This window comes from Sphaeramia orbicularis, chromosome 5 (assembly GCF_902148855.1).
Source record: "Sphaeramia orbicularis chromosome 5, fSphaOr1.1, whole genome shotgun sequence".
NCBI classification, from domain to species: Eukaryota; Metazoa; Chordata; class Actinopteri; order Kurtiformes; family Apogonidae; genus Sphaeramia; species Sphaeramia orbicularis.
In genome coordinates this window covers 53,532,761-53,675,171 of record NC_043961.1, presented here as the reverse complement: position 1 = coordinate 53,675,171, position 142,411 = coordinate 53,532,761, and the positions used below count along the sequence as shown (strand labels likewise).

General features: G+C 35.0%; 1 protein-coding gene and 2 long non-coding RNA genes across 3 annotated transcripts; all 3 read right to left on the bottom strand.

Moving 5' to 3' along the window:
* Nucleotides 1-78,634: 78,634 nt before the first annotated feature.
* LOC115419081 (uncharacterized) lies at nt 78,635-79,304 on the bottom strand. Its single transcript, XR_003935397.1, has 2 exons — nt 79,212-79,304; nt 78,635-79,170 (listed from the first exon to the last, which is right to left on the bottom strand). It is a non-coding gene; the product is annotated as an uncharacterized LOC115419081 (long non-coding RNA).
* A 1,573-nt stretch (nt 79,305-80,877) lies between these two features.
* Nucleotides 80,878-114,446, bottom strand: slc2a1b (solute carrier family 2 member 1b). The gene is made up of 10 exons (XM_030133689.1): nt 114,061-114,446; nt 102,724-102,819; nt 92,353-92,513; nt 90,718-90,958; nt 89,111-89,273; nt 87,357-87,544; nt 85,743-85,847; nt 84,353-84,454; nt 84,042-84,245; nt 80,878-82,397 (listed from the first exon to the last, which is right to left on the bottom strand). Exons 1-10 carry the CDS (start codon nt 114,073-114,075, stop codon nt 82,203-82,205), a joined length of 1,470 nt encoding a protein of 489 aa, XP_029989549.1. The 5' UTR covers nt 114,076-114,446; the 3' UTR covers nt 80,878-82,202.
* Nucleotides 114,447-118,544: 4,098 nt separating this feature from the next.
* On the bottom strand, nt 118,545-142,160 carry LOC115419084 (uncharacterized). Its single transcript, XR_003935399.1, has 4 exons — nt 142,149-142,160; nt 137,156-137,164; nt 127,722-127,723; nt 118,545-118,615 (listed from the first exon to the last, which is right to left on the bottom strand). It is a non-coding gene; the product is annotated as an uncharacterized LOC115419084 (long non-coding RNA).
* Nucleotides 142,161-142,411: the final 251 nt, after the last annotated feature.

Below are 142,411 nucleotides of genomic sequence, written 5' to 3'. Positions count from 1 at the left end.
GCAGAATAGACAAATAATAATATATATCTCAAAAATAAATAAATGCATCAGAGAGTTCAGTCTATTTTAAAGAATTCTCTATAAATTGTCAAGGTGCTAGTGCTTTTTTCATTAAATATAAATTCTAAAGATTTAATATATTTTTCAAATTCCATCAGGAAGATTTTAAAATTTGGGTGTGTTTTGGCATATTTATTTTTGTGTATATGAGATTTTCCAAATAAAATGATCAAATTTACAACAAATTCTATATTACGAATGCTATGTTCAAAATATGTAATAACATTTTGAGATGTTATAGTGATTTTTTCATTACTTTTAGATATGATATATTTTTCAATTTTAGACCAGAAGTTAGAAGAGTATTACCATTCCTGTGTAAATATATTTACTTCCTGGTCACAGCGTGGTGGTTAAAGGTAAAAAAAAAGTGTGTTTTTGGTCTCTAAAACTTCATGTGAGGTGACATGAAGTAGAGCTCTCATATGAAGGTTAAAGAATCATCTCAGGACACAATTCTTGGCACGTAGAATTTTGTTATCTTTCTTGTCCTTGTGTGATTGGATGATTTTGGCTGGGCTGCCAAGTCACCTTGAATTAAATCCAGGTACATTCAGGACTCCAGAATGAACACGAGGCAGATCATTGACCTGTTGATGTTACAGGTAATGAAATGTACCTGCTTCAGTCTGGTCGCAGATACGCCCTACCACACAGAAGGACATAAGAACTCTTTTATTCCTGTTGCTATCAGGTTTCTGAATAGTGTGTGATTGGTGTTTTTGTATCATATCTGATATTTGTTTTTGATGTGTGTACTGCTGGCTGTACAATAATTTGCCCCAAGGGGATAATAAAGTACCTTGAGCCTCGAATTTGCCCTGTTCAGCCTGTTCCAGTGTGATGACTGTGTAGATACAGAGGGAATATGGGACCTAAACATATAAGGAGACTGATGGTCGAATGGACAGATGTTAGATTTAGTACTTTGATTACATGTTGTTCATGTTAATAAATAAATAAATAATAAAATAAATAAAGTTGCACAAAACTGAAATTTGCCATGTTACTTTACTGTCGATCTACAGACTCTACACAAGGGGTGTCAAACATGTGGCCCGGGGGCCAAATCCGGCCCGCCAATGGGTCCAGTCTGGCCCGCGGGATGAATTTGTGAAATGCAAAAATTACACTGAAGATATTAACAGTCAAGGATGTCAAAATAATTTTAGGTCAATTCCATCTAAAGTGGGTCAGACTAGGGATGTCCAATATTATCGGCCCGATATTGGCATAAAAATGTAATATCGGTGAATATCGTTATCGGTTTTTTTGCCTATCATTAAAACCGATAAAATAATGCCTTGATTTCGCCGGCATTTACCGACACGTAAACGAAGCATCGTTTGTAGCTGAAAGAAATGTGCAGTTTTCAAAATTGTACAGTAGAGTTGCCACACTGTAATAGACTCATGGAGTGAGGGAGAGAAAATAAATAAATATGGCATTTTTTTCACAACTTAAGTTGAAGTATGTATTCTTTGCACAGACAGTGTTTACATTTTGAAAGCGTTTGAGAATGCATCCAATGAGGCATCATAATAAAATTAGGCATGATGTGTTAATTCCATGACAGGAGATATGTGATGTTACCTAAAATTAGTTTAATATCCCACATATATTGGCAGTGGTATCGGTAGAATCGGAAATCAAGAATTGGACAATATCGACATATCGGTTTTTGGCAAAAAAGCCAATATCAGACATCCCTAGGTCAGACCGATAAAATACTACCATAATAACCTATAAATAATGAAAACCACAAATTTTTCTCTTTATTTTAGTATAAAAAAAGTAAAATTGCACAAAAATGTTAACATTTACAAACTAGCCTTTTACAAAAAATGTGAAAAACCTGAACAAATATGAACAACTTGAAATGTCTTAAGAGAATTAAGAGTAATTGTACCAATAGTCTGTCTGTTATTAAATGTTTATGTATTTGTAGATCCACTGTGATCTGTAAGTTGTAATGAACATGTGAAAATGAAAAGCTGAGGCAAACTCCACACAGAAAGGTCCCACCCCAATCAATTGGTGTTGGAATTGAACCCAGGACCTTCTTTCTATGAGGCACCAGTGCTATCCACTGCACCACCATACCTGTGCTATATACAAAAAGAACAACACTTCTTATCAACTCAGAACACTGTAAAACACATAAAAACTGTACTTTGTCCCAATGCATGCTGGGAAACTCCCCCCCAGCTGCTCCTCTCGTCACAATATTATGGGGTAGATTTTATTATATTATTTTCAGTAGCAGTTGTTACTGTTAACAAATAGGTCAGCTTTAACCAGTCAGAACACATTTCACTAACTATTACTGTTGATTAAAACGGAACTGATTTCCATAGTTTGGATTTACCAACCCCCAAAACCCTTTTTCACAGCGTGCTTATAACTATGTCTGACATTCAGGCTGCAGTGAGCTGATAACATCACATGGGTTCAGGATTACCCTGCACACCTTTTTCACACACTCCAAACCTGCCAATTCACACATTACTGCATCAAAACGAAGCCTCGGGTTAATTATGTCCACAAGTGTCCTCAACTTCCCCTGGGCTCGAAAAGCCCGTAGGATCGACCATTATTTGCACCGAGCTCAGACCAATCAGTGTTTCAGGTCTGTGCTATGTGTGCAGGACCAGGGCCAAGTCCAGAAACCAGGGTCTGGTCCATTATTGTGTCGGTTTCCTTTCCTGCAGTTCCAAATACACAATGTGTCTCTATCTGGAAATGCAACTGGAAAGACCAAATGAACCCTTAAACATCTCATCATTTGTTGTGTTCAGTCCATGAATGTCTTAAATGTTGCAGGCTTGAATTTAAGGAATGGATGTGTATTTAAAAATTAAACAAATCTGACCAGATAAAACAACAAAAACTGCTCCAAAAATTCTGTGCAGTTCCTTTGGGGCCTCAGTTGTTAATAGTGTATGTAGCTTTCTTGACTTGTGTTTATCTTGATCTTGCACTTCTTTTGCTCTTCTGTGCTCTTGTACTTGCTGCTGTAAACCTGGAATTTCCCCTTGTGAGACGAATAAAGGCATATCTTATCTTATCTTATCTTATCTTATCTTATCTTATCTTATCTTATCTTATCTTATCTTATCTTATCGTATCGTATCGTATCGTATCTTATCTTATAAACCTTGTATATGTCTGTATCTGTATATTTACTGTATGTATAGGTCTGTACGTGCGTGTGTGTGTATGTATATATATAGTATATGTAGGTGTATATCGGCTAAAATTTGCTTAGAGGTCTTATTTATGTCTTTGTGCATAATAAATCAATAGAAGTGAATCCCCAAAGGAACTTTGTGTTGGTAAATGCAAGTTACACAAACTTACAGGATTTCAGTTCTGTTGCAACATGTTGGTGGTCGTATGAACTATGTTTTCAGGTCAAAAATGTCCAATTTCATCACAATTAATGCTATATTTTCATATCACAAATGGCCAAGTTATATTTTAACTGAATTTACCTGAAAAACAAATATTCTATTCTTTTAGATTCCCCAATTTTTCTTACAAGATTATATCCTACATATCACATGTTTTATTTGTACAGGTTGCAATATGGAGTATGGTGCTGATCCATCCTGCTTATGTTACGCCAATATATACATTAAGAATGTCACACGTCACTTTTTAAATCAACAGTTTTCTAATAATAAGCATTTTCATAAAGAAATAACAATTCTATGTTGTTATTTACTCTTTAGTATGATGATAAACTATACAATAAATAATTCTGATCCTAGTTTTTGCATAGGAATCATTAGTGTAAACGGTGACATGGCTGCCGAGCATCAGTATGATGGGATCCGGAACAACCATGTCACATCCGTCCACTGCCACATTTTGTGTTTTTGTGTCAGCTGTTATTGTTTTAGATCCACAATACTAACATTTATGAATAAGAGGAGAATTAGCAATAGTAAGTATATAAGTTTATTACTCATAAAGTACTGGTACTGACCAGATCATCATGGGTAATGTCACGTCCGTCCACCAGCAAAAGTTTTCACATACACGTGCTATTCAAAATCCAATATTTCTGAAAATAGAGCTTCCACTGTCAAATAATATCAGTAGTCTGTGCACAAATGGATTAGCATTATTTCAACACAGTTCTATGGATTTCTTGCAACTTTTTTTTTTGACAAAAATGGCCACTCATTTGACCTCCTAAGTAAATTTAGCCGATATGTATATGTATATGTATATGTGTGGGTGTATAGATCTGTGTATGAATATGTATTTACATATATGTGTTGCTGTATTATGTGTTTATGTAAATCATATTATATTTGTTCATAATAATATAAAGCCAGAAACCAAATTATTTAATATTATGTATCAGTCATATTATAGTGTATAGTATAGATATGCTTACACTAGGAAGGTTATTATTGTTATTAATTATATAAGGAGAAGGGATGGGAGTTGTATTTCTTCTCACTCCTTTTTGAATATGTATTATATGTCTTATGTTTAAGTGTTTTGTTTATTTATTTTCTTCAGTTCTGACATTCATATTTGAAATAAATACATCAATCAGTCAATCAATCAATCAATCAAAACCTTGATATCACTGCTTTATTTAACCCTTTCATGCATGAATTATGAGAACCTTAATCACGATTTTTTTACTGAGTGTTTTTATTCTTCTTAAATTTGACATTAATTGTACAGATTTTTTGTGTTTTCAATCTATTCTTGTATGTTATTCTTTTATTTAGGTTTCATCTATCTATCTATCTATCTATCTATCTATCTATCTATCTATCTATCTATCTATCTATCTATCTATCTATCTATCTATCTATCTATCTATCTATCTATTTTATTTTATTATTATTTTATTTTTTTACAGTTGTTCTATGTCTTTTAATCTATTCTTGTATTTTACTCTGTTATTTTGGGTTTTTTTTTTTTTTTCTTTATTGTACTTTAATCCACTGTGCTTTACAAATAAAGTTGGATTAGATTGGATTAAAAAAAAAACAATGCATTTGAAATTTTTTTTATGACTATTTTTCATGGAGTTGCAAAAAAGTCCACTCAGCTGGACACCATGCGTTTAATTTTTGAAGCAAAGAAACATGTATTTACTAATACGCTGTGTGAAAACTATGAAATAAAAACATTTTCCATGCTGATAATCTGATGGTTTGCCACATTTTAACATACCCTAATACTAATCACTACTCACTTCATGGAGATGACGTGAAAAAAAAAAAAAAAACTTTTTGTTGTTAATTACAGTCTAATAAAAATAATAAGCAATTACTTTACGCTCAAACATGTTACTGCAGATCAATTTTATCAAGAACACCAAAGTTACAGTAATGGTATCAATTGCAGTGAATGAGATGATGCTTGAGTGTCCACTGTGTTGGCTGATATGGAACTAAAACAACAAAATCCATGAATATACAAGAGAACAGCTGTAGAATAACTGTCCACTGTAGTGAGCAGTATGCATGAAAGGGTTAATTTGCATCATTTTCTATACAATTTCACCAAAGCATGTTATATTTTGGCGTTTTATACCAACCTGAAATGTTATTTTTGTATTTTTTGATGCCAAAAATACTGCCTTCTGAAGCATGCTGTTGCTTCCTTCTACATAAACAGGAAAAATCAGGTAAATCAGAGCAGCGAGTGGGCGTCGTGATCCTGCGTAGTTGAGTGGAGGATCTCATTTTAACCAGAGAACATCATGTCCCACTCGACACTGGTAGCTTCAGAATACATGGCCTCTCTGCATGAGTCAGGATGTACTAGCATTTCACAATGAAAGACAGCGTGGCCCCGGAGGATGGAGAATGTCAAAGCGTTGGTTTCTATTGCTGCGTTTTTCAATAACCATGTAGAACAGCATGACTGCTTCTCTGCATGTGTGCTCAACGGTTTGTGTCAAGCCATTTTATGGCAACATAGTTGATGATGAATGTTTCATTTCCTGGTAAAATACAAATGAGCCTACACTTTCAGAAACATCTTTTTCATTTTATGAATCAAAGGCAATTACTCATTCTTCCTATTATTCATGCCAGCTCTTTCAGTGCCATTGACTCTCTTAGAATAATGGGCACATGCCGAAGTCATGTCTAAATGCAAAAATTTGATGTACTCTGGCTTTTCAACCAGTCTTTGCTCATCTATCCACTGTTGGAGGCATGTTATCTATGCATTTAACCCTTTCATGCATAGTGGTCACTACAGTGGACAGTTATTCTACAGCTGTTCTCTTGTATATTCATGGATTTTGTTGTTTTAGTTCCATATCAGCCAACACAGTGGACACTTAAGCATCATCCCGAACACTGCAATTCATACCATTACTGCAGCTTTATGGTCTTGATAAACCTGATCTGCAGTAACATGTTTTAGTGTAAATCAGTTGCTAATTGTTAGTACTACTTATTATACTGTAATTAACAGTTTTCTGAAACAAAAAGTGATTTTTTTTTTGCATATCCTCCTGAGACATAGCAATGCATTTTGACCTCTATAGGGGACAAAAGTTAGACAGTTTAACTTAAATGCTGTCCATTGCAAAGGACATTCTATTAAAAAAAAAAAAAAAAAAAAAAAAAAAAAAAAATCAATAAATACATAAAAATGATTTTAAAAATGTATCTGCAAAAACAATTGCATTATGCTGTTTCCAATCAAAACAGTTTTTTAGTGTAAAAAAGCTAAAATCATCAATTTCCTGGGTCTCAGGACGATATTATCTTCATGAAATGAGGAATAACTAGTATTTGTGATGCCGTTAGTACAAACACTGAATCCAAATGCAGGAACTCGGACACAAAAATAAGGTTCAAAAGGTTTATTAGTTACACAAAAGTGTAAGAGTAATAATAGTGACAGAATCTTGAGGATAATGGTAGGAGAAATCCTCCTCTGATTCGTCCTCCGGTTTGAGGGCAGCAGCCCGTCTCCCCGAGCGGCGTTTGGGGTATTTTTCCCGACTGGGGAAAAGCAAAGGGAGGTCAGGGACGGAAACAGGTCATGCACAGGCAGGCTATCACTCAGACAACAGGACATAAGGGCAAGACAAATACTCACGTACCAAAAAGTCAGGGCGAGAAGATCGAAACCAGGAAACCAGATGAGGCAGACAAAACCGACAGGGAGCAGGCAGTAGGCAAAAAACCGAGGAATCCAAAAAGGGTCACAACAGGCAGACAAAACGAACAAATGAGGTCAAAACGCTGGTAAGAACTACAAGAGTTACAAACTGGCGTCTGACTGGGGGAAGAGACAGGGTTTAAATACACAAAAGGGAGGGAAGACAACTAGACACAGGTGGAGCAAATCAGGGCGGAGACAGGTAATCAGGACAGAGGTCAGGGAGGACAGGGAACAGGAAGTAAAGACGACAGACAAGACACATGAGGGGAAACTTAACAAAATAAGACAGGAAATGACAAACAAAACATAAAAGACAGACAAAACCAGACTAACGTCTGGCTGCGGGTATGACAGTGTTAGAGCAGGGGTGTCAAAGTCATTTTAGTTCAGGGGCCACATTCGGCTAAATTTGATCTGCAGTGAGCCAAACCAGTAAAATTATATCATAATATATAAATAATGTCAAGTTGAAACTTTTCTCTATGTTATAGAGTGAAAAAAGTAAAATTACATTATGAAAATGTTTGCATCTACAAACTATCCTTTCAAACAATGTGAATAACATGAACAAACTGAAAAAAAAAAAGTGTAATTTTAACAATATTCTGCCTCAGTTTACATGATCACTTACAGATCACAGTGGATCTACAAATACACAAAACATTTAGTGACAGGTGGAATATTGTTAAAATTGCATGTACTTCTCTTAGATACTTTTGCAAGATTATACTTTGTTTTAGTGTAAATACATGAAAACATTTACATTTACAAAGAGAAAAATTTGGAATTGTGAGTATATATGGGTTATTATGACCCACTTGAGATTGAAGTGGTCTAAATGTGGAACCTGAACTAAAAGGATTGTTAATATCTTTGTGTAATTTTTGCATTTCACAAATTCATCCCAAGGGCCGGACTGGACTCTTCAGTGGGCCAGATTTGGCCCCCGGGCCGCATGTTTGACACCTGTGTATTAGAGTATGATAAAATGTGTTTAAACGTCAGATTAGTGGCACTAAAAATGTTTTTATTTCATAATTTTCACACAGTTTATCACTTTCTGATGAGTTTTAAATACATGTTTCTTTGCTTCAAAAATTAAACGTATGGTGCCTAGCTGAGTGGACATATTTGTAGGTTCATAAAAAATTGCAATTGCATTGTTTTTTTCATGCCTAAACAAGAATAAAAACACTCAAGAAAAAATATTGACTAAGTTTCTCATAATTCATGCATGAAAGGGTTAAATACACAATAACTGCAGGCAGAGTTCATGTACCTCGTGCAGGTGGAAACCTATGTGGTTGGATGAGAATGTGCAGGTACGAAAACATCAGTTAAGGTAAGTGTGTAATAAACTCTACAGACTAAAACCCAGGAGACCAGTGTTCATATCCTGTTTCGAATCCAAGGCAAATACCGTGTGCGTTGGAGGTTTTAGTAGCACCAAACGTATCATATTTGATACTTGAGTTTTAAAGCCTTGAGTTTTACTTGAGTTCTGAATTTTTTACAGATCTGATTGGAATATGACCAAAACATGGGCTATTTCTGTAATATAATAAATACACATAACTGGGTGATAATAAATGGCATCTGGATACATTTCCCAAAGCTTTTAATTTGGCCGGTAAGCTACAGGGCCATTGGTCCTATTTTTTTATATAAGTACCAAATTTCTTATTTTACTCTATATATTTGATTTTTTTTACTCGTTTTTAGTTTTTTCTGCCTGCCTTTTTTTTTTTTTTAACTCTTTTTATTGAAATTAGAACAATGACAATATAAAAAAAAGTCATATACAGTATCCAATATATGTGATGTCAGAACAAGAACACTACATCTGCACTCATGTACATGTACACACACACATACACATAATTTTTTTTTTTTTAAATAAATTTTTAAAAAGAGGTGGGGGGGGGCTACTTACTTAATATTAAAGCAATCTATAAAGGGCTGCCAAATTAAACAAAATAACTTTACATTATCTTTTAGTGACAATTTTATTTTCGCCAAATGTAAGTGTTACATGATGTCTTTGAACAGAGCCTGACGAGTTGGAGGATTTTTGTTCTTCCAGTTGAACAGAATAAGGCGTCTGCCCAGTAGTGTCACAAACCTCAAAACAACACTCTGTTTAGCACTAAGGTCCACTCCTGTTGGTTCCACACCGAACATTATTATTATTGTTATCAGGTCTGGAGGGCTCCGTCTCTTTTTTTTTTTATACTTTATTTTTAACAGATTTTTACATTTTTTCACAAACAGACAGTAAAACAAAAAAGTAAAGACATACGAAACAGGAGACATCAACAAGCCCAGACAGGGCAGTACCAAAAATTAAAGTACAACGATAAATATGTGGGTTAATGAGTCACAATGTTATCCTGTCATAATAAGAGGGTTGAGTTAGTTTGGGTGTTATCCTGTTTCAGTCCATGTCAGATGATTCAGATATATTCTCACATTGCATCCGATCATGTCCCGTAAACCTGCTGACATTATTACATCCATCATTTTCATAAACATTTGTGCACATTTTCCTGGAATGCATATTTACACACGCTGATAGTAAAATACACAGATGTTGACATATATTTGTATTTCTCATGAGAAAAACAAAGTGCTGTCCTATCGGGGCGTCACATCTTCTGGGGTAGATGTCCATTTTAACCAATAATTAGTAAACTTGTCCAAATTGTGGTTCAAGGAGAAAGTTAGTTTTTCCATAATGTATATTTCTTTAATAATTCCAATTCATTCCTTCTTTGTTGGAAGGGATCTGTCTCTTAAAAGTCTAAGATAAAGTCTACAAAGTTTCAGTCCAATAGTCTGCCTGCCTTTTTATCTGCACTGTCAAGGCCGCCTTAATGCACGGGCTAACCAGGGCTGAAGCCCAGGGGCCTACTGACTTAAGGGGCCTATCATTTTTACGTACTCCATAAGCATAAAAACTACCATCGATTTGTAATTTGTCAGTTTTCCTGTCTATCTTTTTATACATACTGCACGCACGTCTGAAGCTGCATATTGATCCCAATTGGTAAGCCCAGCCCCGCCCCCATGTGTCAAGAGGTCAGTTCAGTTACAAAATGTCGGGGAAGAAGAAATTTGAGAGCGGTGCCCATGAAAGAAAACTGGCACGAGAAAAGCATGATCGAGAGTCAGAATTATTAAAGACCATGCCGAAGCTGACAGGGTTCTTTAAATCAACCTCACATGACAGTGGAGAAGGCCCCAAATGAAACCAGTGGAGGAAGCAGCTGAGCCAGGGCCCATGCAGGTGGAGTTAACAGCCACAGAGGGGGAGAAGGAGGGGGAGACAGAAGCATCAGGGCGGGGGAGGAGAGCCAGATGAGCCCTTCAGCAGTGACCCGGGTCGTTGGGGAAACAACTTTGACCAGCAACAGGTACACGCATACTGGGTGAAAATGGGACCAGAGACGAGCGAAAATCCAGACACTGTGTGCATCAGAGCGTGTATACAAGCATCAGAGACGGGATTGTTCTAGAACTCATTTCAGCCGCAAACTAAATAACGGAAAGTGTGTTAGTAGAGAATGGCTGTTATTCACCATCAGCAGGCAGTGTGTTTTGTTTTGCATGCAAGATATTTGGTGAGAAAAATGAAAAGTCGGTATTTGTTAATGGGGGATATTCAGATTGGAAACATGCAGGTGATCGCACAGCAGAACACGAAACTGGTGACACCCACAGAAAGGCCATGATCGCTTATATCAATCAAGCAGCTGGCCGTGGGACAGTGGACTCAGAACTAAAAAAACAGTTGGATGAGGAGTGTGAGTATTGGACACAGGTTCTACAGAGGGTTGTCGCTGTTGTGAAGTATTTAGCTGAGCGTGGGCTAGCTTTCAAGAGTGATAGCCACAGGTTTGGAGACACCAACTATGGAAATGATTTGGGCAGTATGGAACTGATCAGACAGTTTGATCCTTTTTTAAAGGCTCATTTTGAAAAATATGGAAACACTGACAGAGGAACTCCATCCAACCTTTCTCTAAATGTGTGTGAGGAATTCATACAGCTGATGGCACAGAAGGTGCTGGATGAAAATATCAGTCGAGTGAAAGTTGCAAAGTATTTTGCTTTCAGTGTGGACCCCACACCAGATATTCCACAGGACCAGCTGACTTTCATTCTGTGCTATGTATCGCCAGAGGGCTGTATAGAAGAGCACTTTGTAAAGTTCCTCCCCATTGAAAGCCATACAGGAGAAACACTTTATCTCCATGTCACTGTCCATGGTGCTGTGTGTGTTTGTGTGAGCTGGGGGGGGTTGAGTTTACGCCTATGTGCAGGTGCATGGGTTCTCAGGCTTTATAGTTTGATCTGTTGCTGCTGTTAAATAATTGTTTTTCCTGACAGTTGATGGTTGGTGACAATAATTTTTATCATGAAGTCAAACTTCCATCCATCTTGGTTACAATCTACTCGCTGTTGTAGATTACCAAGATATTATATTTTATAATGAGGCTTGGTAATTTTGAAGGATGGGACAGGGGGGCCTACAACACCTCCCTCAGCCCCGGGGCCTACCATTAGGTTAAGGTGGCCCTGTGCACTGTATGTTGTTGATGTTACCTGTGAAATTTCCCCACGGTCGGATCAGTAAAGTCGTATCTTATCTTGTCTTATCTTATCTTATCTTATCTTATCTTGCCTTGCCTTGCCTTGTCTTGTTTTTTCTTATCTTAACTTACCTTATGTTATCTTATCTTAACTTATGTTATGTTTTCGTATGTTATGTTATGTTATCTTTTCTTATCTTATGTTATCTTACGTTATCTTACGTTATCTTATCTAATGTTGCCTTATCTTATCTTATCTTATCTTATCTTATCTTATCTTATCTTATCTTATCTTGCCTTATCTTAACTTACCTTATGTTATCTTATCTTATCTTAACTTATGTTATGTTTTTTTATGTTATGTTATGTTATCTTTTCTTATCTTATGTTATCTTACATTATCTTATCTAATGTTGCCTTATCTTATCTTATCTTATCTTATTTTATCTTATCTTATCTTATCTTATCTTATCTTATCTTGTTATCTTATCTTATCTTATCTTATCTTATCTTATCTTATGTCATCTCATGTTATCTTATGTTATCTTATCTTAACTTATGTTATATTATGTTATGTTATCTTATCTTTTCTTATGTTATCTTATCAATGAAAACACATCACCTTGAAGAGTTGAAAACATTACTTGTCAACTGAATAAAATCAGAAACTAAATCTTAACACAGGCCCCTCCTGGATGCATCATCCACAGAGGGCGTGGCCTGGTGGTACCAGACTAATGAGGCATTTATGGATTGATTACACCCATACTGGTACAAAGCTCTCTGGGATGCACCGTACTCAATCATGTGCATGATGACATTCCTCACATGTTACATGTGGCATAGTTACTCCGCCACCCAAAGGGGAGGCAAGGGCTATTGTTTTTGGTTCATTTGTGTTTGTTTCTTTATTTGCTAACACTCTAGCAGCAAAACTACTCATGCCAAATTGGGTCTATACATTGCCAGTGACCCAGAATAGATCTGATCACATTTTGGGCACAGTACGTCAAACTTCAAATTTTTTATGAATTTTTAAGTATCTTTTTTTGCCCATTTCCTTATAATGGGCGAAATTTCAAATGTCTGTAGCAGCAAAACTATTAGTTGAATTCATACGAAATTGAGTTTATAGATTTATGGTGACCTATAATAGATGTCATTACATTTTGGGAAAAATAGGTTAAAGTTCAAATTTTTTATGAATTTTTAAAATCTTTTTTTGCCCATTTACTTATAATGGGTGAAATTTGAAATGTCTGAAGCAGCAACACTATTGGTTGAATTCATACCAAATTGGGTTTATAGATTTCCAGTGACCCAGAATAGATCTGAATATATTTTGGGAAAAGTAGGTCACAGTTAAATTTCTTAATGAATTTTTTTCATCTTTTTTTTCCCCCCATTACTTATGATGGGCGAAATTTCAGATGTCTGTAGCAGCAAAACTATTGGTTGAATTCATACCAAATTGAGATTATAGATTTACAGTGACCAGATGAGATGAGATGAGATGAGATGAGATAAGATAAGAAGAAATTAGATGAGATGACATAAGATAAGATAAGATAAGATAAGATAAGATAAGATAAGATAAGAAAAGAAGAAATTAGATGAGATGACATAAGATAAGAAAAAATAAAATAAGATAACATAACATAAGAAAAGAAAAGAAAAGATAAGATAACATTAGATAAGATAACATAAGATAAGATAACATAAGATTAGATAACATAAGATAAGATAAAATATGATAAGATAAGAAAAGATAAGATAAGGTAACATTAGATAAGATAACATAACAAGAAAACATAAGATAAGATAAGATAAGATAAAATATGATAAGATAAGATAAGATAAGATAAGGTAACATTAGATAAGATAACATAACAAGATAAGATAACAAGATAAGATAAGATAAAATAAGATAAGAAAAGATAAGATAAGGTAACATTTGATAAGATAACATAACAAAAAAACATAACATAAGTTAAGTTAAGATAAGATAAGATAAGATAAGGTAACATTAGATAAGATAACAACAAGAAAACATAAGATAAGATAAGATAAGATAAGATGAGATAAGATAAGATAAGATAAAATAAGATAAGAAAAGATAAGATAAGGTAACATTAGATAAGATAACATAACAAGAAAACATAAGATAAGATAAGATAAGATAAGATAAGATAAGATAAGATAAAATATGATAAGATAAGATAAGGTAACATTAGATAAGATAACATAACAAGATAAGATAACATAACAAGATAAGATAAGATAAAATAAGATAAGAAAAGATAAGATAAGATAAGGTAACATTTGATAAGATAACATAACAAGAAAACATAACATAAGTTAAGTTAAGATAAGATAAGATAAAATAAGATAAGAAAAGATAAGATAAGGTAACATTAGATAAGATAACAACAAGAAAACATAAGATAAGATAAGATAAAATAAGATAAGATAAGGTAATATTAGATAAGATAATATAACAAGAAAACATAACATAAGTTAAGATAAGATAAGATAAGATAAAATAAGATAAGATAAGATAAGATAAGATAAGATAAGATGAGATAAGACTTTACTGATCCCACCATGGGGAAATTTAACAGTATACAGCAGCAATATGCAACCCACCAGTGCAAAAGAAAAGGCAGGTCGTTGTTTATCTTTTTATTGTAGGTTATTATTTGACGGGTCCAGCCCACATTAGATGCCATTGGGCTGTATGTGGCTCCTGAACTAAATTGAGTCTGACACCCTAGATCTATAACCTTTGATCTGCAGTGTAAGCATGTGTTCACCATCATCATATTAAATGTTAACCTGGGATGAAAACACGTTCAAGGTGAGTCCAGTTCACAAACATCTGCACATCTGTCTCCTGTTTGATGCTTTTCCTCTCTTCACATGTGCAGTGGCAGAGAAACATCCAGCGCCCTTTTCCTTTTCTCCTGGGGTAACATGGCTGGATGATCTGTGTGTGTCGGTCTACACTGCAAGCTCCATTGAGCCTGGGATCGATATAACCCGGTTTAATCTCAGCGCCGGTGTAATAAACCAGAGCATTATTGTCAGATGCCTAGGAGAAAAGATCTGAACCCAACCCCCGCTTCATGATTGAAAACCACATCTGTAGAGAAAACGAACAGGTGAGAGTGCAGAAGGCAGAGAGGCGGTGTGTTCTGGTGTGTGTGTGTGCAGTGTGTAGGTGGGAGGTGTGTGTTTGCATTGTTTGTGGGGATAATAATAATTCAAGTGCGTCGTCCCTGCTTTGTGTTGTCTCCTAAAACAGATGAAGACACCCCAAAAAGAACTACGTACGACGCAATAACTCAACTTAATCTGGCAATAAATTAACATCATTTGCACCAAGAAGTTTCTCGTTTTATTCCTGACTTTAATGTACAACTTGGTAGACTCTATAAAGAAACTGGAGGCTGTTTTCCAAACTTTTTATTTTTTTTTTAAGAAACAACTAAATCTACTCTCTCACAGCTCCCTTTGTAGATCCTCTCCCAACAGAGGGAGATGTCTGTTTTGTCTTTATTTCTGTCAGTATATTTTTGAACATCCTGTGTGAAATGTTTCACATGAGCAGCAGATTTATATTTAATTCACATCCAGGTTTTCATCAGCAACAGACAAAAACACAACATGCAGAAGCTTTATAAATTGTTATATGAAATATTGTGTAACATCAGTATTTGTATTTAACATGTTCATTATACGTATTTGCATATCGTTAACTGTTATTTATATTGGTAATTTACAGAGCTATAAAAAAAACTTGTATTTTTTTTTTTTTGCAGTGACAATAAAGCTGATTCTGTTCTATTCTATTCTATTTTATTCTATTCTATTCTATTCTGATGAGACAAAACATTTCCCATCTTTATACACCCTTCTAATTGTATTCCTGTTAATAATAGCATTGAATTATTATCTAAACCCTATATAGTTAAGTGGCATTTAGTGGTGCCAGTCTTTACAGATGAGACTGATTATAATCATATTGGATTTTGCCCCAAAATAGCACGTACACTATCAAGTTGCTAGAAAATTTATTTCAGCAGTAGAAAACAGACATAGGAAACCAGTAGTAGTAAGACAAAAAACAAAAGACAAGGTCAAGATCAAGGTCAATGATATCTATCTATCTATCTATCTATCTATCTATCTATCTATCTATCTATCTATCTATCTATCTATCTATCTATCTATCTATCTATCTATCTATCTATCTATCTATATCTATATATATCACATTTAAAACTAGAAAAGCACTCAGAAAGTGAAGACCTCCGCCAAGGCAGATCAGTTCACCCCCCGACACCCCCCCAATCACCACCAAAATTTAATCATTTGTTCTTTGTGCCAGTATCAACATTTCCTGAAAATATCATCAAAATCCTTCCATAACTTCTTGAGTTATCTTGCTAACAGACAGACAAACAAACCCAGATGTAAACAAAACCTCCGCTGGTCCTTGACAGAGGTAACAACCCAAAGTGCCCAAAGTGCTGTACAAATCTGCAGATACAAATGCAACATATGGTAAAACTAGTAAAATAACAACAAGTGGTGCCAGGCACAACAAACCCCACCTCTCGCACGTATTGTAGCTTAATTTGGCCTGGATCCAGCTGATGTCATCATGTCTATATGTGTGCTGATGTCAGCACAGACATAGACAGCATAGACACATTTAGGTCATTATAAGTAAATAGGAAAAAAAAAAAAGATTTAAAAAATGTGTAAAAAATGTTAAGTTTGGCCTACTTTTCCCAAAATGTCAGGACATCTATTCTGGGTCACTGGCAATCTATAAACCCAGTCTGGTACAAATTTGACCAATAATTTTGCTGCTAAAGTGCTAACAAAGAAACAAACCAAACCAAAAACACTACCCCCTGCCTCCCCTTCAGGGATAATAAATACATAATATACTAAAACTGACTTAAAAACAAAACAAAACCATTTAGATGGAATTACTATTCACCCAGAGAGTGACTAAATGCCCCCCAACCCCACCCCTGTCCTCAAGTTTGTCTTAATTACATATTTTAATTTCATTTATTTTATTGTAAAACCAGCAGTGGTCATGTGTTGTTTTTTTTTGTTTCTTTGTTTGTTTGGGTTTTCATATATATATATACATATATATATATATATATATATATATATATATATATATATATATATATATATATATATATATATATATATATATATATATATACACACTTGAGTTTTGTTTTATTTACTTTTTTCTCTTAATAGTGGGTAGGAAGGGATAATCCAATCCAATCCAGCTATATTTGTAAAGCACTTTAAAACAACTGCAGTGCACCAAAGTGCTGTACAGAAGAGTAATTAAAACCAAAATAGAGGAATAAAATACAGAATAGATTTAAAGACATAGAAACTGTACAAAAAAGAAAAAAGTGCTATAGAGAAGAATAAATAAAACCTAAATAAAAGAATAAAATACAAGACTAGATTAAAAAGCCATACAATTAAAAACAACAAAATAAATAAATAAATAAATAAATAAATAAAATAGATAAATAAGAATAATAACCACTACCAAATAAAATAAAAAATAAATAATAATGGATAATGGCTAATTATGGTTCATTCATAGAAGCTGTTCTGCCTTAGATTAAAACTGTTGTTCTCAATATACATTATATAAGACAACTTCCTATTACCTTTCAACTAGAACAGCTGGAAACCTTGTACATGTCAGATATTGCTATGTGTGTATGAAAAATCCAATAAAAAGATTTATTAAAAAAAAAAAACTGAAACCAAAACAAAACACAGATACACAGTCATAAGAGAAATAGCATCTAAAACACAACCAGAAGATAAAACAAACCAGAGTCACACACTTATATTAAAAGCCAGCACAAAACAAAACAAATCAGTGCAAGTCCCAGACAAACCCTGACCTTTAAAACGTCCGGTCTACAGCTGACTGACAGTGAATCCCCTCAGGTTTAAAATACTCAGTCAAATCTTTGGCAAAAGCTCAAAAAACCTAATAAATCACACATCATAACTGAAGTTCTAATAGCGGAGTAATCCATCTTTTTACTTCAGGCATGTAAGTAGCTGGCTAATAGGCTAAACTAAGCAGGAACAGTTCAATGCACCCTGAATAAAGAAGGGTTTGTGACGGACTGAAGAGATCTGTCACAGTTCTGTCAGAACGTCTGAAGGCCCACAGCTAATGGAATATGCCTGTATTATTACTGGAAATGATTCCATCTGCAGATACGCACCATTCTAATAGAGGAAAATTACTAAGCAGTTATTTCACAGACACTCTGGGGTGTCTGCTCTTAATTTGATATATAAATGTGAAAGCGGTGTAACATAAAGACAATCTGACAGTTGGGGGGGGCGGGACTTAACCCTTTTATGCATGAAATATGAGAACCATAGTTGAGATTTTTTTTCCTGAGTGTTTTTATTCTTCTATAGGCATGAAAAAAAAAAACAATGCGATTGAAATTTTTTTATGAACTTATTTTTCATGGAGTTACAAAAATGTCCACTCAGCTGGACACCAAGCATTTAATTTTTGAAGAAAAAAAAACAACATGGATTTCAAACCCACCATCAGAAAATGAGGTACTGTGTGAAAACTGGGGATGTCCGATATTGGCTTTTTTGCCAAAAACCGATAAGTCGATATTGTCCAACGCTTAATTTCCGATTCTGATATCTACTGATACTGCTGCTGATATATACTGAACAACAAAAGAAACGCAAGTTTTGGTCGTTAATTTAGGCAAGAGTTCAGCTGTCCTGTTGAGTTGTCAACTGAGATACACATTACAATAAGTGAGTTGTAACCGTTGGAGCGTGTGTTTGCAGGCAAACACGACCACAAGCGGTGTTGAGCACGTGTACAAAGTATCAGAGGTGCGGTACGTTTTGAGTGATATGGTAGTGGGAGCAACAAATGGGAGTGGCAATTCCCTTTGTTTATCCGGGGGCTATAAAAAGAAATGGTAAGATTCAAAAGTTACTGCATTACCACAATGCCTCGCCTTAACGATAATCTGAGAGAACGCGCCATTGGTATGCTTGATGCTGGTTTAACGGCTCGCAACGTTGCCAGACGTCTGCAAGTGCACGAGTCCACCATCAGTAGGCTGAGGACACGATTCCGTGACACAGGGACCACTCGGGACAGACCAAGATCCGGAAGACCACGTGTGACCACCCGTAATCAGGATCGCCATATTCGCTTGACCCATCTCCGTGACCGTCAACTCAGTGCTACAAGGACAGCAAGAGAGACCCACTGTAAATTTCACAGCTGGATATAAATATCTCATATGAAACCAATATTCATAATAACACTCCCATATAAACCAATACCGAAACATACTTGCGTTTCTTTTGTTGTTCAGTATATGTGGGATATTAAACTAATTTTAGGTAACATCACATATCTCCTGTCATGGAATTAACACATCATGCCTAATTTTATTGTGATGCCCCATTGGATGCATTCTCAAACGCAACAAGGCTTTCAAAATGTAAACACTGTCTGTGCAAAGAATACATACTTCAACTTAAGTTGTGAAAAAAATGCCATATTTATTTTCTCTCCCTCCCTCCATGAGTCTATTACAGTGTGGCAACTCTACTGTACAATTTTGAAAACTGCACATTTCTTTCAGCTACAAACAATGCTTCGTTTACATGTCGGTAAATGCCGGCGAAATCAAGGCATTATTTTATCGGTTTTAATGATAGGCAAAAAAAACAATAACGATATTCACCGATATTACATTTTTAAGCCAATATCGGGCTGATAATATCGGTGGGCCGATATTATCGGACATCCCTAGTGAAAAGTATGAAATAATTTTTTTTTTTTCATGCAGCTAATCGGATGTTTTCTCACATTTTAATATACTCTAACAGTAGTTATTACTATCTTCATGCAGATAATATGCAAAAAGACAGTAATGGTATGAATTGCAGTGCATGGGATGATGTATAAAGTATCCACTGTGTTGGCTGAAATGCAACTAAAACAACAAAACTCATGGATATACAAGAGAACAGATGTGGAATAACTGTCCTCTGTAGTGACCACTATGCATGAAAGGGTTAAATGGGTTTACTCTACAGCCCAGCTCTGTTGTGCGTCCTCACCTCTTTGTCACATTAGTGCGACGTTTCCAAATGAACACAGTCACATTATGTTGTCTCACATTATTTTTATTTTTTTTTACTCCCATTAAGAAAATGCATGTGAATGTGAAGTGAATACGCAGCATGTGATGTGAAATGTGTTTGTGTTGAATGTGTTATTTCATATTTTCTCTCGGTGTGTGTATCAGCCTTTCATGTCCAGTTTTTCAGCGTTTATTCTCAGGGGGCAGAACCCGGCCGGTCCTGATGTGGTGTCTCGTGACTTCTGGCTTTAGAGCACAATGTGTGAGGAGTCAGCAGGTCCATCTATCAAGGTTAGTTTATTTGTGGGGATCATCAATCACATATGTTCCTATGACTTATTGATCACGGTGAGACAACATGGGTCAGGAAAAGCGCTGTTTGAGGTCAGAGTGAAGCTGTGGTTATGTTCTTTCTGCGTTTCTACATCTGTTATTATGCTGTCAGGAATGACAAGCTTGGTTTTGTCTCACTGTCAGAGAGTGCACTACATAACATAGACATAATAATTATAGATAGAAAACAACAACAAAAACACTCCACAATATCAGTTTGTTTTTTTTTTTAATAAAAAGCTCTTACTGTAGTATTATACACTGTAAAAAAAAATCTGTAATTTAACAGAATTTTCACTGTTTATTTTACAGATTTTTCCTGTATTTTTAAGTTACAGGAAAATATCAATGAAATTACAAAAATAGACTGTGATTTTACTTGTCAAATGTAAAATAACACGAAAAAACTGTAACTGTGAATAACCATAAAATTTAAATTTTTTAAAAGAATTTTTTTTCTTTTTTCACAGAAAAATACAGTTAAAATACATTTGCAAATGTATCATAATTTCACAAATATTTTTGTTCTATTTATGAGATTAAACTGTTAATTTAAAGTTTTATACTGTAAAAAAAAAATAAAATAAAACAAGATAAAATTACTGACAATTAACAGTAAAAGAATTATTTTTTCTGTAAATTTAACAAGACTTGTTTGTTAATTGACAAATATCTTGTGCAATTACGGGAGGTTTCACAACAAAAAAGTTGAATAAATGTATTTTTGTGAATGTATAACATGTATAAGCACTGATAAACTGTCCAAATACAGTTTTTATCAGTGGATTGTACAACTTAGTCTCACTGAAAAAAAAAAAAAAAAAAAAAAAAAAAAAAAAAAAAAAAAAAAAAAAAATATATATATATATATATATATATATATATATATATATATATATATATATATATATATATGTATAGCTACGTTGATTGTTTTAATACATGTAAATATTCTTTATTAAACATTAAAAAGCCAAAAAAATATGCAAAATCTCATGTAAAGTTAGGGCAAAAAACTGTATTTTAATTATGGAAAATTACTGTATTTTTATTAAATGGTTGTTTTCCATTATTTCACAGTATTTTTTCGGCACCCCTCCTGCTGGAATAATACCGTTTCTTAATATAAGCAGTATGACAAATAAACACATCCTATCCAAAAAGAGTCTGACAAATACACTGAAAGTGATTCCCTTCATCTGAGTGAAGGTCTGTACTGGTCTACAAATCACTGAATGCTCTGATATGTTGAAGGACCATAAACCAAGTAGGAATCTTAGATCTATGGACTCAGGTCAGATAGTCTGTGATGTGTTTAGAGAACATAAACGGAACAGGACTCTTAGATCTATGGTTCTGGGTCAGACGGTCCAGACCAAATATGGAGAAGCATGATTTAGCTGCTAGGCTGCAAAAAACTCTGTTTTTATTGAACTGCAAACCTCAATTCAGTCTCATTGTTTTGTCAACCTGGAGGACAGTATGTTCTATCTATCTATCTATCTATCTATCTATCTATCTATCTATCTATCTATCTATCTATCTATCTATCTATCTATCTATCTATCTATCTATCCATCCATCCATCCATCCATCCATCCATCCATCCATCCATCCATCCATCCATCCATCCATCCATCCTTATTTTTGTCTATTTTCTTGCCTGTTTTGCTGAGGTTTTATTAATTTGTTTCATTTTGTTCATTTTTTCCACTAATTTTGATGCTTATTTTTTGTCTTTACTCATTTTAATGCTTTCATTTGTCCATTTTTACTCATGTTTATTAATTATTTTCATTAATTTTCATCTATCTATCTATCTATCTATCTATCTATCTATCTATCTATCTATCTATCTATCTATCTATCTATCTATCTATCTATCTATCTATCTATCTATCTGTCATCTTCACTGAACCTTTTGGAGTATGTTGGCTCATCTCACATTTCATTTTGCATCATATTTGCATGTTTTTCATTTAGCTGACGCTCTCATCCAAATCAGCTTACAACCAGGGACTCAGCAGAATTCATTTCCTAAACTTATTCCTACTTTTTGTCCCAGAATGCTCTCTACTGTGGTATTTTGAGTTGTGGGATGCAGGTGCGGCCGGTCGTGCTGAAGTTCTCGCGTGGTCCTCCACACTGTTCGGTGCTAACACCGGCGCATATGCAATGCTGCCGGAGCTGTACTACAAAAACCAGTGTGCGTCCTCTGGGATCAAGGCTGGTGGGGTGGAGGATGGGAATCCAGGGCTCACTGTGGCAAAGCTGCTGAATTATTCATGCCCCCCCTACCCTTCCTGCCTCCATTCCTCTCTGCAGTGCATCAGCTGAGACCTCCATAACAGTGTGAATGAAATATCTCTGTCTCTTCTTTTCACTAAATCTTAAATGGGGTGAGTGCTGTTGGTTTTTGAAGCATTCTGAAAAAAGGAGCTAGATACAGCCATCATGATACCCCAAACTACTTCAAGTTCTGCAAATGGACTGATTTCAACCCAAACTTTCACAATAATACGTATGTTATATTGTCAATGTAAAATGTCTTGTAGATAAACAAACACTGACATCAGTATTTACTTGAACTTTTACTATGTACTTTGTAGATACAGTGTATGTTTTAAATATGTTGGATGACGTCAGTACCCACATTATCATTGCATTTAATAATATAAACTAGAAAAGCACTCGGAGAGCGCAGACCTCCGCCAAGGCTGATCAGTGGCCCCCCCCCCCCGTGGGCCCCCCCACACCAAGGAGGTTATGTTTTTGCCGTTAGTGTGCAACATAACTCAAAAAGTTATGGACAGATTTTGATTAAATTTTCTGGTCTGCGCCCCCACCCCCAATCACCACCAAAATTTTATCATTTCTTCCTTATCCTATTTCCAACAAACCCTGAAAATTTCATCAAAATCTGTCCATAACTTTTTGAGTTATGTTGCACACTAACGGACAGACAAACAAACAAACAGACAGACAAACAAACCCTGGCAAAAACATAACCTCCTTGGCGGAGGTAATTAATACACTATTCACACAATACTGTAACACAGTGGTCCCCAACCTTTTTTAGCTTGTGACCCCATTTTAGCATCACACATTTCTGGCGACCCCAGACTTTCAAAACAGAGGCATTTTTTTGCTGAAATGAATTTCATTTTCCTTGGTCAGGATATGTAGTCAGTCCAGCTCATATTTACAAGGCTGACAATTAAAACTGAACAAACAAGAACTCAAAATGTGAATTGGGGAGGCCCTCGATAAACCACTTTGGTTTTTGGCTTCCCCGGCATGTCTTTTACTGTTATTATTGTTGTGTTTTATTGTCGTGTACACATGCGAATAAACGATTCAATTCAATTCAGTTATGAAAGAGCTGCAGCATCTGAACTGTTAGTGGTCTGAGCCTATTTTGGATTATTTTGAGTTCTTTTGATTTTGTCTTTATATACTATATAAAGAAACGTTTACTATACCCCTGTTTAGTATCTTCTTTTTCAGCACAACTTCATCTATCTCATCTGCCTATTATTTTTTCACTTTAACCGACTATATCAATGCAAAAGGACAAAAAACACACAAAAAATAGAAAATCCAATTTGAAAAATGTATATAATTTATTGCATAAATGACACAAAGATGTTTAACAAACCTTTTCAAAGTCTTTAAAAGTGAACATTGGTTCCAAATATTAAGTATAGAAAATCTAAATTGTAATCAATTAAAAATATTTTCAAATATTTGACTTAAAAGCATATCTTTACATAGGCGTTTTCTCCAGTTTTCTCAATCAATTACTAGTTTTGGTAGCCTTTTTCGTTGCCTTTTTGTACTCCAAATTTTTGTTAAAATGGTATATATCTCTCACTGATCTCCTTCAGCAGCACTGCCCCACCCGCCGTCTCAGATCAGCCAACACCAACCCCCTCACTCCCACCACTAGGACAAAGCACTGGACTATGGGGGACGGAGCCTTCGCTGCAGCCGCCCCCACCCTACGGAACTCACTCCCACAAAACATCAGGAACTGGGACTCAATATAAAACTTCAATTCACTACTCAACACTCACCTGTTCAAACTTACATTTTCTTGGGCCCATTTGTTCTTTTTTGTTCTTTTTGTTTTGTATGTTTGTGAAGCGTCTTTGAGTTTCCAAAAAAGCGCTATATAAGTGTGATGTATTATTATATACACTGTAAAAAATGACTGTAGAATTAACACCAAGAGTTTTAAAATGGCAACATAAATAAACTGTAAGTGACAATACAATGCAAAGTTGTTTATTTGAAAAGATTTTTGTGTCAGTGATTGAATCAAATATAGCTGTAGTTCTTACAGGAAGAGTATGTGAACAAAACCAGATTTGTATGTAGAAATGATGCATTTCTATTGTTTTTAGAAAATAAAACTGTAAATTGAAAAACAATATGGTGCCGTTTAAATTGAAATTAAAATAACGGCATATTTGCTTTTTTTTTTTTTTTGTTTGTTTTTTAAATAAAGAAGTTATAAAAAAGTAAACATTTAACAATTTAACATTTTAAACTTGTAAATTAATGGGTTGGTAGAGTTGGTAGAGCAGCTCGTCCAATAACCAAAGGGTTGGTGGTTCGAATCCTGGCTCCGACTGTCAATATGTCAAAGTGTCCATGGAAGACACTGAACCTTAAATTGTTCCCAGTTGGACCTGGTGGATTTGGAAAGCGCTTTGGACACCATGAAGGTGTAGAAAATGTGTGAAATAAGTGCAGTCCATTTACCATTTAAATCTACATGTTACTCCATAAATATGTTTACAGTTGGGTGTGTTTTTTACAGTATTGTTCTGGAAACCACAGCTGCCAGTTTTTTTTTCCATAAAAACAACAGGATTTTTTTTTTTTTACAGTGTATTTATTTATTTGCAGTTATTATTAGTTATATAGTTTAGTTTAGTTTATATTATTTATTTATTTATTTTTCAGTGCAAACATTTGACATGTTTTCTGTCTATTGTGAATCAGATATGGATTTATTAGATTTGCAAATCATTTTACTCTGTTTTCATTGGCATTTTACTCTATCACAGCTTTTTGAAAGTTGGGATTATAGAAAATGAATGAGGTTTGTGTATTTACTCTCACGTTTATAACTTAACAGGGGCTTACAGGAAATTAGTGTTGCCCTTAAATTTTAGAACCATCAGATTAAAGTCAGTAATCCATTTAATTTATTGAATTTAAGAATAAAAGTGAATTCTAATTATCACATGTGACTGTTACCCATCTATTCTATTTTTTTAGATAAATAGACAAACACTGACATCAGTATTTGTCAACCTGGTTACTAACCCACTGTTGTGTTGTGTTTTGGTCTGTTTGTTTTTTGTCTTCTTGTGCTGTTTGTAAAGCTGCTGAATACTTGAATATCCCTTGGGATCAATAAAGTATCTATCTATCTATCTATCTATCTATCTATCTATCTATCTATCTATCTATCTATCTATCTATCTATCTATCTATCTATCTATCTATCTATCTATCTATCTATCTATCTATCTATCTATCTATCTATCTAAACTGTAAAAAAAAAAATCTGTTATTTAACAGAATTTTTACCATTTGTTCTATAGATTTTTTCCTGTATTTTTAAGTTACAGGAAAATATTAATGAAATGACAAAAACAGACTGTGATTTTACATGCTAAATATAAAATAACACAAAAAACTATAACTGTGAATAACCAGAAAATTTCTATTTTTAAAAAGAATTGTTTTCTTTTTTCAAGGAAAAATACAGTTAAAATACATTTGCTAATGCATCATAATTTTACAATTTTTTATGTGATTAAACTGTTAATATAAAGTTTAATACTGTAAAAAAAAAAAAAAAAAAAAAAGATAAATAAATAAAACGAGATAAAATTACCAACAATTAACCGTAAAAGAAGTATTTGTTCTGTAAGTTTAACAAGAGGTTTCACAACAAAAATGTTGAATAAATGTATTTTTGTGAATGTATAACATGTATAAGCACTGATAAACTGTCCAAATACAGTTTTTATCAGTGGATTGTACAACTTAGTCTCATTAAAAATTAGTTATGTATAGATATTTACAGGTAATTTCATTGTTTTAATACATGTAAATATTCTTTATTAAACATTAAAAAGTCAAAAAAAAAAGTCAAAAAAAAAAAAAAAAGCAAAATCTCATGTAAAGTTAGGGCAAAAAACTATATTTTGATCATGGAAAATTACCGTATTTTTATGAGATGGTTATTTTCCGTTATTTAACAGTATTTTTTCGGCACCCCTGCTGCCGGAATAATACTGTTTTTCTACCGTTTTTTTTTTTTTGTTTGTTTTTTTTTACAGTCTATCTATCTATCTATCTATCTATCTATCTATCTATCTATCTATCTATCTATCTATCTAAACTGTAAAAAAAAAATCTGTTATTTAACAGAATTTTTACCATTTGTTCTATAGATTTTTTCCTGTATTTTTAAGTTACAGGAAAATATTAATGAAATGACAAAAACAGACTGTGATTTTACATGCTAAATATAAAATAACACAAAAAACTATAACTGTGAATAACCAGAAAATTTCTATTTTTAAAAAGAATTGTTTTCTTTTTTCAAGGAAAAATACAGTTAAAATACATTTGCTAATGCATCATAATTTTACAATTTTTTATGTGATTAAACTGTTAATATAAAGTTTAATACTGTAAAAAAAAAAAAAAAAAAAATAGATAAATAAATAAAACGAGATAAAATTACCAACAATTAACCGTAAAAGAAGTATTTGTTCTGTAAGTTTAACAAGAGGTTTCACAACAAAAATGTTGAATAAATGTATTTTTGTGAATGTATAACATATATAAGCACTGATAAACTGTCCAAATACAGTTTTTATCAGTGGATTGTACAACTTAGTCTCATTAAAAATTAGTTATGTATAGATATTTACAGGTAATTTCATTGTTTTAATACATGTAAATATTCTTTATTAAACATTAAAAAGTCAAAAAAAAAAGTCAAAAAAACAAAAAAGCAAAATCTCATGTAAAGTTAGGGCAAAAAACTATATTTTGATCATGGAAAATTACCGTATTTTTATTAGATGGTTATTTTCCGTTATTTAACAGTATTTTTTCGGCACCCCTGCTGCCGGAATAATACTGTTTTTCTACTGTTTTTTTTTTTTTGTTTGTTTTTTTTTACAGTCTATCTATCTATCTATCTATCTATCTATCTATCTATCTATCTATCTATCTATCTATCTATCTATCTATCTATCTATCTAAACTGTAAAAAAAAAATCTGTTATTTAACAGAATTTTTACCATTTGTTCTATAGATTTTTTCCTGTATTTTTAAGTTACAGGAAAATATTAATGAAATGACAAAAACAGACTGTGATTTTACATGCTAAATATAAAATAACACAAAAAACTATAACTGTGAATAACCAGAAAATTTCTATTTTTAAAAAGAATTGTTTTCTTTTTTCAAGGAAAAATACAGTTAAAATACATTTGCTAATGCATCATAATTTTACAATTTTTTATGTGATTAAACTGTTAATATAAAGTTTAATACTGTAAAAAAAAAAAAAAAAAAAAAAAAAAAAAAGATAAATAAATAAAACGAGATAAAATTACCAACAATTAACCGTAAAAGAAGTATTTGTTCTGTAAGTTTAACAAGAGGTTTCACAACAAAAATGTTGAATAAATGTATTTTTGTGAATGTATAACATGTATAAGCACTGATAAACTGTCCAAATACAGTTTTTATCAGTGGATTGTACAACTTAGTCTCATTAAAAAATTAGTTATGTATAGATATTTACAGGTAATTTCATTGTTTTAATACATGTAAATATTCTTTATTAAACATTAAAAAGTCAAAAAAAAAAAAAAAAAAAAAAAAAAAAAAGCAAAATCTCATGTAAAGTTAGGGCAAAAAACTATATTTTGATCATGGAAAATTACCGTATTTTTATGAGATGGTTATTTTCCGTTATTTAACAGTATTTTTTCGGCACCCCTGCTGCCGGAATAATACTGTTATTCTACTGTTTTTTGTTTTTTTTTTGTTTTTGTTTTTTTACAGTCTATCTATCTATCTATCTATCTATCTATCTATCTATCTATCTAGCTATCTAGCTATCTATCTAGCTATCTATCTATCTATCTAAACTGTAAAAAAAAATCTGTTATTTAACAGAATTTTTACCATTTGTTCTATAGATTTTTTCCTGTATTTTTAAGTTACAGGAAAATATTAATGAAATGACAAAAACAGACTGTGATTTTACATGCTAAATATAAAATAACACAAAAAACTATAACTGTGAATAACCAGAAAATTTCTATTTTTAAAAAGAATTGTTGTCTTTTTTCAAGGAAAAATACAGTTAAAATACATTTGCTAATGCATCATAATTTTACAATTTTTTATGTGATTAAACTGTTAATATAAAGTTTAATACTGTAAAAAAAAAAAAAAAAATAGATAAATAAATAAAACGAGATAAAATTACCAACAATTAACCGTAAAAGAAGTATTTGTTCTGTAAGTTTAACAAGAGGTTTCACAACAAAAATGTTGAATAAATGTATTTTTGTGAATGTATAACATGTATAAGCACTGATAAACTGTCCAAATACAGTTTTTATCAGTGGATTGTACAACTTAGTCTCATTAAAAAATTAGTTATGTATAGATATTTACAGGTAATTTCATTGTTTTAATACATGTAAATATTCTTTATTAAACATTAAAAAGTCAAAAAAAAAAAGTCAAAAAAACAAAAAAGCAAAATCTCATGTAAAGTTAGGGCAAAAAACTATATTTTGATCATGGAAAATTACCGTATTTTTATGAGATGGTTATTTTCCGTTATTTAACAGTATTTTTTCGGCACCCCTGCTGCCGGAATAATACTGTTTTTCTACTGTTTTTTTTTTTTTACAGTCTATCTATGTATCTATCTATCTATCTACACTGTTAAAAAAAAAATTTGTAATTTAGCAGAATTTTTACCATTTATTCTACAGATTTTTCCTGTATTTTTAAGTTACAGGAAAATATTAATGAAATGACAAAAACAGATTGTGATTTTACATGTCAAATGTAAAATAACACAAAAAACTGTAACTGAATAACCAGAAAATTTACATTTTTAAAAAGAATTTTTTTTTTCTTTTTTAAGGAAAAAAACAGTTAAAATACATTTGCTAATGTATCATAATTTTACGATTTTTATGAGATTAAACTGTTAATTTAAAGTTTAATACTGTAAAAAATATTAATAATAAAATGAGATAAAATTACTGACAATTAACCGTAAAAGAAGTATTTGTTCTGTAATTTTAACAGGACTTGTTTGTTAATTGACAAATATCTTGTGTTATTACAGGAGGTTTCACAACAAAAATGTTGAATAAATGTATTTTTGTGAAAGTATAACATGTATAAGCACTGATAAACTGTCCAAATACAGTTTTTATCAGTGGATTGCACAACTTAGTCTCATTAAAAATTAGTTATGTATAGATATTTACAGGTAATTTCATTGTTTTAATACATGTAAATATTCTTTATTAAACATTAAAAAGTCAAAAAAATATATGCGAAATCTCATGTAAAGTTAGGGCAAAAAACTGCATTTTAATTATGGAAAATTACTGTATTTTTATGAGATGGTTATTTTCCATTATTTAACAGTATTTTTTATTCAGTATTTAGTATTAATTCTCTCATTTGTCCATTTTTACTCATATTTATCCATTATATGCATTAATTTTCATCTATCTATCTATCTATCTATCTATCTATCTATCTATCTATCTATCTATCTATCTATCTATCTATCTATCTATCTATCTATCTATCTATCTATCTATCTATCTATCTATCCATCCATCCATCCATCCATCCATCCATCCATCCATCCATCTCTCTAATGTTGACTTTCTTTTTTCTTGCGAATGCTAATGAAGAGCTGCACTAATTCTCATTAGCTGGAGCCGTGGACAGTTGATGCTTTGTGTCTGCGAGGTGAAATCCAAATTTGACATTTTGAGGGAGGCTGATGAGAAGAAACAAGTACAAGTGTTCCCTCAAGCATCTCCATTTCTCCACAGTATCTAAGGTCAGACAAATTTAGAGCCTCCTATTTATACAAGAACAGCCCAGGCCCTGTTTAATACTACCTGTAAGCAAAACTGTGTGTTCATGTGTGCGCATGCAGACTCGACTGTTTCCACACGAACTCGGATTAGATATTGTGCTGCTGCTTCTAGTGTGTGTATGTGTGTGTGTGTGTGTCTACAATGAGTAGAATACATATTTTTAGATGATGCGTTTCAATTGGATGAGGCTTTATTGATCCCACAATGAGGAAATTCACTGGTCAAGGCAACAACAGAATAAAGTGCAAGAAAGAATCAGAAAAAATGGAATGCAATAGATGGGTAAAAGTCACATGTAATTATCAGAATTCACTTACATTTAGACAAATTAATACAACCTGAGTGAAATAGGCAAGAAAATAGGACTGTTTGTTCTCTTCGGCTGTTTTTAGTGCATCTTTACTCCCTCCATCCCCACAAGAAAATGGACAAAAATAAGGATGGATAGATAGATTACAGTTTTTTGTGTTATTTTACATTTGGCATGTCTGTTTTTGTCATTTCATTAATATTTTCCTATAACTTAAAAATACAGGAAAAATCTGTAGAATAAATGGTAAAAATTCTGTTAAATTACAGATTGTTTTTTTTTTTTGCAGTGTAGATAGATAGATAGATAGATAGATAGATAGATAGATAGATAGATAGATAGATAGATAGATGAAAATTAATGCATATAATGGATAAATATGAGTAAAAATGGACAAATGAAAGCATTAAAATTAATAAAGACAAAATACTATTAATAATAATAATAATAATAATAATAATAATAATAATAATAATAATAATAATAATAAGCATCAAAATTAGTGGAAAAATGAAAAAAAAAGAGACAAATTAATAAAACCTGAGCAAAACAGGCAAGAAAATAGGACTGTTTGTTCTCTTCGGCTGTTTTTAGTGCATCTTTACTCCCTCCATCCCCACAAGAAAATGGACAAAAATAAGGATGGATAGACAGATTACAGTTTTTTGTGTTATTTTACATTTGGCATGTCTGTTTTTGTCATTTCATTAATATTTTCCTGTAACTTAAAAATACAGGAAAAATCTGTAGAATAAATGGTAAAAATTCTGTTAAATTACAGATTGTTTTTTTTTTTTTTGCAGTGTAGATAGATAGATAGATAGATAGATAGATAGATAGATAGATGAAAATTAATGCATATAATGGATAAATATGAGTAAAAATGGACAAATGAAAGCATTAAAATTAATAAAGACAAAATACTATTAATAATAATAATAATAATAATAATAATAATAATAATAACGATAATAATAATAATAATAATAATAATAATAATAATAATAATAATAATAATAATAATAATAAGCATCAAAATTAGTGGAAAAATGAAAAAAAAGAGACAAATTAATAAAACCTGAGCAAAACAGGCAAGAAAATAGGACTGTTTGTTCTCTTCGGCTGTTTTTAGTGCATCTTTACTCCCTCCATCCCCACAAGAAAATGGACAAAAATAAGGATGGATAGACAGATTACAGTTTTTTTGTGTTATTTTACATTTGGCATGTCTGTTTTTGTCATTTCATTAATATTTTCCTGTAACTTAAAAATACAGGAAAAATCTGTAGAATAAATGGTAAAAATTCTGTTAAATTACAGATTGTTTTTTTTTTTTTGCAGTGTAGATAGATAGATAGATAGATAGATAGATAGATAGATAGATAGATGAAAATTAATGCATATAATGGATAAATATGAGTAAAAATGGACAAATGAAAGCATTAAAATTAATAAAGACAAAATACTATTAATAATAATAATAATAATAATAATAATAATAATAATAATAATAATAATAATAATAATAATAACGATAATAATAATAATAATAATAATAATAATAATAATAATAATAATAATAAGCATCAAAATTAGTGGAAAAATGAAAAAAAAGAGACAAATTAATAAAACCTGAGCAAAACAGGCAAGAAAATAGGACTGTTTGTTCTCTTCGGCTGTTTTTAGTGCATCTTTACTCCCTCCATCCCCACAAGAAAATGGACAAAAATAAGGATGGATAGACAGATTACAGTTTTTTGTGTTATTTTACATTTGGCATGTCTGTTTTTGTCATTTCATTAATATTTTCCTGTAACTTAAAAATACAGGAAAAATCTGTAGAATAAATGGTAAAAATTCTGTTAAATTACAGATTGTTTTTTTTTTTTTGCAGTGTAGATAGATAGATAGATAGATAGATAGATAGATAGATAGATAGATAGATAGATAGATAGATAGATAGATAGATAGATAGATAGATAGATAGATGAAAATTAATGCATATAATGGATAAATATGAGTAAAAATGGACAAATGAAAGCATTAAAATTAATAAAGACAAAATACTATTAATAATAATAATAATAATAATAATAATAATAATAATAATAATAATAATAATAATAATAATAATAATAAGCATCAAAATTAGTGGAAAAATGAAAAAAAAGAGACAAATTAATAAAACCTGAGCAAAACAGGCAAGAAAATAGGACTGTTTGTTCTCTTCTGCTGTTTTTAGTGCATCTTTATTCCCTCCATCCCCACAACCCTTTATGTCCATACAAGTGTGTTTCCCTCCCCCAGCCTCCTCCTCCTCCTCCTCCTCCTCCTCACCCTTTTATGTCCACTTCACCTCCTTATAGTTCACCCCGCTGATGCTCCACTGCTGTTTGGCTGTTTGCTCCTGACACTTGGCTGTCTTACTCTTTCAGTCTCTCCCTCTTTTTTTTTTCTTCTTCTTCTTCTTCTTCTTCTTCTTCTTCTTTTTTTTTTTTTTTTTTTATCTCCAGGTTCATTTCATTGCCATGTTGCTCACACTCTGTCAGTCCTGAATGTCTCAAGCTGTCACTGTTTGTCACAGTTGATGTGCAGTGTCACACATAATTGCTTAAGATAGAAAATGAATAGCAGCTTGTTCTAAGGCTATACTCCTCCACCACACACACTTCTGTCTTTATCTCACCAAATCTCCTTTTTAATATATGCAGGTCAAGATAGAAAGCAGTGCTGTTTGGTTTGTAAATACAGTGTTTGGTAAAATCCACTTTATTTCTTTGAATCTCTTCCACTTCTTTCAATATTCCTGTTTAACTGATTTATCATACACTGTAAGACTGGATAAGTTGAGTTTACTTAAAAAATCTGAGGTAACTCGTTGCCGTAAAAAATGTAAGTAATGAGTAATGAAAACTTGAGTGTATTAAACTTAAATGCTTGATTTGAATGGAATTGCTATTTTAAGTACAACACACTAAATGCCAAGTTAATTTAACTTCAAATTTGTTACAATGTCAATTGCTTTGTGTAATCATTACACTTAATATCATCAACTCATTGTGTTCAGTTGCAAGTTGATTTAAATTAACCCTTTCATGCATAGTGGTCACTCCAGTGAACAGTTATTCTACAGCTGTTCTCTTATATATTCATGGGTTTTGTTGTTTTAGTTCAGCCAACACAGTGAACACTTATCCCAAACACTGCAGTTCATACAATTATTGTAACTTTGCTGTTCTTGATAAACCTGATCTGCAGTAACATGTTTGAGTGTAAATCAGTTGCTACTTGTTATTAGACTGTAATTAACAGTTTTCTGAAACAAAAAGTTTATTCATTTTATTTATTTATTTATTTATTTATTTATTTATTTATTTATTTATTTTGCATATCCTCCTGAGACCCAGCAATGCATTTTGTCCTCTGTAGGGGACAAAAGTTTAACAGTTTTACTTTAAAAATGCTGTCCATTACAAAGGACATTCCATTAAAAAAAAACAATCCATAAATAAAAATTATTTTAAAAATGTATCTGAAAAAACTGTTGCATTATGCAGTTTCCAATCAAGACAATTTTTTTAATGTAAAAAAGCTAAAACTGTCAAATTCCTGGGTCTCAGGAGGATTTTATCTCCATGAAATGAGTAATAACTAATATTAGAGTATAATAAAATGTAAGAAAACATTAGCGATTTGGCAATTAAATTTATTTGGTATTTATGTGGCATTAAAATGTTTTTATTTCATAGTTTTCACACAGTATATCACTCTCTGATGATGAGTTTTAAATACATGTTTCTTTGCTTCAAAACTTAAATGCATGGCGTCCAGCTGAGTGGACATTTTTGTGACTCCACGAAAAATAGGTTCATAAAAAAAAATCATTTGCATTGTTTTTTTCATGCCTAAAGGGGAATAAAAACACTCAAGAAAAAAAAAATTGACTAAGGTTCTCATAATTCATGCATGAAAGGGTTAAAATCTTTTGCAATATAAATGGCTTTGAATAATTATTCAACTTCATATATTGTCGCGTGGATGGAAGTTAGGCAGGAAGCTAGCTCAGTGTAATTTGCTAGTACAGGAAGTGCTTTTAATTTGTTAAAGCATTAAGATTTCTATTGTAGTGATGTGATGTTTACGAACGAATCGAATCTTCTGAATGGCTCTTTGAAATGAACGATGGGAACCGAGTCTTTGTACAGAGTCGTTCATTTTTATTTATTTATTTATTTTTTTAAGAAGGGAGTGTCCGATTGCTTGTCAATTTAGTGTCACTGGGGAGGCACTGGGCAGGAGGAGAATGTTCGAGCAGAAAAAAAAGAGTGCTTGCACACTGCACATGTCTCATGGCAAGAAGTTAGCGAAAAAAACAACAGTTTGAAGGTGGTGAGCATACTGGAGGAGGAGGAGCTGGAAGACTGAACGAAACTGGAGAAAAGTTTGAGAGTGAGTGAGTGACCACCTGTGAGTAATGAGCCAAAGAAAAAGGAGGAGTATTTGGATGCACTTTTCAGAAAGAAAAGATGGGCATGCAACTTGAGAATTGCACTATAGTTCAGGTAAGTAATTGCAGTGATTAATAGGGGTGGGAATCGTTAAGAATTTAACGATTCTGATTCCATTATCGATTTTGCTTATCGATCCGATTCCTTATCGATTCTCTTATCGATTCTCATTGGGTGAGGGAATAAAAGAGTACAAATGGGTGTCTTTTATATTTCCATCTCTGCACAGAAAATATAACATATACAGTATGTACAAATAATAATAACAGATGACACGGTTGGTGGGGGGGGGCAGTGAAAGTGAAACTAAACACTCTTTACTAATTCCTCTATTGCCGCATTTCTACTACATGGAACCGGTTCGACTCGGCTCGGCTTGTCTCCCGTTGTTGTGCACCTCATTTCCTTTCCCTTCTTACCTTCGGAAACTTGTATTTGAGGAGTTACGACGTTTGTTGCCCACACCGGAACCGGCCCGGTGTTCACTCTGCCGCTACATTCACAACCACAGCTCAGTAGAGTATCAAATATGTGACATTCCTGTAAATGATTCACATGCTGTGGACAAATGTTTGACGATATTGGAGGGATTCCACCCTTTTGAAGAAATGGAAGCTTTGACAGTGTTCCAGTGGACCTGGTGTCATCTGTTTAGACTGTTTCTGCCTCAATGCCATGTTGGCTACGTTCTGACCAAAACAATGCAGCGTATGTGTGACGTCATCGTGCATGCACAATGAAGGCGGAATCGATAAGCAGAATCGTTAAGCAGGCAAGCAAACTATTCCAAGGAATCGAGCTACTGGGAACCGGTTCTCAAAAAAGAACCGGTTCTCGATTCCCATCCCTAGTGATTAATCACTGTTGTGTTTTGTGCAGTTTTTTCCGTATGTTTACACACATTTATTGTTTTTGTTTTGAGGAGAATAAAATGTTATTTCATAACAAAATGTTTTATTTTCTTCTTCATTTTTAGGCCGCAGACTAGTTCACATAATGTACCGTGATGTTTTTGGTCCAATTCCAGCATTTGCCTAATGTCACCTCTCATGTCATGTATTTACCCACACATTTGAACTAACTATTCTTTTTTACGGAAGATAATCTTTACTACCGCACCAATTAAACACCTTTAAAATGTAATGTCAATCATCACATGCAGCCTATTTAGTCATTAAAACATTGTTGTTTCAAAATAATGCAAAAAACATAAAAGAGCCAGTCTTTTGAACGGCTCTTTTCAGTGAACGACTCCTGATTGAACGGCTCCCTTCAAAGAGCCAAAAGTCCCATCACTACTAAATGCCAAGTTAATTTAACTTCAAATTTGTTATAATGTCAATTGCTTTGTATAATCATTAGACTTAATATCATCAGCTCATTGTACTCAGTTCCAAGTTGATTTAAATTAAAATCTTTTGTAGTGATGTGTCGGTCATGAATGAAACAGCTCTGAGAGCCGGCTCTTTGACGTGAACAACGGGAGCCGGCTCCTGATTGGGAGCCACTTTGTCCCATTCGTTTGTTCGTCCCCCCCCCCCCCGATCAGAGGGGAGAGGGGTGGAGTTACACACACAGCAAGCGCATGAACAGGAAGGAGGGAGACAAGAGAGAGAGAGAGAGAGAGAGAGAGAGAGAGAGAGAGAGAGAGAGAGAGCAGGGACCACAACGCAAACGGACTGGAAAGGTAAAAAAAAAAAAAAGTTGAGAAAAATGAGTGACAACAGGAAATGCAGCAAAATCTGGACACATTTCAATTACATTGACCAAACTAAGACAGAATGTAGAGAGTGCAAGACAAAAATTTCATATAGAGTTGGCTCCACAAACAACCTGCACAGACACATGAGAACTGTTCATCCATCAGAGCAATTGGAAGAAAAAAGACAAGCAAGTGAACGGGATATTAATGAAGGTGCCAGTGTGTCTACTGCAACTGCTGCTGCTACTGCAGTATCTACAGCATCACTGTGAAAGCTAAAAGTTTAAGATACTTAAAAGTTAATAAAGGTCATTTGTAAATAGTTAAGCGTTTCTTTTTTGCACTGTCTAATTTATTTATTTTTAATCACTCTGTATATGAGTATATGAGTGAGTATACGTGTATATGAGTATACACTGTATATGAGTGTATAAATAAAGGTGTATTTACATTTACATAAACATTTGATATAGTGCATGTTTTTTTACATTAGTAATTCATATTGCACATAACTTTACATTATTGTTGGTAATAAGTTAATTTAAGCACCAAAAAATCTTAAGAGCCACTTGGGAGCCGAAAGAGCTGGCTCTTAAAAGTGAGCCGGGCCAAAAGGGCCAGTTCTCCAAAAAGACCTGGAATTTCTATCACTAATCTTTTGCGATATAAACGGCTTTGAATAATTATTCAACTTAACATATTGTAGCATGGATGGAAGTTAAGCAGGAAGTTTACTCAATGGTATTTGCCAGTACAGGAAGTGCTTATGGTTTGACTAAGTAGTAAGATTGCCATTGTACAAAAACAATTTTAGATGAACAGTGCAGCCACTGTTCTTCCTCTGGCTCTCACTCATGGTGCAGCTGTACAAAAATACAAAAACAAACACAAAAAGACCAATACAGTGATCCCTTATTTTTCGCGGTTAATGGGGACCGGCGCCCCCCGCGAAAATCGAAAATCCGCGAACTGGAGCCGGAGCCCCCAAGCCTATCCTAGACCTAGGTACATGTATGTATGTATCCATAAATAGTATATAAGTACTGCAAATGTAATAATTATGAAATAAATGAGATATATATATAAAAGAAAACAATGATTAGTACATGTATACATGCATATATATAGATCGGATACATGTACATGTACGTACTGTAAAACATCTGAAAGAAAAGAATGTAGAAAGTAAACAAAACACACACACACGTGCATACGTACTAACAGCTGATACGTACTCTCTCCTCTCTTCATTCGTGACGCTCATCCATTGTAAACGTACACATGAACACACGCACATCTACTCCCAGCTCTCTTTTCCTCTCATATGCACAAGAAACAAATCAGTTCTCTCTCTCTCTCTCTCTTTGGTCTCGAGCATCAACACACACAAACACACGTACATGCATGAACTGACATTTCTACATTCTCTCTCTCTCTCTCTCTCTCTCTCTCTCTCTGGCAGCTGCGGCCTCTCGTCTGCTGTGGGGTGGATTTTCGCGGAATTTCCGCAATTTTTTTCTTGATTTTTTATTTTTTGATGAATATTTCTGAAAAATTTCTGAATAACTAAAGCCGCGGAACTTAAAGCGCAAATTGGCAAGGGATCACTGTAAACACTGACATACACACATTAAGTCCAAATTAACACTAACACCACAACCCCGCTGAACCCCTGCACAGAAAATGAACACATTTTCAGCAACATGCCTAATACCCACAATGCAATGTGGAGATAAAAAAAAGTGTGGTCATGACTAAAACTTAGTGATTTAAATCCACTCAGCTTAAACTTTTTTGTACTTTCGACTATGTCTACAAATTAGTAGAAAATACTTAACATTTTATAGTAATGTAACAAAACTTAAATCATTTATTTAAGTACATTGTAATTAAAGCATTTTAGTAAATACAAAGTCCGGCCTTACAGTGTAATCTCTCTCTTTCACGTTCAAACTCACTGGGATTTCTTTTTATTTCCAAATTTTCCCCTCTTTTTTCTCTCATCGTCATTGTTTCTTTAGCATCTGTGGATCGGAAACTATAGGAACTGACACATGATTAAAATTTAAGTGTATCGTACCTTTGCCTGAAGCTACTGGAGTGCTGTTGTAAACCCTTGAGGAATCTCTGCCTGATTTGCTTTAATGATCACAATGGCTGCTCATGAAAGAGATCGTCTCAGCTAAAAGTATCTAACGCTTCCCTTCATCCTGCCCTCCATCCTCATTGACCGCCACTTAAACCAACCCTGCCTCACACACATGATGATGAGGCAGACAAAGTACGACGCTCTGTGTGAGGACGGGCTGAGGCTGCTGCTGCTGAAAACGATGACTCAAAAGTGAACTTGCAGATTTTTCAATTACAAAACTGCGGGACATTAACGTTAGCTGACATTTGCACTCAGAGCTGTCTGTTTGATGTAAAGTCACGATGCAAGTAATTTTTTTTTTCATGTTTTTGCAGTGACTTGATTAAAGAATGTTCACTGCTGTCTAGTAGAATTTATTAATTTCTTACTTTGATTGTGTTTACAAAGTTATATTGCTTTCACATCACATTTTCTTTACATTTATTTCTATTTTTTATATTTTAGAATATCTGGACAGAGTTTTATATGATCAGATGACTACAGGAGGAATTTGTCTTTCAAGCCATATACTATGCTCTATTTCTTTCTGCCACTTATCACTATTTCAGCCTCCCAGTATGACTCACCAGTAAGAACAGGTACAGATGCAACACTAACAACGTTTTATTCAGTGTACCAGTATTTGTCTATTGCTGATGCCCTAACCCTGTAAAGCCTGAACCATTAAATCATTGACAGAAAATTCCAGTTCTTTGAAACTGGAGCCTTTATTGGTCCTTCTGAACAACCCAGTTTTTTTTTTTCCAACATCAATTTCCATTTACGAGTTTAAATTTTGTATCATATTTGATACATCAGGTCTCAATGCTCAAATATATACAGGGTGGGGAAGCAAAATTTACAATGAACATTTAGTTTTTTTTTTCTCAGCAGGCACTACGTCAATTGTTTTGAAACCAAACATATATTGATGTCATAATCATACCTAACACTATTATCCATACCTTTTCAGAAACTTTTGCCCATATGAGTAATCAGGAAAGCAAACGTCAAAGAGTGTGTGATTTGCTGAATGCACTCGTCACACCAAAGGAGATTTCAAAAATAGTTGGAGTGTCCATAAAGACTGTTTATAATGGAAACAAGAGAATGACTATGAGCAAAACTATTACGAGAAAGTCTGGAAGATACTATTAAAGAAGAATGGGAGAAGTTGTCACCCGAATATCTGAGGAACACTTGCGCAAGTTTCAGGAAGCGTGTGAAGGCAGTTATTGAGAAAGAAGGAGGACACATAAAATAAAAACATTTTCTATTATGTCAATTTTCTTGTGGCAAATAAATTCTCATGACTTTCAATAAACTAATTGGTCATACACTGTCTTTCAATCCCTGCCTCAAAATATTGTAAATTTTGCTTCCCCACCCTGTATATATATTTTTTTTTGTGTAGTAAAACATTTATTGTTGTCGGCTAAATAGAGATCACATGTATTAACAGTTGGAAAACAGATGACCCCGCATTAATTAGCATTTTTCTGACATCAGAACTGAAAGCATTGATCTGTCACACAAACCAAAAAGTACAAATGAGACCAGTTATGTAGATAAATAAAAGGTTAACCCTAAAATTCCTACACATTTTTTTTTTATTCAAATGTTTATTCAGAATAGTCATACAAGGTATTATACATGACATCAACCACACCAAGTACACCGTTCTCTTTTTTAAAGAAGGAAAACAGAAAAGGAGGGAAAAAAAAAATGGATAGTAAAAATGACATCAACAAGCCCATACATCTAGCCAACCACACCTTCAGGAAACAAGACAAAAACAAAACAAAACAAAACAAAACAAAAAAAAGGGTGGGGAGGGGTGGGGGGCTAAATACATTTATACATTTATGTATACACACAAGGCAGCATACTTAATCATAATGTAAAGAAAAAAAAGAGCCTAACAGGGCACATGTACATGTATTAGGAAATTCAAGCACAAAAGGTAACCGTGAACATAAGAGTAGCACAGAAAAGAAAACACTTAAACAAAATTTTGAAAAGAAAAATCTTGAGGGAAGAGAGTTAGTACCATCTTCTGTCTTCAATCAAAGTCAAATATTATTATTTTTGAACAAACAAAAACATAATATAACACGAACATGTCTAACAAACTGGTAATTCCTTTTCAAAATTGGCAAAGTTCTTCCTCCTTCCTAATTAATGACAATCTTGTAGTGTCACTGGAAAGGCCTCTGGTGAACGAATTCCTCCCCCTGGTGGATTTTCCATGTATTGCATGTATCTAATTGTATGCAACAGGTTTTTCAAGAAAAAAAAAAAAATCACACTGATCATGTAGAGGGCTTCAAATCTCATGCATCAAATATGATACATTTGGCATTATGGGGATAAAGACCCAGACTTACTTTTGTTGCACTTCCCAAATAAATTTTCCTCTATATTGAACCTTTTTAAAGTGATTTATCACCATTTATTATAATATTATCCTTTCTATTTTGTGTTGTTTTTTTTTTAATGAAAATTAAAATTTACAGGTCAAGTAGATGTTCATAAAAGCTCAGTTTAAAGTTGGGGGTTATTGTATCAAAAACTGAGAAAACTGAAGAAAAAATGACTTTTTCCAGCAAGAATATCAATAGCAGAACCTAAAAACAAACATCTCCATCCACTATCATTGATCCAACTCCATGAGTTTTACTGGTGAATCAATGTTGTAGAAGATGACGGTGTTTCCACGGTAACTATGGCACCTCTGAACGTCCAAATGGGTCATATCTGATGACCATGAAAAGATAAACTACATTTTGCACCAATTATTTTAATGTATTGATAGTTTTTACACATTTTAGATCAGTAGATGGTTCGGGTTGCCAGTGGATGTTTGAGTCTTCATGGGTTAAACAAGAATATCATACGTCTTGTGAGTTGATATCAGATGCAGTGTGTTAATTGTGACAGCAAAACCAGCCACATCATGTCAAATGCCTAAAAAAGAACCATACAAATATAACTCTAAAAAAAATAAAAAATAAAAAACACTAGAGCTATGAGATCAAATGATAGTGTGATTTTTGCTTGTGAGTCTTTTTGGTCACATTTGTAGAATAAGATTTATTCCAAAATGTGTTATTTGTGGTAATATGATGTATTTAGCAGAAAAAATATGATTTCAATAATACTCTGCGTGCTCTGATTCAGCTCTACAGTGTTCCTGCGTAAGGAACAATTACAGTAGATCTCACAAAAAGTAATGTCAGTCTGTGTGGGTTTTTTTTTTTTTTTTTTTTTTTGCAAAACTATTAATGTCAAGAAAGATTTCTGATTTTTATGAAAAAGATGGTTGTACAGTTTTAAAACCCACTGTGTCAGACACTATTCAGCTGCTGTATTTGCAGGGTTTAGACATTAGCAGGTGAAATGTGCTTCACATTTTCATCTAGTATAAGTTACAATCATTTTAATTACAACTAGAAAAGCACTCGGAGAGCGCAGACCTCCGCCAAACGCAAAAATTCCCCACATAATCAGTGATTCAAATCCTACATTTATTTTTACCTCCGCCGAGGAGGTTATGTTTTTGCCAGGGTTTGTTTGTTTGTCTGTCTGTCTGTCTGTCTGTCTGTCTGTCTGTCTGTCTGTCTGTCTGTCCGTTAGTGTGCAACATAACTCAAAAAGTTATGGACAGATTTTGATGAAATTTTCAGGGTTTGTTGGAAATGGGATAAGGAAGAAATGATTAAATTTTGGTGGTGATCGGGGGTGGGGGGGCCCACGGGGGGGGGGGCCCATTTCTAACAAACCCTGAAAATTTCATCAAAATCTGTCCATAACTTTTTGAGTTATGTTGCACACTAACGGACAGACAAACAAACAGACAAACAAACAAGCCCTGGCAAAAACATAACCTCCTTGGCGGAGGTAACCATATAAATACTGAAACTAATACCAGTGTTCAGCTGCTGGCTTCAAAATCCATTTTTCTCTGTAGTATCTGCACATGTCTGTTTACACCCTTGATGTTTATCAAGTGGAATCAGGGAGAAAGTGTGTAAAGATAGACATAATCATACACTTAATTATATCAAACTGGAGGAATCACAACTCTCTTTATGTCTCAACCATACTTGGTTCCCATAAAAGGTTAATGTTTTTTTCTTTCAATTGAATTCAAGTTCTACTGACAGATCAAAAATGTCTATCCTCTTCTTTTCCCTAGGGGAGCAGTCGTCTTCTTCTTTTTCATCATGCTACTTCTTAAAGTACTTGTAATGAAGGTGTAAAAATCAAAAAATCAAAGACATATGTCATCCATAATACATGTACTGTTATGGTTTACAGTGACTTCACTGCAGTACAGGCTGAACTGCTGGTGTTTGATTATGACTGTGGAACACTGTGGGGCTTCAGTCAGGGTCTTCAGTATGCATTAGTAAACCACACATAAATCTCACAGGGTCTTGGTACAACCAATGCAACCATGTACTGTGTATGACACCACACTCAGGCACTCACCTGTCACCTGTAAATATGGTCTGTCTATTCAAGGGGTCTCAAACATCCGGCCCGGGGGCTAAATGCAGCCCACCAAAGGTTCCAATCCGGCCCGTGGGATGAATTTGAAGTCCACAGTCAAAGCTGTCGAACTCATTTTAGTTCAGGTTCCACATACAGACCAATAGGATCTACAGTAAAATAATAATAGTATAATAACCTAAAAAAAAAAAAAAATGACTCCATGTTTTGTTCTCGGTTTGATGTGAAAAAAATATTACATTATGTCTATGAACTTCAAATTTTTGTCTGTTTTAGTGCAAAAACTAATATTAAATTATGAAAATATTCACATTTACAAACTATCCTGTAACAATAAAATGTAAATAACCTGAACAAATATAAACAACCTGAAATGTCTAAAAAAAAAAAAAAAAAAAAAATTAAGTCCAATTTTAACAATTTCCTGTCTGTTACTCAGTGTTTAGTGTTTTTGTAGATCCGATCCATAATGCACATGTAGAAATGATAAGTTGAGTCATAATATTGTTAAAATTGCACTTATTTTTCTTAAGAAGTTTCAGTTTTTTCAGGTTATTCATGTCTTTTTTGTTTGGATAGTTTATAAAAGTAAGTATTTTCATAATTGAATGGGATTTTTTGCACTAAAACAAAGACAAAAATTTGGAGTTGTCATTATTTATAGGTTATTCTGTTATTATTTTACTGGTCCGGCCCACTGCAGATCATATTAGGCTGAATGTGGCTCCTGAACTAAAATGAGTTTGACACCCCTGCTGTAAGGTTTTAGTGTGACTTTTTGGATGTTGGCTCTTTCAGTTCAGGCTCAACAAAATCAACCATAAGCAGTTTTGTGAACATTACACCAGTGAAACAGACTAAATACTCAAGAAACACACTTCAAACACTCACTTTAATTTCCTTTGATCTACCACTGATAGTGACAGTTTATACACCACAGGGAGAATTCACAGTTTCACATCTGTTAGTCCTTTGAAAGCAAAGATAAGCTGGTTGAATATAAATTGCTGTCACTGACTGGACCATGTTTTCATGCACACCAGTCTCTTTTCTCCATTAAACAATAAGCACAGGAGTGACGTCTGTTATTTACAATAAGGAACATTTTCTATTCATTCGAGCTTGTCGAGTCTGTGGCAACGCATTTCAATTCTTTGCATCTTCGTCATTACAGACCATGTGTATTGTAAGGGAATTACTGATGTATGGCTCATGCATGAAGATAATGACAATACAACAATTACAACCTAAATCAAGTCATTTAAGATGTAGGAGCTGAAATCAAGGGAAAAACTACAGATCTTGGACCAAATCAAATAACTATAAATATATAATTAGAATGCAGTTTTATATAGTTTATAGTTTAATGTGGAATATCATTTGAATATCTCTAGGTATGTGTCAGTATATTTGCATTTTGTCAAATATTTAGTCTGTTGATTGTTGAATGTTGTATTGTCTTACAGCTTGGTTTAGTCTGCTTTAGTGTTTTTCTCAAAAGCTTATTCAGGGACACATCTTCAAATTAGCTATTGTGGCTAATTTACTCCTGTGTGCATAGTATTGGTGTTTGAACTTTCATACTTTGTCAGTATATAATGTTCCTGTCACATAAAATTTCAATAAAATAAACTAAAATAAATGAATCTGACTCAGTGTCACAGGTGAAGTCACTTCTCCAGTCACATCTGTAGAAATCTTAATGGTGATGTTAACACCTCTATCTGGGAAAGCATATGAAAACTAGAAGAATCCACAGAATCCTATTTTTCTGGACCACTAGAATAAGAATCTGCTGAAAGGTAAATATTTTATGTTTGCCCAAAAATGCCTCTAAATTATACAACACTGCAGCTTTAGTATATGTATAATAATTTGACTGCAAAAATGTAAATGTGTTTTTCTTTTATAGACAACATATGAAATAAATGACCTCCTTTTCCTTCTTATATATGTAAATTAAAAATGAAATGGATGGATGGATGGACAGAATGATGGATGGATGGATGGATGGATGGATGGATGGATGGATGGATGGATGGACAGAATGATGGATGGATGGATGGATGGACGGATGGATGGATTCATGGATGGATGGATTCACGGATGGATGGATGGATGGATGGATGGATGGATGGATGGATGGATGGACAGAATGATGGATGGATGGATGGACAGAATGATGGATGGATGGACGGATGGATGGATTCATGGATGGATGGATTCACGGATGGATGGATGGATGGATGGATGGATGGATGGATGGATGGATGGATGGATGGATGGACAGACAGAATGATGGATGGATGGACAGACAGACGGATGGATGAATGGACAAAATGATGGATGGACAGACAGAATGATGGATGGATGGATGGATGGATGGATGGATGGACAGACAGAATGATGGATGGATGGACAGAATGATGGATGGATGGATGGATGGATGGATGGATGGATGGTTTCACGGATGGATGGATGGATGGATGGATGGACGGACGGACGGATGGATGAATGGACAAAATGATGGATGGATGGATGGACAGACGGACGGATGGATGGATGATACTTTCTGTCAATAATAAAGAATATTACTGCTACTATTGACAAACATAATAATCGTCCATTCACAGGCATAAATTAAAGCAGTTCTCATTCAGTGTTCCATCTGTTGTCTTTCACCATAAAACAGTGAAAAAGGAGCTGGAAGTGGTCTCAACAGCCCTGTGGTTTGGGGGAATTCAAATACTGGGCAGAAGAGACTGGATTCATGACCAGAGGCACAGAGCTAATGAACACACCACATGAGAAACAATACCAATAACAACAGGAGGGCCTTACCCCAGGCTCCTCACAGGGGGGGAGGATACACTCTGCACGTCTGTCCTACTATATGTTCTATCATATGTTCCATATGTTCTGGACATTTGGAGCCCACACTCTGCATGGTGATGTCTCTGCTCTTACATTATCCAAAATCCAGTATGTCCTATTAAAATAAAACACAGCATATATATTTCAGTAACTCTGTCATTTCAATTATACACTAAAAACACTGATTTTTACATCAAAAGAATAAAAAAAAATCATATATTTCTGTGTGGTGATAAACCTAATTTTATATTTATTTTATTCCTCCTTGAACTGTATTACTTTTCTGTTCCATCAGTTTAACCATTTATTACCCGAAGGGAAGGCAAGTGGTATTGTTTTTGGTTCGGTTTGTTTGTTAGTTTGTTAACACTTTAGCAGCAAAACTATTGGTTGAATTCATACCAAATTAGATTTATAGATTGCCAGTGACCCAGAAAAGATGTTATTACATTTTGGGAAATGTAGGTCAAAGTTCAAATTTTTTCTGATTTAAAAAAAGAAATAAATAAAAAATTCTCCCATTTACTTATAATGAGCGACATTTCAAATGTCTATAAAAACATCAATTTTGTTTCAATTTACTTCAAACTTGCCACATTTATGGAGGCAATGGATATGCTGACATCATCACATGCACTGACATGATGACATCAGCTGGATCGATGCCAAAATAAACTACAATACGTGTGAGGGGCGGGATTTGTTGTGCCTGGAACTACTTGTTTTTTATTTGATTTATTACCCCGCCCCTGAAGGGGAGGAAAGGGGTGTTGTTTTTAGTTCGATTTGTTTGTGTTTCTTTGTTTGTTTTTGTTTGTTTGTTTGTGTGTTTGTTTGATATGAATTCAACCAATAGTTCTACTGCTAGAGTGTAAACAAACAAACAAACAAATTGGGTTTATAGATTGCCAGTAGGGATGGGAATCGTTAAGAATTTAATGATTCCGATTCCATTGATGTCCCATCAGAGAGATTTTGAAGACTGTGTTTTGACCCTAATCAAGATATTTTTCCTGAGTGTTTTTATTCCTCTTTAGGCCTGAAAAAAAAAACAATGCGATTGTAAATTTTTTGATGAACCTATTTTTCATGGAGTTGCAAAAATATCCACTCAGCTGGACATCATGCATTTAATTTTTAAAGCAAAGAAACATGTATTTACTGATACACTGTGTGAAAACTATGGAAAAAAAAAATGTAAATGCTGCTAATCTGATGTTTTGTCACATTTTAACGTACTCTAATATTAGTTATTACTCACTTTATGGAGATAAGATGCAAAAAAAAAAAAACACTTTTTGTTTAAAAAAAAACAAGGTTAATTACAGTCTAATAATAATAACAAGCAATTGATTTACACTCAAACATGTTAGTGCAGATGAGGTTTATCCAGAACAGCAAAGTTACAGTAACAGCATGAATGTCAGTGCATGGGATGATGCATAAGTGTCTGCTGTGTTGGTTGATATGGAACTGAAACAGAAAAATCCATGAACATACCAGAGAACAGCTGTAGAATAACTGTCCACTGGAGTGACCACTGTGCATGAAAGGGTTAAAATGGGGCCAGTCCCGTGCCTCCCTAAGGTCCAGAACCATGTTGGTTTTTATAACATTATACAGTCATTCAGAGAGATTTTATAGGCATTTTGAAGCTGTCAGTAGTAGAGCCCGACCGATATGGGATTTTTGGGGCCGATGCTGATACCGATATTGGGAGTTTAAAAAAGCTGATATCCGATATATTGGCCGATATATGAAATAAGAACACTGATCTACACAGGTTATAATAATCTTATATTAGATAATTGTGGATAAACAGTTGCATAAATCTTTGTTTATCTCACAAATATAATTTACACAACTTTCAAATGCAAACTATGCAATCACAAAAATAACTAGAAGCACTCAGAGAGCGCAGACCTCCGCCAAGGCTGATCAGTAGGCCCCCCTGTGGGCCCCCCCACCCCCGATCACCCCCAAAAGTTAATCATTTCTTCCTTATCCCATTTCCAACAAACCCTGAAAATTTCATCAAAATCTGTCCATAACTTTTTGAGTTATGTTGCACACTAATGGACAGACAAACAAACAGACAGACAGACAGACAAACAAACCCTGGCAAAAACATAACCTCCTTGGCGGAGGTAAATATGAACAAGCTGAAAATTCTTTAGTAAAATAAGTACAATGTTAACAATATTACGCCTTAGTTTATCATTTATACATGTGAATCACAACTTACAGATCACAGTGGATCTACAAATACACAAAACATCAAATAACAGGGATAATATTGTTAAAATTCCACATACCTCTCTTAAGAGATTTCAGGTTATTCACTTTATTTATTTATTTATTTATTTTTATAAAAGGCTTGTTCGTAAATGTCAACATTTTTGTGCAATTTTTGTCATATCAGTCCCCGGACTTTTACTTGTTTAGTCTGTCTTGTGTGTCGTTTCCTGTTTTATTTTGTTAAGTTTCCCTCATGTGTCATGTCTGGTGTTTTTACTTCCCTTCCCTGATTGTGTCCACCTGCTCTGATTACCTGACTCCTCCCTGATTGTTTCCACCTGTGTCTCATTGTCTTCCCTCCCTTCTGTGTATTTAAGCCCTGTGTTTTCCCCTGTTCTGTGCCAGTTCGTTTTCCTCCTTTTGGTGTGATTACTTACCAGTGTTTTTGGATCCTGTCTGCCCGTTTTGACCACCGATTCTGCCTGTCCCTCATCTGCCTGCTCGTCTGTCTTCGACCTGGTTAGTCCTCCGACGCCTGAGTATTCGCCTGTCCCCTGTCTGTGCATCCGCCTCAGTGACCTAGCCTGTTTTCGACCTTCAGCCTGGGCTTTCGGTACGTGAGCCTACCTTACCCCAATGTACGTTTGCCTGTCTGCTTGTCCTCCCGTGTATGACCTGGTCTGTCCCCTGACTCTCGTTTGCTTCCTCCTAGTCGGGTTCCCCTTGTGTGCTCCCGACCCGGGCTGTGAAGTGTATCACTTGGATACAGAATCCGTGACGAGTCCCCAGAGCAGTTCCGCTGAAGATTCATCCATTACCATCCTGTGTGAACTGTTTATACCAATTGTGTTTAATAAACACCCTTTCATTGTATTCCTGTCTGAGGGTCTTGCATTTGGGTTTGGTCCACGTACTACCAGCATTAACAATTTTACTTTTTTTTTTTTCACACTAAATCAGTGAGAAAAAAATTACAGTTTTCATTATTTATAGGTTATTATGATAGTATTTTACTGGTCTGAAAAATCTTGAATTAAGCAAAAAAAAATCTTGAAATAAGCAAAAAAATCTTGAATTAAAAATTAAGACATTTCAGATATTCATATTTTTTTGTAAAAGACTAGTCTGTAAATGTAAACATTTTTGTGTAATTTTACTTGTTTTTTTTACGCTAAAACAATGAGACAAATTTGCAGTTTTCATTATTTATAGGTTTTTATGATAGTATTTTACTGGTCTTATCCACTTTAGACTGAAATGACTTAAAATGATTTTAACATCCTTGATTATTAATATCTTCAGTAATTTTTGCATTTCACAAATTCATCCCAGGGGCCAGATTGAACCCTTTGGCGGGCCGGATTTGGCCCCCGGGCCGCATGTTTGACACCTGTGCTCTAGTCAGTAGTGAATATGAGTGATTTTTGTCACTTTATAACTATATAACAGTTGTGTTATTTATTGCATGTGTTTACTTCTTAAGTGCAGCTCAGATGTTTTGTGGCAAGAGGAAGGAGATGATGATGTCCAATAACACACTAAGGTTGAAATTTTGAATTGCACAGTATTTTAATGAGTGCCCTATAAAGGGTGAAGGAAGGTAGATATGAAAAACAGTATTTAGCTGAGTGAATGAACAATATTTAGTTCATGTACTCTGGTGTTGTGTTTAATCCATGAAGAGCACAAAAAAGGAAGTCATAGTTTCATGTAATAATTTGCCATTTATTGAATTATTCAGTGGTTATCTTGTGGATGCACATTTTATTACAAACTCTTTACTGGCTATGGGCAGGTTGTGTTTATACTCTTTAAACCTAGTGTGTGTATTCATGGAGCCAGTCTCTTCTGCACATTCCCCATGGCTGCTGAGAGAACTGAGGAAACTGTTTGTACACTCGGATCTGGTGGAGTGACTTTGGAAAAGGGAGAAAAAGAAGATATGTGCACCATGAATTACAATGCCTGCAAATATCACAGATAGTGGTGCACTGTTATTAGAGTTTGTAAACACTCCATTATATAGTGGTTACATACACATACAAAAGACAAGTGATGCTAAGTATTAGAGCAGGGGCGTCAAACTCATTTTAGTTCAGGGGCCATATTCAGCTAAATTTGATCTGCAGTGGGCCGGACCTGAAAAATAATAACAGAATAACCTATAATTAATGACGAGTCCAAATTGTTGTCTTTGTTTTAGTGTAAAAAACCCGTTAAATTGTGAAAAGACTTACTTTTATAAACTACCCCCCCCCCCCCCCCGAAAAAAAACAACTGAAAAAACTTAAATTTAAATTAAAAAATGTAAGAAATTTAGTGCAATTTTAACAATATTATTCCTCAGCTTATCATTTCTCCATGTGCATTATGGATCAGATCTACAAAGACACTAAACACTGAGGAACAGGCAGAAAAATTGTTAAAATTTTGCTTAATTTTCTTTAGACATTTCAGGTTGTTCATATTTATTCAGGTTATTCACATTTTATTGTTACAGGAAAGTTTGTAAATGTAAATATTTTCATAATGTAATGTTATTTTTTTGCACTCAAACAAAGAAAAAAAAAGTTAATTCTAGACTTTTTTTTTTTTTTTTTTTTGCTTAATTCCAATTTTTTTTTTACTCAATTGAAGAATTTTTTTTTTTTTTTTTTTTTTAAGCTGAATTCAAGATTTTTTTACTTGACTGAAGATTATTTTGGCTTAATTCAAGAATTTTTTTTTACTTAATTGAAGATTTTTTTTGGCTTAATTGAAGATTTTTTTTCTTAATTGAAGATTTTTTTTTGGCTTAAGTCAAGAATTTTTTTTACTTAATTGAATATTTTTTTTGGCTTAATTCAAGATTTTTTTACTCAATTGAAGATTTTGCTGGGTTTTTTTTTTTTGGCTTAATTCAAGATTTTTTTACTTGATTGAAGGTTTTTTTTTGCTTAATTGAAGGTTGTTTTTTTTTTTTTGCTTAATTCAAGATTTTTTTTTTTTACTTAATTAAAGATTTTTTTGGCTTAATTGAAGATTTTTTTTTGCTTAATTGAAGATTTTTTTGGCTTAATTCAAGATTTTTTTTTACTTAATTAAAGATTTTTTTGGGCTTAATTCAAGATTTTTTTTACTTAATTGATTTTTTTTTTTTTTCCTTAATTCATGATTTTTTTTTTTACTTAATTGAAGAATTTTTTTTGGCTTAATTGAAGATTTTTTTTTAACTCAATTGAAGATTTTTTTGGGCTTAATTCAAGATATTTTTACTTAATTGAAGTCTTTTTTGGCTTAATTCAAGATTTTTTGCTAAAGTTGAGATTTTTTTGGCTTAATTGAAGATTTTTTTTTACTTAATTGAAGATTTTTTTTGGCTTAATTCAAGATTTTTTCCTTAATTCAAGCTAAATTTTTTTGCTGAATTCAATTCAAGACTGTGGAATTTTTGCACTTGGCAAAAACATCCCAGGGTCCGAACTGGACCCTTTGGCAGACCGCATGTGGCCCCTAGGCCACATGTTTGATACCCCTGTGTTAGAGTTTGTTGCATTACGCCAAAAATTAATATATAGAATAATGAACAAAAATACATGTATAAAACGAAATAATCCCCTGAAAATACAAATCCTAGGGCCAGATTCAAAAAAGGACAAAAATACTGAACGCAATTCACAAATGGAGTGTAAAGATATGCAAGTCTGCCATGTTTTTGTAGTGGTTGTTTTCGTCTGTTTTTATATTTTATTGTGGAATTCAGGATAAATACATGCAGTCAACATTTATTTGGAGAGTCAGTCTCATGAAGTCAAACGGACAAGGAAGTTTTTGCATCACAGCGTCCACAGTAGAGGAGGATGAGGGGAGGGATTTTCATTTATGTGCAACTACATCACTATACCTTCAAGAACCTTTATGAAATCAAAGAAAGGTGTGCAACTGTTCAGCAGCTGCATCTTTTGTCTGCTAATTCAGACTCAGTTTGGTCTCGCTGTTGCATTTTTAACCTATTTTTATCACATCTTGTAGATTTTTGTAGCAAATATCATAACACATACACCTGGTAAAACAAAGCATTGCAAAGCCTACAACGTGTCTTTAGATTTTTTTTTTTTTCTTCCGTTTGGCTCCAGGCGGTCCAGGGCTGTTCCTCCAGGAAACCAAAAGAAGAAACACTTTTGACAAATAGACAAGCAGACTGATTGTGCTTCCCTCCTGCCTGCAGATCAGTCACACTGCTGTTTTTGATTAGACCTATAAAAACTTTCCTTGTTCTTTTAGTACTTTTTCCTCTCCTCTTCCTCTTCCCTCCCTCATTTGTCCGTCTCCTTGACATTTATTTCTCCAGGGAAGCAGTGCTGGATACACATTTACTTGTCAGAGTAAACGTGTTTGATGCTCATTCTCCTGTGAAACTGCAGTCTATTAGCATCGCCTGCAGAGCAGTTTCCTCAGAGCGCATATGGGGTCCAATGTCTTGATCAAAGGCCAGTGAACATGAGCAGTAATAGCAAAGTGCTGATGTTCTTTTTCTGGTCACAGTCAAGTTTCTATCAACTTTCAACTCGGCCCACTCTTAGATCATATGCTCTTTTCTCAGGCAGTGGGATGATGTCAAGGTTAAGTGGGCTGCTCTTCAGAGACATCACCCACATTTGCTCTTTTAGCAGCCTTCCTTGTTATACTCTGTTGCTGTATTGACTTTAAGTCAACACCCATTCCTCCAAACACAAATCTTGCTTCATCAATATTTATATATTGATTTCATTTCTGTCTCTGTTAAATCTTACAGCTGTGAGTCAATTGCCTGTGGATATTTGTGTTTATACATAGAACATAACATGAATGTATAAAATATTAGATGTAAGCGCCTCATACTGACTGTTATATAATCATCATCTTAGTCGTCCTGAAGCTTTAAGGGATAGTGGGACATGGGGCTGGATGAGGTACTTACTTCTGTCATAATGTTACCTGCAGTAGAATACAGTCAGCACTGCAAGTAAACAGGAGAGAAAGAGGGTCATTCCATAAGATGTACAATTTACAAAAAGAAAAAAAAGATAGTAAAATTGTGTGTGTGTGTGTGTGTGTGTGTGTGTGTGTGTGTGTGTGTGTGTGTGTGTGTGTGTGTGTGTGTGTGTGTATAATTTTACTATATATATTAGGCCTGTAACGGTACACAACATTTTCGGTTCGGTACATTTTCAGTTTTGAAAGCCATGGTTCGTTTTTTTTTTTTAATTCGGTATGGGAAGAAAGAAAACCCTTCAAAATGTCTTTAATGCATTTATTATAAATTTTTGAACGTTTTTCCCTCAATTTTTGGAGACAATAAAATATAGAAAAACAGGAATAATATAATTCTAATAGAAAATAAAATAAATAGAATATTACTAAATGTATTTTAAACATTAGTATTGCACTTTTCCCTGAAAGGTAGTTTTGAACAAACAACAAAAATCTAATCATAGTTCTGTCAGTTCACATTCTGCATAAAAATAACAACAAAAAATATCCACATGAAGTGCAACATTAACAAGAGGGCAAACTGGTATTCTCTTTTAACAAACTGAAGAGAAACACTGACAACAAAATTAACCAAATTATTTATTTTAGGACAGTTAACAAATTGTTTAGGCCACTTTGTGTATTTGTATGTGTGTGTGTGTGTGTGTGTGTGTGTGTGTGTGTGTGTGTGTGTGTGTGTGTGTGTGTGTGTGTGTGTGTGTGTGTGTGTACGTATGTATGTATATGTATACAGGGTGGGGAAGCAAAATTTACAATATTTTGAGGCAGGGATTGAAAGACAGTTACTGCATTTCTAACGGTCTTGTTGTCTACCTCAAGTTCAATTGCCATTTTTCTCATGAATTTGGTTGGATCCTTTAGGATTTTGGATTTGAGAGCTTTAATAAAAGCTTTGGTACGTTTTTTGTTGCTTCCTCCACTTCCAGACTTTCTTGTAATAGTTTTGCTCATTGTCATTCTCTTCTTTACATTCTAAACAGTCTTTATGGACACTCCAACTATTTTTGAAATCTCCTTTGGTGTGACGAGTGCATTCAGCAAATCACACACTCTTTGACGTTTACTTTCCTGATTACTCATATGGGCAAAAGTTTCTGAAAAGGTATGGATAATAGTGTTAGGTATGATTATGACATCAATATATGTTTGGTTTCAAAACAATTGACATAGTGCCTGCTGAGAAAAAACAACTAAATGTTCATTGTAAATTTTGCTTCCCTACCCTGTATATATATATATATATATATATATATATATATATATATATATATATACATACACTTAAGGAAAAAAGAAACGCACCGTTTTCATTTTCTCACTACTCTACCGTTATATGCCTTGCTAAGTGTTACCGCACCACCGGCTCCTCCAACGACCATCCCAAATCTGGTCAACCGCGTGTTACAACCACAGTAGAGTGTGGTGGAGTCCATAGTACTGTAATATAATATATATATATATATAATATATGTATACCCAGTAATAGTACTGAACTCATTGTAGTTTGCAGTTTTGCAATAACTGTCATATTTCTGAAAAAAATTGAGAAAATTAAAATGGTGCGTTTCTTTTTTCCTTGAGTGTATATAGTGTCTTGTGACTAATATTTTTGCTCTACTGCAGGTAATACATACATTATGGATGATACAAAAATCCATCATTTCAAGAATTATTGTCAGTTATTACAGTTGACAAAAAATAACCTGAAACTAAAACTAATGGTAAAAAGACAATTTTGGTGACTAAAATAAAATAAATAAAATAAAATTTAAAAAAAAAAAAAAAAAAAAAAAAAAAAAAAAAAATATATATATATATATATATATATATATATATATATATATACACACACACACACACACACACACACACATATATATATTCGAACAACAGACAACAGAAAAAGAACTAAACTATAATGAATATTGCAATATGACATATTGACATGCACACAGTTCTACTTTACAGCTTCTACAAATCCATGCTTTTGTAATAACTGAAACATGTTAACTAACTAAAACTTAAAAACTAACGAGTCAGTTCCTTAAAATAAAAGAAATATTAAACTGTTCTACTATGTTGTAAAGCTACATGAAATTCACTGAAAATTAAATCAAAATGCTACATTAAAATAAAACATGGAAATTTTCAAGTATAATAGCTCTTCTGGGATCACATTATCTATTTAAATAACAGTACTATTTTAAGCAGAAATAGATACAAGTGTGGAAGAATTTCTAGGCAAACGGGAAATGTTTTATAGAATATAAGCGCCGGATTAGGCAACAAAGAAGATAATCAAACACACAGGCTCCAGTGGTCACTTTAATTATACATGCATGACTCTGAGGCAATCTGTGGAAATTGCAGAAATTTGTTTTTTAATAGGGGTCGAATAACCCCGTGTACAGCCCACCTTGTTCCCTTTGGGGTTTTCTAGCCCTTTACTTTTTTCCTCTTTGCTGAAATCAATAACGGCAGGACACACAGCAATGTCACACCAATATTTAACACCAAACACTGCTTTGAACTGGTTGATCTTATCCATGCAGCAGAGGGAGGGGTTTTCTATAAATGATAAGAGGGTCCTGCTGAAGGCTTTGTTCCACCCTGGAGGTTCAGACCAGCTCGTGGTCCGCAGAGGCTACAAACACTGTTCCATAGAAGGATCAGACATATTCTAATGCCAGCGTTTGGCTCCTGACTGTGTTTCATTAGGCAGGATGTTGCTCATGACCGTGATTTGTGATTTAATGATTTATTCTGAACATGTAATGAAATTTAACATATACGCGAACATGCAAAACCTACATAATTATACAAAAAAAATCAACAATCATAACAATCTTAGACAGAAGAACACCACAATAGTTTCATTTACATGCCCGAAAAAGGGGTGGGAGGAAGTGCAACTCATTTAATCCTGCCCCCTCTCCATAAAATATTATGAATGGTATATATATATATATATATATATATATATATATATATATATATATATATATGTATCCCTCTTCCTTTTATATTACTCTTTATTATCTATATATCTCATACACACACACTCATTCATCCAAATACACCTACATACATATGTTTATACAAGTACACATACACACATAATTTTTTACCTATGTGTTTCTTAATTGTGCTGGCGAATAAATAAATAATGAATAACTATAAATAAATAAATAATATATACATAAACAACAGTGAACATATGGTGACAATTAATAACCCTCGACCTTGAGAATTGTGTGATGTTATGTATTCTCTAATGGCGCTAGTACAGGCACAGAATCCAAATGCAGAACTCAGAGGCAAAATATAAAGTTCAAGGAATTTATTTGTCACAGATTCCACAAACAGTTGGATAATGATAATGAGTGACAGAATCTTGAGGATAATAGATGGAGAAAACCTCTTCGGATTCGTCCACAGGGCTGAGGACGTTAACCCCTTTCTCCGTTCGGTTACCGGGGCCTTTTTCCCAACTAGGGAAAAGCAGAGGGAGGTCAGGGACGGAAACCGGTCATACACAGGAAAGCTATCAATCAGGCGACAGGACATTAGGGTTGGACTAAACTCACGTACCAGAAGTCAGGCTAGGGGATCAGAACCAGGACAGCAGATGTGGCAGACAAAGCCGACAGAGAGCAGGCAGTAGGCAAAAACCGGGCAGGCAAAAACTGGTCGAAAACAGGTAATCGAACAGACAGACAAGAATCAGAATGCTGGTAAGAACTACGAGAGTTACAAACTGGCGTCTGAACAGGGGAAGAGACTGACTTTAAATACACAAAAGGGAGGGAAGACAACTGGACACAGGTGGCACGAATCAGGGCGGAGACAGGTAATCGGGGGAAAGGTGAACACAATCAAGGAAGGGAAGTAAAGACTACGGACAAGACACATGAGGGGAAAAATAACAAAATAAAACAGGAAGTGACAAACAAACATGAAAGACAGACAAGACCAGACTAGCGTCTGGCTGCAGGCATGACATATTGAGCCGTCCTGGGGCTCGTTTCTGCACTAGTTCGTTAAATCGTTAAGCCCAGCACAACGCAAAATGCATCTATTTAATGCATTTTGCGCTATCCCGTTTCTGGGCTTGCTCTTTGTTCGTTAACAACTAGTGCAATGCAAAATGCATTTGTTCGTTCATTAACCCCAACGCAACACAAAATGCACTATCCTGTTTCTGGGCTAGTTCATTAAAAGTGTGCACTCACCCACTTCGTCGCTAAAGGGCTGATTTTAACACGAACCTCAGAGGTCCGCGTTAGAAGGAGGATGTATTCTTGTAGCTTCATTTCACTTCCTTTATGTCATGTATTTCCTTTGAAATATTATTTACATTTGCAGAAGAAGATTTTTAACACAAGTCTGGCAATATCTTTAATGACATCAGATTTTTCCCATGGACATTTTGCACTGATAAAAACGAATTTACCGAGTGAGGACTGAGCCGCTTACTGAATTTTATTTTCTATGGATTTATGGATAACTAGAAAAGCACTCAGAGAGAGCAGACCTCTGTCCCCCCCCCCACATCACCACCAAAATTTAATCATTAGTTCCTTGTGCCAGTATCAACGCTTTCTGAAATCTTTTAAACGGCTCTTTGAAATGAACGATGGGAACCGAGTCTTTGTAAAGAGCCGTTCATTTTTTATTTTTTTATTTTTTATTTTTTTTAATGTGGGAGTGTCTGATTGCCTGTCACTTTGGGGACAGGGAGGGACTGAGCAGGAGAAGAATGTTCGAGCAGAAAAAAAAGAGTGCTTGCACACTGTGCATGTCTCATGGCAAGAAATTAGCAAAAAAAACACAACAGTTTGAAGCATGAGGTGAGCATACTGGAGGAGGCGGAGCTGGAAGACTGGTGGAAACTGGAGAAAAGGGGGAGAGTGAGTGAGTGAGTGACCACCTGTGAGTAATGAGGCAAAAAAAAATGTTATTTCATAAGAAAATGTTCTATTTTCTTCTTAATTTTTAGGCTACAGACTAGTCCACATAATGTACCGTGATGTTTTTGGTCAAATTCCAGCATTTGCCTAATGTCACCTCTCATGTCATGTATTTAGCCCACACATTTGAACTAACTATTCTTTTTTACGGTAAGATAATATTTACTGCCGCACCAATTAAACACCTTTAAAATGTAATGTCAATCATCACATGTACCCTATTTAGTCATTAAAACATTGTTGTTTCAAAATAATGCCAAAAACATAAAAGAGCCAGTCTTTTGAACGGCTCTTTTCAGTGAACGGCTCCCTTCAAAGAGCTAAAAGTCCCATCACTAGTATCAGGTGAGCAATGTGTGTGTCCTAGATCCTAACTGTTTGCAGCTTTTGGATAGTCAGGTTTTGTTTCTTAGCTTTAGGTTGAGCGACTATATTGCAGTCTATCAGCTGAGTCGACTAATTTTTTACGACTGGTGTGGTTTCAGTAATGAGAGAGCATTGTGTTAGCTGCTGTTGTGTGCAGGGACACTTAGTGTTGCATATTTTGTGCATTTTTTCTCTGGTTAACTTCTTAACATTAAGTAGCTTAAAGCAGGTGAAGTATTATGGCTTCGATAGCAGAGTTTATTTATTCACCATCAGAGGAGTTACTACAGAAGTTAACTAGAGAGCAGTTGTTACATTTAGCTGCACACTATTTTTGCCACTGTTGCTGCTCCTCTGACAAACCTGCTTAGTCCTAAAGTGTCCTTTGTTTGGTATAAAAAGGCACAGGTGTCAAACATGCGGCCCGGGGGCCAAATCTGGCCCGCCAACGGATCCAGTCTGGCCCGTGGGATGAATTTGTGAAATACAAAAATTACACTTAAGATATTAACAATCAAGGATGTCAAAATCATTTAAATTCAGATTCCACAAACAGACCAATTAGATATCAAGTGGGTCAGAACCAGTAAATTACTATCATATTAAACCTATAAATAATGAAAACAGCCAATTTTATCTTTGTTTTAGTGTAAAAAAAAAAAGTAAAATTACATGAAAATGTTTATATTAAAAACTGTTATTTCACAAAAAATGTGAAAAACCTGAAATGTCTTAATATAAGTGAATGCAATTTTACCAATATTCTGCCTGTTATTAAATGTTTTGTGCATTTTTAATTGTAATGTAAGTTGTAATGCACATGTGTAAATGATAAACTGATAAACTGAGGCATAATATTGTTAAAATTGGACTTGTTTTTCTTAAGATGTTTCCGGTTGTTTGCGTTATTCAGACTTTTGTAGATGTTTAAAAAAAAAAAGTTGAATTAAGCAAAAAAAAAAAGTTGAATTAAGCAAAAAAAAAAAAAAAAGTTGAATTAAGCAAAAAAAAAAAAAAAAAGTTGAATTAAGCAAAAAAACAAAAATCTTGAATTAAGCAAAAAAATCTTGAATTAAGCAAAAAAAATCTTGAATTAAGCAAAAAACAAATCTTGAATTAAGCCAAAAAAATCTTGAATTAAGCAAAAGAAAATCTTGAATTAAGCAAAAAAAAAAAAAAAAATCCTGAATTAAACAAAAAAAAAAAAAATCTGGAATTAAGCAAAACAAAAAAAAAATGAATAAAAATAAAAAATCTAATAATAATTATATATTGTTAAAATTGGACTTGTTTTTCTTAAGATGTTTCCAGTTGTTCATGTTATTCAGATTTTTGTAGATGTTAGCATTATCATAATTTAATTTTACTTTTTCCACTATTACTATTTTAATGGTTCGGCCCATTTGAGCTCATACTGGGCTGAATGTGGGCCCTGAACTAAAATGAGTTTGACACCCCTGGTCTGAGGCATGTCAGGTGGCATTTGACAGTTTGACGGCTTTGTTAGCCAGTGCCCCTTTCCTCACAGCCCCTGACTTTAGTCTGCCCTTCAAAGTTACAGTGGATGCCAGTGAGGTCGGTGCAGGAACTGTCCTCCTCCAAGACAGCTCAGGAGTTGAGCACCCAGTCAGCTACTGCTCTAGGAAGTCTAACACCCATCAGTGCAGATACTCCACCATAGAGAAGGAGGCTTTAGCTCTAATATTAGCCTTTGAGCATTTTGAAGTTTGTGTCCTTGTTGAGCCGCATTATGTAATAAATTCCCATTATGTAAGAAAAGTTCAAAATGTAATAGGAATGTCACATCATCTTGTAATAAAGCCGCATTATGTAATAAACTGAAGCATTTTGTGATAAACTACGTCAACGCATTATATGGTAATTTTTTTCACATTATGTAGTAAGTTATTACAATTTGAAAAATGTATTACAAAATGCACTTGACACATTTTTATTTTTACAAAAAAATGTAATAACATGGTTCATTATGTATGTACCAAAGGTGTGTGATGGTTTAGTTCTTTTTTATATCCAGAAATATTGTTTACATTGTTAAAGACACTTTCCTGAGTTTTTTTTTCAACTGGCATAGACACCTTGTTGAGCTGCATTATGTAATAAATTCCCATTATGTAATAAAAGTTCAAAATGTAATAAGAATGTCACGTCATGTTGTAATAAAGCCACATTATGTAATAAACTGACGGATTTTGTAATAAACTACATCAATGCATTATATAGTAAATTTTTTCACATTATGTAGTAAGTTATTACAATTTGAGAAATTTATTACAAAATGCACTTGACACATTTTTATTAAAAAAAAAAAAAAATGTAATAACATGGTTCATTATGTAATAACAATCCAAATTAATATCATTTCAGAGCAATTTAGAAGAAATTAGTTACAGGAGCTACAGGTAATGTAATCAGAACTTTAACCACACAGTTTAAAGATTAATTTAGCACATTACATTTTCCTGAAAATAAAAGTGTGTCAAGTGCATTTTATAATAAATTTCTCAAACTGTAATAACTTACTACATAATGCAAAAAAAATTACTACATAATGCATTGAGGTAGTTTATTACAAAATGTGTCAGTTTATTACATAATGCGGCTTTATTACAAGATGACGTGACATTCTTATTACATTTTGAACTTTTATTACATAATGGGAATTTATTACATAATGCAGCTCAAGACACCTTATATTGATCAAAATATTTTAATTTGCTTTAAAAAGGTTCTGTTTAGAAATAAATCCATTTATTGTTCAACATCAGCATTTTCTACTTTGTGTGTGCATGTTGGAGTGTGTGGACTAATTGCGAATGTAATGCTAATAGGCTAACATTACCACTACTACAACTACTAATCTGCAGGGCTACTTCAATTAAAGAGGGCAAAAAAATCTACATGAGTGTCGTTATTACGTAATGAACCATGTTATTACATTTTCCTGAAAATAAAAATGTGTCAAGTGCATTTTGTAATAAATTTCTCAAATTGTAATAACTTACTACATGATGTGAAAAAAATTACAATATAATGTGTTGATGTAGTTTATTACAAAATGCGTCAGTTTATTACCTCCGCCAAGAAGGTTATGTTTTTGCCAGGGTTTGTTTGTCTGTCTGTTTGTTTGTCTGTCTGTTAGTGTGCAACATAACTCAAAAAGTTATGGACAGATTTTGATGAAATTTTCAGGGTTTGTTGGAAATGGGATAAGGAAGAAATGATTAACTTTTGGGGGTGATCTGGAAGAAATCCTGGATTCTGGATCACTTTGAAATTTTCGTTAACGTTGTGGTAAATGGGGCCAAAATTTTCGTTTCCCAATATCTCGCTTAATTATTGACCAAAACTCATGAAATTTAACTCAGGAATTGACAATGGGATCCTCTATCACATTTCAAAGGCTGATCCGGATCTGATCCAGAAGGCGGATTTTATCTCAATTTACATAAAAAATGGGGTGCCCTTACTTTTTGGCCTACTGTGCCTTTAATTTGGATAAAAATTTCAGGAAGTGTTGATACTGGCACAAGGAACAAATGATTAAATTTTGGTGGTGATCGGGGTGGGGGGACCCACGGGGGGGCCCACTGATCAGCCTTGGCGTAGGTCTGCGCTCTCCGAGTGCTTCTAGTTACATAATGCGGCTTTATTACAAGATGACGTGACATTCTTATTACATTTTGAACTTTTATTACATAATGGGAATTTATTACATAATGCGGCTCAACAGTCCTCCAGCCAGCCTGTTGTGGTCTACATGGACCACAATCCACTGATCGCTCTGGGTCGCATGAAGAACTCAAACCAGCAGCTCATGAGGTGGAGCCTCCTCCTCCAAGGCTTCACCCTGGATATCCGCCACATCTGGGGCCGAGACAACGTCCTGGCTGATGCCCTTTCAAGGTTGTGAGTTCCATGTACAATTTTTGCATGTTGTTTGGGATCAACTTGCTTATGGGGGTGGGGGTTGTTATGTATTGAGCCATCCTGACTCTAATTCCAGTTCCAGGGTTTCCAGCCTGCCCTTGATCCGGAGCCTTTAAAGCACAGGTGTCAAACATGCGGCCCGGGGGCATAAACCAGCTCGCCAAATGGTCCAATCTGGCCCGTAGGATGGATTTATGAATACAAAAAAGTACACTGAAAATATTAACAACCAATGGTGTTAAAATCATTTTGGGTCAATTCAATCTAAAATGGGTCAGACCAGTAAAACACGATCATAACCTATAAATAAAGAAAACCACAAATTTCTCTGTTTGTTTTAGTGTAAAAAAGGTAAAATTACACAAAAATGTTTACATTTACAGACTAGCCTTTTACAAAAAATTTTAATAACCTGAAATGTCTTAAGAGAAGGGTTTAAAAAAAAAAAAAAGAGAGAGAACAGCCCAAAAAATTATCCAGTCTAAGAAAAAAAAAAAAAAACTAGAACAGTTTTTTGTGCTAGTGGATAATTTTTTGGGCTGTTCTGTTTTTTGTTTTTTTTTTTTTTTGTTTTTTTGGTCTTGTAGTGGATAATTTTTTGGGCTGTTCTCTTTTTTTTTATAGTGGATACTTTTTTGGACTGTCCTCTTTTTTTCTTATAGTGGATAATTTTTGGGCTGTTGTCTTTTTTCTCTTATAGTGGATAATTTTTTTGGACTGTTCTTTTTTTTTCTTATAGTGGATAATTTTGTGGCCTGTTGTCTTTTTTTCTTATAGTGGATATTTTTTGGGCTGTTGTCTTTTTTCTCTTATAGTGGATAATTTTTTTGGAGTGTTCTCTTTTTTTACTTATAGTGGATAATTTTGTGGCCTGTTGTCTTTTTTTCTTATAGTGGATATTTTTTTGGGCTGTTGTCTTTTTTTCTTGTAGTGGATATTTTTTGGGTTGTTCTCTTTTTTTCTTAAAGTGAATAATTTTTTTGGACTGTCCTGTTTTTTTCTCATAGTAGATATTTTTCGGGCTGTTGTCTTTTTTTCTCATAGTAGATATTTTTCGGGCTGTTGTCTTTTTTTCTTATAGTGGATATTTTTTGGGCTGTTCTCTTTTTTTTCTTATAGTGGATAATTTTTTGGGCTTGTTGCACCTCTGGGCCACCGTAATTAAATATTGTACCTCTCAAGAATAATTTATTTATATCTTTTTTTAAACTGAATTATGTTTGATATTTGTTTTATCTCCACACACAATTTGTTCCACAATTTTACTCCAAATTTAATATAGAAATTTAATATGAAAGTTAAATTTGGATAAAAACATTGGGACTCACTTCACTTCTGGTCCTCATTGTGCTCAAAGCATCCATCTGCATATTTTATGAACACTTCATGGAGGCAAAAAAGGTCAATATTTTCAGATCTGTGTGCTGTTCTAATAATTTGGCCACATCTGTGTTTTATAATCACGGTGTTTGATTGACTGCTGTAATCATCACTGTGCTCAGGAATCCATCAGGCGTGTTTATGAACCTCACACTCTTTGGTTTCTACACACTACACACTACTTCGTTCATCATTACACATAATTGCATGAGTACTCTCACAGTGACAAGACTGTTATTATTTTTTCAGAACGAGGTTTGTTTTTATCCAATTGTTCGCAGAATGAATACAGGGATCCAGCGATCATTAGTGTGAAAGGAACGTCGTGTAACATCAACGATCGAAATGGACCAGTTGACTTCTGGGTGCATTATTTTGTAGGAAATATAAATGGTAAAGATAATGAAGTGAAGGACAACGTGTAGACAAAACAGACAAATAGACAATCAGGATAGTGAGGAGTTTCTGAAAGGTGAACATTATATGAATCAAAGAACAGAAGAGGCCCGCTCAGAGGCAGGCTGCAACTGAGCTCCAAGGTAATGTTCAGTCCATTACTGTTTCCACTGAACAGCCTGGTGTGAACGTCCCCAAATATTTCACTGAAGAAGATGAATTTCACTGTGAATCATTTTGATATGAAGTATTCACTGGTGAGTTCTTTCCACTTTCATGTAATTTATTCATCGTGCCCCCAGTATGGGAAGAGTTTGACTTCACCAAAGCAACACGGAAACTTTTTAGGCCTCACTTTGGCATAATGGCATGAAATGGAGCACATCATCCAAATGTATAAATTGTTATTATTATTATTATTATTATTATTATTATTATTATTATTATTATTGATATTCATGCAAAATATAATCACTATATAGTGATCATAAAGAATAGTACTTGGGGTAGGAGTATATAAGTTTTTACTTCTTCCTACTCCTTTTCGAGCATGTATAATTCAATTTCCTTTGTTTTCTTTATATTATTATTATTATTATTATTATTATTATTATTATTATTATTATCATTATTATTATTTATGTATTTATTTTTGTGGTTTGTTTGCTTATCAATCATTTATGTACCAGTACTTATATTTTGCTGGTTGATTTTTGTTTTTATTTTATTGTCTGCATGTTCGAAATAAAGATTTCATTCATTCATTCATTCATTCATTCATTCATGTATGTACTATCTATGTTTAGGTCTGAGTGGACAGACATCAGATCAGATCAGGTCCAATCTAATCTAATCTAATCTAATCCAGTATAATATAATATAATATAATATAATATAATATAATATAATATAATATAATATAATTAGGGCTGGGTAAGTTAACATGTTATTACCGCGTTAATGCATTCATTAAATAACGCCGACATTTTTTCAAAAATCTCCCATTACTGCCGTTTTATTATAACTCATATTCTTCTGCCCCTGCTTGTGTGCATGTAGCGATTAGCTCGGCAGATAGACAACAGGTTTACCATGAAAAGCCGGACGCCCAAAACTTCTGTCCAAATCTTTTACTTGAGACTCACTGTAAAACTGCAACTTACATACAAAATATGTCTCAGTTCTGTTCATTGCCTTAGTACATTTATATGGCATTATACATGTAAATGAATGGGAAAAAGATCTCTAGCTCGATGCTAACTTGAATGGGAAAATCCAAAGACATGCTAACGATTAGCATTTACAGATTAAGATTTACAGCGTCTTTTTGTCCAGCAGCAAAGGTTCACATCAAAGATATTTTATACTATTCATTCTGACAACAACTGAACATAAAATACTCACAGGCAAACGTTTTTGGGGCCATACAAACAGAGTGGAAGAAATGTGTCTGTTAGTTCCTTCTTATGTCCAAACTGACTACGGTAAAGCCGAAAGTACAAAACATACGTTAGTGCAACTTATTCTGACCACTAGAGGGCCCCCTTTGCTTGCTTTTAACAACTGAACATCACGTATTATTGGTCTTATTAGTATTAGTACTTATTAGTGTGTTTAAGACTCCTGTCAATCACTCACAACCGGAAATAAACTGGTGTGGACATAAACATGGAGAAAAGTAGCGGTCTTTTCCATGGACATTTTCATTTTAAATGTCTTCAGATGGTGGGGTTGAGAAGGACAAAGTTGTTTGGAAGCACTGCAATGTGGAATTATTTTTATCACCAGAGTACTTTCAGTCTGAAATATCATTTAAAGGCAATACACGCTGTTGATGCCAGCAATCCCCCCCCCCCCATAACTATGTGATTAATTGTGATTAATCGCAGAAATCCACGTGATTAATTGCGAATAAAAATTTGAATCACTACCCAGCACTAAATATAATATAATATAATATAATATATTTAACCTATATTTAACCTTTATTTAACCAAGTAAATTAGTTTAGAACTAATTGTCATTTACAATAACGACCTGGATTGAATCGAATCAAATTGAATCGGATCAAATTTAATTTAATTTAATTTAATGTAATATACAATAAAGACCTGAATTGAATCCAATGTAATCTAATGTAATGTAATGTATTGCAATGTAATCTAATCTAATCTAATCTGATCCAATCCAATCCAATCCAATCCAATCCAGTCCAATATAATATAATATAATATAATATAATATAATATAATATAATATAATATAATATAATATAATATAATATAATATAATTTATTTAACCTTTATTTAACCAGGTAAATTAGTTTAGAACTGATTGTCATTTACAATAATGACCTGGATTGAATCCAATGTAATCAGATCTAATTTATTGTAATGTAATGTAATGTAATCTGATCTAATCTGATCTTTTTCTCACACTTTTCCTGGTCAGAATCAAGAGATGCACCGTTAGATTTTTTTAAATTTGATTTTGATTCTTTTTCAAGAAAGAAAATCAAATAGTTATAACATTCGGTATTTTCTATTGAACATGTATTCTATGAGCTCTGAAGTGCACCTCATATTCCCTCACAGCTCTGTGGTGCTGATGGACAGCATTGTCTTACTTTTCACGTTTTCTTTTTTTTATCGTCAGTCAGAACAACAATAAGAAAAATCAAGTCATTTATCGATGTATATGTGTTTTCTTACAATGCAAAGGTGACAAACAGCTATGGAGTAGTTCTTCTGTGCAGGATTGTTTTTTAGTGCATATTTGCAGATAAAAGTCTTCAGATTAACGTAAAAAAAGGACATGAGTTGAAGCAGATATGTGGCTGAGCTGAGAGTCTTGACCTTTAAAGACAGCTTGTGGACATGGGGGGGAAGTGAAGCATGCATCTTACATGATAACCTTAATCCTATTCATGTGGAGGTCATCCGCAAGGTTAACGTTACTCATTTTTATTTCACTGACCTCACAAGACAAGAAACATTAGGCCAAGGTTTGTATGAAGCAAAAATATAATGAAATAAAGCTGTATTTAAATAGCCGTAACGTTTCACCTTTCAGAAGCATGAAGCATGAAACCAGTCATCCAGTGTCGAAATGGTTGTATAATAGGTTAAAGGAAAATGCAAGGCTTTTTATTTTTAACATACGATATGAGACATGAAACAGTGCTGCTGCGGAAAGAGAGAAATATACATTCAGTCACTGTGGGATTAGATCATGTTGTAGATATATTATCTTCAGTGCTGGGAGGTCACATCTGGACACTCAGAGGTTAAAAGATAACATGGAGAAAAGAATATTATTATATCATAATATAATATACTGCTGGTCAATGAAATAAATCAAATAATGTTCATCCAGACTTCTTTGCAGCTATTTTCAACATCCCAAATAAAGTCTTATGTCAGTATAATAAAACAAATAGTGATGTTTTTACAGACATGTGAAATTTCACCCATTATAAGTAAATGGGAGGAAAAAAAAATTCATTAAAAATTTGAACTTTGACCTACTTTTCCCAAAATGTAGTAACATGTATTCTGGGTCACTGGCAATCTATAAATCACATTTGGTATGAATTCAACCAATGGTTTTCCTGCTACAAACATTTGAAGTTTCGCCCATTATAAGACAATGGGGGGAAAAAAAAGATTTTAAAAAATTCATAAAAAATTTTAACTTTGACCTAATTTTCCCAAAATGTAATCAGATCTATTCTGGGTCACTGGCAATCTATAAACCCAATTTGGTATGAATTCAACAAATAGTTTTGCTGCTACAGGCATGTGAATTTTCACCCATTATAAGTAAATGGAGGAAAAATAAGATTTTAAAAATTCATAAAAAATTTGAAATTTCACCTACTGTTCCCAAAATATAGTCAGATCTATTCTGGGTCACTGGCAATCTATAAACTCAATTTGGTATGAATTCAACCAATAGTTTTGCTGCTATAGACGTGAAATTTTGTCAATTACAAGTGAATGGCGAAAAAAAGATTTTATAAATTCCTAGAAAATTGAAACTCTAACCTACTTTTTCCAAAATGTAATTACATCTATTCTCTGTCACTGGAAATCTATAAACCCAAATTGGTATGAATTCAACTAATAGTTTTACTGCTACAGACATTAGAATTTTCAGCCATTATAAGTAAATGGGAAAAAAAAAGATTTAAAAAAAAAAAATCGTAAAAAAAATTGAACTTTGATCTACTATTCCCAAAATATAATGAGATCTATTCAAGGTCACTGGCAATCTATAAAGTCAGTTTGGTATGAATTCAACCAATAGTTTTGCTGCTACAGATATTTGAAATTTGCCCATCATAAGTAATGAGGAAAAAAAGATGAAAAAAATTCATTAAAAAATTTTACTTTGACCTACTTTTCTCAAAATATAATCAGATCTATTCTGGGTTGCTGGCAATCTATAAACTCAGTTTGGTATGAATTCAACCAATAGTTTTGCAGCTGTAGACATGTGAAATTTCACCCATTATTAGTAAATGGGGAAAAAAAGATTTGGAAAAATTCATACAAAATTGAAACTTTAACCCACTTTTTCCTAAATGTAATGACATCTATTCTTGGTCACTGGCAATCTATAAATCCAATTTGGTATGAATTCAACTAATAGTTTTGATGCTAGAGTGTTAACAAGCAAAGAAACAAACAAACAATCAAACAAACAAACTGAGCCAAAACAACCTCCCTTTCAGAGGGCGGGGTAATACCCAGAGCTTAAAGGTTCATTTTAGTAGTTTTTAGTAGCTTTCATCTATATCTCCACTTCAGTTTGTATTTTGGCATATTTTCCACACACCTGTAAAAGCTGCAGATACATGTAATGTTGATGACTGAATAACTTAATGCCCTGCTGTGTCGTTCAGTCGAAGGAAAGGAATCAAATATTTACCAAGGGGAGACCTATTGTTGTCATCTTAGTTGCAGAGGTTGTTTGTGTTTCTCACCATAAGACTCTGGCTCAGATTCAGTCTCGGTGGGAACCAGCTGTTTTGTAAGGTTTCCATTTCAAACAAAAAATGCAAAAAAAATGTCAATAAAATGAGAAAGAAGGGAACATTTTCTGTTGCTCTTTATTTATCAGCATCCAAACCTGCACATACTTAATCATACTGATCTGCTGTTTCTATGCATTTTAACCCAAACAGTTCCCAGTTGAATTTTTCTCTAGATTTAATCTTTCTCAAGCGATTTATCACCATTTATTATAATATTATCCTCTGTATTTTGTGTATTTTTCAGTGAAAATTATGTATTTTCTTGTATTTAGTTAACTGATCATGTACATATTCATAGAAGCTCAGATTAACATTGAGGTTTATTACATCAGAAACAGAGAAAACTGAAGAAAAAGGGAATTTTTCTGCAAAGATATCAATAACTGAATTAAAAACAAGCATCTCCATCCACTGTCATTGATCCAACTCCATGGGTTTTACTGGTGAATTAATGTTGTAGAAGATGACGGTGTTTCCACGTTCACTACGGAGCCTCTGAACATCCAAATGGGTCATATCTGATGACTATGAAAAGATGAGAAACTGCATTTTACACCAATTATTTACATGGATTGACAGGATTAGTGGTTGAAAAGTTATTAAATATTTTACATCAGTAGATGATTTTGGTTGCCAGTGACTGTCTGGGTCTTTTTGGGTTAAGCAGAGTGGACTGGTCTAGGAAATAGATGGAGGTTTTTACTTAAAAAGTTATTCCACAAGAGTAATAATTCCCAAGTATTTTCAGCACGAGACCCAAAAGGAAGATTATTCTGTGTCTCTTTTGGACATGAATTTACAAAATTACATGATGTATTATGTCTTTTACACTGTTATAGCATCATTTATGTCATTGTATGTTTATGCCATTTCTATCTTGTCACATTTTTCTTGTCGTGTTGCATTTTCAACTTGTTACGTTTTATATCTTAACCCATAAAGACCCAGTGTTACTTTTGCGGTAATTCCTAAACGAATTTTTCTCTCTATTTCACCTTTCTTAAGTGATTTATCACTATTTATTTTAATATTATTCTCTATATTTTGTATTTTTTTCAATAAAAATCTGGTATTTTTTCATATTTAATTTACTGATCATGTAGATGTTCATAAAAGCTTAGATTAAAGTTAATTGTCATGATATCAGAAATGGAGAAAAACTAAGAAAATGTGACTTTTCAACAATATCTCTCATTAACTGAACATAAACCCAGTGTCTCCCAAGGTTATTATCGTTAACAAAACCTAACGAAATGACAAAAACTAGAATTGAAAAAACGTTTTCGTTAACTGAAATAAATAAAAACTATAATTAAAAAAAAAAAAGATAACTAACTGAAACTGTATTTTGTGCTTACAAAACTAACTAAAACGTATAAAAATGATGGATAAAATTCCTTTCGTTTTCATCTTTGTCAATGTTGGATTGATATGAAAGTGATTTGTTTCGCTCTAGCAATTTTAGCTAGCGGCAATATATGACACTTCACGGTCCGTCATTTCTCATCACTTGTGGTTTAGAGTCGTTTTCTCGTCCCCACTCTACCTGGAAACATGGAGACTAAAGTTGGGAGAAAGCAGCAGAGTCCTGTCTGGGATTTATTTGAATACGACGGAGAAGAAGATAAAACATACAAAAAAACTAAAGCGAATACTAAAACTAAACTAAAACTAAGCATTTAGAAAAAAAATCAAAACTAATAAAAACTAACAAACCTGCTCTAAAAACGAATTAAAACTAACTGAATTCGAGAAAAAAAGTCAAAACTAAATAAAACTAAACTAGAATGAAAAATCCAAAACTATCATAACCTTGGTCCTGACCCCAAGGTTGAAAAACATTTACTTTAACCTTGAGAACCTATTTAGTTCAGTTTGTGTGTGTCTTTTACTTTTTTAAATGGAATTATGCATTTTCAAACATGTCCCTGTGGTCTACATAAACTGTAAATGCTCTGCTTGGGTCTGAATTCTTCATTAATTCAACTCCACAGGTCCATCTTCAACACTATTTCTGAGTAATGACACCAGAAAGGTAGTTTTGAGACAGACATGACATTCGGTAACGTTCCCTGGCCCCCTAGATCGCCAGATTTGTCCGTTTGTGATTTTTTCTTGTGGGGCTATCTCAAGAGTAAAGTGTACATGACTCGACTAAGAACTCTGGATGAGTTAAAACAGAGAATTCAGGATGAAATTCACAGTATCCCAGCTGAGATGTTGCAGCGGTCAATGAGGAATCTCCACAGCAGATTTCAAGAATGCATTCGTACAGGAGGACGCCATCTACAGGAAGTAATTTTTTAAAAATGAAAATTCCATCATTGTTTCTTAAATGGCATGGTTTAATGTTTCAATTACTATGAATAAAATATGTTTCTTCCATCACTCTTGGTTTTATTGGATTGTTAAAAAGTTCCCGTTTTTTTGTGTCACCCTGTACAACCAACAACTGAACATTTTATCGGCTTGAAGTTTGGGCATATTTTCTCTTCTGCCCTCGGTTAGTGTAACTACGTAACCTTGACAGCGAGCTAAACATCAAAATGGTTCCAGCAATAAAAAGACACGTTGTTGTTGTCGTCTTTGTCTTTACTGAAGACCATATTTTATCTTGTGAAACTGTAACATACAGAACAAGGAAAGAACATAAGTGCTCTTACATACACAAATTATAATTACTAGTGACAAATATCAGTTATCTCACAGTTTCTAGGCTAACGTCGACTTGGTTTAGCAGCTGACGGCTAACAACATTAGCTTATTTCCAAACCGTGCTGATACAACGGAAATACGTTAAGAATCCTAAAACAATAACGAACACAACATAACACTGCATTGTGACTTATACACTTACAGATTATGATTTGCCAAGGCTCCAAACGATACTAGGTTAAGAGAGAGGACAATCAGCATATTTTTCCCTCCCGTGCTGGATTCAAATACCGCCACCATTCATTCAGCTGCTGCTTATGACCCTGGGCCACCAGGTGGCACTGTTATCATTCACATCCACATAGACAACAAAGGCAACAAATACATTATAATAATGGTGAGAGCGACATCTGTTGGCAAAAAGGAAGCATAGAACCTATTTTTACTGCAGGTGAACTTGCATTGACAGATTCACTGCTTTACTCCTGAATGAGGGGCAGAACATTTTCAGTTTTTACTACAACCGCTGCTGATAAACAATTATGTCGTACTCTGAGAAATGTTCGTCGGAAGTCTGGACCTTATATGTGCAAATGTCGTGACGAAACTAGTTATAAAACTTAACAAATTAAGCAGGAATTAAAACAGGTTGTAGAAATCCACTCGATTTTTGTCAGAATGAATATAAAGATAGCTTTGCAGCACCTGGAGGGTTCAAATTCAAACTTTTTGAACTATTAGGGTCCAAATACACAAATAAATGAACCAAAGACTAATTAAAGTGAGTTTAGATAAATATGACCCCTTTAGGCTGTGCACATATTAAATATGTATGCTCATTACAACCTTGAAAAAACAACAAAACTAAAGGTGGCCTAAGCCTTTTGCAGACTACTATAAACAGGAATCATGTACAACAATAAAATTAAACTTTTAGGCAAAAACAGTTTCTACAGAACAAAATAGTTTTCAGCATCCATTTGTACCCAGTATGCTTTTTTTTGTTTTGTTTTGTTTTGTTTAGACAATATGAGATTTAAAGCTTTAATTTTCTGGTTCTATTCAACACCAGATGCTTTTTATTGTTTGAGTTACTTTTTATCATGGGATGACAGGTCGATACTAAATACAGACTGTAGCCTGGAGAAGTTCTTCAGTTTGGGTTTACTGAGTATTTTTAATACTGTGCACATATTTTCTGTATTGTCTTGTTGTATCTGAAGAAAAGAGAATGAGAAATAAATATGTCTGCTCATTTCAGCCCAGCAAAAACAACAAAACTAAAGTATCCTAAAGCATCTCTATCATAAACAAAGCTAAACATGTCCTGGATTATAAGGCACTCTATATATTGTACACTGTAAAAAAAAAATAAAAAAAATTTTAAAAAAAACTGTAATTTAACAGAATTTTCACTGTTTATTTTACAGATTTTTTCTGTATTTTCAAGATACAGGTAAATATCAATGAAATTACAAAAATAGACTGTGATTTTACTTGTCAAATGTAAAATAACATGAAAAAAATGTAACTGTGAATAACCATATAATTTCAGTTTTTAAAAGAAATTGTTTTTTTCACAGAAAAATACAGTTAAAATACATTTGCAAATGTGTCGTAATTTCACAAATATTTATTTTCTAATTGTGAGATTAAGCTGTTAATTTAAAGTTTAATACTGTGGAAAAAAAAATTTAAAAAAAAATAAATAAAATGAGATAAAATTACTGACAATTAACCGTAAATGAAGTATTTGTTCTGAAAGTTTAACAAGACTTGTTTGTTAACTGACAAATATCTTGTGTAATTACGGGAGGTTTCACAACAAAAATGTTGAATAAATGTATTTTTGTGAATGTATAACATGTATAAGCGCTGATAAACTGTCCAAATACAGTTTTTATCAGTGGACTGGATAACTTAGTCTCATGGAAAATTATTTATATACATATTTATATGTAATTTGTTTGTTTTAATACATGAAAATATTCTTTATTAAACATTAAAAAGTAAAAAAAAAAGAAAAAAAAAAAGCAAAATCTCATGTAAAGTTAGGGCAAAAAACTGTATTTTAATTATGGAAAATTACCGTAATATTATGAGATGGTTATTTTCCATTATTTAATGGTATTTTTTCGGCACCCCTGCTGCCTTAATGATACCGTTTTTTTAATGTTTTTTTTTTTTTTTTTTTTTACAGTGTATTGTTGTCTGGTCCAGCCATACTTAACTTACTGTATAGAATTATGGGGCAATAACTACAAAACTACTCTACACCCTCTCTTTATATTACAAAAGCATGCAGTCAGAGTCTTACATAAAGTCAGGTATTTGGATCATACTCATTTTTTATTCTTGCAATCAAAACTATTAAAACTCTATGATTTGGTACATTTTTACACAGCTCAATTTTTATATAAAGCCAATAAAAATCAACTACCAGCCAACATACAAAAACTATTTGCCCATAGAGAGGGGGGCTAAAACCTGAGGGGATGTGGGAATTTCAAAGTCCCAGAAGTCAGGACAACCAGGAAAAGTTTGTGTGTGTCTGTGTGTGGGGTGAAGCGTTGGGGGTAGACCTCAGGCGCTGTCCAAACATTCAAAATAAAAAATAAAAAAAATGTACAAAGAAATGGTTTTGTCACAATATCTGGCTCAGGGAAGGGTGTGATCGTACCTGGATTGTCAGGTTGTTATATTGTGTGATGTGCGTGGGTATAGATGGGGGTGCGGACGTAGGTTGGTGTACAGATGTAGATATAATTCGGTGGTGTATGTACAGTGTATGGGTGTACAGTGTATGGGTGTACAAGTGTGTGGGGGTGTGTTTATGGGTAATCATAACCTTATGTTGTCTAACATGTAATTTCATTTCATTTTTCATTTCATTTATTAATAACAACAATAATAATAATAATAAAGCCTAAAAGGGCACATGTCACCCCCTTACTCATTGAGTTACACTGGCTACCCATTGCTGCCCGCATAAAATTCAAATCTTTAATCCTAGCCGACAAAATTCTCCGTGGGTCTGCTCCTGTCTACTTAGGTGCACTAATAAAAGCTTATGTCGCCCCACGACCACTCCGCTCGTCTGGGGAACGTAGTCTGGTGGTCCCCAGACCTTGTACAAGACAATCCAGGCTCTTTTCATGGGTCGTTCCACGTTGGTGGAACGCTCTACCAAGTGCTACAAGAACAGAGTCATCCCTGCCTATCTTCAAGAAGCTCCTGAAGACCCAGCTCTTCCGAGAGCACCTCCTATCCTAGCACTTTCAAACATTCCATTTTAAATATTCTAATAAGGTTTTTCCCAGGATAACCACAGATTCTTTCACGATTATCTCTGGACCTGCTGCGGTGGTCCGGCCTCTTCCCTGCCCTCATCATCACTACTCACTTATCCTCAACCGCCTCCATGTGTCTCCCCCTACTCCCCCCTTCTCCCCCTCTCCCCCAGTCCCTATCTCTATCGCTCTCTCTTTTTCCCCTTCTCTACTCTCTCTCTTTAACCCCAACTGGTCAAGGCAGACGGCCATCCTCCAGGAGTCTGGGTCTGCTCCAGGTTTCTGCTGTTAAAGGGAAGTTTTTCCTTCCACTGTCACCAGTCACAAGTGTTTGCTCCAGGAGGATTCTGTTGGGTTTCTGTAGAATTGACTTAGAGTCTGGTTTTGACCAACTCTATATATAAAATGTCAAGAGATAACTTTTTTGTGATCTGGCGCTATATAAATAAAATTTGATTGATTGAGCGATTTAATTGGTTTTCCCCTGTAAGTCGCTTTGGAAAAAAGCGTCTGCCAAATGCGTAAACATAAACATAAACATAATAATAATAATAATAATAATAATAATAATAATAATAATAATAATAATAATGGATTGGATTTTATATAGCGCTTTTCTAGACACCTAAAGCGCTTTACATTATTGATCCATTATTCATTCGCTCTCACATTCTCCCTCTGGTGGTGGTAAACTACATCAGTAGCCACAGTTGCCCTGGGGCAGACTGACAGAAGCGTGGCTGCCAATTCGCACCTATGGCCCCTCCGACCACCACCAAACATTCATACGCATTCATACGCCAGTGTGAGTGGCACTGGAGGCAAGGAGGGTGAAGTGTCTTGCCCAAGGACACAATGGACTGACTAGGACAGAGCGGGATTCAAACCGCCAACCCTTCAGTTATTGGACGACCCACTCTAGCACCTGAGCCATGGCCGCATCCCCATTAGCAACTGAATCATCAGTTGCTATTCTTCCTGGGGTCTCCTCTACATTACATTACAATTTTAATTATTTACATTAATCTTACACCATTCATGCCCACACACACACACACACACACACACACAAAGGGGACATATACAACAGCCCAATGCGATATAATAATTAAATAAAACAAAATAAGTACAATTCATTTGTACTCCTTCACCAAACAATAGCTGTCTGATACAAATCATAAGACATCTTTCAATATTATCAATGCTCTTTCTATTTCATACCTGCTGTGTAAACAAGAAAAGTTTTAATTTCTTTTGAAAACATTTTCTGTTATTTTCCAACAACAGAAACCCTAGCAATCCAAAGATCCATTCCAGTGATTAGGCACTAACAGTCTAAGGACCGGAATCGGGGGGTAGGACTGGATAAGCAGTGGCTTCTTCCTTCTCCCTTTCAGACACAACAGTTGTTCCTTGTTCTATTATTCTATTTGTTAGTTTTGTTTTGTTTTATTTTGTTTCCCATGTTTTGTATTATGTTTGTGTCTGAAATAAACTAGAGGTTTTTTTTCAGCGCCATATGTGTTTGAATGGGGTCTGGAGTTAACGTCCCCTTAACCCAGTGTTTCTCAAACTGTGGGGCGGGTCCCCCCGGGTGGGCGCGAAGGCTTTCCAAGGGGGGCATGGGATCATTCCTAGGTGTTTTCTTTTCTTTTCTTCAGGTTAGAACATGTAGCAGGTGGAACTAATGTTTTAGCGTTGGAGCACCCTGGACTCATTTTAGGGACGTACAACAAACCAGTCTACTGCCATGGTGATCTGTCACTAGACTAGACCAAGAGTTTAGGTTTGGACAATGGACAAGGATTGGACCGGAAAAGAAAAATGTGCAATGTTTCTGTTTTTACACAGTTTGTACAGATTGCACTTTAATGTTCTGAGATGTGCAACGGAAACAGGCTCATTGCAGCCACTGATATTGTTAAAATGTTCATCTTTGTTACCAAAATGTGTTTGTTGTTCTACCAAAAAATATACCTTATTGTCATAGTTGTAAGATAATTACACATTTCCTATTTTTATTGGAAAAATAATGTCTCAGGGAGTAGTTTTGTTGAGGTCATTTATATTGTTCAATCAAAAATCGAAGTTATTTTTAATTTGCACAACAAATTATTCAAGGAAAAGCAAAAAGTATTCTAACGATATTGATGTTTCTTTCAATAAAAGTTATAATTGCACCACAGGTACAATGTTGTTGGGGTTGAGGGGGGCTTGGAGATTTTTCGTGCTCCAAAGGGGGGCCCGACAGAAAAAGATTGAGAACCACTGCCTTAACTAAAAAGTCCAAAACTTACAACCAGTACACTAGGTCCACAGACAGCCTTTCACCATCTCACTGGCCTCCTTAGGGGAGGGTGAGGTGACAGGGATTGACTTGGTTTAGTTGCAATCTGAAATCTCACTGGTTGATGCCTCTCCACCTTATACAGTGAACCTCGAAGACCTTTTAAAGACCATTATAAATGCAATTTGAGACCCATTTCACACCCCATTGAACCACAGCCGGATTTAAATGATGCTCTCGCTGTGAATATATCCAACACTAGCGGGTGACAGAGGTGTTTTTTTCTTCTTAAGTGACTTCCTGTGCAACTCAGTGTATTTACGCCTCAAAATTTCTTTCTTGCACAAGGTTCATTTTGTTATTTTAAGCATTTTAATATCTGTCAAGACATGTCAAAAACATCTCAAAGCTGAAAATACTAAAATAAATAAATAAAAATATGGTATGAGACATTGATACTGTATGCATGATTTCTTTTTATTCAGCCATTAACCACTTCCATTCAGGACAACCATCACATTTCACATTTCATCACCATACACACAGATATTTCATTATTACAAACATTAAAATATGGTCTGTGCCCTAAAATGAAACCACTACAGAATGTAACACAATCCTTATATCATATATATATATGAGTCAGAATTAAAATAATTGTAGTATTATTAGGCCACAACATACAGTATCTTAAGAAATCAAAAATAAACAGGAACAGAAAACAAGTGTGGAAGCTAAAACACAAAGAGATATACAGCACTACAATATACATCATTAATTTATCTATAAAAAAAAAAAATTCTAAAAGTAAAATACTTTAATAAATCTGGATTGTGTGAGGCTGTGTTTAATATTTACATCATGCTGTGTTTGGAGAAGATTCATTAAAAGCCAAATGCTGAGAAGAACTGTGAATCTATGTACATACAATACACTGTTTTTTCTTCGCGGCACATGTCAGTCTGTGTGGGAAGTGCATGGAAATTTGTTGTCTGTGACGGTTGTGCCGTTACAGACGTTTGCTGGTGTAGACGTGAAAGGCACAGAGATGGAGGTCACAGTGCGAATCGGGTACAAAACCCACCGGAACGACAGGCTGCACTAAGATGTACTATATACAATAAGAATGAACGGTAACACTTGATTTGAAGGTCTAGTTTCTAATGCATTAAGCGCACATTCAGAAGACATTATAATGCATTATAAAAGTCATTACAACAGTTTATGATCATGTACAACAACTTTTACCAAGGTTAATAAAGTATTATAAGTGTAGGCATGATGTATTATACATTTTGCTTTCATAATGTTTATACATCCATACCAAAGTGACAACAGTGTTTGTAGGAAGAATCTCAAGTCCTGGGTTAGAGAACACATTATAACCATCATAACAATCAACCATTGCATCTTAAATGTAAAATAAGCTTATGGTTTGTTCTTGAAAGTGCATTGTTTAGTTCCTCAGACGCTTGATTTTAAGTTTAAAGTTCTCAGATAAACATTGGAAGATTTGGATTCTGGCAGAGAAGCAGTGTGAAGGAATTTAGTTTTTTAGGTGGGGAACTTTTATTAGGTTTTGTCACTGGTCTCTATACCCATCTATTTTAGGGATTTAATTTTTATTTAAAAAAAAAAAAAGTATGTGTTTGAATTAACAAAGATTTAGAGCTGCCACATTATTTTTTATTTATGTATAAAGCAACATGTGACACTTCTATTTACTGTCTCTGTTCTTTTAATGTTTTGTTTTTGCAAAATAAAGTTAAAACTTTGATGCATCATTTTTGACTTACACTTTACTTAGAGCCAGTAGATACTGCTCATACGTCATCATACTTGTGTTATAATATCATACAATTGCTAATTGCTACAATTGTCACTTTACTAAAAGCTCTTAAAGTCCTCCTGTAATTTATTACACTGTCACTTTGGTATGGATGTATAAAACATTATGAAAGCTAAATTTATAATACATTTTGCCTACACTTTATAATACTTTATTAACCTTGGTATAAGTTGTTGTACATGATCATAAACTGTTGTAATGACTTTTATAATGTCTTATGAATGTGCGCTTAATGCATAAGAAACTAGACCTTCAAATAAAGTGTTACCGAATGAACAACCAATCAGGGAATGGTTACACTGAATTCTGACTGTCGGATCTGGATTGATGGCTTGCCATATTAACTCAGATATAAAATGATATAATTCAACACATTTCCATTTCAAAAACATCAAGTAATCCATCAGCAGTACTTCAGTCTCGTCAGTAACAAAGATTCCACATTGCGAGTATAAAATACAATACAAATGACTGAAACAAGCCCAACCTGTTTTCTTCAGTGATGAAGAAATATCACTGTGAATAATAAAGTGCTGCTACAAAAGATACTCAAATGACACATATACAGAGGAGATAGGTTCAACTGGTGATACAGCAGTCATAGACAGTGAAACAGATAGAGCCAGACCTTCGATTTGAGCGTACAGTACAGAGAGAGAGAGAGACGCACAATACTGCTGAAGTCAGAGCAGGAAGCACAAAAGGAGCCTTATACGATAAACGAGTGTCCTCCTCCTATAGGATAAAACAGACACTACAACAGTCCAGGGTTTTGACTCAGGAGTGGTGACGTGCATACTCAGCACAGTGAAACCCTTCCGTATTGCAGTGACATTCACTTTGGTCCCCGTTTTTTTTTTTTTTTCTGTACATACTTTGTCGTTGTCAGAGGAGCAGAGTGCAGCTCTGTATTTGTGTGAAAAGAGCCAGACAGCTCTGGAAGCCAAATCACCAGACTTAAGGAGCTCCAGAGGTAAATCTCTGCCCAAATACACCTCAGTAAAGATCCTCCACTGACAGAAGCTTTCAGTCTGGATCAGGTGGATCTGACCTGAAAGCCAGAAAGGCTAAAAGGGTGGCTTTTAAGGCTGGGATTGTTTTACAGGTTTTTTTTTGTTTTACGGTTACTTTAACTCAAAACTCACAGATTTTTTTTTTTTGGCTGCTGGTTGTGAGCCGTAACTTGTCTCATGTCACGGTAAAAGGATGGATGATTTATTTATCCAACTGTGAGAATGATCTGTGCAAATATTTGTTCTCACATAGACCTATTGCAATATTCATTTGGCCAAATGCGCTTTTAAAAAGGAATTGTGTAAAAGAGTCTAAATGTCTAAAAGGTAACCAGGTTCTTGGTATTAAAGCATGATAAAACTACTTATAAATAATACAAATGAACTTTGCATTGTCGAATACTTAATCTAACATTTCAAGGAGATTAAAATGTGATAGAAAATATATATACTCGGTGGATAATTACTGTTAATTCAGCAAATGGATTACATGACCTTATTCCAATAGAGTTTGTGTACTCTTGTGTACTTGTGTAACCTTTCTCTGCAAATTTACACAATTAATTCCTTGTCGGTGGAGCTCAGAGGTCTTGTCTGAGAGCGGTGCTCCATCTAGTGGACAAGCACAGGCTGTGCACAGCTACAGTGTCTAGAGAGATGCAGCATAACAGTATGATCCATAATAAAAATAAGTATTTTGCACAGTGAAACCGATCTCTACAACTACAGTGCTCTATTGCCAGATACTAACAAAGGCAGAAGTGTAACAGACTACAAAGGACGCAGCATAAGCTCGTATCTGCAATATATTAAGTGAAAAAAGTTATTACAAAAAGTTGGTTGATTGATAGACACTCTTTTCTTTAAAGCATCTTAAAAATATTAAAAACCTTCCCCATCTATCCTCAGCACCCCTCTGCGTATTTACACAGGCGACACCATGCCTGGGGAGTTTTAGAAATTCTTTGAGCGACCTGAGAGGGGCAGCAGAAGACGTCATGTTGGAGAATCACACAGGCCTGTTGGTAATAAATGCCCGAAATGTGGTGACAGTGTGAAAGATTTTCTACAGACAGATGGACCTGTCTACTTCTAGTTAGTAGACCCTTCTCATCCCTCCTTGGTCAGAGAAAGAGTTCGTCAGAGGCTGAACACAGTCCGCTCAGAGCTGAGAGTCAGCTCCCAGGCTGTTCAGCTCCTCTGGTGAGTGTTTCTCCCCATCGACTGTCTGGCGGAAACCGGCCGCTATCTCATCAAACGTCCGGCCCTTGGTCTCTGGGACTCTGAAGTAGGTGAAAATGAAGAAGACTAACAGCAAGACAGTGAAGATGACGAACACGTATGGGTAGCACAGCTCCTGCAAACAGACAAAAGGAGAACAGTTAGTGGAGTCTAAAAGGGTTCAATCAGTCCTCAAAATGTTTTTATTTCATGAAAAAATGTAAAATGTACAGCTTAATAGTAGAGGAAGAATTAGGATGCTTTACTAAAATACCCCACTGTGAAAATATTCCACTACAAAAAAAGTTCAAAACCTTAAAATCACGTACATTATGTAGACTATCATATATGTGATGAATTCATTTTACTGCTCTGGAGGTTAAAGGTAGAGCTCATTTGAAGCACTTTATATATTATATTTATTATATTGTAGTTTAATCTAAAAATGTGTCATGTTCTAAATCACATCACATAAAAACATGTGGCCCGGGGGCCAAATCCGGGCCGCCAAAGGGTCCAGTCCGGCCCTTGGGATGAATATGTGAAATACCCAAATTACACTGAATATATTTTAGCTCAGGTTCATTTTAGTTCAGGTTCCACAATCGAACAAATTCAATCTCAAATGGGTTAGATCAGTAAAATACTACCCTATAACCTATAAATACTCATAACTCCAATTTTTTCTCTTTGTAAATGTAAATATTTGCATGTATTTACACAAAAAAAAAGTATAATTTTGCAAAAAATGTGAACAACCTGAAATGTCTTAAGAGAAGCACAATTTTAACAATATTCCACCTGTTAAATGTTTTGAGACCTACTGTGATCTGTAAGTTATATATAATGTACATATGTAAATGATCAACTGCAGCATGATATTGTTAAAATTACAATTATTTCTTCAGCTTGTTCACGTTATTCACAATGTTTGAAAAGATTGTTTGTAGATGTAAACATTTTCATAATGTAATCTTACTTTTTTCACTGTAAAACATAGTGGAAAGTTTGGAGTTGACATTATTTCTATTTTTATTATGTTATTTTACTGGTTTGCCCCACTTCAGATCAAATTTAGCTGAATGTGGCCCCTGAACTGGAATGATTTTGACACCTGTGTTCTAGATCATCATAGCTGCCCCGTTAGAACCACATATCTTTAAAAAAGTAGCTTTTCTTGAGCTCAGAAAAACAGGCCTGCTTTCAGCTTTTTGCATTTTCAACAGACATGAAGAACACAATAAAACAGAATAGAATAGAATAGAATAGAATAGAATAGAATAGAATAGAATAGAATAGACTTCATTGTCAGTGTGTGTTCAATGAAATAAAGAACATTTAAAAAATAAAAAGTAAAATAAAATATAATATAAAATCTAACAAAAGTCAAATGAGAATAGAACTAAAGCAGAATAAAATAAAATAGACATAAAATATGAATTGACACAATACAACAGTGTTAACAGTATGTGAAAAAATAGTGCATTTGTATTTGAATATATATTGAATAACATATTGAATTGTTTTTGCATTTTATTGCACAACTTATTGTACATAGTTCAAAATTGATTGGAATTGGAATGGATGAAAAAATGTAATCTGAATAGTAACTAAAGAAATAACTGCCTGTGAGATGTAGCAAAGTAAAATATGACAGAAAACGGAAAGTGCAAGTACCTCAAACTAGTACAAAAAAACCACAGGACTTGTGTAAAAGTACTTTGTCACATTCTGCCACTGCTTGACCCAAACATTGTACTCTGCGGACTGGTGGACTCACCTCTATATACTGGAAGCACATTCCCACTATAAAGTTAGCAGTCCAGTTGGAGAAACCAGCCACAGCGATGGCTGAGGGCCTGGGTCCCTGTGAGAACAGCTCAGCCACGATAAACCAGGGGATTGGACCCGGCCCCAGTTCAAAGAAAGCGACGTAGGCGAAAATGGCCACGATGCTCAAATACGACATCCATTTAAGCTTTTCCTACAAGAACAGAGGAGAAATACGAGGTTAGAAACTGGCTCTGACAACTACCTGGAGCACAATCACTTCATATTTTTAACGTCTTTGATCAAATTAGAGAAACCTACGAGCAGAGCTAAGGCGATTGTCATCAGGATGGTAGCTCCGGCCATTCCCATCAGCCCCAGCAGGTGCAGAGACCTACGCCCAGCACGTTCAACCACAAACAGCTGCAGGAAACAATAAACAAAATACAAGTCAGTGTTGTAGTGTCTAAACTACAGGGATTCAAGCTATTGAATGCTCTATAGAGTCACACAGCAGTGGTAGATTTACGGTAGGGTTTATAAGGCTTATAAAGGTAAAGATACTACATTGATCCCTGAGGAAGTAGCATGACGGTACAACAATACAGTACCATAAAAAGACAATACTATGCAATAAAATAAAAAAAAACAGCATGAGCTTATTTTATATTGATGGCAGAAGTAGCAGTTGGTTTAGACAAAATACAACAAGGATAAACAGACCTAACATTTGCAGATAAAACAGTAACTTTTATCAGAATTAAAGCTGGAAGTCATTTAATGTAATTATTTTAATTAATGTAAATCGATATTAAAACTTGACACCACCCACCATTGATGAATAGATTGGAATTGTCTATGAGATTTATGTTATGGAGAAGATATATTTTTCTCTTAAAGTTGAAAAAGGAAAATTTAATTTAAGATTTGGTCCAAATGGATAGAGTATGTAAAACCAACACTGGTCTACAAGGAAAATGCTTCCAGAATAAAAGTAATGAAATTTTACCACGTGAGAGTCACTGATAAAGAAAAGTCAAAAATGCTGGTTGGCTGAAGTTTCCAAGATACTGCCTTGGGTCAAAATGTGAAATTCAAGAATTAACGAGAGAATGGGTTTGACTCAAAAGGAATATTTGTCTCAGAGCTACAAGATCTACTTCAAAACACTGTCTGCACATTAGAATACATTCACTTTACAGGTTCTATTTAGTGGAAGATTTATAAAACTATTATATAAATGTACATAAACCGATATATATGTGGAATAACACTTAATCATATACCTTGAAAACATGAGCAAACAGGCACTTTTGTCATTTATTTTCCAATTAATCTTTTTAAAATACGTAACATTTAGCACATTTAATGTCTGAAGCAAATCATTTCTAAAAAATTGTAGACCGGTGCAATCAGATCTGATATCATTTGACTGTACTTGTGCTTTGTGTGAACCTATCCTCTTTATTTATGTGATGTTTTGATTGTACGAGGTGATGCGCTCCCCCGTTCTGTTTTGTTGTGTTATTGCTTTAACTGGAAAATTAGTAAAAGGAAATCCTGGAAGGGCAGTATGGATATAATCACTCAAACTTTCTGCATCCATCCTTTTTTATGTTTTTGAATGACTAACGCTGTAATTAATGTATGTGATGGACATTCACCTTTACAACTAAAAAGATAATTACAAAAAAAACCCAAAAAAACTCACCGACACCACAGTGAAAGCCGTGTTGACCACTCCAGCTCCGATGGTGGCGTAGACCGGCTGCTCGACTCCGGCTTTCTCAAAGATACGAGTGGAGTAGTAGAAAACCTACAAGAAAGAGGAGAACTTTAAGCTTTTAGACATAGATAACAGACATTTAACTGTTTCCAGCAGATGTTTATCTAATGCACAGGTGTCAAACATGTGGCCTGGGGGCCAAAACCGGCTCGCCAAAGGTTCCAATCCGGCCTGCGAGATGAATTTGCAAAGTGCAAGTTAAGGCATCAAACGCAAAAATAACGTAATAACCTATAAATAATGACAACACCATTTTTTTCCTCTTTGATTTAGTGCAAAAAAAACCATTAAATTATGAAAATGTTTCCATTAACAAACTATCCTTTAACAATAAAATGTGAATAACTTGAGCAAATATGAACAACCTGAAATGTCTAAAGAAAATTAAGTACAATTTTAACAATATTCTGCCTGTTACTGAATGTTTTGTACCTTTGTAGATCTGACCTATAATGCATATGTATAAATGATGAGTCAAGGCATAATATTGATAAAATTCTTCTTGTATTTCTTAACAAATTCCTTTTTTTTCCCTGGTTATTCACATCCTTTTTGCTTGGATCATTTGTAAATGTAAATATTGGCATGATTCAGTGGTTCTCAATCTTTTTCTGTCGGGCCCCCCTTTGGAGCACGAAAAATCTCCAAGCCCCCCTCAACCCCAACAACATTGTACCTGTGGTGCAATTATAACTTTTATTGAAAGAAACATCAATATCGTTAGAATACTTTTTGCTTTTCCTTGAATAATTTGTTGTGCAAATTAAAAATAACTTCGATTTTTGATTGAACAATATAAATGACCTCAACAAAACTACTCCCTGAGACATTATTTTTCCAATTAAAAATAGGAAATATGTAATTATCTTACAACTATGACAATAAGGTAAATTTTTTGGTAGAACAACAAACAAATTTTGGTAACAAAGATGAACATTTTAACAATATCAGTGGCTGCAATGAGCCTGTTTCCGTTGCACATCTCAGAACATTTAAGTGCAATCTGTCCAAACTGCGCAAAACCAGAAACATTGCACATTTTTCTTTTCCAGTCCAATCCTTGTCCATTGTCCAAACCTAAACTCTTTGTTTAGTCTAGTGACAGATCACTATGGCAGTAGACTGGTTTGTTGTACGTCCCTAAAATGAGTCCAGGGTGCTCCAACGCTAAAACATTAGTTCCACCTGCTACATGTTCTAACCTGAAGAAAAAAAAACAAAACACCAAGGAATGATCCCATGCCCCCCCGGAAAGCCTTCGCGCCCCCCCGGGGGGGCCCGCTCCACAGTTTGAGAAACACTGGCATAATTGAATGTTCTTTTTTGCACTAAAACAATTTGGAGTTGCCATTATTTATTGGCTATCACGCTATTATTTTACTGGTCCAGCCCACCTCGGATTAAATTGGGCTGAATGTGGCCCTGCAAGAAAATGACTTTGACACCCCTGATCTAATGTATTGTCTCCATTTTTCTGAGGATGCTTCAGGGGAAAAGAGCAGGTCAGTGTACACCTCATGTCTTCGTGTTGAAACTCACAGCGTTGATTCCAGACAGCTGTTGCGAGAGCTGCAGCATGACGGCGATGACCAGAGGCTGGCGGTAGATGGGCGAGCGGAAAAGCTCACAGATGGTCACTTTCTTCTCCCTCATCATCTGCCGACTCTCCTCCTTCATCTCCTTTATGTCAGTGCTCACGTCTGTGGACCCACGGAGCTTCTTCAACACTGAGATTCACAGAGGAAAAAAGTGGTTGAGGTTAGGCGATGTTTATTCAGCCTCATGAAGGTGTGTTTTGTTTTTTCAGAGGTTTGTGTGCGGTATTTGTTTCAGACTCATGGCACCTTCAGTTAACCCATAAAGACCCAGGGCTACTTTTGTGGCGGTTCCCAAATGACTTTTTCTCTATTTCTACCATTCTTTACTGCTTTATCACCAATTTTTTTCCTAACATTTTCATTTGTAGTTTGCTTTTTTTTTTTGGTGTAAGTCATGCATTTTCCTATATCTAATTCACAGATCATGTAGATCACAGGCGTCAAACATGCGGCCCGGGGGCCAAATCCGGCCTGCCAAAGGGTTCAATCCAGCCCCTAGGATGAATTTGTGAAATGTAAAAATTACACTAAAGATATTAACAATCAAGGATGTTAAAATCATTTTAGGTTATTTCAGTCTAAAGTGTATCAGACCAGTAAAATTCTATCATAATAACCTATAAATAATGAAAACTGTAAATTTGTCTCTTTGTTTTAGTGTAAAAAAAGTAAAATTACACAAAAATGTTTACATCTACAGACTAGCCCTTTACAAAAAATGTGAATATCTGAAATGTCTTAAGAGAAATATGCAGAATTTTAATAATACTCTCCCTGTTATTTAATGTTTTGTGTATTTGTCGATCCACTGTGATCTCTAAGTTGTGATTCACATGTGTAAATGATAAACTAAGGTGTAATATTGTTAACATTGTATTTATTTTACTACAGAATTTTCAGGTTGTTCATATTTGTTCATGTTATGTTCAAGTACAATTCGTAGACGTAAACATTTTCATTACGGAATTTACTTTTTTCACTCAAAAGTTCTTATCCTATTATTTCTATTATTTTACTGGTGTAGCCCACTTTATATCATGTCAGGCAAACTCAGAGTAAATTCAAGGTTAATTATATCAAAACAGAGAAAAATTAAGAAAAAGTGACTTTTGTTACAAAAATATCAATGACTGATCATAAAAACAAGTGCATCCATTCACTGTCATTGATCCAGCTTCATGGGTTTTACAGGCAAATCAATGTTGTAGAAGATGACGGTGTTTCCATGGTAACCACGGAGCCTCTGAATGTCCAAATGGGTCACATCTGATGACCATGAAAAGACGACAAACTGTGTTTTACAAACCATTATTTACATGTATTGATAGGATTAATGGATGAACAGGGATTAAACAGTTTAGATCAGTAGATGGTTTGTGTCGCCGGTGATGGTTTGGGTCTTTATGGCTTAAAACGTAAGAGAAAACACAATCCAAAGGAGTTAAAGCCAAGTGAATCTGATGACCTGAAGTGTCATCAGGCAGAAAGTGATGTGGAATCTGATGCATGTATGAGGAGAAATGTGTGTCCGGTAAAATGCTTCCCACTTTAGAGTTAATTTTTCATTCTTGATCTTACAAATCGTGCCTTTAAGTTAGGAAATAAGCCGTTTTCAAGTCAAACAGACACATTTTTATCTTATGTGGACACATGCATTTAGACAGTCCAATTTGTTTTTTGAGTGTTTGAATTTACCAGCTTTGGCCTTGTTCTCTTCATTCTTGTTGATGAGCAGAAAGCGTGGGCTCTCGGGGCACAGAGGAAGCAGGATGCACTGAATCACAGCAGGGATGAAGGTGAAGCCCAAGAGGAGCGGCCACAAGTTCTCGTTACCCATCACAGCATCCAATCCAAACACCTACATAAACCAAGACATATGTCAAACATGAACAACCTGCAGAACAATGAAAAAAGGAATTTCAAATATTATTGCAGTATAAAACAAAAAGGTAATTCCTCTTAAAATATACATGAAATTTCATAACAGAAGTCTACGCCATGGAGAAAATATCCCATTGGTTTAGAATGAGAGAAAGTGCCTTTGTGACGAAGTGGGAGAAATGGACACAGTATGACACAGTGAACGACGCTTAAGGGTTGACAGACTTGAATGTATGTACCTTGTTTTGGATGATAGATATTGGCAACCATGACTGTTACTTCTTCTGTTTTTGTTTCTTTACTTAACACATCTGTTCTATTCGCCTATCTCTAAAATGGGATATGTAATTTGAATATCGGCTAAAATTTACTTTGGGAGTCAAATGAGTGGCCATTTTTGTCAAAAAAAAAAAGTTGTAAGAAATCCATAGAACTATGTTGAAATAATGTTAATACATTTGTGCACAGACAACTGATATTATTTGACAGTGGAAGCTATATTTTCAGAAATATTAGATTGTGAATAGCACGTGTATGTGAAAACTTTTGCTGGTGGACGGACGTGACATTACCCATGATGATCTGGTCAGTACCAGTACTTTATTACTAATAAATTTATAGACTTACTATTGCTAATTATCCTCTTATTCATAAATGTTAGTATTGTGGATCTAAAACAATAACAGCTTAACAAAAACAAAATGTGTCAGTGGACGGATGTGACATGGTTGTTACAGATCCCATCATACTGATGCTCAGCAGCCATGTCACCGTTTCCACAAATGATCCCTGTGCAAAAACTAGGATCAGAATTATTTATTGTATAGTTTATCATCATACTAAAGAGTAAATAACAATATGGAATTGTTATTTCTTTATAAAAAGGCTTATTATTTGAAAACTGTTGATTTAAAAAGTGACGTGTGACACTCGTAATGTATGTATTGGCGTAACATAAGCAGGATGGATCAGCACCATACTCCATATTGCAACCTGTAAAAATAAAACATGTGATATGTAGAATAGAATCTTGTAAGAAAAACTGGGGAATCTAAAAGAATAGAATATTTGTTTTTCAGGTAAATTCAGTTCAAATATAACTTGGCCATTTGTGACATGGAAATATAGCATTAATTGTGATGAAATTGGACATTTTTGAGCTGAAAACATAGTTCATATGACCATCAACATGTCGCAACAGAACTGAAATCCTATAAATTTGCATAACTTGCATTTACCAACACAAAGTTCCTTTGGGGATTCACTTATATTGATTTCTTAAGCACAAAGAAAGAAATGAGACCTCTAAGCAAATTTTAGTCGATATGTATTTCTTTGTTAAAATGAGAAAAACTTCAATAAAAATGTGAGTATTAAAAAAAAAACCAAAAAAAAAAAACATGAAATTACAATCTGCTGACCTGAGCAATAAGGATGCCAACGACGATGCCCAGCTGGTGGAGGGTACCCAGAGCTCCTCGTAGGGCTGTTGGGGAAACCTCACCCACATACATGGGCACAAAGCCTGTGGAGAGTCCAGAGTAGAGACCCACAACAAACCGACCGATGATCAGCATTTCCCAGGAGTCCGCCATCTTTGAGAAGCCCATCAAAGCGGCTGCGATGAAGGCCAGGATGTTTGCCATGAGCATAGAGTTCCTCCTGTGGAGCACAAAAAAACACCCCAGTTTGGGTTAAAACACTTCACCTACTGTATAAACGCCATTTATTTGGCTGTGATTACTAGAACACTAAAATGCTTCACAAGAGTAAAAATTCTAGAAACGTGGCCATAAGAATAAAAAGAAACAAAGTTAACAAAATTGTTATTGTGTCATTTAACTTTCATATGTAAATTCTATCAAAATGTGATTATTATTAGAGGTGTGTATTGGCAAGAATCTGGTGATATGATACAAATCGCAATACTAGGATCACGATACGACACATCACGATATATCACGATACTGTTAAAGGCTTTTTTTTTTTTTTTATAGCTTAATTTCTTTTTTTAAAGATTATTTCCTGGGAGAATGGAATTACACCAGAAATCTGCACAAATACTAAACACACTTTTATTTGATCACAACAGGATCTAATGCTACATCACAAAATGTTCCTGTGTTTAAATTGAAATTCTGTTTTACATACATTACAGTTTAAGATCCTGTTCAAATGTTCATATTCTATTAGTTCAGAACTAACGCCAGAACATTATTGTTGTGCAATCCCAACAAAGGAACTAACATTATTTAATAAAAATTAAAAATAAATATAATAAATAAAATATAAGCAAAAACAAAAAACTAAAAAACTAAAATGAACCTCCACAATATCTGCAACTGAATAAATACCTAAAAATATTGATACAGTACTTTTTAATATTGATACAGTATTGTGAAATGAAATATCGCGATATATTGCAGAACTGATATTTTCTTACACCCCTAATTATTATACTACATTAAATAAAAAAACAACTAAATTGTTTAATTCTGAAGAATGGATTGATATCATACAGGACATCTACATTCTAGAGAAATCTACATTTTGTTTTAAGGGTCAAAGGGAATCTTTTTTCAGTATTTGGTCAAAATGGACAAACTGTGTAAAACTGTAATTGATGTGAACTGAATACATTGGTTATGTGAAAACATTTATATGATATACATTTCTGTTTACGTTAATGTAAACATACACACCTTAAAGTGTGTTTTATCGTGTTGAGGAAGTAGCAGAGTAAGCCCTCTCCTCCCGCCCACTTTTGTTTGTTTGTTTTTTTATTTGTTCTATATTCAACTAAAAATCTTGGATTAGGCTCTTCGTTCAAATTTGATGTGTGGGTTTTGAATTGTACCCAAAAGGGAAGTTTTGTATGACATGCTTTTCCAAATAAACAAAGAATGGAGAAAAAATTGTTTAATTCTGACAATTGCAGCTCATTTTATTTTAGAATTTCCAAAAACACCAGCTGCCACCAAGTCTGTTTCCGATACTAAAAAGTGCGGCACTATTTTGCCATTTTAATCCAGGACACAGTGTTACTAACTATTTACCTTCCAAAGCGGTTGACAAAGAGTCCGACAGAAAAGGATCCGAAGATGCCACCGACTGAGAAGATGGCGACAGAGACGGACCAGATGGCTGTGAGGGAGCCCTTGGTGATTGGATCACTGTAGCGTCCATACCATGTCTGATTGATGAAGTTTTCAATGACCTACCATGAGAAAAACAGACTCCCTTCAGTCACATTATTTTAATTATTTTATTTTTATTCAACCTTTATTTAATCAGAAAAAAAACTTGTTGAGATTAGAAATTTCAAATCAACCAAGACAGCAGCAGCAAAAGTAACAGACAATAGAGATTTCATCTATACATCCACACTAAAAATGTCTAAAAATACATAAGACTCAGTTCTAAAACCATACATAAATCACTGAACTAAGAATATATACAGTATATAAAAACACCATCAATAATTTAAAAGGTACTAAAAGTGTACAACAATGTTCCTTAAAAGCATCTCAAGGCAGAACCTGTTTCAATCAATTAGAAAAACAATTACATCTGTATTTGTCCCATTCATTTAGAATAACTTTGAATGTATTTAGAGACCAGCTCCTTCAGTTTTATTTCCTTTTATAAATTGTTCCAGACAGTGGGAGGATTATAAGACATAATTAAATGACTGAATGATTATTTGAGTTTAATATGGTTTTCCATACAAGAAATCTGTTACCGTGTTAAAAAAAAAATCAAATCTCTAAATATGCCTATACAGTACATATACACAGTATGTATTTCTTTCAGGTTTATTTACCTGGCACTAGATGTTTCTTAGTTACCTAAAGTCACCTTATGTAAGTCCTAGACCAGCATTAGGTTTGATGGTTTAATAAAGTTGTAATGAACACACAAATACATTTCTCAGTTTCAGATCCAATCTGTATATGTGTGAAGTATGAACAGCGTTAAAAACAAAAGTTTAATGGGAAAAAAAAACAAACAGCAACTATAAACCAAAGCGGCTGTATTTAGTGTGGCCTCCTTTTGCACTTAACATGTTTTTAACCCTAAAGCTAAATGCTAGACTGTTTTCATGTATATGTACAGGTTTTTGTTTCGTTTTCTTATAATCTGTTTCTTATAATCTGTTTCAATTGTAAAAACTAAGTAGGATTACTTTGTTTTGTTGCATATTCAAACTAAACTAAACTAAACTAAACTAAACCAAACCCTTTTGTTCAGACAATATGAGATTTATTGCATTCATTTTCTGTTTTGTTTTTCTTTTTTTTACACCAGGTTTCATTCAATACATGTCAGATGTTTCTAACTGTTTGTGCTGCTTCTTGTCATGGGGTCAGAGGTCACACTAAATAGTGACTTGAATCTTTAGAACACATTTAGTTCCATTTTTTTGTGCATCTTTTAAGGCTGTGCACACATTTCCTGTCTTCAGTTACTGTATCTGAAAAAAAGAGAATAAGAAATAAATATGTCTGCTCACTTCAACCCTGCAAAAACAACAAAGCTAAAAGTGGCTGCAGAGTTTTGCAGAGTACTGTACTTCGGGTATTTTCTGTATTTATCTGAGATAAACAAGAAAGATGGGGGAGAAAGAGACTGGGTTGACAAGCAGAAAAAGTTCTTGGGCTGGGAACTGAACCCAGGTCACCGCGATAAGGCCATGGGTCATGTGGGACACACTGTACCAGAGGAGCCAAAGGGAGACCATGAAAGTCCCCTTTTTTTACGACAGCTTATTTATAGCGCTGCCATTTTTTCCAGGGAGGAGGGAGGGGAGTAATGTTGTTTATCTGCTCTTTCTGCTCCTATTATAAAATCATACACATTTTAATATTGGAATGACTTCACTATAAACCAAGACTCAACGAGTAATCAAAATGAGGTGTATTACCCATCGTATACAACAGCTGTATTTAAATTACCGAGACACTACTGTCACTTACGTAAATGAAAGCGTGAACTTTACACAGATATTTTTCACCGGGATCATTATTACAGATCATCATGATAAAGGCGTCATTACTGCTGCAAAAACCCTCATGGACCAGATCTAGGGATGTAACGATTACCGGTGTAACGATAAACTGCGGTAAAATTGCCAAAGGTTAGTATTGCCGTTTAAATTCTAATTATCATGATAACTGTGTTTGATTACCGCACTTTTCCAGAAAAAACGCCTATGTGCTACTATACGTCTATATGCTTTTATGTCAAATATTTGAGTATAGTTTTAATTTATTAATATCTTGTATTAATATTAATATTTGGAACCAATATTCACTTTTACAGTCTTTGAAAAGGTTTGTTAAGCATTTTTGTGCTATTTATGCAATAAATTATATACATTTTTCAAATCAGATTTTTTTTTTGTGTATGTGTGTGCGTGTGTTTTCTGGCCTTTTATGTTTTTATAGTAGGTTAAAGTGAAAAAAGTAATAGACAGATGATATAAATGAAGTTGTGCTGGAAAGAAAAAAAGTTACCAAACATGGGTATAGTAAACATTTGTTTATATAGTAAATAAAGGCAAATTAAAGCAAATTTAAGCAAATTAAATAAAAGCAAATTTGTTCAGCACGAAAGGGAACCAGACTACCATTCTGCTGTTAGGATGCTGGACAAGACGAGTAGAAAAAAAAAAAAGTAGTGTGAGATACTCCCTGGTAAAATGCCCAAATGAAAGAGGATACACAAGCAAATGTGTCAGAAAAATGGGCAATGATGACTGGGAGTACAGTTGGTGTCGGCTGCTGCCTTAAAATCAAAAGTACTGAAAAACAGCCAAAATAGGCTCAGACCACTAAGGGTTAATATTTGAATGTTTCTGTCAACAGAAAGTGCATGGTGCCAATTATTATTATTTGTTTTTTGTTGTTGTTTTTTTTTTTTTTTTTCAAAATACAACTTGGTTAAATTATTTCAGTGTGTGTATAAGTACTTTTTGAACATTTTGAGCACAATTTCAACAATACCGTGATAATAATGATAACCATGATAATTTTGGTCACAATAACCATGATATGAAATTTTCTTATTGTTACATCCCAAACCAGATCACGTGCTTTGTGTTTTCCTCTTGTGAACACATGGTGGAGGCGTTGTTGTGGTTGTGTGTCCAGCTGATGGCAGCACTCCCTAAATCTAAACCTCAAGCTTCCTAGCAACCAGGAGGTTCAGCAGTAAGTGTCGAGTGTCTGTTCCTCCCTCCGTCCCCAGTTGCTCTGTTGATAAACACACTCGGGTGAACCAGTGACGGGGTTAAGTAATAAATTAGCATCTGTTAAAGTGAGTGTGCTTGCGTCTCAGAGGGACCTCTCATATGATTCACAAAGGTCATCACCCTGTCTGCAACTGTGTGACTTCATCACTACGTGTCTGACCCATATAAGACCTTCTACGTTACCGAAAGTCAGCTGCAGCTCTGTCATGTGCCTCGGCGATAGTGTAACAGGCCCAAAATGTGTTAGGAAACACACGGCACCTGACCAAGGATCATATCTCATAACGTGACGGGCTTGTGGAATAAAGTACGACTCAGCACTGTTTGTTGTTTGGTGAGGGTTTTCCTTTAGAGGGGGGCTACTTATAGACCAGGCACTTTGGCCTGGATCATTATTAATACATCTTAACGCTCAGAAGACCTGCTTTAGTGATATCATAGAGCAGTGGTTCCCAACCTTTTTTGGCTCATGAACCCATTTTAATGTCACAAATTTCTGGTGACCCCAGACATTCAAAACGAAAAAATTTTTTTTTGCTAAAATTAATTTGTTTTTGATCATGTAATAGTTTGCTATATTATGTTGCAAATAAACATTATTTTTAGATGACATTTAACCTAAATAATGTATATTATTATGGACAGAGGCCAGCTTGTATTTACAAGGCTGACAATTAATACTGAACAAACAATAACTCAAACTATGAATTATGAAAGAGTTGCAGCATCTTTAACCGGCCACACTGAACATTTGAAAGATAAACAGAACCACAGTGCTTCAGTTTCAGCTTCACAGTTTGTCATGTCTTTTATGTATTAGGATTGTCTTTGTCAACTCACCATATATTTTTTATTAGTAAGTTTTTAATTTTTATTTTCATCAATTACTAGAAATTTCAGGCGACCCCATTTGAATTCCAGGCGACCCAACGTGGGGTCCCGACCCAAAGGTTGAAAAACACTGCCTTAAGTAATGAACTTACGTCATATAGCATCTAAACAGTTGAGCAGTAGAAATGTGGTTCTCAACCTTTTTTGGCTTGTGACCCCATTTTAACATCACACACTTCTGGCGACCCCAGACATTCAAAACAGAGACTTTTTTTTTCACTGAAATTAATTTGTTTTTGATCATGTAATAGTTTGCCATACTATGTAGCAAATAAATGTTAATTTTAGATGACATTTAGTCTATATCATGTATATTATTATGGACGGAGGCAGTAAAGCCAGGTGTAGATTACCGCACAAAGTGAGAAATGGATTTTCCTTGGTCAGCATATGTACAGTCAGTCCAGCTTGTATTGACAATTAATACTGAACAAACAATAACTCAAACTATGAATTATGAAAGAGCTGCAGCATCTGAAACTGACCACAATGAACATTTGACAGATAAACAGAACCACAGTGCTTCAGTTTCAGCTTCAGAGTTTGTCATGTCTTTTATGTATTGTGATTGTCTCTCTCAACTCACCATATATTTTTTATTGGTAAGTTGTTTGGTTTTTTTTTTTAAATCAATTACTAGACTGTACCCCCGAACCTTCATCCCATGAGAAAACCTGCTCTGAAAACCCGCTTTATTTAGTCGGCTTAAAAATACGACACAGGTTTGTTAACAGACAACATGAATATATGGAATTTTGATTTAGTCATTTCAGAATTTTAAGTGAAATATATGCTTTTATTGGTACGTAGATGAGCAAATGAATTCATGCTGAAAAGCTACGTGATTGTTTCATACTCTCACTGTTGCTACTTTCTGAAATCCTGCTGTTGAAACCACCAGGTGGCTTTAGCTACAAATGAAACAGGCTTTTTATTCATGGTGTCAGACTGGAGGCTGTCAAGGTGAGCGTTGTATTCAGCATGCAGAATATAAAACACAAAAAAAAAAAAACACTGCAGAGGCTCTTAACAAGGCACAAAGTACTACATTTGCTTCTTTTTAAAAGTTTTTCTTATTTTAGGTACAGAAAAGTGATATGATACTCTGCAAAAGTCTTTTTTGCAGGATAATACGAGCAGACATATTCATTTCTTATTCTCTTTTCTTCATATACAACAAGATACAAAATATGTGCACAGCCTTAAAACATGCACAAAAACCAGAACTAAATTGTTCTAAAGGTTAAGGTGACTATTTCTTGCGACCCCTGACCCCATGACAAGAAGCAGCACAAACAGAAACATCTGAAATATGTTGTGTGAAAGATGATATAAAACATCAAAAAATTAAAGCAATAAATCTCAAATTGTCTGAACGAAAGGGTCAAAGACATGTTAAGTGCGAAGGGTTTTCATGCTGAAAATACTTCCTAGAAGAAGCTTTTCCCTGTAACATTATTTTTTTCCCTGCTTTACATACTTCCCATGAATCCAGATTGTATCTTAATCCAGCGACTAAGACAGGCATATGTTTGTTATAATTTTACTAAACCAACAAACCTCATGTTGGTTTAGGACTTTGACCCAGTACTGTTACATGCAGTATTTCTTGAGAACCTTATGTTGTCAAAAAAAGAACTTTACTAGAAGAAAATGAAAGAAGCAAAAAAAAAACCAAAACACTTTTATCAACAGGAAAAAAACTCACAAAAAAAGGAAAACCGATGCTTATCTAAAATGACAGACTTTCCATAGAAGGATAGTACTTTCCGTGTGAAACAGCCACAAATGCAGGAGGAGAATAGGACAGCGACTCACAGCGAAGCCCTTGAAAGAGCGTATCTAATCACAGACGCTCTTCGACAGAACAAGGACTGTGTCATAGGCAGCACCAGCATCACTGCAGCCCTGTGAGGGGGCGGGGGATAATCTAAAGTACTGTTGCTATATAAAAGTTGTATTTGTACAATAATAGCCCCTTAACTGGTCATTAAGTAGTAAAGGATTTAGGCGTTGTATTAAGTAACTGTTCTTGTGTACAATCGTTTCTTAACTGCCCACACGTGTATTTTACGTGTGTGTGTGTGATTTAACCAAGAGGGCAGGTTCGCACTAGCTCAGAATGTAACAATCCACACATTCACCACCTCCCTCTCAATCTGCAGCCCCTCACTCAGCCACTCACAAGGCACTCGACGGCTCCCCAGCTGAGCTCCTCCGAGCCAAACACGTGCTGTTTTCAGAAATCTCCACTATGTTGACAACTGTGCAACATAGAGGATTAAATCTAATGTAATTGCAGCTAGAGTATAGTACCTTCTACTGCAGTGTTTTTCAACCCTGGGGTCGGGAAACCACATGGGGTTGCCTGGAATTCAAATGGGGTCACCTAGTAATAGATAAAAATAATAGTAATAACTTACTAATAAAAAATATATGGTGAGTTGAGAGAGACAATCACAATACATAAAAGACATGACAAACTGTGAAGCTGAAACTGCAGCACTGTGGTTCTGTTTATCTGTCAAATGTTCATTGTGGTCAGTTTCAGATGCTGCAGCTCTTTCATAATTCATAGTTTGAGTTCTTGTTTGTTCAGTATTAATTGTCAGCCTTGTAAATCCAAGTTGGACTGACTGTACATATCCTGACCAAGGAAAATAAAATTCTCACTTTGTGCAGTAATCTACACCTGGCTTTTCTGCCTCCGTCCATAATAATATACATTATATAGACTAAATGTGTCTAAAATTGCAACATAGTATAGGAAACTACTATATGATCAAAAACAAATTAATTTTAGCCAAAAAAAAAAAAAAAGTCTCTGTTTTGAATGTCTGGGGTTGCCAGAAATGTGTGATGTTAAAATGGGGTCATGGGCCAAAAAAGGTTGAGAACCACTGTTCTACTGCTAAAGTGTTTAGATGCTATATGATGTACTGAAAGTTTCTCATCATTTTATACCAAAGTTCATTACTTAAGGCAGTGTTTTTCAACCTTGGGGTCGGGACCCCATGTGGGGTCGCCTGGAATTTAAATGGGGTCGCCTGAAATTTCTAGTAATTGATAAAAATAAAAATTAAAAACTTACTAATAAAAAATATATGGTGAGTTGACAGAGACAATCCTAATGCATAAAAGACATGACAAACTGTAAAGCTGAAACTGCAGCACTGTGGTTCTGTTTATCTTTCAAATGTTCATTGTGGTCGGTTTCAGATGCTGCAGCTCTTTCATAATTCATAGTTTGAGTTCTTGTTTGTTCAGTATTAATTGTCAGCCTTGTAAATCCAAGCTGGACTGACTGTACATATCCTGACCAAGGAAAGTCAAATTCTCACTTTGTGCAGTAATCTACACCTGGCTTTTCCACCTCCATCCATAATAATATACATTATATAGCCTTAATGTCATCTAAAATTAATGTTTATTTGCAACATAGTATAGGAAACTATTACATGATCAAAAACAAATCAATTTTAGCAAAAAAAAAGTCTCTGTTGAATGTCTGGGGTTGCCAGAAATTTGTGATGTTAAAATGGGGTCATGGGCCAAAAAAGGTTGGGAACCACTGACCTAAGGAGAAGATGTCATACTTTTCAAGTTATGAAACTGTTGTGATTGTATGAAAGTGCCAAATGAGCTCAACAATAAAAAGTAAAAAAAAAAAAAAAAAAAAAAAAAAAAAAGAGTTACAGAAAAGTAAAAAAAAAAAAAATAAAAAGAAATAGAAAAACTAAAACTGGTTTCTGTATCAACTGTTTTATACAATGCCATGAGTGTTGGTTATATGGTTACAATTTTTAGTTACAGTATAGTAGTACATAGTTGTAGAATTTTTTGTTTTTTGTATGTCATGAAAGAAATATCTTAAATGTCAGAAATTCCCCTAAAAACATCTTCCTCTAATGATTCAAAAGGAAAGCACAAGTGGTGTTTAACTCTTCTCTCTGCTCTGTCTATTTGATGTGGATCTTAAATATCTGAAGTGAAATACAGTTGACCACAAGATTTAATACTGCCCCCCCGCCACCCTTTGATGAAACTGATAGAAAGCTCCTCTCATTCACAAACAGGCCTTCAGATAAAATGATGATAGTGGGAGAGCGTTGCAGATAAATTTCACTGTACAATAACTACAGCTGCAGATCACGGTGACACACATCTCCCAGCTGACCTTGGGTAAATATAAAGAGCTGTTGGAGGAGTGTACTTTTGTCTGGTGACACACCTGTGACCTGTGGACACGCAGCTGTGTAGCCGCAGGGTGTGTTCAGACCCACACGGAGTGGGCAGACAGAGCTTATTTAACGCAGAGAAGACAGTCCCCAGGAAATGAAGTTCTCTTGTTTGCTAATAAAACCTACTGTAGGTTTAGCTCAGAGGGGGCACAAAAACATCTTTTCCTTTACTTTTCATAGTTAACAAATCCATCCTCATGGTTTGTTTAATTTCCTTTACATTTCCTTCTCCAGCTTTTCCCAGCCAGGCCTCAGGTCCATTTTTGGGCATGGACATGCTCTTTAACACAGGGATTGCACAGTCTGATATCTTTGAATGCAGCTATTATTATCTTCCTCCATAGCCCATCCCATCCCTTTTGTCCAGTCCCCAAGGAAACTAACAAACACTAGAACCAGATTGTATGAATAAATGATATAACTCACAAACTCCAAACCTATAAATACAGAACCCTATACCCCTTTACTAACATTTGAGATCTGGTTGAAAGCCTGTTCCTGTTTTGGCAGCCAAACAGCTGGCTGAGAGCCAACTGTTTGGCTGCCAAAACAGCTGAGGCATAAGAACTGGTTCCAGATCTACACCAAAACTTTGCTGTTTTAGAACCAGGAAGTACTTACGTCAGGTCCTGGAGTAGGATTTTCATGTCCAACAAGATCAACCACGTTTTTCTAGATTTAGTTTCATGTCTGGTCTGTCTAATCCACAGAAGGAAATTCAACTCACTGCTGTTGTGCTCGACGTTTTGCAGGAAACTGATAAATATGTCTCTCTGGTGACTGTCTACATCAGGGGTGTCAAAATCATTTGAGTTAGGGGCCACACAAAGCCTAATATGATCTAAAGTGGGCCGGACCAGTGAAATAATATAAATAATAGTAGAAGAACTTATAAATAATGTCAACTCAACTCTGTCTTCTCTATGTTTTTGAGTGGATAAAGTCAAATTCTGTAATGAAAATTTTTACATCTACAAACTGTACTTGAACATAACACGAACAAATATGAGTAACCTGAAAATTATTTTAAAAAATAAGTGCAATTTTAATAATATTGTACCTAGTTTGACATTTAAACATCACAACTAAGACTTAAATAAATAAATAAATAAATAAATAAATAGATAGAACAAAAAATAATAAAATAAAAAATAAATAAATAATAATAATAATAAAAAATTAAACATCACAACTTACAGATCACAGTGGATCTACAAATACACAAAACATTTAATAATAGGCAGAATATTTTGTAAAATTAGACAAACTACTCTTAAGACGTTTCAGGTTGTTCATATTTGTTCAGGTTATTCACGTTTTTTATAAAAGGCTAGTCTGTCAATGTAAGCAATTTTGTGTAATTTTGCTTCTTTTAAACTAAAACAAAAACAAAAATTTGCAGTTTTCATCATTTATAACTTGTTATGATAGTATGTTACTCGTCTGATCCACTTTAGATTAAATTAACCTAAAATAATTTTAACATTCTTGATAAATAATATCTTCAGTGTAATTTTTGCATTTCACAAATTCATCCCATGGGCCGGATTGAACATTTTAGGCCGGATTTGGCCCCTGGGCCGCATGTTTGTCATCTGTGGTGTACATTATAGAAATGCCACCCATATCTTAGAAAGTCTGCAAATTGGGGTTCTTCAGCCCCTTGAGTAATGTCGATCTGCTGTCTGGATATGTTTTAATGGTATTGCACTACGCATCTAATTCTGTAACTGTATGTATATTTATGTTCTTCATTTTTATTTATTTATGCATTTACTTTCTCCTCTTTGTAAACCTTAATACATGAGATGTGGAACTGGGGTTACTATAGTTCATATTGTATGTCTATGTTCACTTTGTATCTATGTACTGTGATTCCAATATTCAAAACTCAAATACATATATGTTTAAAAAAAAAAAAAACGAGTCTGCAAATTAGACCAACTCAGAACCTTCACAAATAGTTACAAACAGTGGTATAAAGGGGCTATAACAGACCTTTAAACTTATAACTGGAACATGACTGTACAGTGAAAACTCACATTCTGAGGGGCATTGATGACACCAGTGTTGTAGCCAAACTGCAGAGAACCGATGACAGCTGCTCCGACGCTCAGCAGCAATGGGAACGTTATTTGCTGCGAAGAAACACAAAGTCAGAGACAGTGTTGTCAGTGAAGAAATCAGTTTGACACGTTTCATGTAATGACTTGACAACATGAACACAGGATATAAACAGCCAACAGGGTTGTGAAACATGTATTATCTGCCCGTTCTGACATAAACCTGATATCTTGCATGTGTACATCAGTTTCCGAGATGAAAATTAAACATTTTTTAAACAAAGTCTCAACTGACTTAATGTAACAACTCATCCTTTTCAGACTCATTGGGAAATTTCAGATTTATCTAAATGTCAGTGGTTGTCAGAGTTGAATTACATTCTTTCTGATAACATAATGAAAGCACTGTTACATTACTACTATCACTGTCAAAAGGCTGCATTATCAGATCTCTTCACACCTTGCTTTAACCCTTTCATGCATACTGGTCACTACGGTGGATAGCTATTCTACAGCTGTTCTCTTGTATATTCATGGATTTTGTTGTTCTTTTTGGTTTTTTGGGGTTTTTTTTTGTTTGTTTGTTTTTTTACACGTCTTTATTAAAGTTTTAAGACACTACATATCTTTTCTGACATGAATTGGTAACATTATGTAGACCTCTCCTGAGCATAAACCCCCAGAATCATAAGTCCTCCCCATAGTTTTCACACAATTTATCAGTAAATACATATTTCTGTGCGTCAAAAATTAAACACATGGTGTCCAGTTGAGTGGACATTTTTGCAACTTCATGAAAAATTGGTTCATAAGAATTTTTTTTTCATTATTGTTTTTTATGTATTTATTTTTTATATATATATATTTTTTATTATTTTTATTATATTTATTTATTTATTATTTATTTTTCAGAAGAAAATTTTCAATCACATTGTTTTTTTCATGCCTAAAGGGAATAAAAACACTCAGGAAAATTTTTTTATTAAGGTTCTCATAATTCGTGCATGAAAGGGTTAATATACCTTATCACAGGTGAAGTATTCATCTCCAGACAAACAGAGAAGAGAAGGAAGTGAACTTTTCCTTGAAACTCTTACTGGAAACAGCAGATCAAATTTGAACAAAGTCTCTGGTTTAATTTCCTACTGACTCCATTTTACACCTACATGAGTCCAGGTCTGAGAGGGCGGCAGACTGTTCTCACCGAGGTCAGAGGACCAGGATGTTTGGATCTGGTCCAGGTTTAACAGTGGTCTCTGCGTGTTATTGTCTGTGCTCCTGTCCATGTTATTACAGAGTTCATTTGTTGGCTAATCTCAATAGAGCCCAGTAGATTACAAGAGATTTTTCTCATACCTTGAAGTTAATAAAGTAGAGAGTACGTCGCTGTCCATTTCCTGCTCTATGGAAAAGCCTTAAGCTACGATTTACCTTTTCACTGATGTCTACACAAACAGCACTGTCTATATGATTCGTCTCTGCGTACCATCCTTTCAGCACGTACCGACTTAAAAATAAAACCTCCAGATAAAACAGAAGTCTAAACCGCACTGAAGTTCAAGTTTCAAATTGTTTTGAATTTTTTATAATTCAGTTGTGGCTCTTCAATGTCAGACAATCAGGCTGCCATGTTTGCATGTCGAACGTGACTTAAGCCCCAAAACAATCCTGTGCTACAGTGAATCACCAGTTACTGTAGGTGTCTCATGTTATGGCAACAGGAGAACAGAGCACAAGGACAGATGTAATCTGGCAGTGGCTTCACCTCCTTTACCTCATGTAGATAGACAAAATCTGAGAATAATAATGAAGAAATACTGCTGTTACAGGGACCAAACCACTATAAACCAAGGTTATAATAGTTTTGGATTTTTCATTATAGTTTAGTTTTATTTAGTTTTGACCTTTTGTTCTCTAATTCAGTTAGTTTTAATTCGTTTTTAGAGCAGGTTTGCTAGTTTTTATTAGTTTGCGTTTTCTTCTAAATGCTTAGTTTTAGTTCAGTTTTACTTTTTCATGTCTTCGCTGTCGTATTCAAATAAATCCCAAACAGGACTCTGCTGTTTTCTCCTAGCTTTAGTCTCCATTTTGCCATGTAGAGTGGGGACGAGAAGTCAACTCTAAACGACAAGTGATGAGAAGTACGGACCGTGAAGTGCCGTACGGTGCCGCTAGCTAAATTTGTTCAAACAAAATAAATCCATTTCAAATCAATCCGACATTTACAAAGACGAAAACTATGGAAATTTTATCCATAATTTTTATACGTTTGGTTAATTTTGTAAACACACAATACAGTTTCAGTTAGTTGTTTTTTTCTTTTAATTATAGTTTTTATTTATTTCAGTTAACGAAAATGTTTTTTCAATTCCAGTTTTGGTCATTTCGTTAGGTTTCGTTAACGATAATAACCTTGCTATCAACATGGTTACTTTTCTAATCTAAGCTTTAAAAAAAAAAAACAAAAAAAAAAACCCACAACAATACCAGATTCCCCAGAAACATCAAACCACACAAAAGCAGTTTCCTCCTGAGGATACGTCCTTGACCGAGACATTCAAGTTCCTCTGGAGAACTATGTCACCTTTGGCTGACAATGTGATATCCTCTTATATAACAGCCACTGGAGCTTTTATTTGTCTGCACTTTTTTTTTTTTCAAAGAAAGACAACGACACAATAAACCCGAGTCCAACTGTAACTAAGACCTTCAGACTTATTCTCAGGGTTTTTTATTAAAACTTCTAAAGCAACCCCACAAGGTTTTATTAAAATTAAACTACCTGAAAGGACTGATCATTTGTTCTGCAATATTACCAAACTGCTGGAGGCTACTGTTACAAAAGTAATATTCCCAGTGACAGAGGTGGATTTAGTCAAGTCTACATCTTTTTTTTTTTTTGGTGGTGGTGATGGTGGTGGTGGGAGGGGTGGTGGTGTAAAAAATTCCTCTACTGTCTGATGAAGAAGCAGAAGAGCTGGAAGAAAAAAATGGACGCATGTGTTTTCAGAGACGATCACTCGAGCATGTTCAATCTGTGGTCTAACTGACACGCCCACATTTTAGAACCAATACGTTTCTTGTGAGGCGGGTCATCAAGTCCATGAGAGGACTGTTTTGCTGCAGTATATAAACACAGGCACTTTTCAGCGTTCTTGGGTGGGTGGGTCAAGGGGGGCTCTTAAAGGAGCCGCATTAATATCACCACTGTCAATGTCAACTAAGAACAAAAAGCTGCAGGAGGTTTCAGTGTACGACCAGCTGCTTTTTTAGGACAAACGTGATGTTCCTATTTGTCCCTTCGGGCAAAAAGTCCGGAGTGGGGCTTGTGTTTGAGTGTAACCCCCTCTGGGGAATAGCTGGAGTTACACACCCAGGGTTTCAAGTGTTACAATCCAGCTGCAAACAGTTGTTGAGGTGAAAAAGACTGTATGTGTTCACCTGAAATCAAACACTTCTCTGTGACATCTTTACCTTTAACCTACATACCATGAGCCTTTGTAGACACATACTTTTCAATCCAATAAGTTTTAAACCAACTGACACAAATCATCATGTACATTAGTGTTTCCAAAAAATCAACTCAAATGCAATAATGATACATCTTAACGTGCGCTAGTCTTCCCAGGTGACTGTCAGTCCTACCTTAAATGCCTAAAAATTAGATAATAGTACTTGTAAATCTCTTGGTACATGGACGTAAGCAGTAGTACAACACATAACTTCCTCCTAGGGAAACAATGAGGTCACACCCACTACAACTATTTCATGATCATAGGTTTGAAGTCACCAGCAGTGTTTGGTGACCAGACCTGCTCTCCACCTACGACTGCAGCTCTCGCTTGTGTTTACATTTCTAAATGGGGTTTTTGTGTGTGTTTACTTATAGATGTTGGCTAAGCTAGCTGTTCACAAGCAGCTGGCATCACATCGCATACCACGCACAAATCTATGGTACATGTAGCTTTAAGTGTGCAGAGAGCAGTGGGTGTTCACTCTGCAGTGACAGAACTTTAAGACCTGATAACAAACGCAGAAAGACTCAACAACTTACTGACATCTTAGTCTTATGATGACTTTCTCTTTGCAGAACAGATCTCTAGAACTTTTTGGATAACAGGTTGTATATGTATACTATAGAAAATATCTGTTAACAGTCTTCTGGTTATTTTTGACTATTAATACATTTAATCCTTAGTTTATAAAACATCAAAAACTTGAAAAAAGTCTCTTAAATATCCCACTATGATGCATTTAAATGTTGTTTTTTCATTTGCATAAGATCTACTCCCATTTTTAGAGTTACAGCCAGTTAAAAACCTTTGCGTTTATCCTTAAATTTGACTATTATTGTAATTTATTGTTGTAACTCTGATACTGAGACATATTAGAAGAGTGACTCAGCAGGATATAATTAGCTAGTCAAAAAACGAGAAGTCACTACTGTTCAGCTTATATGAAATTTTCGTGTTTTCTCTAGTTAACCATTAACTTATTGACATTAAAAATGAAAAATAATCTGTGTGGATGTGGCTGTGTCTACAGTCACAGAAAAAATTATTATTATTATTATTATTATTATTATTATTATTATTATCATTATTATAATTAGGCATTCCATATTTTCTTTTCTCTCTGTTTTAGTCACATGAGTTAGCACCCACAGCAGTACTTGATAGCATAACCATTGTTTTTGATGACTTTTGATGGTCTAATAATTGTTTCCGCGACTACAAGCTGTTACTGTGGCCAAAACCAAAAGCCAAAAGACATGGGCATTCAGTTGGACACTGAAACTGTGTCCTGTAGTCCTGAGATTTTTTTTCTTTTACTAGACACATAAAAACAACTATGCCTTGATGTTAAAAATTCTCCTTTTACATGTCCCAAAATGTTTATTAAACATCTGTGATATATGGTATTAGCAGGAACTCATAATTTCCCCTTCTCTCCTCCCTTCATGTAAATACCTCAATATGTCATGTAAATGTGTCCTGTTTGCATGTGGGGAGAAGGACATGTGATGTAGAAGGAAATGCAGGACTCATTTCTGTTGAGTCACTGCTTGAACCGATTGTGACTTGGTGAGTAAACAGCGACAGCAGCCTCGGACATAAAGCATATCACCCTGGTAAATTAACACTATAGAAAATAAACATTGTGGCAAACATTTACACACCAGTCTGGTAAACAGGCACTGTGAACTATAGTGAAGTGTATTCAAACCAGTTCAGGAGCACTTTTCTCCAGTTTAGGATTTAGTACTGACATAAAATTAAAACTTATAAACTACTACTACTATTTATTAAAATAAAATTACAAATGCTTAAAAGGTATAAAAAATATAACCAGGGTTAGGATCTGTCAGCTATAAAATTCTGACACATACACACTTATAACAGGATTGTGCCTTTGAAAAAAAAAAAAAAAAAGGTAATAAAAACTTTTTGCCATGTTTATTTTTACTTTCTTCTTACGTGACTCAAAAATGAGTGTCAACAGGAAAACCACATAGGCTCCACCCACCATTTCTACAGAAAGTGAAGTAGATAACCTATAATTATTATTAGACATACTGTATGTGACGACATTATCACAATTGTGTTTCTGAAAATGCAGTTCCATATTTTAAACAATCCCACAGAAAATGTAGTAGGAAGTAGAGTTGTAATGGCATGAAACTGTCAAAGCATAATAATGGCCTTAGACAAGATTATGTTTTCATGGTATATGATATTACACATTAGCCTATTGAAATGTCCCTTAAACTTATGAAAGTAGAAAGGTTTACTTGGTTAAAGTAATGCTTATAATTAATAATCAAAATTGAAAAGCAATGAGTTTTGTTATATAATTATGTACAGAAAGTGGCGCTTTTCAAAAAACAACATAAATCAGTAAAATATGTAAAACTGTACTGCAGGTGTGAATGTGATGCAATTCGACAGGTCTGACAGGCAGTAAAGAAGGAAAATATCTGTACATGAGATTCTCCAAAAGGCTGCATTTTTTTGTCAGTGCCATAGAAAAGGTGAAACAAGACCATAACCCTAGTAGACTTGGTAAGTAAGACTGTTGTAACCATCAACAGTAGAGGAGCGGCTGCTTTTTCTCCTCTTTATATGTTTAAAATACCTCTTAAACTTGTTTGCTTCTACGAACTCATGACACTTTTCCTGTGAGTAATAATCTTGTAGCGTTTTGACTATAACCCTACATAGTCAGTGACTCATCGGCTCCACACTCATGAAGAGTTTCCTTTGATTAACCTCAGACAACCGGTAAAGTTAAGGAGAAGCAGAAACAGTCAAGTTAATTTGGTTGTGTTTCCTCTTTGCCGAACCAGAATCTCTGTGAATGCCTACGCAGCTACCATCACGTCCGTGCATACGTCACCTCTTCAGTCTCAGTTTACACAGCTGGGGGGAATCCAATATGTGCCTTGTCCTCATCTCCTCCCATCTCAGCTCTGTTCCAGTCAAAGCCTCCTTATCCTGACCTAATCTGTTTTAAATACTTTTCTAGGCTCAATGACTTATTATAGGAATAAATAACTGATGTAGCTCAAAGTAAGAGACGAAAATATGACTAATGTTAGCCCGTTTGTGCTGCATGTGATGGGATGCTATCTGACTTTGTTTATTCCCTGATGTCCCTAAAAGACTGAAATTAATATTTTTGTGCAGCCTCTCCATTTATAATATAATTTAGAAGAAATTACCTCGTATCATAAAATCCAAAAAGTTCATCCTGATTCTGTATGGTTCTTATTCAAAAATTGACAGAGCACGGTCAGAAGTGAGAGCAAACATTTAGCGGTCTAACATCATATTTCACAACCTTGCATCACTTCTTATTTTTAAACCTAATCTTAATTGAGAAGTGAAATCAAAAGGGGCTGTTTTATACATAATGTACAAACCATTTCACCTAATGAGGCAGGGATCAGGATTTTGTGCACAAAATAATCTAGTCTCTCAGGAAAGTGAATTAAACATCCACTCTATGGCTTGCCTGTTCAATTCAATTAAATTCCTCCTAGATCTTTAATCCCAACTTTTTCAGCAAAGCCTCATTATGCCTCATTAAAACACGGCTGACAGTTACACTGTAAGACGTACCGAAGGGAGCGGATGAAAGTAAATCTACTGGACAGCCTTAAGGAAGGCGTAAGGAGTTGTCAGATGGTTGACATGGAAAGAACTGAGATGAATTTAAGCCTCTGCAATTAAGTTTGTACAATGTATGTCTGGTATTTGCTCCAGGACTTCAATCACAATAGGTTGAGCTGTCAAGCCTGTTCGAAACTGAGTGTTTAGAAGCTGTTAAATTTAAAGGAGGTGGGGTCAACTGTATGCTTGACCTTGAATTACCATTATTTCATGGAAACAAGTTGTTAGTAGTGGGTTTTCAGGTTTAAACAAAGCAGATTTGAGCTCCTTAAGAGGGTTTACAATGTGACGTTAGGTGTCATTAATGTTATGTTTTGATGGAAATGCAGTGTCACGTGGATCAACAGCTACAGTGTAATTTAAATATAGCTGCTCTGAAGGAATTTGATTGAACCTTAGGATAAAACGGTGGAGCGTTATGCATCTACCTATAACAACTACCCTGGTCGATTGCTTGAGATCAACAGCACCACACCTTAATGAAACAATGGAGGCCTTGGCACAATGGGAAGTCTTCAGTGTCTTTAAACATTAACAAATCTGTGAATCATTGATAGTTCGCAGGAAGTCAAATTGTGTTTCTTCCACTTTCTGCAGAATCTAAGCCTCCCCTGAGCACTGACATCAGTTGCTGACGTGCTCAACTTCATCTGCAAATACTTCAGCAACACTAAGCACAAGCCAGGTATGTAAATCCAGATCACAAGATGTTTAATTAGGCAGTGTTTAAAAACTGTTTAGCCACAGACAAGCTAAAACCACTCAAAACAAGTGGAAGCAACAAAACACAAAGAGCCATGAAAGAAACATCCTAGAATGTGAGGGCTGGAGGCTTTAATGCCCTGGGGTTGTCTACTGCGTATTCCCCTGGTAGGCTCTGGCTCTGTTTGGATATCAGCTGTATGGATGCCACAGTGGAAACTGGGACTAGAGGGAACTATTCTCATCACGTCCACAACAAACCCGTCCAGCTGAAGGGCCATGACAGAACAACATGCAGGGTGAAAGCAGTGTGTACACAGACCAAACAGCTAGGAAAACATTTTCTAACCACAGTGTCAGACTAGTCTCAACTGCTGGGCTTAAATGGTTTTAAAGTGATGAGAAACTGGGCTGAGGAAGACCTGTTTAGCCTACGTGCCTCACTGTGCTGAGTATATGGTCACAACCACACCAGTAGACAGAGACAGCATTATCACAGATGATAAGTCATGCCCTATACTTTATGAACAATGAACATTAAAATCTATAACCAAGACACGGTGTAAAACATTTGTTATCTTTATAACAACCACTTTATAGACTCAACTACTTTTAGCTTCTGTTTCGGTATTTTGCAAGCATTAACACATGCTGCATAATAACTCCTCTGATAGAACAGTAGATGGTACTTCAGCTCTTCCTGTGAAACATCCATAACCTTATATGGGATAAACTTGAGCTGCAACATTAGCCCTAAATCAGTCATATTCTCATAATTGATATGGATATTTATATGGCTTTGTGACTCATGACATGTGATGATAGTGGCTGTCCTTTTTCGTGTCTGAAAGAAAATTTAATATCTTTCCATCTTGAACTTCACACGATGAATGTACAGATAAATATGATGATTTAACTTTTTGCCATCAGCAAAATAATTGGCAGCTCAGTCAATAATGAAAGTAATGATGACAAGCAGCTGTGATATTCTATAAGGCAGTCGAAATAATAGAAAGAAAACACAGTTGCTGCTGGCTAATGGCTGGAAACACTGCAGAATAATGCATTTATGAGTGATGGGTTTCTACTTGCTATTTTTTACTTATGTTTATAGTAGGTTTTATATGATGTACAGATTGGATGGCACTCTTAAATTCTGTTGTACATGTTACAATGACAATAAAGATATTTTATTTTATTCTATTTACAGGTAGGGGTGTAAGAAAATATCGGTTCTGCAATATATCGCGATATTTCATTTCACAATACTGTATCGATATCAAGAAGTACTGTATCGATATTTTTAGGTATTTATTCAGATGCAGATTTTGTGGAGGTTCATTTTTGTTTTTTTCTTTTTCTTTTTTGTTTACATTTTATAATTCAACACTCTTTTATTAAATAATGTTAGTTCTTTTATTGGGATTGTAATGTTCTGGTGTTAGTTCTGAACTAATAGAATACGAACATTTGAAAAAGATCTTAAACTGTAATGTCTGTAAAACATTATTTCAGTTTGAACACTGGAACATTTTGTGACATAGCATTAGATCCTGTTTTGATCAAATAAAAATGTGTTTAGTATTTTTGCATATTTCTGGTGTAATTCAATTCTTCAAGGAAATAATCATAATTTTTTTTTTTTTTAAAAAGCGAAAAAATTGCCTTTTTAACAGTATCGTGATATATTGTGATATATTGTATCGTAATCCTAGTATTGTGATTTGTATCATAACACCAGATTCTTGCCAATACACAGCCCTATTTAGATGTACATGGGTCATTTATATATTTCATGTTGGGGTTTGAAGTGATGGGTTAACAGGTTAAAACACTCAATGTATAATAATACGAAAAATAATACTAACAAAGTGACAGCAAACCCCCTTCAGCCCATTACCAGTGCCCTTAAACCAGACTGTTTTGTAATGTTAGCTTGACATTTTTAACCCTAACACTTAATACACTTAGTAAATACCTTTGTAATGCATTTATGAGTGATGGGTTTCTGGTTGTTATTTTTTACTTATGTTTATAGTAGGTTTTATATGATGTACAGATTGGATGGCACTTTTAACCCTTTCATGCATAGGCCACTCCAGTGGACAGTTATTCTCCAGCTGTTCTCTTGTATATTCATGGGTTTTGATGTTTTAGTTCCATATCAGCCAACGCAGTGGACACTTATGCACCATCCCATACAATGACATTCAGACCATTACTGTAACTTTACTGTTCTTGATAAAACTGATCTGCACTAACATGTTTAAGTGTAAATCAATTGTTATTTGTAAGCCAAGAAGTTTTTTTTTTTTTGCATATTATCTCCATGAAGTGAGTATTACTAGCATTAGAATATGTTAAAATGTGAAAAGAAATCAGATTAGCAGCATTAAAAATGTTTTTATGTATTGTTTTCATATCACTTTCTGATATTGGGTTTTAAACATATGTTTCTTTACTTCACAAATTAAATGCATGGATATTTTTGTAATTCCACAGGAAAAAAAAAACTTGATCGCATTGTTTTTTTCATGCCTAAGGAGGCATAAAAACACTGAAGAAAAAAATCTTGACTAAGGTTCTCACAATTCATGCATGAAAGTGTTAAATTCTGTTTTACATGTTACAATGACAATAAAGATATTTTATTTGATTTTATTCTATTTATATGTACATGGGTTGTTTATATACTTCATATTGTGGTTTGAAGTGATGGGTAAACAGAATAAAACACTCAATGTATAATAATAAGAAAAATAATACTAACAAAGTGACAGCAAACCCCCTGCAGCCCATTACCAGTGCCCTTAAACCAGACTGTTTTGTAATGTTAGCTTGACATTTTTAAGGACCCTAACACTTAATACACTTAGGAAAGACCTTTGGGGGTAGCCAAGAATAGCTCGTGTATCTGGTCACGTAGGCTACCCACTTACACGGAGAGACCCCTTTAAACACAGGCTTCATATGCATAATGCATCTGCATCCGCAAACACACATGCAATGAGCGGATTAGGGAGCGACACCGTGGGAACAAAAACACAACAATAAAATAAGCTAGCTAACACTTTTAACATCTAGGAAAAGGCTTTAGTGATACTATGAGTTTATATCAAGATTTAGCCTAATAGAGGAGACACTTATTGGACTGGTTAATAAATGCGATAAGGTTTATAAATTAGCCTCTGAAGGTGTTTTACATACAGAAATATATTTAATAATTAGTGCGTGATAACGATGTAGCCCCTCTCGCGCCCTGTACAGTATTGGTGTGCATGACAACCATGTGGAAGTGGCTGATGGGTAAATTTTACCCTGAACTCGGTGAACTCCTTCACTGTTAGAACACACTGACAGCAGACCGGAGTTAAAACCGGCTCTGAAAACAAACAGGTCTGACTTGGTTTTAGATGAGAGACACGTTACGGCGAATTCTTACCTTTCCCGAGTCCATGGCGGCGCTTCGTGACGGAATATATCTTCTTTTTTGTCTTGTCTTTTGTCTTTTGTCAAAGTTGGCGGCGGTGGACAGACAGACTTCCTCTCACTCAGAACACAGACATTATGTTGAAGCTGCTTCTGAAATGACTCAAAACGTCGCTGGTAAGTTTTATAAGGAAAAAAAAAAGCTATATACAAAAAAGTAAAAAAAAAGTATGTTTTGTTTTTGTCGGGAGTCGCCCGGTAGTTCAGTTTTCAGTTTGTTGCCAGTTCAGTCGCTATCCTTCTTTTTCAGACGTCCTGCAGCTTTAGTTCACCTCTTCATGGATGTCCGGAGTCTTCCAGGATGTTTGGCTGCTGGATACTACCTCCTGCTTTACACAAACCTCTGTTTAAGGACAGCCAGAAGCCGGTTACGTTGAATATATTTCTCAAGCTGACGCAATTTTTTGGGGGTGTGTCCGTCCCAGAGGCCCATCCTCCCAGCCAGCCAATGGTCGGGCTCCCCATCACACACTGGGCTGTTGTGTGCAGCACCACGGTGCACTTTAAAAATGAAGACCTGCTCAGCAAGTGGAAGTGTGAGTGGATACTCGTACTTGGTTAATTAATAGTTTTTCTTGTCTCAACTTTAGGAGTTATTCAGCATTTTTCTTGCACAAAGCAACACTTTAAAACAGGGGTGTCAAACACATTTTAGTTCAGGGGCCACATTCAGCTCAATTTGATCTGAAGTGGGCCGAACCAGTAAAATAATAACATAATATATAAATCAGGTCAACTCCAAACTTTTACTTGTTTTAGAGAGAAAAAAGTAAATTTATGTTATGAAAAGGTTTACATCTACAAATGATCCTTTCAAAAGATGTGAATTACATGAACAAACTGAAAAAATATGTGTAATTTTAACAATATTCTGCCTCAGTTTAACATTTACACATGTACATCATGACTTACAGATCACAGTGGATCTACAACAGTGGCAGCTGCTCGTCTTTCAGAGAGGGGAGCTCATTGTCGGCTTACATCAAAAAAAAAGTCAAGTTATTTAAACATAAATTCGTCCCTCCGTTCCTTTTTAAGAAAATGGTCAGTGACCTTATCGTACCAACTAAACAAGAAAACGTTGAAATTATGTTAAATTGAGACAAGGAAGTACAATGAGTGTGTTTTATATACAGTGCAAGAAATGAACAAGTAATTTCGTAGTGGTTTCTCTCTCCATTTCACAAGCAGAATGCGCGACGGTATTAAACTGAACTCTGTCAAGTGAAGGAGTAGATCTCAAAATAGCTGTCAGTCAAACGGGATTCAGCCTTTTGACTGATCCTCCAATCAGCACGTGGAAGCCCGGCATTCAGCCCAACCAAGGTTCACCCACAGCGCCATTCACCCCCAGAGATGCTGAGCGTCCGGGGGCGGGACAACATTGTGGCATTTATCCAATTACCGTCCAGTTTTGAGGCAATGAAAAAAAAACTGTTCCATGAAGTCTCATTGAGGTGCATGGACGCTGAGCGTCTACGGGCAAATGCATTGGCCATAGATCGTATGACAAAACAGCGCAACAGGAATGTATGAGAAGTGAACAACATCGAGTCCGTTGATTTATGATAAAGCTGATTTTGAACGAACTCGTATTTATTGTGGTGTATTTATTTACAGTACACTCGTAGCCAAAAGTTTTGGAAATGACTCAAATGTTTTGGATTATTTGCTTAAATGTCATGTATTTGTCATTAGATTTATTTGAAACATTTATTATGCTTCTAAATGTTTTTCAAAGTACCTTAGAAACATGTTGAAATTAAAAAAAAAACAAACAAAAAAAACCTTTTGGTTACGAGTGTAGTGGTAGAGGTACTCCAATCTTGAACTTGCAAGGAAGTATATCAGTCCCACAGCATACAAATGGTCTGTTTGTAACAACTGATGCTTCATTGTTTATTGATTATCTACATTTTATTGTAATAATGAGAACATGCAAAGAAATAAAGCTGTTAAACAAAAGTTATTGATTAAAAAGTACTTCTCACTGTCCTACAAGCATTATATTATATATGTGCATATTTTTCTGTTTTGTTACAACAGACATTGGCTATGAAATTGAAACTGACAGTATAAAATCATATGATTTTTGCAATAAAGTTTTTGTTCCTGTTCAGAAAGTGCCTATGGAAGCAGTAAGTAAATACCAGTCAAAATGATTATGAAAGTGTTACAAAAATCACACAAATATTCATTAAAAATTGCTTGTTCTGTTAACAAGCTACAGTGGTCTATTGTAGTCAGAGATCAGAATGGATGACCTAGACTTTTATTTACATGTGTTTCTAGGTTTAATCCAGTGAATTGTGCACAAATAGTTTGAATGAAGTGATCCAGAACTTCTTATGTAATCTTAACTGTATTTGTAATGTTGCTTCCTTCTATTGTTGTTCTACACCATGCTGTCCCAGGTGACAAATTCCGAGGTTGCACAATGTAGTTTTTTGTGTAATTTTCAGTTTTTATTTGACATATTTACAACAGATTGTGATAATTGTATTCAACTTGCTATTTTATAACTATTTAGATTCTTGCTTGTTGATGAGTATGCGGTCAGTCCCATCCTCTTTCAGCAATGAGTTATTCAATGCATCTGTACACTGGGTTATCTAATGATCTTTCAGCTGTTGTACAATATGTCTGCCCTCTGTTCAACTCCTATGCTGTGATCTGAGGTGTTTGTTTTCAGAGGTTTGCAAAATGTATTTTTAAAAGGAAAACGTGTGGGTCATTTGTTTGAGATAGAGGAAAGCTGTCTGCTCAGAGTTGATGTGAAAAAACTAAGAAAACATGTAAAAGCAACAAAAGTGAAATGCATTTGTTTACACAGTGTTTGGAAAGGAGAAAAGAGAGGGGGCAATGGGTATGATGTGTAAAGAACTGTTCCCATTTCATTTATCCTCTGCCTTTGAAATTTTGGAAAAACATGAACTTGGAAACACTGAGGAAAACAGACAAACTAACAAACAACAAAAGGCCTAAAAACTTTTAGGTTGCGCTGCAGTGAGTTGTCACAACAATGTTTCCAAGAGCCACTGATATTATGTCCACAGAATTTACAATTTTGCATAAATACAGCTTAAGATTCTTGACTTAATTACTTTGAAAATTATGAAGTACAAACAGATTACTTTACTCAAATATATAGCGGCTAAAATTTACTTAGGGGGTCAAATGAGTGGCCATTTTTGTAAAAAAAAAAAAAAAAAAGTTGTAAGAAATCCATAGAACTGTGTTGAAATAATGCTAATACAGTTGTGCACAGACTACTGATATTATTTGACAGTGGAAGCTATTTTTTCAGAAATAATGGATTTTGAATAGCACGTGTATGTGAAAACTTTTGCTAGTGGACGGACGTGACATTACCCATGATGATCTGGTCATTACCAGTACTTTATTAGTAACAAACTTATATACTTACTATTGCTAATTCTCCTCTTATTCATAAATGTTAGTATCGTGGATCTAAAACAATAACAGCTGACACAAAAACACTAAATGTGTCAGTGGACGGATGTGACATGGTTGTTACAGATCCCATCATACTGATGCTCGGCAGCCATGTCACCGTTTCCACAAATGATCCCTGTGCAAAAACTAGAATCAGAATTATTTATGGTATAGTTTATCATCATACTAAAGAGTAAATAACAATATAGAATTGTTATTTCTTTATAAAAATGCTTATTATTAGAAAACTGTTGATTTAAAAAGTGTCGTGTGACATTCTTAATGTATGTATTGGCGTAACATAAGCAGGATGGATCAGCACCATACTCCATATTGCAACCTGTAGAAATAAAACGTGATATGTAGTATATAGTCTTGTAAGAAAAACTGTGGAATCTAAAAGAATAGAATATTTGTTTTTCAGGTAAATTCAGTTAAAATATAACTTGGCCATTTGTGACATGAAAATATAGCATTAATTGTGATGAAATTGGACATTTTTGACCTGAAAACATAGTTCATATGACCATCAACATGTTGCAAGAGAACTGAAATCCTGTAAATTTGCATAACTTGCATTTACCAACACAAAGTTCCTTTGGGGATTCAGTTATATTGATTTCTTATGCACAAAGACAGAAATAAGACCTCTAAGCAAATTTTAGCCGACAGACTAAATCAACTCAGTAAAGCTTAAATGATAAAATGCTGAAATTAAGACTCTGTTGGCTTTTAAATTTCCTTCAAGTGTACAGTGTTACTAGTGATGTGTCATTCATAAAAGACTCCCACTGAGTAAGAGCCGACTCCTCATTTTCTTGTCCTTTCACTCCTCAGCTCTCACTCTCAGAGGCTCATCTCTGTTCATGACAGAACTTGGTTTCTTTAAGGCAGCATAGTGGACATGGGGCCAAGATGAGATTTTATCTTGAGGAACCCCTCATCCAACGAGCAGAAGAGTCACCGTGGCTGGTGTCAGTCTTCCCCTGTCTGGTGAAGGTGATGGAGGGGAGACTGTGTATTCTGGAAACATCTGTTCTTTCTGAGAGAATCTTCTTGAAAATAGCAGATACAGATAGAAAGAATCATATCAGCCCATCCAAGCTGAGACATCTGATTTTTATTACCTCCACCAAGGAACGGCGGAGGTTATGTTTTCGTCAAAGTTTGTCTGTTTGTTTGTTTGTTTGTTTGTTTGTCTGTTAGCAAGATAACTCAAAAAATATGGATGGATTTAGATGAAATTTTCAGGAAATGTTAATACTGGCACAAGGAACAAATGATTAAATTTGGGGGGTGATTGGGAGGGGGGGGGGGTGGGGGGGGGGGGGGGGGGGGGGGGGGGGGGGGGGGGGGACTGATCTGCCACAGCGGCGGTCTGCACTCTCCAAGTGCTTTACTAGTTCTCAACAGTAACCCACAGTGAGGACATTCATACTGTTTGTTTACTGAGCTTGGTTCTGTTTGCTTTTGTTTCTTTGGTTTTTTGTTTGCAGTATTTGTTCATTTGTTTTTGTGTATTTAAAAGATTTATTAAAATATTAAACAAAAGTTAAGAATTATTTTGTGACAGAAATGCACAAAATGAAGTAATTGTAAGGCTTCTTATAAAAACACTGAAGGCAAAAGGGTTTATCTACACACAAAGCATTTGCCAATTTAGGCTAAAATATGAGCCAACAAATGATACTAAACTAGAAAAGTATTCAGAGAGCACAGACCTCCCCCAAGACAGATCAGCCCCCCCCCCCATCATCACTAAAATGTAATCATTTGTTCCTTGTGCCAGAATCAACATTTCCTGAAAATTTCCTCCAAATCCATCCATAACTGTTTGAGTTATCTTGCTAATAGACAGACAAACAAACAAAAAAAGCCACCCCCACCCCCCGATCACCACCAAAATTTAATCATTTGCTCCTTGTGCCAGTATCAACATTTCCTGACAATTTCATGAAAATCCATCCATAACTTTTTGAGTTATCTTGCTAACAGACAGACAAACCAAGATGAAAACATAACCTCCGCCATTTCACTTGGCGGAGGTAATTAAGAGCCGTTTGGGAGCTCTCTGAAAAGAACCGAGCTTTGCATCACTATGTGCTACTTGGATACAAGTGTAAATGAGCACTGAAACTCATTGTGATGCTATCACTCAGACTACTTCCTGAGGTGGTCTGGGGTCATAGATGTGTAAAGAGAACTGGATAATCCACGTAGCTGCTTCTATCTTCTTGTGATCACTTCAGCTATTGCAGCAAAATAATCTTTTTTGGATGAAAAAACATATTCCCCATAAAGTGTTTTGAAAAAAGAAATAAATGAGGCATTTAGTAAGCTGATAACAGACTAAATATGAGGCTTGATGTGTGTTTTATATGTCTTCAGAACATCCAGAAAAAGGATTTTAAAGTCTATGACACCTAGAACTTTGAATGCAGCGACAAGGTCTTTGCAAAATAGTGTCAGGAGAGAAATTGCTTTGGCAGAAGAGTGAACTGTGGTAATAAAATGACTAAATTCCTGCAAAAGAAAATATCACATGAAAAGATGTGTGTCTTTGTTGAAACCTGTGATTTTCAGCATGTAGTTGCAGCTTGGAGGCTGTATTTGTCTCTAGTGGGAAAGAGAATGGTAACATGCAGATAGTTGATAGTTCTATGTCTGTCTCGGTTACTTATTGTAGCACAGTAAATGAGTTCGACTGCTTTTGCCCAATCGGTTTGTTATCAGTGGCTTGTGAAAAGAAAAGGTCTATTTGAGAGAAAGGAGAGAGGTCCAATCAGAGTTTGTGGTAAAAAAAAAAAAAAAAAAAATTACAAAATATGTAAAAGCAACACAAGGGGTGCACGTGTTTGCACAGTGAAAAAAGTTCTCATTTAACCTCTGCCTTTGAAATCATAGGAAAATAATAAAAGGGAGACACGGCGAAAAAATGGACAGACAGCACAAGGTGCAACAGGTTTTAATCTGTGCTTTGACAACTACGATAGTACTCTGAATGTGACAGGTGAACTGAGCAGTTTCCCACTTACAGATGTGGAATATGCTAATACAGTTGTATAAGGACTCTTTTAACATGTACAAAGCACTTTCAGATCATGCATCTCATTCAGGGAATTTAGCATAGATGCACCAGAAAAACTGTGACAGAAAAGGAAAATATATCCTGCTTTATATATAATTATAGCAGGTGACGGTTTCAGTGGCGGCAGGTGAAATTATTTTTTAGAGGAGTTTTCGGATACACTATAACAACATTTCACGACCAGGATATGATAAAGCCGAAAAAGTGTGGGCATCTTTGGTTTAGACGATCTTATGTGACATTACATTTCTGAGGAAGGCCTCGATTCTTGTTTTCTCCTGTGGGTGATGCTTGGGTACAAACTTGTGCACGCCGAGGCTCGCCTATCTCTTGTATTGGAGGGGGTTCTACTGCACACGCACCATTTATAACGAGAGCCTACTGTATATGGTAAAAGGAGAGACTTCAGGTGCAGATTTTTGCGCCCCAAACAGGAAACAGGTCTCTTGACTGCTTACTAAATGACCAAAAACATTTTTAAACTACACTTGAATGCAGATTATACACGATACTCATGGGCTGTATCATGTATAGCTCATTTATTTAAATATTTATGTTTTTGTAAAATTATTACCTCCGCCAAGGAGGTTATGGTTTCATCGGGGTTTGTATCTGTTTTTTGTTTGTCTGTCAGCAAGATAACTCAAAAAGTTATGGAAGGATTTTGATGAAATTTTCAGGAAATGTTGAGACTGTCACAAGGAACAAATGATTACTTTTTGGCTGTGATCGGGGGGGCAGGTGGGGCAGTGCCCTAGCACCCTTTATTGATGAGCCACCCCTGGACAGTTTGCTAATGCTTGTAAAAATGTAGAGGAACACCGATGACCTCAACAGCCTGTAAAATATATTTACCTCCGCCAAGGAATGGTGGAGGTTAAGTTTTCATTTGTGTTTGAAAACAGCTGAAAAAGTTATGGATGGATTTTGTTGAAATTTTCAGGAAATGTTGATACTGGCACAAGGAACAAATTATTAAATTATGGTGGTGATTGGGGGAGGGGGGTGTTTTTCTGTCTGTTAGCAAGATAATTCAAAAAGTTATGGAAGGTTTTGATGAAATTTTCAGGAAATGTTGATACTGGCACAAGGAACAAATGATTGGGGGGGGGGGGGGGGGGGGGGGGGGGGGTGATCTGCCTTGGCGGAGGTCTGAGCTCTTCTAGTTTTTACCTCCACCAAGTGAAACGGCAGAGATTATGTTTTCATCGCAGTTTGTCTGTCAAGAAGTTATGGACAGATTTGGATGAAATTTTCAGGAAAAGTTGATGCTAGCACAAGGAACAAATTATTCAATTTTGGTGGTGACTGGGGGGGGCTGATCTGCCTTGGCGGAGGTCTGAGCTCTTCTAGTTTTTACCTCCACCAAGTGAAACGGCAGAGATTATGTTTTCATCGCAGTTTGTCTGTCAAGAAGTTATGGACAGATTTGGATGAAATTTTCAGGAAAAGTTGATGCTAGCACAAGGAACAAATTATTCAATTTTGGTGGTGACTGGGGGGGGCTGATCTGCCTTGGCGGAGGTCTGAGCTCTTCTAGTTTTTACCTCCACCAAGTGAAACGGCAGAGATTATGTTTTCATCGCAGTTTGTCTGTCAAGAAGTTATGGACAGATTTGGATGAAATTTTCAGGAAAAGTTGATGCTAGCACAAGGAACAAATTATTCAATTTTGGTGGTGACTGGGGGGGGCTGATCTGCCTTGGCGGAGGTCTGCGCTCTCTGAGTGCTTTTCTAGTTATTTATGATATTGAATGAACTGTTACTGGTGCAGAAGTGACATAGGCATTTACAAAATGTGAGCATTAGTGGTCCGCTGGACACCATAAAGACGTATCGACACAGGTGCTAACGAAAATGTGTCTTCGCTGTCAACTTGTGTTCGGATCGGCCAAGTCACATTTTAAAGCCATGTGTAATCCAGGTCTGACAAACACATTTCCCACCGCTTCCTCTCGCTCTGCAGGGAGCCACTATATCCAACACATACATGAATGGACATCGTCTATGACACACGATGTACGTAGCATTTGTTGCAGGTGTTGGCGTGGCATCCGCTCGGAGCACACTGAAATGAAAAGAAAATAATCATGATGGCAGTGGCGGAAGAACGCCTGCATTCATACAGCAGCAACGAGGGGACAACGGAGGAAAATGCGACAGTTTGTTTATTTTTGGTTTTAACACGCAAATCCTTTGAAAACCTAATGAAAACAATAACAGACATTGCTTGAGACAAAGACTTGGGCGACTGTTCAGAAAGGTGGTATTGTGCACTGAATCAAACGCTCAGGATGCCAGTCACAAGGAGTCTAAGTGTTTTCCTGTTTGGACAGAGCCAATCCTGCAAAAACTAACTGTTTTCCAAAGAATTTGCTTTACACATAACTAATTTGGAACCTGCCTTTATAGTTTTGCTGGAAATATTAGCATGGGTTTTTGTCAGAATAGTTACAAAAGTCGTGCATGTCGTACATGGTCATGGAATAATCTTCAAAAAACTGTAAAACTACACATTCATTTGTATTAATGATTTTAAAAGTATCATGGAAAACGCAGTGAAGAAGGAATGTCACTGTTGTTCTTGATGCCATTATGGTTGAATAGTTATTGTGTTTTATTGTTCATTGTGTATCATTTGTGTGTTTTATGTTTTTTGGACTTTGTATGGCTGCTCCCTTGGCTAGGTCTCCTTTGTAAAAGAGATTCCGAATCTCAATGGGACTTCCTGGTTAAAGAAAAGTAAAATAAAAATAAATAAATAAGACAAGGTTCAAGGTTTTGAGTTGCATTTTAGTGACATTAAGGGCAAAAATTCAGGTTCTTGGTTATGGAGTGAAAATATATGAGTTTAGGGTCAAATTTTCTCAGGAATCTGAATCTGAAATCATTTCTGCCAAATCTTTTGTGGTTTTCAAATCACTGAGCCTTTATTGACACAAGGTTGAAACAAAAAAACATGAAATGTGGCCTATGCACTACCTGATTTAACCATTTAATTTCTGTCAAAAATCAAACATAACATGCTTTCTTCTCTTCATCCATGAGCTTTGAATCCTCCCCAGGAGGCCTTCCGTCCTCCACCCCTGGATGGCTTTAGTCTTGACATCTTAGCTCTATTCAGTCAGTCTGAAATAAAAAAAAAATATATATATATATATCAATGAGGCATTACTCCATAACATGTGTAAGAGTTGTTTTATTACTTTAACTATAAATTGATCTATAGAAACCTTCCTAAAGTGATTCTGGCGGGTTAAATTGGTTTCATCATTGACAGAGCAAGTCAAAATCTAAAAAAATTGGTGGGCAGTTTCAAAAACGAATATGAAAATTTGGTTGTTAAAAAAAAAACTTGATCTCACTTTAGGAAAGTAAATGGGCCTAAATAATATAAACTAACTGTAGCCCATGTAGGTGGGCAGAATTGGTTAAATTTTGGAGGCTAGATATTGAAAGTTGAATAAATGTAAGTTTTTTTTACAATGGTATGTGTAACATCTCTGTCTTTTTGTTCTGCTGTTTCTCTTTCTTTCTCTTTTTTCCCCTCACTCTCAGCCACACCTCCTCATCAGTTCATTCCCCTCACCTGTGAGCACACCTGGGCTCATTAGGTAGAGGGTTTATATTCACCTCTCCCTCCTTTGTTCTTTGCCAGATTGTCTTCTACCTGTGAGAAACTTTCCAGCATTACACCTACCTGATTCTTCGTGTCTGATCTCGTTCGTCCCTGACCCGCTCTGCTACCTGTCGTCTGATCCCTGCCTGTCTCGTCAGCCTGGTTCTGCCTTTTCGTCCGTTTCCCTGGTGCTCGACCTGCCCTTTGTCCCTGACCACGTCTCTCTGCCTGCCGTCTGGTTTCGACCTGTTTCTGCCTCGGACCCTGTCTTCTGTCTCAGCCCCTCTGGACTCTACGGACTCCCCGGTTACTGGACTATCTGCCTGTCCCCGACGCCCCCCTTTGCCTTACCCCTGTCGGATTACTGAGACTGAGTTTGTAACTGTGTCTAAAACTGTAACTGTTATATTGAACTCCTGTTGCTTCAACAAAGCCTCAGTAAAGGTTTTCAAACTCATACCTTTGTGTCGGTCTGCTTCTGGGTTCCGGTTGTATTTGTTACAGGTATGTATTTTTTTCACAAACTAAAAACTGATGGGGGTAGGGTTAGTAAAAGTAATGATTTGACTTATCTAATATTAGAATATACTTAATTGTTGGGTAATGCTTTATTCACAACAGAAAAAGAAAGAGAATGGTGTATAATACATACAGATTTATGATAATATCAACTCTACATAAAGAATTATAAGTCCAATTCTTACCTAGAAGCCAAAAAATCCAAACAAAATAGTCCCAGGACGTCTTCTGAGGAACTGGCTGGTATGACATCATTGACTTTGAACTGAAATCACTGAAACTGATACTCATTCAAAAGGCCAGACCATAAACTCTTCTAAGGTTAAAAGGAAGCAAGTTCAATGAAAATTAGCAAGCAGCAACAGGATTAATATTGGTTTTCAAATTATTTGTCACTAAAAAAAGGGTAATTTTTTCCCACTTTTCAGCAAAAATCATGCAAAAAGTCACACACGGACAAGTGATACACATTTTTTAATGTTATATTCTGAAACTACACAATTTTTCCAATAAATTCAACACAAGACACTGCATGAAAGATATACATTTATTCCACAATATTTTTTTCACAATAATGAATGAATGAATGAATGAATGAATGAAATCTTTATTTCGAACATGTACGTAGACAGTGAAAAAAAGAAAAATCAACCAGTAAAATATAAGTACTGGTACATAAATGATTGATAAGCAAAGAAACCACAAAAAATAAATAAATAATAATAGTAATAAATAATAATAATAATAATAATAATAATAATAATAATAATAAAACAAAGGAAATGGAATTATACATGCTAGAAAAGGAGTAGGAAGAAGTAAAAACTTATGTGCTCCTACCCCCAATTTCTATTCCTTATGTTTACTATATAGCAATTATTATTTTGTATGAATATCAAAATAATAATAATATTAATAATAACAACAACAACAGTAATAGTAGTAGTATAACAATATCACACATTCCTTTTCCTATATACACTAATATGATAATACCCATTTACTACTTATCCTACCAGATATGAATAAAAACTAAAAAAACAAAACAAACAAAACACATATACATATATAACATGAATACTTGTAATATCCTATATTGTCCTATATAGTAATGTAGTAATAATATACTCATATATCCATATTTAAAATAGATACTAACAGCACATATGTGGCCAAGCCCCACTATGAAAAACAACTGGATTCCCTCCCTCAGGCCCTTTCCTCTCTGTATTTTGTAAAAATCATTTGTTTGTATTTGTTTTTAAACTGTTTGATGTTCGGACATTGTTTCAGCTCCACACTCAGTCTGTTCCGTAGTCTTACACCATTATTTGATAAATAGAATCTTTTCTTCGTGGTTCGACATCTTTGTATCTTAAAATTTGTCATTTCCCTTAATTTATACCCTCCCTCTCTTTCCTGAAACATTTTGCTTAATGTCACAATAATGCTACTCTCAGTTTCAACCTTGTCATAAATAAAAAGGAGCCAAGTGAGAAATAAAGTTATCTGAATCCGAAGTGTGATCAGAAAGTCCTACAGCAGTGACAAATGTAACCATGGTCTTTCTTTGTCGTTTCTATGTTAATTTCCAAGTCTCAAATTCATTTTTACCAGGCCACTTCATCTATTGAATTTGACTTGTACAATGGAGGCTCCAAAATACTTGACAATGCCTCGTCCTGCACGTGGGTCAAGTGGCAGCTCAAATTCTGTGACCTACAAAAGCGAGCCCTGGACTCAGTCTGTGCCCTCATGCACGTAGGCTGCCAGCCATGTAATTTTCCCAAGTCAGGGACCATCACCAGCTTTTGTGTCGTTAATACTCTTCTCAGAACAAGCTTTCATTGCTGTGGGAGCTCCTGACTTTCTCAGCTTAAAATGATGCATCTGTTTCCACACTGCTGCCCATGAAATTAGAATAAAACATTTTTACCGTTTCTCATGAAATGATTGTGAAAGTGTGACTTATTATTGATAAATAAACTGTAACTGGGACTCAGTATGATGTGTATAAATAGGAATAAAAAGACAAATGTGTCTGAAAACATTAGTCCAACTTTAACAGTGTATTCATTACAAACACTACTAAAAAATACACCCATCATGTGCCCTTTCGTCCTCATGCCATACCTTCATTGAGTCACACTTTAATTGGCAATATTACTGTATGAACATTTTTGTTTGGGGTGTGTGTTCAAAGAGGTGTGTTTGCACATAGCTGGTAACATAGGACATGTGGGCCACAGATGTAACAAAGCGCTGACAGCAAAGAAATAACAACAGATACTGAAAGACATGTTTATGCTTGTTCATAATAACTATACTAGTGTTTTTCAACCTTGGGGTCAGGACCCCAGGTGGGATCGCCTGGAATTCAAGTGGGGTTGCCTGAAATTTGTAGTAATTGCTAAAAAAAAAAAAAAGCAAAAAAACAAACAAAAAAACTTACTAATAAAAAATATATGGTGAGAGAGAGGCAATCCCAATACATAACAGACATGACAAACTGTAAAGCTGAAACTGAAGCCCTGTGGTTCTGTTTATCTGTCAAATGTTCACTGTGGTCGGTTTCAGATGCTGCAGCTCTTTCATAATTCACAGTTTAAGTTCTTGTTTGTTCAGTATTAATTGTCAGCCTTGTAAATCCAAGCTGGACTGACTGTACATATCCTGACCTAGGAAAATCAAATTCTCACTTTGTGCAGTAATCTACACCTGGCTTTTCTGCCTCTGTCCATAATAATATACATTATATAGTCTAAATGTTGTCTAAAATGAACGTTTATTTGCAACATAGTATAGCAAACTATTACATGATCAAAAACAAATTAATTTTAGCAAAAAAGAAAAAGTCTCTGTTTTAAATGTTTGGGGTCTTCAGAAATGTGTGATGTTAAAATGGGGTCATGAGCCTAAAAAGGTTGGGAACCACTGAACTATACTATAAAGAATCAATCTTCACTTCAGTAAAAGAGCAAAACACAAACCTTAATTTACATTTATTATTAACACTAGTCATGTGGAAATGGGCGGCACACGTGTAACCTGTGGGTATGTGTATTCTGGCATAAATTTTATATGACTGGTGAAGGTATTTACAGGTAACAGGTTGTGTATATAAATAAACTTCTTAAACTTGTCCCTCCTATCCACGGAACAATGAACAGATAGAGTGATGGTTGAGTGAGTTCATACTGAACTAGAAGCACTCGGAGAGTGCAGACCTCCGCCAAGGCTGATCAGTGGCCCCCCCTGTGGGCCCCCCCACCCCCGATCACCACCAAAATTTAATCATTTTTTCCTTATCCCATTTCCAACAAACCCTGAAAATTTCATCAAAATCTGTCTATAACTTTTTGAGTTATGTTGCACACTAACGGACAGACAAACAAACAAACAAACCCTGGCAAAAACATAACCTCCTTGGCAGAGGTAATTAAGAGCAAGTGATGACATGAAATATGTACAAACTTCAACATAGTAAATGATTGCTACTTTAAACAAACACTATAAAATGCAACAAAAAAAGAACAAATGAGAAGAATGGGAACTGTAGAGACAACGTCCTTCCATGGTTGCTCTAATTAATGAAACTTTACACTAGAAGCACTCGGAGAGCGCAGACCTCCGCCAAGGCTGATCAGTGCCCCCCCCTGTGGGCCCCCCCCACGCCAAGGAGGTTATGTTTTTGCCAGTTTTGTCTGTTTGTTTGTCTGTCTGTTAGTGTGCAACATAACTCAAAAAGTTATGGACAGATTTTGATGAAATTTTCAGGGTTTGTTGGAAATGCCCCCCCCCCCCCCCCCACCCCCGATCAACACCAAAATTTAGTCATTTCTTCCTTATCCCATTTCCAACTAACCCTGAAAATTTCATCAAAATCTGTCCATAACTTTTTGAGTTATGTTGCACACTAACGGACAGACAAACAAACAAACCCTGGCAAAAACATAACCTCCTTGGCGGAGGTAATTAAGGAAAACAGAATTATGGATTTTGCATGACATTAGATTCTCCCAATCCAATTAAATTCTCCAATTAGATTTTTCTAAATCCTTCCAAATCCTACTCATTGGATCATGCATCATGTATTTAAATCTTTCTGTCAGTCAAGGCTTAAATGAGTAAATATGTTTAGTATGAAGTGAAGGTGACAGATGCTGAAACAAGTCAACTATTCACAGACCATTTACACCACAGGTGTCAAACATGCGGGCCGGGGGCTAAAACCGGCCCGCCAAAGGTTCCATTCCAGCCCGTGGGATGAAAGTGCAAAAATTAACCTGAACAGTCAAGGTTGTCCAAATCATTTTGGTTCAGGTTGCACATACAGAGCAATGTGATCTACAGTAAAAATAACAACACAATAACCCATAAATAATGACAACTACAAATTTTCTATGTGAAAAATTATGTGGAAAAAAATTAAGTGAAAAAAATAAGATTACACTGTGAAAATATTTACATTTAAAAACTATTTTTTCACAATAAAATGCAAATAAATACATAAATAAAAACAAAGATGAACAACTCGAAATGTGCATTTTTAACAATATTCTGCCTGTTACTAAATGTTTTGTGCATTAATGTGTTAATAATAACAGATGGAATATTGTAGACATTGTTCAAATTTTAGTTACAAACTCCAAAATTTTAACAATATTCTGCCTGTTACCAAATGTTTATGTAACATTGTGTGTAATGTACATGTATAAATAATAAGTCGAGGCATAATATTGTTAAAATTGCACAAATTTTTCGAATGAAATTTCTGTTTTTTCAGGTTATTCACATCTTTTTTGTAAAATGTAAATATTTTCATAATTTAACTGGGAGTTTTTTTGTACTAAAACAAAATGAAAAACTTGGATTTGTCATTATTTATAGGTTATTAAATCATTATTTTACTGGTCTGGCCTGCTTCAAATCAAATTGGGCTAAATATGGCCCCTGAACCAAAATGAGTTTGACACCCCTGATTCACATCAACACTCTTGACTTGTTTTTTCTCTTCATTTGCTTACGTTTGTTTCATCATTTCTCACCCTAATCCAATTACATCACTCAGACCTGATATTTACGAATTATAATGATAAAGAATTCAATGTATGAGAGTGGAAATGCAAAAACAGGAAAAGACTCACGGCATACACCTGTCTGGCAGACGTAGTAAAGACACTCCCTAGAGCCTGGGCTGGAGTTTATCAAAAGTAATAATAATAAAAAATGTTTCCTGTTCCGCATAGCCTGGGCTGTGGTCCTACAAAACACAAACGCATCAAAGGTCTTCTTTCATCGTGAGGTCAAAACAGTGCATCACTGGTGCCTCTTGGTCCTACAACTGTTGTTGAATGTCCCATTTTCACAAGAGAAAATCCAGCTTTTTAACATTATATGTATTTTTTATGGAACTAAACACACATTCTAGATCACATAAAAGCTACACACAATAAAAATACCATGTGAATAGCCTTGACAACATTAACCCTTTCATGCATAGCGGTCACTACAGTGGACAGCTATTCTCCAGCTGTTCTTTTGTATATTCATGGGTTTTGTTGTTTTAGTTTCATATCAGCCAACGCAGTGGACGCTCATGCACCATCCCATAATAATACACTGACATTCAGACCATTACTGTCACTTTGCTGTTCTTGATAAACCTGATCTGCAGTAACATGTTTGAGTGTAAATCAATTGCTAATAAAAATTGGGAATATGATAAAATGTGAGAAAACATCGGATTAGCTGCATAAAAATGTATTGATTTGATAGTTTTCACACAGTTTATCACTTTCTGATATTTGCGTTCTGGTGTCCAGCAGAATGGACATTTTTGGAACTCCACGAAAAATTATGAAGGTAGATTTGTTTCTTTATTGCTTTAACCAAAAAAAAAGAAAGAAAGAAAAAAATTCAATAAAAAAAAAAAAAAAAAAAAAAAAAAAATTAAAATTAAAAAAAAAAAAAAATCACTTCAAGAAAAAAACCCTACTCAATCAAAGTTAAAAAGTTGTTTAATGAAATTTTTTGGATCTTAAATATTTTTTGCATTCGTCTTGTTTTGTTACTTTTAATTATATTTCAGATTATTTTATTGAATATTTTACCAGTTAAATCACCCAAAATTGCTTCATTTGACTTTATTTTACTTTAAGTACAAACCAAAAACAAATATTTTCAATTAAAAAAAACAAAAAACAAAAACAAAACAATTTCACTTCACTCAAAAAAAACCCCAACATTTTCAATCAAAGAAAAAAAGTGTTCAAATGCAATTTTTTGGATCTTAAATTTTTTTTTTGCATTCAACCCTTTTTTCTTTGATTGAAAAGTTGGTTGTTTTTTTTTTATATTGCATTTTTTTTTATTTATTTTTTTATTAAAAATATTTTTTTATGGTTAGAGCAATAAAGAAACAAATGTACTTTCAGAAAAAATAGGTTCAATAAAGAAATTCAATTGCACTGTTTTTTCATGCCTAAAGAGGAATAAAAACACTCAGGAATAAAATCTTGGCTAACGTTCTCATAATTCATGCATGAAAGGGTTAAATATTTACAATTTTGAAATCGTGAGCATACATTTAAAGGTACTTCCCTAAATAATAACAAAGTACTTTCCTCAAACAGGCATGAATAACACATAAATAACTTGATAGTAGGTGCTGCAGGACACCGGTATCACATTTCTCTCTCTGAATATCACCAGCATCAAGCTGGGGTCATTTGGGTTCATTTTACCTCTTATGTCACATACAATATGTAAGGCTTTTTGTGTTGAGGCGATTTTGAATACAGGAGCCCTCCGACAAAGCACTGACCTTCCTGTGGACCTTGTTTTCTGTCAGTGGGCGAGACTTATGGATTTGGACTCTTTGTTGGAAGCGTTCCCTCGTCCCATCACCGACATGTCTGGTGGGCCAAGGCCACACTCGGACCTTTAAAACGTAATTTGCTGACGAGGTTTCATGCCAAGCATCGCTTACTGCTGGCTGCTACTGTAAAATAGTGTGTGTGTGTGTGTGTGTGTGTGTGTGTGTGTGTGTGTGGGGGGGTCTACATTTTAATGGAGGGTGAATAGTGTCACCATTACTCCCTGCTGCATTGTTCCTAAAGCCATGGATACAGAAAGGCAGAAGAAATGTTGGCGACTGAGACGAGGAGACAATCGTGAGAGGCATGGTCACTTCATACACAGCAATGTGAACAGTATGAACAGCACTGTGGATCACACTTCAAGTTCCAAGACTAATTTGGATCAGAAATTACTCTGCACTACCAGTCAAAAGTTTGGACTCACCTAGTTTTTTTTTTTTTTTATGGGCTCAGCTGGCTGACAGGCAGCTGTCTGTACCGATAAGGCAGCAGCCGACACCAACTGTATTCCCAGTCATCATTGCCCATTTTTCTGACACCTTTGCTTGTGTATCCTATTTTATTTGGACATTTTATCAGGGAGTATCTCACACTACTTTTTTTTTTTTTTTTTTTTTTTCCTACTTGTCTTGTCCAGCGTCCTAACAGCAGAATGGTAGTCTGATTCCTTTTGGTGCTGAACAAATTTGCTTTGCCAAGGGTAACTTCATAAAGTATATGAAGCGCCCTTTGATATTCTACTAATTATTATGAGTTTTGTTGAACCACATTTTGATGCCGGACCTGACATGGGGGGGGGGGGGGGTGGGGATAGAAGAAGGGGAGTGAACAAGAGAGAAGAAGGTGGCGAAGACCCTCACAAGAAAGCATCAACAATACAAACAGTAACAACCATGGAGACAATTATAATGGTAACAATAACTACAACCAGAACTGAGTAAACTGGGCAGAAGAGAGAGAGAAAAAAACAAAACAAACAAAACTACAAAAAAAAAAACAACAACAACAACAACAATGAAATACATGGTTCTTCTTTATTTCATGACTATTTACATTGTAGATTCTCACTGAAGGCATCAAAACTATGAATGAACACATATGGAATTATGTAAGTTTTAAAAAAGCGCAGCATAACTCAAAGCATGTTTTATATTTTAGATTCTTCAAAATAGCCACATTTTGCTTTTATTTCTGCTTTGCACATTCTTGGCATTCTCTCGATGAGCTTCATGAGGTAGTCACTTGAAATGTTTTCCAAAAGTCTTGAAGGAGGAGCACTTTTTGGCCATCTGTGCTCCATTTCATGCCATTTAAATGAGAAGGTGAGTCCAAACTTTTGACTGGTAGTGTATTCTATTAGTACTCTCTATCATGGCTTTCACCAGGAGGTCAAAGTTCATATTTTCAACATCCATGGGACAGACTGGCAGACAGTTTTCTTCAGACTTTGATGATTCCCAGAGGACGGATGCTACCGCCTTCTGTAAAACCCCTGAACTTTCCTCTAATATTGCACATCTGATGACAAGGCACTTAAAAATGAACCAGAGTGAAATGAACTATCAAAATCCAAACACTAAATAACGGTTCTCTATGCAAGATTTGCATATTTTTGTGTGTTTACACAAAGTTTGTTTGGAGTCTTCATGCATGAAGCTAGACGATCTGTTTACATCTGCTGACAGCATTTCTAAGCTAACAGCATCTAGAGTCGAATCTGTCAACAAGTGTTAGGAAATCAGGTCCAAAACCTCTGAATTGTAGGCAAGTGAGACTGTTACAGTTAAGATTAAGGTCAAGTGACTTTATTATCCCTGTAATTAGGGATGGGAATCATTAAGAATTTAACGATTCTGATTCCATTATCAATATTGCATATTGATCCGATTCCTTATCGATTCTCTTATCAATTCTCATTGAGTGAGAGAATAAAAGAGTACAAATGGGTGTGTTTGCGTTAACTGTCTTTATATTTCCATCTGCACAGAAAATATAACATATACAGTATGTACAAATAATAATAACAGATGACGCCAGGCCCGGTTCGGGGGGGGGGGGGTGTACAATGAAAATGAAACTAAAGATGCTTTACTAATTCCTCTATTGCTGCATTTCGACTACATGGAACCAGTTTGACTTGGCTTGGCTTGTCTCCCGTTGTTGTGCACCTCATTTCCTTTCCCTTCTTACCTTCCGAAACTTGTATTTGAGGAGTTACGACATTTGTTGCCCACACCGGAACCGGAATCAGCCTGGCGTTCACTCTGCTGCTACATTCACAAGCGTCGTTAAGTTGAGTATCAAATATGTGACATTCCTGTAAATGATTCACACGCTGTGGACAAATGTTTGAGCAGATTGGAGGAATTCCACCCTTTTGAAGACATGGAAGCTTTGCAAGTGTTCCAAGTAAGTGGACCTGGTGTCGTCTGTTTAGACCATTTCTGCCTCAACAACATGTTGGCTACGTTCTGACCAAAACAATGCAACGTACATGTGATGTCATCGCGGATGCACAACGAAGGCGGACTCGATAAGCAGAATCATTAAGCAAGCAGGCAAACGATTCCAAGGAATCCAGCTACTGGGAACCGGTTCTCAAAAAGAACCAGTTCCCATCTCTACCTGTAATACAGAAGCCAAGAACAGCCAGGGTTTAACACATTACTTTATGGTCATTATTTTGTGATAACGAATGAATTTATTTTGTTATTTCATAATGGAAGATGCGAGCAAGTACCACATCCTCCACATCGTAGCCGTCAAGTGCAGTGGCTGACTGCTGTACAGAACAGACATTCAATAACAACTTACCGCTAAGTTACTACAGAAGCCAAAAATGGCCGTAGTTGAACATATTGTCTTGTGGTTGTTATCTCATGACAATGAATTAATTAATTTGTTATCTTGAGATAACAGTTTGTTTTGTCAAGATAACAAATTAATTAATTCATTATTTCATAATAGGGAACCATATACAGAAGTCAGATGCTAGCAGGTACCACATCCTCCACATGGCTGCCTTCAACATCTGCTGCTGACACATGCTGTTAAAAGCAGAACACACATCCAACAAGTTACCAGTAAGTTACAGTAAATACAAGTTCCATTAGTTTGTTTACTGCATGTTTAAGGTTCAAGAGGCCATATGTTAGTCTGAACAGATGAGAGTTTGACCAAGTTTCCAACTAACGTCTATCCAGTTCCTTCAGCTAATGTAGTGTTAGCTACTTGCTATTGCTCAAATAATGCTCATGGACACTTCACTGTCAGAATCACAAACGTTATCAAACCAACAGACACCAGTCGGGCTTTTCTGCACTGGCCTATGTAGGCTAATGGTAATCTAGCAGGATATGTTGTGTAACATTTAATCAAATGTTTATTTATTCCCCTAACACACAGGTGTCAAACATGCAGCCCGGGGGCCAAATCCGGCCCTCCAAAGGGTCCAGTCCGGCCCTTGGGATGAATTTGTGAAATGCAAAAATTACACTAAAATATTAACAATCCTTTTAGTTCAGGTTCCACATTCAGACCAATATGATCTAAAGTGGATCAGACCAGTAAAATACTATCATAAAAACATATAAATAATGACAACTCCAAATTTTTCTCTTTGTAAATGTAAATATTTTCATGTATTTACACTAAAACAAAGTAGAATTTCACAAAAAATGTGAATAACCTGAACAAATACGAACAACCTGAAATGTCTTAAGAGACGTAAGAACAATTTTAACAACTTTCTGTCTGTTGTTAAATGTTTTGTGTGTTTGTAGATCCACTGTGATCTGTAAGTTATAACGTACATGTGGAAATGATAAACTGAGTCGGAATATTGTTAAAATTAAACTTGTTTTTTCAGTTTGTTCATGTTATTCACATCTTTTGAAAGGATAGTTTGTAGATGTAAACCTTTTCATAATGTAAATTTACTTTTTTTTGCTCTAAAACAGATAAAAGTTTGGAGTTGACATTATTTATATATTATTATGTTATTATTTTACTGGTTCGGCCCACTGCAGATCAAATTTAGCTGAATGTGGCCCCTGAACTAAAATGAGTTTGACACCCCTGTTCTAATAGTACTTTGTGTCCAATGTGTCATATTTACGTCATGCTTAGTGGTGCAGTACAGTACGTTACAATCTTCAACTCAAAAGCTGATGTGGCTATTAATAAACTGGAACTGTGACAGCCCTTTTGTATTCACACTTAATGAAGGGCCAGCAGTCAAAGGGTGAATGACTTTTTTGCAAGTATGCAAGTATGACTACATTAACTTGTTTTTTTTTTTTAATTTTGCAGATCACCATGGACCAGTTTCCGTCAGCCTCGAGGGACAGGGGCATTCCTGAGGAGAACCTAACACAAATGGCATACACATGTATGTGGGTACGGTTTTTGACTTTACAGATTATTCAAATAAATTATATCTTCACAGCAAAAATTGCATTTACTGATATACAGTGGGAAAATGATGAAATAAAAGCACTTTTAATGCTGCTAGTCTGACGTTTTCTCACATTTTAACATACCTGCATGGAGATTATATGCAAAAAAAAAAAAAACTTTTTGTTTAAAAAAAAAAATTAAAACAAAACTGTTACAGTCTAATAACAATAGCCAATTTTTTTTACACTCAAACATGTTACTGCAGATCTGGTTTATCTAGAACAGCAAAGTTACAGTAATGGTATGAATGTCAGTGTATGGGATGATGCATAAGTGTCCACTGTGTCGGCTGATATGGAACTAAAACAACCAAACCCATGAATATACAAGAGAACACCTGTGAACAGCTGTCCACTGTACACAGCAAAAAATGGAGAGTTGAATCAACTCCCACAGAGTTGATTTTAACTCTTTTTCAGAGTTTATATAGGTCCGCACTTTACAGACTTAAATTAACATTTTCATTGGAGTTAATTATTTAACACTATGCCAGAGTTGCCTTTTTAACTCAGAAACCTGAGTTAACTTGACACTGACTGATTCAACTACCAACACTCACAAGAGTTCATAAATGGTCTGAACTTATATAGCACATTTTCTACATCTTCATGGTGCCCAAAGTGCTTAACAGTTCCTCACATTCACATCAGTGTTTTGCCAAAGGACACTTCGACAGTCGGAGCCAGGATGTGAACCACCGACCTCTTGGTCGTTGGACAACCTGCTCTACCAACTGAGCCACAGCCACCCTTCATAAGCTCACTGATCTGGGTTAAATTAACCCATATGGATTCATTATTTACACTGTCAGAGTTTCTCCTTTAACTCAGAGTTAAATTAACACCATGAAAGTAACAAAAATAACACTCATTTTACTTAATTTTCACTCTGAAAGTAGTGTTAATTTTAATCATAAAAAAAGTGAATCCATTAACAATGACTTAAAATTCAATGTGAACAGAATGATTCAAAGAAAGCTGTTGCATTTTTTTTAGAAAATGTATTTTTCCTCTTTTTTCTCTCTGACAGTGACAGTCTGATAGAAATTGCACAGGTTCACCTCATCTGAAATGCAGGGGCCAGGCAAATTAACACTGGAGAGATGCAAAACAACAGTTATCCTGAGTTAATTTCCACAGGCTTGACTAACTCTTTTCATTAACCCCAACTCTGAGTGACATTTAACTCACAGTGAGTTAAAACTACACTTTGAGAGTGAAAATTGACTCTCAAATGTTTAACCCTGAAATTTCAACTCTCCAATTTTTGCTGTGTAGTGTTATGGAAATTTTACTCTGCTGCTGGTGAATAATGAAATAGAGACTTCTGCCGGCCGACAAGATTTTATTTCTTTGCAAAGAAAGGTCAGTTCTGCGCACAAGCAGCGATTGTGAAAAAAAGACAAAGAGTTTCTCACAAGATCCACCTTTTATAGGGTGAATCACATTTGCAAGTGACACCTCCAGTCTCCTCAAAGGGCCTTTTGATTGAATGATGAACTCAAGGTTTTAACAATCAGTCACCTTTTGTTACCTTGCAAGAAAATTTACACACACAGTAGGGGGATTTGGGTAAAGATATGGGAAAATTAGCATGCAGTGGGGAAGGGTATTCAGGAAAGGATAAGGGAACAAAGAAGGGAATCAGATAAAGAAGTTCAAATTCCATTACACTTGTTTGAGGAATAACTCGTGTGCCCCTCTCAATCAATGCATTGTAACCTACACAACACACTTAACCCTTTCATGCATGAATTGTGAGAGCCGTAATCAAGATTTTTTTTCCTGAGTGTTTTTATTCCTCGAGGCATTAAAAAATCAATGCGACAGAAGTTGTTTTTATGAACCCATTTTTCATGGAGTTGCAAAAATGTCCACTCAGCTGGACACCATGCTTTAAATTTTTGAAGCAAAGAAACGTATTTACTGATAAACTGTGTGAAAACTATGAAATGAAAACATTTTTAATGCAGATAATCTGATGTTTTGTCACATTTTAACATACACTAATACTAGTCATTACTCACTTCATGGAGATAAAATGCAAAAAAAAAAAAAGTTTAAAAAAAAACCCTGTTAATTACAGTTTTATAACAATAACTAGCAATTGATTTTCACTCAAACATGTTAGTGCAGATCAGGTTTATCAAGAACACGAGGCCGGTGTTCTGTCGAGTTGAGCTGCTCTGTTGAAGTAAGCTACCAGTAGCTTATATCGACAGCGACGTCTATCGATTGACGCTACCCCGTCAAAACATGCTACCTTACGTTTCGACAAACCTATTTGAAAATGAAATAATGCTTCGACTGTAGAAAAACACCATTATTTACTTATTCATCTGAATATGGGTGGAGGAAGCTCATTTCGACAGGCTTATAACTTCTATCAAATAAAGCTCCCACTACAGGTAACATATTTATACAAGCTTATAACTTCTATTAAATAAAGCTCCTACTATAGAAACACCATAATTTGCGTTATTATCATCTCACTTCAATATTCTACGTCTATCCTTCGTGCGCATGTAGTTGCTTACAGGAATTGTTAACATAGATTTAGTCAGTTAAATGGTTGGCTACCATTATTGGTGTCTGTTGAACTAACTTAAACAATAATCTAAACGCCATTAACACCCACCCAGAACTTCCTTACCCTATTATCGTCTAACGACAATATTCTACATCTATCTTTCGTGCACATAATTGCTTCCATGCTTACTGCTCAAAAGGCACTATTAAAGAAATATATGTACAAAATATGACTCACTTCTACCTGGGGGAGCACAAATCGAGGGGCATTTAAACTGTGAAAATGCTTAGGGGCATGCGCATGCTCAGTAGCGCTAGGTAGCTCAACTCGACAGGTAGGGTGGCTCGACAGGACACCGGAGGTAGGCATGGGCAGGGGTGAGCTCAGCCCACCCAAATGTCCGTCTTGCCCACCCAATCAAAAGTTAAGGGAAAACGTTTATCCAATAGAAAATATAACAGACTACACTACTATTGGGTCTTATTTGCGATTGAATGGGCAGCCCGTCAGTGATTGGTTGTCATTATTGTTTTGCATTTCTTGAGCGCTTCATTCGCTCATACAGCAGTTCATTGTCTGTCGTCCCTTTCCGAGTTGCGGGGAAATAAACGGCCCTCCTTGGTCACTGCTGCACCTTTCAAGGTCGCTGCTGCACCTATAGAGGTCGCTGCTGCACCTATAGAGGTCACTGCTGCACCTATAGAGGTCGCTGCTGCACCTATAGAGGTCACTGCTGCACCTATAGAGGTCGCTGCTGCACCTATAGAGGTCGCTGCTGCACCTATAGAGGTCACTGCTGCACCTATAGAGGTCACTGCTGCACCTATAGAGGTCACTGCTGCACCTATAGAGGTCGCTGCTGCACCTGTTGAGTTTTCTGTTTAATACCGTGATTCTCTCTACTGGAGTTTCACTGTATCTGTGACTTTTTGACCTGCTCTGTCTCTGGGCTCCTGCAGAGCAGTGTGTCTATACAATGACTAAAGCAATGCCAATAAAACACACACACTAGGCAACACAACGCCAGTAAAACACACAGTCTCAGTTGTTGCCCAAGGAAGATACAAAAACCGAGAGAGGGGCAAACGATCTCTGTCATTAAATTATATGAATTATTATAATCATTTTGTCCTGCTGGTTTATATGTTTGTAGTTCTACTGACATTTGAGTCTAAAGTTCAGGGTTTTAGATGGAAAAGGAAAGATTTGTTGTTTTCTTTGTCATTTGTCACTTTTCAGATTGAATTTAAATAAGACTTTTTTGTTTGTAAAATATGAAAAAAATATAATTTATAGGCCTGTAACGGTACACGTACCGAACCGAACCATTTCAGTACACACCAGTTCGGTTCGGTACACAGCTGTACCGAAACGGCACAGTATGATGAGAAAAAGAAAAAGGAACGAAAGACGTTGTTCGATGCAGAACTTTAAATCCGCGCAAGTTCCACACGGACATATGGAACTAGCGCACAATGACTTGAAGTATGAAATAGCTGCTTCCATAAGGTTAAAAAAAACAACAAATATGATGTGAATCTGAGGGGAAGAGACTGAAGACCCTCCACCATCATTACAGTCCTGTTTGGGATCAGTACAGGTTCAGGTGAAAGACAACAATGAGGAAAGAGAAGACGAACGTTGTTTGCTGCCTGTGAACTATGGTAGTTCTAAAACACTGACACTAGCTCTGTCTGTCTCTCTCTCTCACTCACACAAACACATGCTGTATAATAGAGGAATAGAACCCGCGAGTTGGAAGTTGGAAAGGAGTTGAAAGGATGTAAAGTTTCACTTTTGTTTCATGCCAGCGTTCGTTATTACGTTAGTTATGGTCCGAACCCTCACGTATCGTGGGGGTTCAGTTCATACATGCAAAAAAATTCAGATATTTAATTTCAGAGCAAAAAAAAAAAAATCAGATACTTAATTTCAGGGCAAAAAAAAATAAAAATAAAAAAATTCAGATACTTAATTTCAGTGCAAAAAAAATCAGATACTTAATTTCAGTGCAAAAAAAAAATAAACTAGAAGCACTCGGAGAGCGCAGACCTCCGCCAAGGCTGATCAGTGGCCCCCCCTGTGGGCCCCCCCACCCCCAATCACCACCAAAATTTAATCATTTCTTCCTTATCCCATTTCCAACAAACCCTGAAAATTTCATTCAAATCTGTCCATAACTTTTTGAGTTATGTTGTACACTAACGGACAGACAAAAAAACAAACAAACAAACAAACAAACAAAAAACCAGACAAACAAACAAACAAACCCTGGCAAAAACATAACCTCCTTGGCGGAGGTAAAAATCAGATACTTAATTTCAGTGCAAAAAAAAAAAAAAAAATCAGATACTTAATTTCAGTGCAAAAAAAATTTCAGATGCTTAATTTCAGTGCAAAAAAATTCAGATACTTCATTTCAGTGCAAAAAAAAAATCAGATACTTCATTTCAGTGCAAAAAAAATTTCAGATACTTAATTTCAGTGCAAAAAAAAATAAATTCAGATACTTAATTTCAGTGCAAAAAAAAATCAGATACTTCATTTCAGTGCAAAAAAAATTTCAGATACTTAATTTCAGTGCAAAAAAAATAAAAATTCAGATACTTAATTTCAGTGCAAAAAAAATTCAGATACTTATTTTCAGTGCAAAAAATTCAGATACTTAATTTCAGTGCAAAAAAATTTCAGTGCTAGAAATTCAATGGCTTTTATAATTCAGAATCTGATGAGACAGATTTACTTCCATAAAGAAACAACAGGGATTAAAACAAATGAATGGAAAAATAAATAAATTTTAAAAAAAGGAAATTGGGTAAAAAAATAACCATCAGCAAAAATTACAAGTTAAAAGAATTACAATACATGACAAATGAATCAGCTAAAGAAAAATATGGTAAAATTAAGAATTCCAATTGCCCTAGAGAGCTGAAACCTTTTTCTGTATGCTGTTCCAGGTGCACAAAGAATAACCCAGATAAACTGTTTTTACTGTTTATCATATCGCAAGACAGCACTTGTAATATAACATAACCTTTTTATATGAAATGTGCTTCAGTCCATGTCCTATATTTAGGCTCTACATAGCTCCCAGTACCTCCTTTACAACTGCCTGCTGTGTCGGACTCACCAAACCATAAGGCCTGACAGCGTCCTGCAGCAGCACAATGCCAACACGTCTAAAATTGGGACGTCCAATCTCTGCCTATCAGTAGTATCCGATAACCTGGACTCTGTGTGTGCACTAACTTATTCAGTCACACTGGAACATCCAATATGTGTGACTGTTCAAAAGATAAAACCATCCACTGTGTTGTAACATACCTCTGTGGCAACACTAAAAGCTCTATCTACAGATAATAGGGCTGTGCATTCCACTGTAGTCCAACACTAATGAAATATATAAAGAAAAAAAACTAACGATGAAGTAACATCCACATTTTCTTACTAAATTCAAATGATTTGGCTTCATTTTTTTCTCTTTAGATCACTGGTTTCCAACCTTTTTTGGCTCGTGACCCCATTTTAACGTCACAAATTTCTGGCGACCCCAGACATTCAAAACGGAGCCTTTTGTTTTTTGGCTAAAATTAATTTGTTTTTGATTGTGTAATAGTTTGTTATACTATGTTACAAATAAACATTAATTTTAGACAGCAGTTAGACTATATCATGTAAATTTTTATTAGTAAGTTTTATTAGTAAGTTTTAAATTTTTTTAATAAATTATTAGAAATTTTAGGTGACCCCAGAC

What these genes read in the sequence shown, in the direction of transcription:
- slc2a1b (XM_030133689.1), bottom strand. An exon ending in AGCTGTCTGGAATCAACGCT is followed by an intron (nt 85,848 to 87,356) that starts GTGAGTTTCAAC and finishes TCTTTCTTGTAG; the next exon opens with GTTTTCTACTACTCCACTCG. An exon ending in CGGCTTTCACTGTGGTGTCG is followed by an intron (nt 84,455 to 85,742) that starts GTGAGTTTTTTT and finishes TGTTTCCTGCAG; the next exon opens with CTGTTTGTGGTTGAACGTGC.